The sequence below is a fragment of the Caenorhabditis remanei genome, chromosome III, assembly GCF_010183535.1.
Source record: "Caenorhabditis remanei strain PX506 chromosome III, whole genome shotgun sequence".
Lineage (NCBI taxonomy): Eukaryota > Metazoa > Nematoda > Chromadorea > Rhabditida > Rhabditidae > Caenorhabditis > Caenorhabditis remanei.
In genome coordinates, this window is record NC_071330.1 from 16,018,920 (window position 1) to 16,161,330 (window position 142,411).

The 142,411-nt window shown below is 40.3% G+C and overlaps 20 protein-coding genes across 20 annotated transcripts; 14 read left to right on the forward strand and 6 right to left on the reverse strand.

Moving 5' to 3' along the window:
• Positions 1-1,525: 1,525 nt before the first annotated feature.
• GCK72_011580 (uncharacterized protein) lies at positions 1,526-4,818 on the forward strand (the record flags this gene model as incomplete). Its single annotated transcript, XM_053728548.1, has 5 exons — positions 1,526-1,609; positions 2,301-2,560; positions 3,472-3,633; positions 3,698-3,942; positions 4,667-4,818. 5 exons carry the CDS (start codon positions 1,526-1,528, stop codon positions 4,816-4,818), a joined length of 903 nt encoding a protein of 300 aa, XP_053588125.1.
• Positions 4,819-10,115: 5,297 nt separating this feature from the next.
• Positions 10,116-14,696, forward strand: GCK72_011581 (uncharacterized protein; the record flags this gene model as incomplete). Its single annotated transcript, XM_003102247.2, has 8 exons — positions 10,116-10,186; positions 10,243-10,338; positions 10,390-10,441; positions 11,119-11,225; positions 11,268-11,339; positions 11,406-11,544; positions 12,814-13,056; positions 14,592-14,696. The coding sequence occupies 8 exons, from the start codon at positions 10,116-10,118 to the stop codon at positions 14,694-14,696; spliced, it is 885 nt and encodes a 294-aa protein (XP_003102295.2).
• A 1,437-nt stretch (positions 14,697-16,133) lies between these two features.
• Positions 16,134-18,296, forward strand: GCK72_011582 (uncharacterized protein; the record flags this gene model as incomplete). The annotated part of the gene is made up of 3 exons (XM_003102243.2): positions 16,134-16,727; positions 17,853-18,020; positions 18,078-18,296. 3 exons carry the CDS (start codon positions 16,134-16,136, stop codon positions 18,294-18,296), a joined length of 981 nt encoding a protein of 326 aa, XP_003102291.2.
• A 2,728-nt stretch (positions 18,297-21,024) lies between these two features.
• Positions 21,025-27,251, reverse strand: GCK72_011583 (uncharacterized protein; the record flags this gene model as incomplete). The annotated part of the gene is made up of 14 exons (XM_053728549.1): positions 21,025-21,387; positions 21,738-21,925; positions 21,980-22,146; positions 22,202-22,337; positions 22,385-22,575; positions 22,624-22,759; positions 23,334-23,615; positions 23,684-23,782; positions 23,836-24,047; positions 24,092-25,174; positions 25,230-26,499; positions 26,545-26,652; positions 26,984-27,109; positions 27,179-27,251. 14 exons carry the CDS (start codon positions 27,249-27,251, stop codon positions 21,025-21,027), a joined length of 4,434 nt encoding a protein of 1,477 aa, XP_053588126.1.
• On the forward strand, positions 27,082-28,783 carry GCK72_011584 (uncharacterized protein; the record flags this gene model as incomplete). The annotated part of the gene is made up of 5 exons (XM_053728550.1): positions 27,082-27,118; positions 27,166-27,261; positions 27,309-27,368; positions 27,414-28,210; positions 28,295-28,783. 5 exons carry the CDS (start codon positions 27,082-27,084, stop codon positions 28,781-28,783), a joined length of 1,479 nt encoding a protein of 492 aa, XP_053588127.1.
• A 290-nt stretch (positions 28,784-29,073) lies between these two features.
• On the reverse strand, positions 29,074-29,766 carry GCK72_011585 (uncharacterized protein; the record flags this gene model as incomplete). Its single annotated transcript, XM_003106357.2, has 1 exon — positions 29,074-29,766. One exon carries the CDS (start codon positions 29,764-29,766, stop codon positions 29,074-29,076), a length of 693 nt encoding a protein of 230 aa, XP_003106405.2.
• A 335-nt stretch (positions 29,767-30,101) lies between these two features.
• GCK72_011586 (uncharacterized protein) lies at positions 30,102-30,508 on the forward strand (the record flags this gene model as incomplete). Its single annotated transcript, XM_053728551.1, has 2 exons — positions 30,102-30,285; positions 30,333-30,508. The coding sequence occupies 2 exons, from the start codon at positions 30,102-30,104 to the stop codon at positions 30,506-30,508; spliced, it is 360 nt and encodes a 119-aa protein (XP_053588128.1).
• Positions 30,509-42,815: 12,307 nt separating this feature from the next.
• GCK72_011587 (uncharacterized protein) lies at positions 42,816-43,386 on the reverse strand (the record flags this gene model as incomplete). The annotated part of the gene is made up of 2 exons (XM_003091395.2): positions 42,816-43,179; positions 43,223-43,386. The coding sequence occupies 2 exons, from the start codon at positions 43,384-43,386 to the stop codon at positions 42,816-42,818; spliced, it is 528 nt and encodes a 175-aa protein (XP_003091443.2).
• Positions 43,387-43,457: 71 nt separating this feature from the next.
• Positions 43,458-43,968, reverse strand: GCK72_011588 (uncharacterized protein; the record flags this gene model as incomplete). Its single annotated transcript, XM_003091383.2, has 3 exons — positions 43,458-43,650; positions 43,697-43,863; positions 43,912-43,968. 3 exons carry the CDS (start codon positions 43,966-43,968, stop codon positions 43,458-43,460), a joined length of 417 nt encoding a protein of 138 aa, XP_003091431.2.
• Positions 43,969-52,095: 8,127 nt separating this feature from the next.
• Positions 52,096-53,244, forward strand: GCK72_011589 (uncharacterized protein; the record flags this gene model as incomplete). Its single annotated transcript, XM_053728552.1, has 1 exon — positions 52,096-53,244. The coding sequence occupies one exon, from the start codon at positions 52,096-52,098 to the stop codon at positions 53,242-53,244; it is 1,149 nt and encodes a 382-aa protein (XP_053588129.1).
• Positions 53,245-53,910: 666 nt separating this feature from the next.
• Positions 53,911-61,080, forward strand: GCK72_011590 (uncharacterized protein; the record flags this gene model as incomplete). Its single annotated transcript, XM_053728553.1, has 10 exons — positions 53,911-53,947; positions 53,995-54,090; positions 54,138-54,197; positions 54,243-55,039; positions 55,321-56,825; positions 56,876-56,979; positions 57,953-58,577; positions 59,288-59,457; positions 59,506-59,660; positions 60,556-61,080. The coding sequence occupies 10 exons, from the start codon at positions 53,911-53,913 to the stop codon at positions 61,078-61,080; spliced, it is 4,074 nt and encodes a 1,357-aa protein (XP_053588130.1).
• Positions 61,081-62,650: 1,570 nt separating this feature from the next.
• GCK72_011591 (uncharacterized protein) lies at positions 62,651-68,105 on the forward strand (the record flags this gene model as incomplete). The annotated part of the gene is made up of 11 exons (XM_053728554.1): positions 62,651-62,741; positions 62,791-62,841; positions 62,907-62,975; positions 63,041-63,109; positions 63,160-65,467; positions 65,514-65,617; positions 65,672-65,882; positions 65,927-66,307; positions 66,353-66,522; positions 66,566-66,717; positions 67,392-68,105. 11 exons carry the CDS (start codon positions 62,651-62,653, stop codon positions 68,103-68,105), a joined length of 4,320 nt encoding a protein of 1,439 aa, XP_053588131.1.
• Positions 68,106-84,166: 16,061 nt separating this feature from the next.
• GCK72_011592 (uncharacterized protein) lies at positions 84,167-94,317 on the forward strand (the record flags this gene model as incomplete). The annotated part of the gene is made up of 8 exons (XM_053728555.1): positions 84,167-84,245; positions 86,589-86,889; positions 87,990-88,122; positions 88,743-88,837; positions 89,719-89,976; positions 91,398-91,502; positions 92,581-92,887; positions 94,168-94,317. The coding sequence occupies 8 exons, from the start codon at positions 84,167-84,169 to the stop codon at positions 94,315-94,317; spliced, it is 1,428 nt and encodes a 475-aa protein (XP_053588132.1).
• Positions 94,318-94,854: 537 nt separating this feature from the next.
• Positions 94,855-95,204, reverse strand: GCK72_011593 (uncharacterized protein; the record flags this gene model as incomplete). The annotated part of the gene is made up of 2 exons (XM_053728556.1): positions 94,855-94,890; positions 94,938-95,204. 2 exons carry the CDS (start codon positions 95,202-95,204, stop codon positions 94,855-94,857), a joined length of 303 nt encoding a protein of 100 aa, XP_053588133.1.
• A 150-nt stretch (positions 95,205-95,354) lies between these two features.
• Positions 95,355-96,038, reverse strand: GCK72_011594 (uncharacterized protein; the record flags this gene model as incomplete). Its single annotated transcript, XM_003102164.1, has 2 exons — positions 95,355-95,651; positions 95,943-96,038. 2 exons carry the CDS (start codon positions 96,036-96,038, stop codon positions 95,355-95,357), a joined length of 393 nt encoding a protein of 130 aa, XP_003102212.1.
• Positions 95,388-95,795, forward strand: GCK72_011595 (uncharacterized protein; the record flags this gene model as incomplete). Its single annotated transcript, XM_053728557.1, has 1 exon — positions 95,388-95,795. The coding sequence occupies one exon, from the start codon at positions 95,388-95,390 to the stop codon at positions 95,793-95,795; it is 408 nt and encodes a 135-aa protein (XP_053588134.1).
• Positions 96,039-96,785: 747 nt separating the features above from the next.
• On the forward strand, positions 96,786-98,386 carry GCK72_011596 (uncharacterized protein; the record flags this gene model as incomplete). The annotated part of the gene is made up of 4 exons (XM_053728558.1): positions 96,786-96,913; positions 96,972-97,118; positions 97,237-97,396; positions 98,162-98,386. 4 exons carry the CDS (start codon positions 96,786-96,788, stop codon positions 98,384-98,386), a joined length of 660 nt encoding a protein of 219 aa, XP_053588135.1.
• Positions 98,387-99,424: 1,038 nt separating this feature from the next.
• GCK72_011597 (uncharacterized protein) lies at positions 99,425-103,917 on the forward strand (the record flags this gene model as incomplete). Its single annotated transcript, XM_053728559.1, has 4 exons — positions 99,425-99,833; positions 100,968-101,164; positions 102,866-103,087; positions 103,756-103,917. 4 exons carry the CDS (start codon positions 99,425-99,427, stop codon positions 103,915-103,917), a joined length of 990 nt encoding a protein of 329 aa, XP_053588136.1.
• A 4,537-nt stretch (positions 103,918-108,454) lies between these two features.
• On the forward strand, positions 108,455-113,819 carry GCK72_011598 (uncharacterized protein; the record flags this gene model as incomplete). Its single annotated transcript, XM_053728560.1, has 6 exons — positions 108,455-108,717; positions 111,910-111,989; positions 112,040-112,305; positions 112,353-112,593; positions 113,181-113,446; positions 113,490-113,819. The coding sequence occupies 6 exons, from the start codon at positions 108,455-108,457 to the stop codon at positions 113,817-113,819; spliced, it is 1,446 nt and encodes a 481-aa protein (XP_053588137.1).
• A 707-nt stretch (positions 113,820-114,526) lies between these two features.
• On the forward strand, positions 114,527-115,314 carry GCK72_011599 (uncharacterized protein; the record flags this gene model as incomplete). Its single annotated transcript, XM_053728561.1, has 3 exons — positions 114,527-114,572; positions 114,625-114,779; positions 114,829-115,314. 3 exons carry the CDS (start codon positions 114,527-114,529, stop codon positions 115,312-115,314), a joined length of 687 nt encoding a protein of 228 aa, XP_053588138.1.
• Positions 115,315-142,411: the final 27,097 nt, after the last annotated feature.

Sequence of the window (142,411 nt, forward strand, 5' to 3'; positions counted from 1 at the left end):
ATTTTTCAGCATTTTCACGTTTTTCTTATTTTTTGCATAAAAAATTATCGGGAAACATCAAAAATGAACAAAGTTACAGATTTTCGATACTTTTCGAAAAATAACTGGTCATTCAAATCGATGCAACTTGGTCAGTTTTGATCCGTTTTGAATTTTAGTTACATTTTTGGAATTAGAGCATCAAGAGCTTTCAGAAAAGTATAATCATGGCTAGGTTTCGAAAAATTATATTGTGTGGGATTTTGGGATCAAAATAGTGGTCAAAACTTGAATTATCAAGAAGTATGTCATGATTATACTTTTTCGAACCCTCTTGACTTCTGAGTGCGAAAATTTTGTTTTTAACCATCCCAGGGTTTTCTATAAAAAGTTAGCTCCCAATTTTAGATCATTGTCCCATTTGCATCACCCGGTCCCCATTGTTTCCCAGTTTCCCACCACCCCTCTTTGTCTCTTCCCCTTTCTTTTGTGTGTGTGTGAATTGCTCACCTGATTCTCTTGTTGATTTTCCTCTCGAATTACTATACACACACACACACACACACAAATATCTCCACATGTCCTCTCTCGCACGTTTGTATGTGTATGTGTCCTCAAATTTTGATGTCTTGTTCCTTTGAAACCTTAAATTTCAAAAATTCACATGATTTTAGACAATTTTATGTTCAAAAAACGAGAAAATTCGGTGGTTTTTACCTTGGAACCTATTAAAACATGGAGAACCCAAAAGTTTCTAAATCTGGCGTGCCTGCGGCGCGTTTTTGCTCAAAATTGCTTAAAATTGTTTAAATTTTGCGTAGAAACTTCTGGAATATTTTTTCTGTCAAAAAACTATAAACAAGTTACTTAGAAGCCATTAAAACCCATTGAAACCCCTAAAAACCCCTAATCTGGCGCACCTTTGGCGCGTTTTTGCGGAAAATCGCTTAGAACTGCTCAAAATTGGGCTGAAACCTCTTAAATCTTAATTTTGACATGGTTTTAGGCTTTTTTAGGTTTTAAACCCTAAAAATCGGTGGTTTTTACCCTAAAAAGCCTCTAAAACCCAAAAATTCCCTAGTTTGGCGTGCCGTTGGCGCGTTTTTGCTCGAAATTGCTTAAAACCGCTCAAAAATTAGGCTAAAATTTTTCAAATTCTAATTTCACATGATTTTAGACTATTTTAGGTTCTAAAACCAAAAAAATCGGTGGTTTTTACCCTAAAAAGCCTTTGAAACCCAAAAATTTCCAAATCTGGCGTGCCGTTGGCGCGTTTTGCTCAAAATCGCTCAAAATCGGTCGAAATTGGCCTAAAACCTCTAAAATTTTGCGTAGAAATTCTTGGAATTATTTATTCAATTTATTTCTACGTTACTATTTACCTATGATGTATTAGACCAGTCATACATTGTTTGCTTAGCTAACATGAGGAAAATGTTAGGAAATTTTTCAAAATTTGTATATTTATCGATTTCTTGCCTCAATTTTTCTGAAATTTTTAATTATATTTTTCCAATTTTTATAATTGTTATATTTCAGATTTACTATGGTACTAAATATAAAAAGAGCGTCGTCTCTGGACGGCGCCACTGTTAATGTGCAGGATGTGCTAAAACCGTTCGATCATCAGGTGAGTATTTTTTGGGAAATCATTGATTAAAAAAATTTTATAATGAAATATTTAAATCAAGCACAACTAGAGCTTTCAGAAAAGTATAATCATGAGGTATTTTAAACAAAAAATTTTTTTTGAAAAAATTGTGATTTCTAAGATTTTTTTTGGTAATTTTCAGCTTTTTTCTTGCTGCAAAAGCGACTTAAACTATTATTTTAAACAACAAATTCTGCACATTTTAAGCCAAAAACCACTTTGTTCCGACAAAAACCCACAAAGTTACAGATTTTCGAAACTTTTCAAAAAATAAATCTGGTAGAGCTTTAATACGCTATAACTTTTTCTGATTTGCTCCAATTGATGTCAAATTAAAATTTTGAGATTTTGCACACCTAGACGCTTTGAATGAGTATAATCATGACATATTTTGGATTTTTTGATTTTTTTCAGATTTTTAAGCCCAGTAACCCAGGAAATCAAATTTTTCAGAATATAGGCATGATTATACTTTTCTGAAAGCTGAGAACTTGCTGATTTCAAAAATTCAAATAAAAATTATAATGGGTCAAGTTTTCACAAGTTCTGAGCTGATTTAAGCTTAGAAAAAAAATTTCAAAAAAAATTTTTTTATTTTTAAATTTTCCAATTTCCATAGCCTTACTAGAGTACCACAAACTCCATAAATCCTGACATATCGCTTTTCCAGGTCGGCGGTCACACCCCATTCACCTCTCTCCCAAACGGACACCTCCTTAAACCGTGTGATGAGCGGGAAATCTATTTCTATCAAAAAATGCCAAAAATCATAAAATCGATAGCTCCGAAATGTTGTAGCACGATCCAGGGCAGCTCGGTGAGCACATTCGACGACAGTTGTGTCAATTGTCGACAACATCAGTTGGAGAATGTGGTGATACCCGAGAGTATCGAGGGATCACCGATTTTGAATAAGAGGAAATTGTCAAAGTGAGTTTTTTCTGGGAAATATTAGAATTGTGTTGTCTGCAATGTTTTTCGTTTCAATTTCACAACATTACGAACGTTTTGAGCCTAGAAACACTCAAAAATAGCAAATTTTGGCAAAGATACAGATTTTCGAAAAATTTCGAACATTTTCAAAATACTAAACGAGCCGTAACTCTGTCAGTTTTGTTCCGATATTATTTTTGATTACATTTCTAGATTCAGCTCATTTTGAGCTTCCAGAAAAGTATAATAATGCCTGTATTCTGAAAATTTTGGTTTTCAGGGTTTCGAGGTCTTAAAATCTTAAAAATCAGAAAAAATCAAAATGGTCCAAATTATGTCATGATTATACTCATTCAAAGTGTCAAAAGATGGAAAATCTGAAAATTTTGATTTGAGATCGATTGGAGCAAATCAGAAAAAGTTATAGCGTGGAAAAGCTCTACACGATTTTTTTTTGAAAAGTTTTGAAAATCTGTAACTTTGCGATTTTTTGTCGGATCAGGGTGGTTTTAGGCTTAAAATGTGCAGAATTTCTTGAAATTGTTGAGTAAATAGCTCTAGCCGTTTCTGTAGCAAAAAAAACTGACTGAAAATCTTTAAAAAACGCTTTTGAAGAAGCGTTTTCCAGGTTTTCCGTCAAATTTTGCACTTTTTGACATCAGACTTTAGAAATTCTAGTTATTGTACAATTTCTGCGTTATTCAGTTAATGCCGTTTATTTTTCAGCAAAAACCTAATCTGAATACCCAAAACTCCAAAAGTTACAGATTTTTGAAACTTTTCGAAAAGTCAAAAAAAAGTGAAATATCAAAATTTTCATAACCTAGTCATGATTATACTTTTCTGAAAGCTGTTGTTTTCTTGAATTCAAAAATTTATTGATTTTTTATAAAAACTATTTTTTCCAGAAACTTCATCGTCCTCTCCGACCTGACCTACCGTATGAAGTCGCCTCGAATTCTTGACTTGAAGCTGGGCACTCGTCAACACGGCGATCAGGCTACAGTAGCCAAAATCGCGTGTATGACAGCGAAATGTCAGTCGACAACGTCAGCCAGTTTGGGGATACGGTAAGAAATTGTTTTTTTTTTTGGAAAAATGTTTGAAAATTTTTTTTCAAAATTTTTTTTTAAGATTATGCGGTATGAAATGTCCTCCATCCGACCAACACAATCAGATATCAATCAATAAATATGAGGGTCGAGAAATGGGAAAATTGGAGTTGTTCATGGCGGTCCGCCAGTTCTTCAATGTATCTGAAACTGTGCTGGAAGTGGTGCAAAAAAAATTATTGGGAATCAGAGATGTGTTGAGTGAAGCGGATGGAGTTAGACTGTTTGGAGCGTCTTTGCTGATTGTTATAGAGAGTGAACCTACTGGTGAGTACTGTAATCAGAGAAAAATTGAGGAATTTCCAGAAAAATAGCGATGAAAACCGATCTAAAACAACCAAAATTAGTAATTTCAGCCTAAGGTCAGTCGGGCTTGGCTGAAACTTCTGTAACTCTTTTTTTAAATAACATTTTAGTTTTTTTAAACAAGCCCTACACTTATTCCTACATTACCACACAAAAACCACTTATATACCTCTCAAAATTAAAAAGTTACAGATTTTCAAAAATTTTCGAAAATCTGAAATTCCATAATTTTTCTGCTGTAACTTGGTCAGTTTTGCTCCATAATAATTTTAATTTAAAAAATTGGATTTAGGGCGTCAAGACGGTCTAGAAAAGTATAATCATGACATATTTCTGGATAATTTCAGTTTCGACCACTATTTTGGTACCAAAATCCCAAAAAAAAAGAATTTTTCAAATCTAGGCATGATTATACTTTTCTGAAAGCTGAAAACGAGTTGATTCCAAAAATGCAATTAAAATTAAAAACGGGTTAAAACTGGTCAAATTACAGCGATTTGAAAAATTTGAAAAATTTTCGATTTTCGAAAAGTTTCGAAAATCTGTAACTCCTTTGGTTTTTAATTTTTGAGCTAATTTTTAATTGAATAGATAGCTAAGCCTTCAAATTTTATATAAAAATAACTTCAACCTCCTGATTCCAAAAATCAGATGCATTTTTCCAAAGAAAAACTAAATATTCCAGATTCCACACCAACCGACAACCTGGTGCGTATCAAAGTGGTGGACTTTGCCAACTCCACGTTCGACGGCTTCCAAGGTGACAATTTCTATGAAGGGCGTGACGAAGGCTCTATTCTGGGTCTCGACACGCTTCTCGGAATTGTGCAAGGATAATTTTTTGCAATTCCATTAAAAAAGAAATGTTTTTGCTCTTAACTCAATCTTACCCACTTTTCTTCTTTTTTCAATTATATCCCTCTTTGTCCCATTGTCCGCTTCTTTTTTATTCCAGAAAATTCCATTTCGATTCTGTTCCGATGATTCATATCTCTATGTTTTATAGAACATTCCCCCCTTTTTTCTGGGTATTCGCCTCATTTTATTCAAGTTTTATTCAAGTTTTATGTAATAAATTGTGCATTTTCTCTATTTTTGAGTCAAAAATAATTTTCAGAAGTAGTACCAATTCTCAGCTCCAATTAGAGCCAAAAAACAAAAAAAAACGAATGAAAAATTAAAAAGTTAGAGATTTTCGAAACTCGGTGTTCATTAAAACTTTAAACTATAAACTATAACTTCTTAAATTTTGCTCCAAATTTTTTAAAATTTAGATTTTTGAATTTAGCGTGTCGAGACCTTTCAAATGAGTATAATCATGCTTATATTTAAAATTTTCAAAAATCCCAAAAATCTGAAATTCCCTAAATCTACTGTAATTTTGTCAGTTTTGCTCCATCTTAATTTTAATTAAGAAAAATGGATTCAGAGCGTCAAGAGGGTCCAGAAAAGTATAATCATGGCATATTTCTGAATAATTTCAGTTTTGACCGTTATTTTGGTCCTAAAATTCCAAAAATTCAAATTTTTCAGAACTTAGGCATGATTATACTCATATGAATGGTCTTGACGTGTTGAGTTCAAAAATTAAATCAAAATTTGGTTTAGAGCAAAACAAGCAGAGTCACAGTAGGATTTGTATATTTTTAAATTTCGAAAAGTTTCGAAAAGTTTCGAAAATCTGTAACTCATGGAATTTTAGCTCAAATTTGTTGATTTTAAGCTGAAAATGTTAGAAATGAAAGGTTCTAGTCAGGAAAAATAAATCCATCTGATTTTAAAATAATTTTCGACTGGTTTGTGTCACAACAAATTCAAAAAAAAAATTAGCTCCACCTTTTTCAGTTTCGAATTACTTACCAAGCAATGTATTTTCTTTTCAAACACTTTTTTTCCATTCACATTCAATTATTCCTTATTTTTCAATTAAACCCTAAACCTTTTTCATTTAATCGTCTAATCCCCCGTCCCACCCCGACAGAAGAGCCCCCCCACCAACAAATGGACAACAACAAGAGAAGAAGAAAAATGGGAAAAAACGGGCGGGATGTTAATGGAAAAAAGAGAGAACAAGCGATGTATTCTTTTTTTTTCGAAATTGCCAATTACCTCAATTACACGTCCCTATTGTTTTCACTTGTTTTATTCCGGAATAACATCTCACTATTTTTAGTCATATGCTATATACAAAATTAGTCCAGAATTATTTTAATTATCAAATATTTGAAATATTACGCTAATCTTTTTTTCAGCCGAAAAATGACGATTTTTGACCCCAAAATGTTAAAATTTTAACTGAACTCCAGAAATTCTGAATTAGTTGGGAACTGGCTAATCTGGCTAAAATACCTGCAAATTTGACCAAGTCGAAACATTTTATTACAGTAACCTACTAAATTAATAGGACATATCAATGAAGCATACAGTACCGGACAAAAAGGTATGTATCAACTTTTGATTTGTCAGTTGAAAAGGTCCGACTTTGAGAGTGTGTCATGGTAATACTTATTGTCCCATCAAGTAGATTTTTAATGGATCATACAGATTGAACATAGAGCTCCATTTTTGTAGTTAGCAACTTTTTTGTACGGACGCTCCCTAGCAAGTTACATCTCGACAAAGCAATTTCTCTCTTAAATCGATCAATTTCGTTGCAATTTTTGAGCTGTCACCTTAAAATGACTATAACTCTCTAGTGAGCGTTTGTACAAAAAAGTTGTCAACTACAAAAATGGAGTTCTATCTTTGATCTGTATGATCCATGAAAAATCTACTTGATGGGACAATAAGTATTACCATGACACGGCCTCCCACAGAGGCCCTCTCAAAGTACTGTGCGCAGTGCATTGAGAGGGCCTGGAGGCCGTGCCATGACACAATCTCAAACTTTGGCGTTTTCAACTGAAAAAGGCGAAACTTAATTTTGAGCGGTACTGTAGCAATGAGGCATCCTATATATATTTTTTTGGAATAATTTGATCTCCCTGATCTCTATCCTAACTCTATCTATTTTCCATTCATTCTCTGCTCCTTATCCATCCCTAAAACTCGATTTGTCCATGTTCTCTTCATATTTTTTGAAATACGACTCTTGGGACTCATAACGATGGTGGTGGTGTTTCCTCATTTTTCACATCAAATCCATTTTATTTTATTTCATTTTTCACAACTTCTTTGTTTGGTTCGGATGTATGTTCTTTCCTTTTTTGACGCCTTCTTCCTCTTTGACGCTTCCTGATTTTTGACAAGTTGTGTTTTGGTTTGATTTCAAAAAACTTGAATTGGATTTTTTAAGCAAGTTTGTGACTAACTGCTCAATTGGGGTACTGTATGACCGCTTGAATAAATATGATGAAGTTCCCTATGGTTACTGTAGTAATCAACTGAAACAGATGATCCAAATTATTTTTTATTTTTTCTAGTCGTCATGACACCAAAATTACTGAAAATGAATGAAAAATAACAAAGTTACAGATTTTCGAAATTTTTCGAAAATCAGAAATTCCAAGAACCTGCTGTAACTTGGTCACTTTTGCTCCATAATATTTTTAATTAGAAAAATTGGATTCAGGGCGTCAAGACAGTCTAGAAAAGTATAATCATGACATATTTCTGGACAATTTCAGTTTCGGCCACTATTTTGGTCCTAAAATTCCAAAAAAATAAAAGTTTGCTAAACCTAGGCATGATTATACTTTTCTGAAAGCTGAAAACGTGTTGTTTCCAAAAATGCAATTAAAATTGAAAACGGGTTAAAACTGGTTAAATAATAGCAATTTTTAAACTTTTAAAATTTTCGAAAAAAATTTCAAACCTAGTCATGATACTCATTCAAACCGTCTTGACGCCCTCAATCTGAAAATAAAGTCACATCTAAAATTAGACTGTTCTCTAAAAAGTTATACAGCATTTTATCAGACTTGTTCTTCAATGTTCACATCTTCGATAATGTTTGCTCTTTTTCGGACCAAATTTCAATTTTTTTCAAAGAATCATTTGGCGACTAAATCACATTTTTTATTGCCTTTTCGTGAGGCCAGACAAATTTTAGGGGTCAGACAACCCCGTCTAGAACAAAAAATGGGTGACACCCCGAAATTATTTTTTCGGACATTTTTTTTCCCGCCAAAAAATTTCTTTGCCATTTTTTATTCACCCCTTTAAAAATGTACTCATAGTTCCGAACTCCATCAATATTTTGACCCAAAAATGTTTTATTTTTCCCCCTTAGAAAAAAATGGCTAAATTATTTATGAACAAAAAATATATATCTCCGAATTTTCTTATTTTTCCCTCAAATTCATTTTTTTCGTTGTTGTTGCTCATTGCTCAGCTGCCAAAGAAATGCCAAAAAACGGGAAGGTTCTCATTTATTTTTTCGTCTTTTTTCGTCTTGAGCGTTTTCATATGTCTGAAAGTGACTTGTAGGAGAAATTGATTCATGAGAAGGAGCCGGGGAGATTTCTTGATTATGCATATATATGTATATGCGTGATGGAAGGTGAACCCATAATTTGCATAACTTGGTTGGGTTGGGAAGATGCGAGATTTTTGTTTCTTCTTATTTCTCTCCATAGCTTCTTACAAGGGAAGTCTTTGGAGACGCCACTTTCAAACGACCTATAAATTTAGATATTTTCGACCACGGGGAATCTATTTCTGCAGTCAAAACCTGCTAAATGTCAATGAGAGTCGAGTTATGAGCCCTCAAACTTTTCAAATAGCTTATATTTTTCACGTGGGCTTCCAAATCGACAAGTAGTATACGCAAGATATTCTCATTTTTGCAAGGCACAGGTAAACCGCTAAGGGTGGCGTCTATACCGCCGATGTGGTATTCCATGTGAACAGGTTTAGCCATATGAAAAGTTTGAGAGCTCATAGCTCAACTCGCAAAGATATTTAGCAGGTTTTGATTACAGAAATGTACTCCTCGTGGTCGAAAATACCTATAACCAAATTTGTAGATCGTTTGAAAGTGGCGTCTCCAAAGACTTTCCTTGTTAGTGTAATGATGGAGTTTGTAATGCTTTCTAAAAAAGGAAAATTGAGTTTATACAGTTTTCCATGGGGCATTTTTAGGCAATTTTCAGATTTTGTCTAGGTCAAGGTTTTTTGAAATTTTTTGAAACATTTTAAGTTTATTAAAAACATACTTGCAAACCGGGCCGACACGGGCCGGCGCGTAACTTTCTTGAAACTCAATATTATGAGCTGAAAAATATTCCAAAATGTAGATCTCAGCGAGTTCTATGTTCGTGACCCACTACGGGCCGGATGGCTATTCGTTAATGTGCCGCGGGTCGGGAAAAAGTACCAAAAATCGCGAAAATGGCCAGAAAAGCCATTTTAGCCCGGCCCGTGGTACATTAACGAATAGCCATCCGGCCCGTAGTGGGAAAACTGCTATAATTTCTTTAATCTTGCTCCGAATTATTTTAATTTAGATTTTTGAATTCAGCTTGTCAAGACCTTTGAGTATAATTATGCCATACTTTATACAATGGCCTATCTTAGCTACCCTATGCGCCTTTAAAGTACAGTAGCCCAGGAAAACTCAAAGTTTGCTCAATTTTGTTATAGTTCCAGTTAAAATCAGATGTTTAATTCAAAAAATGGGAAAGCGACTGATTTTCGAAATGTTTCAAAAAATAATGAAAGGTACCGTTAGCTGCAGTATTGGCAAGCTATCCGTGCAAGCATCATTTTAAAAACTTTGAAACTAAAAAAATATAAACATTTTCGAAAAACCTAACATCCTTAAAACTGTCCCCTTACTCGCCATGTTTTTTGCAAAACTGAATAAAACTCAAATTTTCAGATTCTACGTACCTAGACCTTTCGAATGAGTATAATCATGACGTGACCTTTGCACACTTTTGAAATTTGACCACCCTTAATTACCTTATGCGCCTTCAAAGTACAGTAACCTGGAGAAAATGTGTTAAAATTGGCACAGGGCTTATTTTTGTTCGTAGCTTGTAAAAAATGCGATGATTCTGAGTAAAAACCAATTTAGTAACTCAAAAAATACCAAATTTGAAGGTTTTTGTAATTCCAACGTTCATTATTTCCTTATTATCAAAATTTTGGGTTACGAATTTTCTATTTTTTCCGTTTTTTCAGACCCCAAAATGGAATCCCTCTCCCATCTGACCCCTATAGATAGGGAGATTCTCAACAAGTCATGGGCAATCGTTTCGAAGTGAGTTTTTTAAAATGTTTTGAAATTTCAAATTCCCGCCAAAATTTTTTTTGCAGAGATATGCAACAAGTGGCTGTCAACATATTCCAGATGATATTCGAGCAGGCGCCCGATGCGAAACTCATGTTTTCTTTTATGATGAAGGATTATAAGTAAAAAATAAGGGAAAAAAAAACAAAAATTTTGAATAAAATTTGTTTTAGAGAAGACAAAAAGAGCAATGAATTCATCTTCCATGCTGTCAGGTTTTTGCAGGTGGGTTTTTGTTGGATTTTAATTATTTTCACATTTACAATTATTTCTGATCATTGTCTATCGATTGCATCTAAAAACACTGAAAAATGTTAGAAACCAACGGAGTTACAGAATTTCGAAAATTTTCGAAAACTTCGAACTGTCATAACTTTTTCAGTCTCGCTTTGTTTAAAATTTGGACTACATTTTTAGAATCAGCGCGTCAAGACCTTTCAGAAAAGTATAATCATGCGGAATTTTTGAAAATTTTAGAAAAATCCCAAAAATCTGATATTCCTTAAACCTACTGTACCTTGGTCAGTTTTGCTCTATATTAATTTTAATTACAAAATTTGGATTCAGGGCGTCGAGACGGTCTAGAAAAGTATAATCATGACATATTTCTGGATAATTTCTGTTTTGACCGTTATTTTGGTCCAAAATCCCTAAAAACAAAAATTTTCGAAACCTAGGCATGATTATACTTTTCTAAAAGCTGAAAACGAGCTGAGTTCAAATATTTAAACAAATTTCAAATTAAAGCAAAGCGCACCGAGTTACAGGGTGCCTTAGATTTTCGAAATAATTTCGAAAAGTTTCGAAAATCTCCAACTCTCTCATTTTTTATTCATTTTCAGTGAATTTTAACTTAAAATAAAGCTGACAGTCTGAAAATTCCAGTCAAAATGAAATTACAGGTGATCGAGTCCACCATGACCCATTTGGACGACCCATCCCAGCTGGATGCAGTATTTTTGAATCTTGGCAAGATTCATGCGAAGCATGAAGAGCAACTTGGGTTTAGGTATTTCGACTTTTTGATCTACACTTTAAATCTCTATTTCAGCGCCCACTACTGGTCGGTATTCAAAGAATGTGTACTTTTTCATTTCCGGAAGGCGATGAAGGCGCATAATAAGTTGGTTTACATAATTTTTTACAAATTTTCTGGATTTTTGATAATCTGAAAATCCAGATTTTCCAGATTTTCGAAACACAAAGAAATGTCGTTCGCTGAAATCGACTCGGCTATCATTTTGTGGAGAGAAGTGCTCCGTTTCATTATCGATCGAATGAAAGTTGGGTACTGTGAGTCGGGAGCCATCAGAAAGTCTAATAAGCAGGTAGGTTGGAATCTGGCTGGAATTTTTTGTCTGAAATTGTATAAAACATATTTTTTTTAGCTCTACACGTCAAGAGCTTTCAAACAAGTATAATCATGACCTGTTTTTAGGAATTTTTGAAATTTGACTTAAATTACCCTATGTGCCTTTAAACTACAGTAAAACAATCAAAAACTATTTTTGGTCTAAACCATTTTTCTAGTCTTAATGGCAGGAATGCAATTTACATGACACAAAAATTAACAAAAAGTGTCGAAAATCAAAAAATAATGCGTCTTCGAAAACTTTCGAAAATTTTCAAAAATCTGAAAATTGGCTGTAACTTGGTCATTTTTGCTCCAATTTTATTTCTGTATAAAAATTTGGATTCAGGGCGTCCTGACGATCCAGAAAAGTATAAACATGACATAGTTTTGGATAATTTCGGCTTTGACCACTATTTTGGTTCCAAAATACCAAAAAATGGAATTTTTCCGAACCTAGGCATGATTATACTTTTATGAAAGCTGAAAACGTGCTGATTTCAAAAATGTAATTAAATTTTAAAAGGCGTTTAACCTGACCAAGGTACACGCATTTAAATTTTTTGAGTTTTTTCGAAAAGTTTCGAAAATCTGTAACTTAGTTCATTTTTGACATTTTCCGTTGATTTTTGTTGGAAAACGTATCTTGAAACGTTGGGTAATAAAAAAAATAAGTCAATCTCGATTCGTAGCAAAGTTTGTGGGGGATACTGTAGCTTAAAAGTGCATAAGGTTGACGAGAAGAATTTTTTTGAAAAAGCTCAAAAACTTTAAATGACTGCAACTTTGTCAGTTTTGACCCGTTTTGAATTTAGATTACACTTTTAAAATCAGCACGTTAAGACCTTTCAGAAGAGTATAACAAATATCAAAAAACAGAAAAGTTACACATTTTCGAAACAATTTTGAAATGCCAAGGAACTAAAATCCCCTAAACCTGCTGTAACTTGGTCAGTTTTGCTTCAAATTAATTTTAGTTAAAAAATTTGGATTCAGCGCGTCGAGACGGTTTAACTTAGTCAGTTTTGACCAGTTTGAAATTTCAAATACACTTTTGAAATCAGCGCGTCAAGACCTTTCAGAGAAGTATTATAACGGACATGGCTCATGTGCCTTTAAAATCGATTTTTTTTAGATTTCAGACATAGTTATACTTTTCAGAACCGTCTTAATTTCCTCTTTTCAAAAATTGTCTATTTACCCCTTTTTGAGTTAAAACCAGCATAATTTAACACATTTTTTGCAGGCCATCAACGGTCAGCACTCGATCAGTGGCGACGACTCGCATCTTTCCTTGGAAACGAAACAAGACTTGACTCAGGTGAAATCTTACCACTCGAATACCCCGAAAAACACTAAAAACGCATCGTCGAATCGCATGGCTTCTCGTCATTCTGTAGCAGCTATCCGTCCGAATGGCACCGCCCAAGAGCCCACCACCACCACATGCAGTATTCTGAAAACGATTGCGTCGATGTCGCCGAAGTGTGTGAGGAGGAGATTCTCATTGTCACCCAATGCACAGAGAACGCATGTTTAGGGATAATCATGGGAGGAGAGGAATTGGAAAATCTCGCTGTATATTTGTCGGAGAGCATTTTCAAGTAGATAATTGAACTCAGCACGTTTCCAGCTTTCAGAAAAGTATAATCATGCCTATATTCTGAAAAATTTGAATTTTTGAAAATCTATGACCAAAATAACGGTCAAAACTGAAATTATTCAGAAATAGGCCATGATTACACTTTTCTGGACCGTCTTGGCGCTTTAAATCCAAATTTTTATTCAGAAATAGAATTGGAGCAAAACTGACAAAGTTACAGCCAATTTTCAGATTTTGGGGATTTTTGAAAATTTTCGAAAATTGGTAACTTTTTGCTTTTTGACACATTTTGATGATTTTTGTGTCAAATGAGTTTTGTTCCTGTCATTAATACCAGAACAATAGTTTAGACCAGTTTTTCATTATCTGATTATCTTACTGTAGTTTAAAGGCGCAAAGGGTAATTTATGTCAAAATCCAAAAATTCCTAAAGTACGTCATGTTTATATTTCTTCAAAAGCTCTTGACGTCTAGAGCTTGAAAATTTAAATTGTAGCCAATTCAAGACAATTTCAGATAAAAATTTTCAGCCAAAAATTTTTTTTCCAATTCCCCCTCCCAACTCTTATTAGCATGTGGTTATAATATGTATATTTAATATTCACTTTTTGACATTTTTCGTAGTTTTATAATATAAAAATTAAAAATCTTGCCTATTTTCCCCTTTATTCCGGGTACGGTCCCGAACCTAATTGTTGCATCTTGCATTCATCCGCCTGCTACACACTTTTATTCCGCATTTTTCAGGTATGTTAGATTATTGTTTAATTAGGGTAATTGTCTGTTTTTTTCCAATTGAAATCCATAAAAATATAAAAAATAGGAAGTAATAGCAAAAAAACTGAAAAATGTCATTTTTTCAGAAAATCGATTTTTGACCTAAATTTTGATACATTTAAACTAAAATTTAAAACATTAAATTTATATATTCTGAAAGCTAAAATTGTGAAAATTTTGAATCAATTTTCAAATTTAATCTGCTACAGAATAATGCTAAGTTATAACAGGTTAAGCTTTTTCAGCACCAACAATTTCAGAAAAGTTTCTAAACGTTCCATCTCAGCCGGTTTTGACGCAAGCTAAAATTTAAAAACAGATTCAGAATCCTCAGATTTTCAGCTTTTTAGGCATATATGAACTTGCCATATTTATAAAACTAAAAATAACTATTTTTTGAGATTTTCAAAAAAACATTAAATTGTTTTTTTGAAATTTGAGTTTTTTTTCAAAACGTTGTATTTCAGCAGGTTTTGGTGCAAACTCAAATGTTCTTTTAGATTCAGATTTTTCAGATTTTCAGCTTTTTAGGCATATATTAATTTAATTTATTTTCAAAGTTTAACTATTAGTATTTGAGATTTTCAAGAAATTTTTTTTTTCAAACCAATTTTTTTTGAAAATTTATTTGTTTCCAATTCCAGGCCCTCCGCCGTCGCGAGCTCTCCATCATTGTTCCAGAATACTTTATTTGTCGTCGCAAGTCAGATGTGGACGTCTCTGATCAATCCTCCTCGCCATCTTCTTAAAAAAGTTTTGCAATTTCGAAAAAATTTTCCTTAAAAATTGTTCCCCCTTTTCTCAAAATAAAAATTCTCAAAATTTTCATATTCCGTATATCCCCGACATCACTTATGTTATTTACCAGGAATAAAGTTCTTCTCTTATACTCATACATATAATTTTTTTCCCTCGACGACTCACCCACTCACATGAGTGGTGGCGAAAGCCTATAATTGGTGTAAGGCACTAATTTCTCTTATTTTCGCATTTTCGAGCTCCATTTCTTGTTATTCACGTTATTTTTCTCTCTTCTTTTATCATAAAACTTGTCACGCGTCGTTTTTTTCGAAAAACTTTTTTTTTTCAGGTCTAAAAAAATGTTTTTACAATAGGGGTACGGTATGCGCCTTTAGGGGTCTGTGGGACTCAGAAAATAAAACAACACTGAGATTATTAAAAATACCTTAAAAACAATTTACGAAGTTAGATACGAAAACAAGAAACAAAAAAATTGAAAAAAAAATTTTTGACTGAAAATTTTTTTCCGTTTCCCGTGCTGAAATTTTTTTCCCTTTTGACACAGTCATCCTGAAATTTAATTTTTTGAATTCCGCACGTCTAGACCTTTCAAATGAGTATAATCATGACATAATTTGAAATTATTCGATTTTCACCCTAACCTATGCGCCTTTAATGTCGTGATAAGACCCAATTTTTGAAATTTTTAGAATATGGTCATGATTATACTCATTTGAAAGGTCTCAACGAGCTGAATTCAAAAAAACATGAAGAAATCTGATGAATTTGGGTTTTTAGGCCACCAGGAACCAAAATCTGTTTTTTTTTTCGAAGATCATTTTAAAAAATTTTAATCGTCCCACATTCTTATAATTCCACCGCTATCTGCTTATTTTTTTTATTTTTTAACAAAATCTTAAACTAATTTACTTAAATTTCAATTTTACTCCATTTCCCACTCTCTTGAAATCAAAAAGTTACAGAATTTCGAAAATTTTCGAAAATTTTCGAAAATGATTTTTTTCATAACTCGCTTATTTTTGCTCCAATCTCAAATTTTCCATGTTTTTTGGATTCAGCAAGTTAAGACCTTTCTAATGACTATAATCATGAGGTATTTCATAGCATTTCAATTTTTCAGCTATTTTCAGTTTTCAGCCATGCGCCTCTAAACCGGATTACTGTAGTTTTTCATTTTTCTTTCAAACCCAGTCATGATTATACTCATTTGAAGCGTTTTGACGCGCTGAATTCGAAAAACTACATAAAATTCAAATCAGAGCAAAACTGACAGTGTTATAGCTTTTTAGAGATTTTCAAAAAGTTTCGAATAGTTTCGAAAATCCATAACTTTACCAATTTTCAACGTTTTGCACTAATTTTTAGCTTAAAACAACCCAAATTTTTCGAATTTTTATGAAAAATATTTCCAGACTTTGAAAAAAATGCTCTACTCCTCGGACAACACGACTTTGCTGAACCCTGGCAACCCAAAAATGACTCCAGATGACAACGAGATCCATCTGACGTCAACTCCACTTGTCTTTCAAAATTCCACGTGTCTGCTCAACGCGTTGCTCCAACTCTGGCTCATTTTCCATCTCGCCTTCTCAGAGCCAAAGATATTCACGGAATTCCGAGACATTTCGAAAATTTTCCGCATTTTTCCGATTTCCAGTATCATCCGATCGATTTCTTTTATTTTGGCTTCTATCTACCTCTCTTTCTATCCACCAGGCACATCTGAGTATACAGTAATCTCCACTGGATTACTGTATATTGATTATTGTTGTAATTATATGTGTATGTTGCTGATACTACTCGCTTCAGTCAATCGAGTACTATTTTTTATCAAACCCCGCTATTTCAAAAAATGTTTCCCAAGTGGTGAAGTCGGAATATACTCGTGGTTGGTATCCGCCGCGGCACTCGCTTTTTGGGGGTCTATTCTATTTGTTAAAGGAGCACAACCCGTGAAAATCAACTATTTTGAGTGTATTGGCTTTGTGGCGGTTGGAGATGGGAGTATTTGGCATAAGGTTGGTTGTAACTAGAATTTTCAGATTTAGATCGTTGAGAGCTTTCAGAAAAGTATGATCATGCCTAGGTTCTGAAAATTCCAATTTTGACCATTATAGGCTTTCAAATCGATGTAACTTGGTCAGTTTCAACCCGTTTTTAATTTTAATTACATTTTCAAAATCAGCGCGTTGAGACCTTTCAAAAAAGTATAATCATGCAAAGGTTCAGAAATTTTTTTTTTGACCAGGGACCACTCCTATGCGTCTTTAAACTACATCAACCCATTAACATTGCAACGAATCGGTACAAAAGTATTTTTAAGCGAAATTTACGTTTCAAGCTATGTTTTAAATTTAAAATAAACGAGAAATGTCAAAAACGGACTAAGTTACAGATTTTCGAAACTTTTCGAAAAAAACGCAAAATCTTAAAATAGTTGTAACTTGGTCAGTTTTGATCCGTTTTCAATTTTACTTATATTTTTGAAATAAACGCATCGAGAGCTTTCAGAAAAGTATAATCATGCTTAGGTTTGGAAAAATTCATTTTTGTGGGATTTTTTGACCAAAATAGTGGTCAAAACTGAAATTGTCCAGAAATATGTCATTATCATACTTTTCTGGACCGTTTGACGCGCTGAATCCAAAATTTGCAATCAAATTCAATATAGAGGAAAATTGACCAAGCTACAGTAGGTTTCAGGAATTTCAGATTTTTGTGATTTTCAAAAATTTTCGAAAATCTGTAACTTTTTGGTCTTCGACACTTTTCGATGAATTTTGTGTCACATAAATGTGTTTCTGTCATTAACTCAATGAAAATAGTTTGGACCAGTTTTTGATTATCTTACTGTAGTTTAAAGGCGCATTGGTGTGGTCACTGGTCAAAATTGGAACTTTCAGAAATTTTCAGAACCTAGGCATGATTATACTTTTCTGAAAGGTCTTGGCGCGCTGATTTTAAAAATACAGTTTAAATTCAAAACGGATTGAAATTGAGCAAGTTACATCGATTTGAACAACTACATTTTTTGAAAAGTTTCGAAAATCAAAAAATAATAATATTTCGAGCTAATTTTTAGTTTGTTAGATAGCTAAGCCTTCGAATTTTAATATAAAAATACGTAATAATAAAATTTCCAGTTCCTCACCATTCTCGTCTACACAGTCCTAATCGGTTCTCTCATCTGCTACAGTTTCATCTATCGTTATCTCCATAAAATGTCGCGTACCATCTCTGCACCAAGAAACCGTAACCCCCACAAGCAGAAAATGTTCCAACAAGTGCTGGTCACCGCTGTGGTCTATCTGGTAGGCGGAGCTACAAATTTTTTTGATCTCCACTTTAATTACTTCAATTAATTTCAGATCGTCCAACTATTCAACGAATTTATATATTTCAAAAATCTCACTGAATTCTGGAAATTTCAGACAACTTTTGTGAATTTATTCAATGTATCCAGTTTTATTCCGGAAATGGTCATTCCGTTATGGTCACTTGCTGATTGGCTGAAAATTAAATATATTGCTTGGATCACGTCGGAGAATACTATTCCTGTTTATACGATTCCGAATAATGTGTTATGATTTATTATTTTGGTGTAGTTTGTAGTGAATAAATATTTATTTTTGAGCTTTAAAATTAAAGTAACCCCAAAAAGAGTTTTAAGCTATTTTTGCAGCTATTAAAAAGCTTAAAATGTCAACAGCAGACACAGTTACAGAATTTCGAAACTTTTCGAAATACAGTGCGTAACACAAGTATAAGGCCACCCATGAAATTGAGTTTATTGGCTCAGCGGAACATTTCTGGTTAAAACTAATAACGGATTTAGATTCCTCATCCAAAAATACCCCGAGAAAAATGTTTTTGTGACATGACCTCCAAATCTAGGATGGTGACGTGGCCAAATGTGAAAAGTGCGCACTTTCAAGCGTAACATAAGTATAAGGCCACCCCCGGAGTTGAGCAAAAAGAGTCGAATAAAGGCAAAGTTGCATTCTAGAATTGTATTTTAGGATTGTACAAATTACATTCAAATAGAAAACATCAAAACCATATAGTCCTGGCCCTACTGGTCTGCTGGGAACCTGGATTCAAGTCTCTCTCCATTTTTTTTCTTTGGACGCTAAACCGGGGCTCTAAAAGCGGCGTAAGTGGGTAAATTCATTGAGAAACCATGTCTCCAAATGCTCATTCGTCGATTTCAAAAGTTTAGAAACATATCTTGTACGTTTCTGGGAAGAAATTTGAGGTTGGACTCTACGCACAGTCTGCATAACTGTCAACATTAGAGGGACTTGAGTCGCTAGCTCGTCGAGATCTTGATAATGAGATCTGGAAATGTTCTGTAATAATGCAGATAGATACTCAGTACCTGCTGGATACAAATACCGTTCAGTTTAAATGATGTAGTCAATTTTCCGAAACCCCATCTGAGTTAGTAAAGCCAGGGCAGTACTGTTACTAATGATGTAGCTAGACTGCTCACGAAAAAACCTTTGTTGGCACTTTTCCACTCAAAAAAATTTTGTTAGTAACATAATAAAACTTAAAAATGCATGATACAACTCTGTATATCGATCGAAGGAAGACCTTGAGCACCCACGACATAGCCCACTTTTCATAATGCATAATTATGATATGTCGGCAGTTGGACTCAAGACAATCCATCAGATATCCACAAATGTGAACGGTATTTGTATCCAGCAGGTACTGAGTATCTATCTGCATTATTACAGAACATTTCCAGCTCTAATTTTCAAGATCTCGACGAGCTAGCGACTCAAGTCCCTCTAATGTTGACAGCAGTGCAGACTGTGCGTAGAGTCCAACCTCAAATTTCTTCCCAGAAACGTACAAGATATGTTTCTAAACCTTTGAAATCAACGAATGAGCATTTGGAGACATGGTTTCTCAAAGAATTTACCCACTTACGCCGCTTTTAGAGCCCCGGTTTAGCGTCCAAAGAAAAAAAATGGAGAGAGACTTGAATCCAGGTTCCCAGCAGACCAGTAGGGCCAGGACTATATGGTTTTGATGTTTTCTATTTGAATGTAATTTGTACAATCCTAAAATACAATTCTAGAATGCAACTTTGCCTTTATTCGACTCTTTTTGCTCAACTCCGGGGGTGGCCTTATACTTATGTTACGCTTGAAAGTGCGCACTTTTCACATTTGGCCACGTCACCATCCTAGATTTGGAGGTCATGTCACAAAAACATTTTTCTCGGGGTATTTTTGGATGAGGAATCTAAATCCGTTATTAGTTTTAACCAGAAATGTTCCGCTGAGCCAATAAACTCAATTTCATGGGTGGCCTTATACTTGTGTTACGCACTGTATAACTAAATATTCAAATCGCTGTAACTTGGTCAGTTTTTACCCGTTATAGATTTTAATTACTTTTTTCGAATCATCGCGTCGAGACCTTTCAAATAAGTATAATCATGACTAGGTTTCTGAAAATTCCAGTTTTTAACCAGTGACCACCACTCTGCGCCTTTAAACTACAGTAACCCATTAGCTTTGCATCGAATCGGCGCTGAAATATGTTTTATAAGGTTATAACGTTTCAAACTACTCTTTCAGCTATTAAAAAGCGTAAAATGTCAACAACGGACTGAGTTACAGAATTTCGAAAAATTTCGAAAAAACACAAAATCTTAAAATAGATGTAACTCGGTCAGTTTTAACCCGTTTTTAAAATTTTTTATTGCATTTTCAGAATCAGCGCGTCGAGACTTTTCAGAAAAGTATAATCATGTCTTGGTTCTGAAAATTCCTAATTTGACCAGTGACCACCACTCTGCGCCTTTAAGCTACAGTAATCTGAGCAAAATTGAATTAAACTAAAACCAAAGTGTTTTTCTTATGATTCTAACGTTTTAAACCAATTTTTCAGCTATAAAAGAGCGAAAAATATTTCAAGTGGACTAAGTTACTCATTTTCAATTTTTCCCCATTTGAATTTAGTTTTTTGGATTCAGCAAGCCATTACCTTTCAAATGACTGTATTTCATGCCATTTCAATTTTCCGTTTACCCTATTCTAGGTTACTGTAGTTTTTCATTTTCTCTCAAGCATAGTCATGGTTATACTCATTCGAAGCGTCGTTACTCTCATAAGTCTGAAAATTGGTTTTTAGGTGCACCAACTCGAAAAATGTTCGAATCCCATCAATTCCAAATAAAAGTGCTGATGACTCTGAAAATGAAAAAAAAAACCAAATTATCTAAATCTTTATTGAATAAATCACACAGTACTCAAGTAATTACTAGTAGGGGGGTATCATTTCGAATATTGATTTTTCTTATTTCTTGTGGGCACTTCTCTTCCCTCCTTTCTTCTTATCTTTACTTCTTTCATTTATTCTCTTCACTTTAGTTTTCTGTCTTTTGTCACCCGATGAATCATTTACAAAGTTCAAGCTCCGATTCACCGCTTCCTGCGTTTCCACATCATTATCCAACGGCCCATTCTTCGAGTTCTTCTTTGTTCCTTTTGACACTTTTGACACATGTCTCTTCTTCCGAGCCTCTTTGAACATCTTACCATTCTTTCCCTTTTCTCTTCTTATTTGGGTTGATTTTGAGTACTCGGGTTCATCAGAAAACAGTTCGGGGTCAAGATATGTGTCAATATATTTTTTGACTATCGGGTCCTTCTTGTGTTGCTGAAATTTCGATGCATTAATGTCTGCGTTATGACTTAAAACAAGCGTTGCTGGAAGAGTGTCTCCTTTTTTATGAGCAAAAATATTGTCCGAGAGGACTACACAGAAAAACTTTTCTACTAGAAGCTCCTTTTGAGCCAGGAGAACGTTTAAAATCATTTTTAGCATAAACGATTAAAAAAATGTTTCTTAGAATTTCCTGACATATCGGAATCTGCAATTCGAGAAGTATGAGACACGACACGCTTCTAACAACCGCGCTCTACTGAGACCAAAGAAAATTGTGCGGCAAAATGGAGAAACGCAGAGAACAGCTAATAGAGCTAAAAAAAACCAATCAACTAACTAACCTCGCACAATACTCTCATGAAATAACGCATTCCGAACCATATATTTTTACACTTATCAGTTGAAAAAGCCAACGGATACTTGACTCCCAGATCGGTTACAACTTCTTTTAAGAAGGTAGTGACCCAGTCAGAAGACAGTTCAGAAACTTCATTCGTGCTGCTCGCTTTACGAAAGGCCAATTCAATAACTGCAAACCATCAAGAATTGAGGTAAAAAAATGAAAGAAAGTGTGTGTCCTTACAAAGAATCCAGGCTGCGGATGCCTGATAAATGCCTGATAAAATGGTAAGATTCGGTGTCGCTCTGAATTCTTTCCACAAATCCAACATTGTTTTAGGATTCATTGAAAATCCATATTTCGGATTACCACGATGCCATACGAAATAAACATCGAATGCAGTTTCACCGCTAGAAAATGCTTTGTTTTTTTTATAAATTAAAAAAAGAAAATTGAAATTCTTACTCAAATTTAATTTTCAAAGTGCGTCTCTCAAGATCCGTATCTTTTTCTTCGATGTGCGTACAAGTTATTGTCAGTTTATGCTCTTCAAATCGAAGCGTTTCATCGAGATCCAAGGGAAGAAACTCGCCGTAATTGTCTGAAATCGAAAAGTATGCAGTGGCAATATCAAGCGGTGAGACTCACCATCCCTTTTATGAAATTTCAGAATTGTCCTACCCTCGTTCGCTCTGATATACTGGCAAAAAGGATCTATCTCACAATCTATATTTCGCTCTTCCACGAATGTCCACAGAACGACATCACTCAGTTTTATTTCGAATATTTGAAGAAAAGTGGTTATCTCTATTCCATTTGATGTGGTTTCAAACGGCTTTCTGCAACACAAAAAGTATTATTATAGCCGACAGAGACTCTACACTTACTTGCCCAGTTCGAAACGTTGAAGACCTTTCAATGTCGGCAAGCAATTCGCCAGATCCTCCATATTCTTACCATAAATGTTTGTTAATTTCATGAAATCAGATCTGATGAATGCATGAACAATCCGAACTGGCACCACTGCAAAATTATATATTTTCATTTTCACACGCCCGACCTCTTGTGCATAAATAGTGTGGCGCGTAACCGTTGCAAGCAGAGTTGAGCGGAATGCGGTTTTTGAAATGGCGGAAGGCGGGGAAGGCGGAAGGCGGAAGGCGGAAAGCGGAATGGAAAAAAATGCTAAAAGGCGGAAGGCGGAATACAATATTGCTTTCAAAAATACGATTTTGGCCTTATTTTGTAGTAAAAAACACTAAAATGGTTAAAATTGAGTTAAATTTTGTTTTTTCGGTAAGCACTGATAGCTTTGCTGCAAAAAACCTCAAAAATATCAGAAAATTGGAATAGGTGATCAAATTTTTCAAGCTGAGGAAAAAATCTTTAAACAGCGGAAGGCGGAAGGCGGAAGACGGAATTCCGCTCAACTCTGGTTGCAAATCTGTCGTAAAGTTATAGGATTTTGAAATCACTATATCTAAACTTTAGAAAACTTTCAAAAACTGTGTTTAACTCTTCGAAATCTTAAACAGTGGCGCTATGATTTCGGATCATTCCCTAGAACAATAAAAAATACAAACTCAAAAAAACCCACCAGGAAGAGTTGACTCAGTTTCCCCTGGTTCATCAGTTTCCAATTCATTATTCTTTTCTGACTTCGCACTTTTGTTTGATTTCGAAATATCTGAGGCAGCTTTTGATTTTGACGTCTTCACCAATGGCTTCTCTTTAGATGTCTTCTTATCGTCAGCTGTTGTTTCACAACTTGTCGACACAGATGATGGCTTCGAACCACCACTTGGTGTCTTAGAACCTGACGAAGTTTTCGAACCGTTCACTTTTTCGGCACTGTCCGATACTGACGAGGGTGTCCCTGCTGAAAAATCAAATACAATTTCAAAAGTTTCAAACATTCAAATTTCAAAAAGAAAATTTTCAACTAACCAGGTGTCTTAGAATCTGACGTTGATGGTCTACTGTTTCCTTCCAATTTTGAACCGTTTACATTTTCGGCACTGCCCGACACTGACGAGGATTTTCCTGCTGAAAAAACCAAACTTAATTTTTAATTTCCAGAAACCAACTCTACAACTAACCGATTGGTTTTAGTTTAGGATCATCCGGTGTCTTGTTACCTGGAGTCGATGTCCCTTTATCATCTGGACTTGGAGGAATGACATGTCCCAGCTCTGGATCCACTTTTCCTTTGTCTTTTCGGCAACATGGTATTTTTCGACAGACCCAAATAATGAAGAGAATGATCAAAACCAAGACAAACAAGATGATGATAGCCATACCCCACCAAGGTCTGAAAAAAGAAAACTCATATTAATGTATCATTTCAATACTCACATTCCTCCCGACGCTTTTGTAGTATTCTCCATATCGGATGCCGACTGACTTCCTGACTGAGATGGATTGCCAGGTGCTCCAGATGGTCCACCTGGTTTGGATGGATTCGATTGTGTTCCACTTGGAGATTTTATGACTGGAGTCGGTGTCGTAGTGGGTGTCAAGAGTTGAGTGATCTTGGCGAATGTGAGATCCATCGAGTTGAGAGACTCTTTGGCAGAAGAGAAGTAAGAATGGTGTTTGGAAAAGTCCAAACCAAGAGAGTCGAGCTGGTCGATAACTGGAATGAAATCACGTAGATTTTGTTGATCTCCAGAATCAGCCACATCAATTAACTTCTCGATTCCGGATTTCGTGAAGCTGAAATCGGTCTGAATCCCATCAACTGAGGAGGCTTTCTCAAAAATATCAACGTGATCTACCAGTTTGTTTGATTGAGATGTCTTGACAGAATCTATGTAACTGCTCACATCAAGAGTCACTGATTTGTAGTCCTGTTCCAATGTTTCCAGTTCTTTCAAACTCTTATCCTCGTCAGCCGTCAGTTTCACTATTTTCTTCTTTTTTATTGCCTTCGTAGCCGGAATCACTCTATCAATTTTGGATAAGTCGATTTTCTTGCCACCAGCTTTTTTAATATTGCTAACTCCAAGAGTAGCTGATCCAAGTGTGTCCGAATCCTTCTTGACATCACCCAACTGAAGCAATGCGTCCGTCTCAACACTCACGAATCCCTTCATCTTCCCGATCCAATCTTTCAACGCCTTCATCTGTTTCTTCATCTCATCCACACTCTTACTCACTGAACTGAAGTCGATCTTATTTCCTTGAGTGGGCCCACTTAGTTTCTTCCTCATCTGAACAACTGGATCAATTGACTCAAATTCTTTGACACCTCTTATTGTGTTCAAAACTTTTAGAAATTTGGTGGAGTCGTCAAAATAGTTTTTCAGCTTGTTCTTGTTTTTCAGAATAGAATTCGCCGGATCAACCAATGGTTTCTTTTTATTCCCCTTTGAGTCCCCAATGTTAAGTACTTCCTTGAAACCTTCTGTTTCCGATTTCAGAGTTGGTTGGGAACTTCTTCAATTTGTTCGCAATGTGTTTGAAGCTGGCATTGTCTCTTAGTTCTTTCAACCTGGTTAGGGCGTTGTCATTCTTCTTTAAATCAGAAATCTTCTCAACAGTTTCAAAATGCGGGGCACTGTCTTTGGTCCCAAGAACTTGAGCAACTTCTATCATCCTGTCGATAGCTTTCAATTGTTGGAACAACAACAAGACGCTATCAAAGAGTTCCTTATACTTGTCCATATTTCCCGGAACATATTTTGGAACCTCATTCGACATAATGACCTTTTTCAAGCTTGAAGCCAGTGATTTAAACGGCACCTTCATCTTAGACACTTCTGTGATACGTCCAAACACTTGAGAGATGGTTTTAGAGTTTCCATTCGAAGCAGCCACGTCTTTTCCAAATTTTGCAAGACTTTCCAGAGAATTCAATGCAGTTGCCAACTGTGTGTGCTCCGAACCAATCACTTGTTGGACCCAAGCGTTCCCAAAGTCTCCAGAAACCAATTTGAATTCAGATGCTCCGTTGGAAAACGCTGGAGTATGTTTGAAGGTTCTGCTCCCACTTCCGTAGCCAAAAATGTGTTGAAGTGTTCTGAAATCCTTGATACTGTTGCCAGCATCTTCAACCATCGTACCCATGCTCTTGAAATTGTCTCCCACCAGTTGAATGTTAGTGTCGTCGGTTGTCATGTTGTACTTTAGCATTTCAAAACTATTCGCATAGTACACCATGCTAGTGTGGAGTGTAGAGTAAGTTGTGAACATCTTCTCAGCTTTTCTGACGTTCTCAAGTTTGGGCAATGAGGAGACAGTCGGCAGCAGCTCGCTATTTAATTCCTCACAAGCATCTTCTACAGCTTTCAACATCAATTCAGCATTGTCGACTGTTATTTCAATATTCTTTTCTACTCCAGCTATCGACTGGACTAAGGAATTCAAAGCCGTTGCATACTTGCCGACAGGTCTCCAATCCACATCAACTTTTGTCATACTGGTGATGTCAGTCGAAAACGAGTCATCCACTTTCTCCAACTTGTTCACTCCATTCGATGAATCCACAATCGATCTCAGCAACAGCAATCGGTTCTCGATACTCTTAACTCCGTCTGTCTCTTTCAACTGACCAGGTAAATCACCAATCTTCTTCACCACTTCTCCCAACTTTGTCGTATCAATCTCATCAACTTCAGATGGAGTAATGGAGCCAAGTTGGAACATCTCCGACACAAGTTCACCAGATGGAATCGTTCCTTTGATAAGGGATTGTTGGAGGTAGATCCCATTCGTAATACGGGCGATCTTTTGCATTTGTTCGAGGGAATCGGAGAATTCCTCTGAAATACTTCTTATGGTAAGTTCACTACATAGAAACTACTCACTATTACTGGCTCGTGGAAAACGAGACCACTCTGAATTTCCATCGTTCAATAAAACTAGCACAACGGCTCTGACCACCATCATTAATAATACTATTAGTCTAATGAAGTCTGAAAATGACAAAAGTTACTGGCACGGCGGGAATATCTGAAACTTACTCATTATGAACAATTTTGGGGTTGCAGACCAGGTGGCGTGTCTTCTAGCTGTTGTGTTGGCAATCTCTCGAGAGAAAAAAACGAATCAATTCGATCGATAAATTGAGGAGTGTTATGGAAATGAGCAAGAGAAAAGCGAATGTGGGGCAGTAGGTTTGTGGGGGATTTATCACGAGTAGTTTACTTTTTTTCTTTTGATTCTAACAATTTTCCTCAAAAAACAATTTATTTATATCACGTTGACCTTTGACCGTCGAAATCTCGTGTCGCCCCCATTTCTCACCATTTCTCATAATTCGAATCAATTCGACTTTTTTCTTTCTCTCGAATCGAATCGAAAGTTCTCGAAGTTTCAAAAGAGAATCGTCAGGGATCTCTACAATGACGTCACGAATCATCTGGAGCACGGCTAGAAATGGTATGAGTACTTTGAAGAAAGGGGCGGAGCTCACCTGTAATTTTCAGCCATTTTGCTCACCGTGATATACTCCACCATAATCAATGGCTTTCCAATCATTCGACACAACTCGAATAAGAATAGCACCGCCCATGAGGATTACGGTATGTTAGAGTCTTGCGGAGATCTAGATTATCTATTGATTTTTCAGAGGTTGCAAGTTACAGTAACAAATCCAACAACCACTACCGTATCCGACGTGAACTGGACGGTAAGAATACTGTAGCTAGTTCCCCACCAATCTCCTCTTTTCCAGATACCTTCCGCACTGCAGTCATCCGAATGCAAAAGATGTCTCGTGTCATCAACGGAATTGCCCTCCAGCAATCCATCACCAAAGGAACCGTCGAAACTAACACTCTTATCATGGAACTGCTCAATTTCGGAACTATCACGCCAGACTACATCGAGAAGATTCCTTTGGATACGTTGAGTTCGGTGGTCAAGGAAGTTACGGGATTAAGTGAAAAGTTGAAGGGTAACGATGAGATCAAACGGATGGAGGATAGGATGTTGTTGATTAGTTCTATTGCCAAAACTGCTAATAACATTACCACGTTGGAGACACCTGGGAACGAGTACCTCACGGCTACAACTAATTGGACAGCAAAGAATGTTGATTGGACAAAACTTGATGCTCTCTTCAAAGCCTCTATCGCTGTCGCAAATGGATTTGAGAAAATGAACGGTAATGTTCGGGCCGCTGATATTAGAACCTATTTCGGTCTCATGCCAACACTTGCCGTAGCGCTAATTAACACCAAACTGGACGAAATCAAGAGAAACGTGGAATCTGTTGAACTGAGGGACCCGAAAGCTCATTTTGTGAAATTGCTTTCGTTTCACAGTGCAGTCAAATTGTTTGAGGACAACTCCGATATCCGAAACTACATTGATACCATTGATGACCCAATTTTGAACACAATTGGAGCTCACATGAACTCATTGACTGGAGTCATCGAAACTGTTAAATCTAATTTTCATTCCTTTGATGAACTTCAAACTTTTATGGTCACGCGTCCTCGTATACATGGAGACAGAGCTTTGAAACAGGTGAGATTGGGAATTACTCTTACATCAAAATATCGGGGATCCCATTTAAGTTTAATTTACCTCATTCATAATATTATTTTTCAGACCCCTGGATTCCCAAGCGGCTCTGCTGACATCGACGCAATTTCCATTGCTCTTGACGATTCATGGGTCCAATTAGCTGTCGATATTCAACAGATTCCACTTGCTAAGTCGATGGAGCAATTGAAAACCGTATCTCAACTCATCAATGGTGTTACCAATTCATTTGAACAACGTCCCACCAATGGATTACTGAAAATCGAAGAGATTCGTGCAAGTCTTTTGGAATTCACCAATAATAATCTCAATTTCAATCTGGTAGCTTCTAAACTACATAAGATTCAAAGCGTTGTGGATAATCGCGTATTGCCCAAGAGTAGAGACACGTTCAACACTCTCTATCAGAATATTTTGATGACAGCAGCCAACCTGAAATCAATTGATGAAGTCATCTCAGTAACTATGTCGATTCAAGAAAAACATTCAAGGAATTTTGAGGAGCTCACAAAATTGAATGCTATAGTGTTAGATGCCACCCGAAGGGGGATCTAATTTAAAATTTAATTCCTGAAATAAACAACAAACAACCATGTCCTCTAGATAGTTACGAATTTATTAAAAGAAGATAAAGGAATAAACGAATAAAAGATAAACTACAAAATAAAGAGAAATAGATAAAGATAAAATAAAAATATAGGCACAGAGAAACTACATTACAATAAAAGAATGAATTACATTTTAAGGAATAAACTAAACTAACTTAGTGTGAACATCTAGGAAAAATCTCTGTCTGGTTAAAGTGTGTGTCGCGATAAAAGTCTCTAGTTAAAAGTATGTGTGTGTCATGTTGGCCCGCGACCCTCTCCACCGCCACGCTCTCTCTTCCCTCCTTGTTGGCGGGCGGGGCCGCCGCGGTTCCTTGCCCAGGATCCTTGCATTTCACATCCCCCCTCTCCCCCTGAGCTCCGTCCCGGAGCTCCAAAGGAGAGGTTGGATGCATTTTGACTATATATCTGCTGGGCAAGGAAATAGGCCGTCTGCTCGTGGAAGTTCCAAGGAGAGTTCATTATGGGGATTCCCTGAGGGAAAGGAAAAGGAGGAATGGGAGGGATGGGATGAGGACGGTCAGGGAGCAGAGGAATGGGGCGGATTGGAGTGGGGCGAATCGGAGTGGGAAGAAGCGGGGTGCGACGTGGGAGTGGGTTCTGTGGATGTGTTCGGTTGCTTGCGCGGATGTTCTGTCGCCGGTCATGACGTGCTTGCTTCTTTTTTCCTTCAGTTTGAAGTGTTTCCTTTGGATCTCCAATTTTGTCCAGCATTTTTTCTGTAATATCCCTCATGGTTTGTTTTTTCGGGATTCTTCCCAGGCTCTTAATTGATGGCGGAGCCTTGACACTTGGAGTTGCTGGTGTCTGAACCCTGGTGACCGCTGGTGTCTTGTCCATGGGGACGGCTGGTATGGGTATCTCGTCGAGGGGGTCATCCAAGAAATCCGACGGGTCTTCGCTATAATCGAGCTCCTCCTGCTCCTCCATGAGATGTTTCTGGAAAAAAAAATTTTTTGTGTTGTTTTTTTTTTCTCTTTTTCTCTTTTTCCGTTTTCTCATCTTTTCTTCTCTTTTTTTTTCCTTTTTGGGAGAAGCAGGTGGGTTTTTCCACGCTCGTTAAGTCTTGCTCATCCTAAACCCAGGTTACTGTACGTTGTTTTCTGTAAACAAATTGTTTGTTGTTTACTGTTTTCCAGTAAACAACATTTTGTTTACTCATTCTTATGATGGGAATCAACTTTTCTTTCTCATTTTTAGTTTTTTTCCTCCTCAAAATTCTCTTAAACACGTACTACTTTTCCTCATTATTTCCTTTTCAGAACATGTCTCTGTTGTCCGCCGACTTGTGCCCGAATGGGTGTTCCGCCCGGGGTGTTTGTGTCATGGTGTCAGAGGTTGCTGAGTGTATTTGTGATTTGGGATGGATGGGTTCGGATTGTTCCTCGAGTGTTGCTTCCTCGGCCGCAACCGCAGATCCAGCGGTGGTCACTTCAGGATGCTCTTGTTGTAGGTTGCCGATTTCCTTTTCCTGGTTAAGTTTAATCTTTCTTCAGGGATTCCTTGGTTCTTGGTCTTCGTGCTCCTTGGTCTTGTCGGATCGCTCTTCGGGTGTTGGTACCATGAGTGGGCCGCACGCCATGGGCTCGTTGTCGACAAGAATGTCGTCCGCCGTCGCCGCAGCTCGTTCGTCCCTCGCGATGAGGTGACCCCTTCCGCCCCTCCGGTCTAGATTCTTCCTGAAGAATCTGTTGTTTTCGCTTCTCTTGTTGATTTTCCTTTTATTTTTCTGTTGGTTAATAAAGGAAATTGTTGTTGTTGCCCGTCTTTTTTTTTTTTTCAAAGATATGGATACAGATAAACCCGAACAGTAACCCAGTAGGAAAGAAAAGAAAACCCGATTTCATTTTTCTGTGACCAGCTATGCTGATCCCGTTGGTGTGGGGTCCGTCGGATCTTCCTTTTCTTCCTCGCGGACTAGTTTGCAGTCATTTTTGTGAACTGTCCGTGATCTTTCTCGTTTGGAACGAGTCGTTACTGCTGGTATTTTGACGGTGACATTCGGATCTTCCACTTCGATCACTTCGAAAGGACCGATAAATTGGGCAGTGATTTTGTTGCACCTTCCTCTTCGGATCCAAACCTTGTCTCCGACTTTAATGATAACGTCGTTGATCGGTTTGTTTGTGTCGTGGTGGTTTCTTTGTTTTTCCGTTCGTCTCCGGATTTTCTCCATACATTGTTTTCTGAGTTGGGCTTGGGTCTTCTCGATGTTTTCAGAGTGTGACTGGGGGGACTTCGTGTCCTTTTCTTCGTTGTCCAGGCCATTTTTCATGGCTGTACGGGCGTGCTGGCCGTGGATAACCCTGTGGGGACTGAGACCGGTAGTGGCATTTATTGAGTTGTTGTATGCATGTACCAGGAGTTGTAGCTCTTTGTCCCATTCCTCATGGTTTTCAACTTGTCGAATCATGTTTTCGATAGTTTGATTGGCTCTCTCTACCTGGCCATTGGCCTCGTGGTGGTATGCCGTACTTGTTTTGTGGGCACAGTTTACCGATTTCAACAATTTCTCAAATTGTTGGCTCATGAAATTGGTTCCTTGATCCGTAACCAACAATTTTGGTGGTCCAAATCGAGCAACTACTCGATTTTTGAAGACATCACAGAGGGTTTCGGCAGTCTGGTCCGCTACTGGTTCAGCAATGACAAACTTGCTGAACGCACACACAAAGACTGCGATGTGTTTGTTTCCCTGTGATGTTTCCGGCAAGGGTCCGACGTAATCGGAGTGCACCCTTTCGAAAGGTTCCGAGGTTTCCGGTAGTTTTCCCAGAGTTGCTTTAATCCTGGTTTTGGCTGGGTCTTTATTCTTTTGGCAGATTTCGCATGTGTCGACCACGTCTCGGATGTCCTTTCTCATGCCTGACCAGATGGCTATCGATCGTACTCTCTGTTCGGTTTTTTCTTGTCCGAGGTGGGCACTTTCGAAGATTGAGGAGTGAATTCCTTTTGCCAATTCTTTGCCATATTTGGAACCTGCTGGAAGTCTCAAGATCCACTGTTCCTCTGGTCCTTTTTCGAACAAGGTTTCTGACTGGATACGGAACTTTCGGGAGAGATCCTTCATTTCTCTGATTCTCTTGTCCGTGTCTTGCTCTGCTCTGGCCCGGTTGAAGTCGATGTTGACAACGTCTCCAACTGCACAAATCTCAGTTTTCTGAGATTTTTCTTGGCGGTTTGGGTGGTACCGAGAGAGCGTGTCACATACGACGTTCTGTTTTCCCGGTCTGTACTCAATAGAGATGTCATACTCTTGAAGTACAATTTGGTACTTTGCGAGTCGTCCGACCAGATCTTTGCGGTGTAAGAGGCTCTTCAATGGGGCATGATCGGTGATGATTCGTGTCTTTGCGCCATCGATATAGGGGCGAAATTGTTGGACGGCGTATGTCAGTCCAAGGGCTTCAAGCTCTATGGCTGGATAGTTCTTCTCTGCTCCTGTGTAGACTCGTGAAGCGAAGGCAACGACACGTCTGTCTTTGTCTTCTTCATCTTGAGCCTGGAGGAGTACTGCTCCAACTCCTTTTCCCGAGCTGTCCACTTCGATGGTGAATGGTTTCCCAAGTTTCGGAGCCACCAGAATAGGATTCCTTGTGATCGCTCCTTTCAGTTGGTTGAAAGCTTGGTTACATTCTTCTGTCCAGATGAATTCCTTGTCCTTCTTGGTCAGTTCCAGGATGGGAGCTGCAATTTTGGAGAAGCCTTCTATGAAACGTCTATAGAAGGAAGACATTCCGATGAACGCTCTCACTTCTCGGACCGTTTTTGGTTGTGGGTATTCATCGACTGCCCGTGTTTTTTCCGGATCGGTTAGTATTCCTGTATTGGATACGATGAAGCCTAGGAATCGGAGTTCTGCTAGAGCGAACTGGGATTTCTCCGCTTTCAGTTTCATCCCCATGTTCTCGATTTTTGTCAGGACTTCATGGATATCGTGTAGATGTTTTGTGGCCGTCGATGAAGTTATTATCATATCATCAATGTACACAAAAACACGAGCTTTCAAGTCCTTAATGAGGTCGTTCATCACTCTTTGAAAGGTGCCCGGTGAACCTTTGAGTCCCATTGGCATTCTCAAATACTCAAACGCTCCAAGATGGCACGCAAACGCAGTTCGTGCACAATGTGCCGTCTCGACTGGAATCTGATGGAAGCCTTGCTGAAAGTCAAGACTCGTGTAGAAGGCTTGTTCCGCACAGAGATCCAAGATTTCGTGGATATTCGGTATCACGCTCTGAACTGGTTTTGTGACCGCGTTCAGTGCTCTGAAGTCTACTGTGAATCTCCATGATGTCTTGTCTGCCTTCCTCACTAGCACAATGGGAGCGCAGAATGGCGAGTCGGATCTTTGCACAATTTTTTGTTTCAGCATTTCTTGGATCTGGGCTTCCACTTCCTTCCTTTTTTCGAGTGGAATACGGTAGATTTTCCCTTTCGGGACGTCGTTTTCGTCGATCATTTCGATTTTGTGACGAATTGGTCCAAGGTACTCTCCTAGTATTCCATCTGGTCCCACAAAGGCGTTTTCGTGAAAATCAATTATGAGCCTGAGATCCTCTTTCTGTTGTTTGTTGAGCTTGCATCTTGAAAGATCGACTCTGTCGGATACTCTGTACCCATCTGGTCGTTTCTGTGGTAATTGTGGCAGCTTCGCTTCCCAATGCGCTTCCGGCGATGGTGTTTCATCTTTGATAGCCAGAACTTCGTATGGTTCAGTTGCTAACGCCACGAATTTTCCTCTTCGGAATTCGATTTTTGTAGCCGACGGATTGAAGACTTGGAGCTGTGTCCTTCCTTTTTCGTCGGTTTTCACCAAACTTCTGGCAATGACATAAATGTCGTCAGAATCAATTTGGTTATCTTCCAGGACGAACTCGTTTCCCCAATGTGAGGAGTAGTTTTTGATGAACACAGGGATGATGGCTTCAGATCTTGGTTTGATCGTGGTTGTGTCGGTTACACAGACCCTGTGTTTCTTTTCTCCTCCAGTGATTGCGTTAATTTTGATGTCGCATTCACCAATTTTGATGGTCTTTTTGTGGAGGTTAATGTTCAATCCGTGTCCCAGGCTGTTCAATTTCTTTATCAGATCCGATCCAATGAGCATAGGTGCTGGGCATTCAGAGTTTTTGGACACTAGCCACTCGTGTGGAATTGATAAATTTCCGATTTTTATCGTTCCCATGCATGTTCCCAAAAAGTGTATGCTAGATCCATTGGCTGCTTTTGCAGAGGGGGTGTTCCGGTTATTTATTTCGGATTTCACGGAAGAGAGTGGTAGATAACTGATAGCGGCGCCTGTATCGACCAGGGCTTCCAGAGTTTCTCCGTCCAACTCTACATCGATGTGTGGGATTCTTGCTGCACTGATCGAGTTCACGTCTACTGAATTAACCGAGAATGTGGTGTACTCTTCTCGGTATGATTTCAGTGGTCGTCAGTAGTATACAGAGGCAGTTAGAAGTGAAAATAAAGCACAGGGGGCGGGGCTTAGCAAGCCCCGCCCCCTGTGCTTTATTTTCACTTCTAACTGCCTCTGTGAGAATACTTAATCATCCCCTCAAATCAGAAAGTGATTAACTGATAAAATTACTGATAAGAGTGATAAGAGTGATTATACATGAATGAAAATGCTTGAAGATCAGAGTATGGTGGATTAAATGATGAAATGATAAGGTGATTACTGATAAGGTGATTACTGATAAAATGATAACTGATACGGTGATTACGGTAAAGTGATTATCAGAACTACATTGCTCAAATTCCCAAAAAAGTGATTACTGATAAAGTGATAACTGATAAGGTGATAACTAGTGATACAGTGATTGCGGTAAGGTGGTTATCAAGACTACATTGCTCAAATTTTGAAAAAAGTGATTACTGATAAAGTGATAACTGATAAGGTGATAACTGATATGATGACAACAGATATGATGATATCCGTTAGGCGATTATTCTACTCTTCAAATTTGGTGATTACTCTACTTAAATTTGGTGATAACTGATAAAGTGATATGATTTTGAAAATCAAGAGCTAAAAAAAACCGCAGCTCGCTAGGCTGCATAATGACAAGAATGAGCTAATTTTGAAAATCAGACTATTATGTACCCTATTTTTTCTAAACTCTCTTCTCTCTCACTAAAACTAGGTCATTGACTGTTCTTTAGACAGACCCACCCTCCCTCGTTAAAAAAAAACATAGTTTTGAAGTTTAATTACATTTTATTTTAAAAAAAAGTTTTAATAAAAATGAAATTTGAATAAAATCATTATTCATTTTGCTCGGTCGGAGTTTATTGAGGTGTAGTGGAAGTTGGTTGATTTGATTTTTTCCCGTTCAATGGTTGACATTCTAGGTAGGATGGGTAAAGTTAATGTTCTATCAGATTGTAAAATACTACTTTCTTTACCCCTACTGTTGAATATCTAAAATTTCTGATTCATTCACCCAAGAGTCAAACTCTGCAGAGTGTCCTTCCCAACGAACTTTCACTTGTTTTTTACCCTTGTGTTTTCTATATCCTACAATTTTTTCAATTCTATAAACTTGATCTTGTTCATAAAAAACTCGAATCATTTCATGATAATAAAACTTTCCGTCTATAACTTCTCCATTTTCATCAGCCAAAGTATACGTTACAGGATCGGTTGGAAAAATATGAGTAATAACAAATACCTCCTGAGTCCATCTTTCCTCGTATCCCTTATCAAAAGTCCCTTGTTTTGCATAAATTCGTACATGATCTCCAATGTTATATTTTCGTCTCACACGTCTTCCCCTTCGCCGAAAAGAGAAATCTCCATTCTTCACATCGATAGGCGCCTTTTTGATTGATCGGTTTACGGAACGATTTATGCCATCGACCACTTTTGACAAGACGTCAACATACCGCCAATTGTATTTAGATGTCATAAATTTGGCAAGTCTAGATTTGAGAGTGCGATTGGCACGTTCGGCCATTGCACATTTTATCTCACTCTTAGGTGTACAGTGTCGAATAGAAAGAGAATCAAGGTAGTTTTTGACGTGAACATTGTAAAATTCTTTTCCAAAATCACTGTACACATAAATTGGTGGGGATTTGAACTTTGAAATTATTTTTTCCAAAGCCACAACAACTTCTTCTCCCTTTTTAGACTTTAGAGGTTCCACGTAAAACATGCGTGAGTACACGTCAACACAGACTAGTAAAAATGTTACACCGTCATTGTACTTTTTATGACGGGAGACATCAGCTAGATCGATTTGAATAGAGTTTTCAATGCCAGAGGATGTTGTCTGCAATCTAGGAAATTTGGATCGAACAGGAAAATGTTTAGTGTATGCCTCAATATTTTCTAATACTTCTTCCACTCGGCGTCTTGTAATTCCTCTATGTTTTACAAATTGATGAATTGCATTGACGGATGAAAATGCACAGGGGTTTTTTGGGTTCAAATAAGCGTCTTTAATTACTTGTTCAGACATTATCTCCACAAACGAATAGTCAGCCTATTTGTACCTTTTCCTTTTCTGAATATTGGGATCGCCGGTAGTCTTGCTGGTTTTATTCGTGGTTTTACTGGTACAATGTATTGTTGCCCTGTCGTTTGTTTCACAGTCTGGCGAGTTATAGGTTTTGTTGCTATCGGGGAAGAAAGAGGTGTGTCAGTAGATGGTTGTTCTGGTGTTGGAATTGCAGGTGATAGCGTAGTGCTCATATCCGAATCGCTTTCGTCTTCATATGATGTATAACTTTTTTGAGTATAATCCATTTCCGTAATGTTTCCCTCATATAAATATTTTTCATCTACTGGTGGTTTTGCTTCAGATATTTGTTTCAAGTTGGGGGTTTTCTCATAATTCTTCACGAGCTCGTCAAAGGTCTTTAAGACATTTCTGTCAATTATACGCAAGTGTGGTAAATTTTTCACCCGATATAATAAATCTTGATAGAATTGACGTTTAGAATCAACATCTAAAGTCTTATCATTCAATATTTCATCAAGTAGACGACGAGGAGGGTCCAGAGGATTGTGGCCATCAATTTCAATTAGCCGGTATCTTTTAATCATTTTAGCTTTGTTGCAATCAGCGCTGGAATGATAATACTTTTTAATTCTGATTTCTTGAGCTTAAATAGCAAATTTCGAGCGACATCAACATCTCGACATTTTGAAATTCGAGCTAAAAGGCCAATTTTTGGTTTCAAAGTAGCCAATTCAACTTTTCCCAAGGGCACATATTTTGTTTTCATCAAGTTTGCAATAATTTCCACTAAAATTGAAACTTCCTTGTCGGTAGCAAGATCAATAAGACTTCTCTTTTTCAAAACTTTGTTCAAAAAATCAAGATGGATAATTAAACGTTCAGCCATTTTAGAAATATACATTATAAAGCTATTTATATACTATTGGGAACTCGTGTAAGAAGTTTTCCATTATTCTGAAACATGGATCTGCATTGGGATCATTGTTTATCATCATTGCGTTGTAAGGTTTACTCATGACTGATTGATATGCTTTCAGTGCCCCCCCTCCACTTTTCTCCAAATTGTTGAATTAGTAAATTTTTAATTTGTGAAGCATCAGAGAGATTCCGCATTAGAATTAAATATGTAGAATTATTTCTCGTAGTTGGAGGGAGTGCAAATGCAGACTGTACGAGGTTAAAAATTGCACAATTGTAGTGGTGAGCGTAGACGCAGAATAAATCATTTAAAAGATGAAGAGATTTCTTATCTCTCGCAAAAATATTCATCAAATCATCCATCACAATAATGTTGTTTTTGAAACGATGTTGTTTCAAAAATTCAACATCTGGTATACCTTCAATGCAAGTAATTTGTGGCAAATGTTTTGGTATTCCATCATTGTCAACACCATAAAACCAAAAAATGTTATCGATATTTGTAGAAAAACTCGAGTCTAAATTTTCCAAAATTTTTCGCACTAGACTAGTTTTTCCAGACTGAGTAGCACCAATAACTGTGGTTTGGGAGGGGAAGCGAAATTGAAAAGGCGTCATCTTAGTTTTTTGATCAAACATGGGCAGATGGTAATGAAAATTGTGATTGTGAAGACGATATTTATAGTGATGATGGATGGGAAGGTTCCTTGATCGTGGTCAATCGAATGAGTGTTGTTTTCTGAGGAGGACGTAAACGGGCTCCACATTTTTCAAGCATTAGAATGATTAGTGAACCAAATATAAAAAATGTCAGGTATTTTATACTAGAATCTGGCCGAGTATATTCAAAATCTGGCGCGGCAAAAATGGGTAACCTGGTGTATAATTTGGGATTTACACTTGTCAACACTGAATCATTATGAACAATTGTTCCATTTGTAAAAAGTATTGTCAACAATCCGCTTACTACGTTAAAATCCTGTAAACTTTCTACCCTCCAACTAGGATTTGAGTCTCCGGCTTCTAATTTATAAATATACGGGTCTCTCCATAGATAAATTTGACGGTGTACATGGTCAAAAGTGAACAAGTCTGAATAAATGTCCAAAAGATGTGTCTCATTTCTAGTAATTTTTAACAAACGTCCAAAACAGTGCATTAAAAGTTCTTGATCTCCAATCACATCAAATGTACAATTTTTATTGATTTTATAAGTCTGGGACCTGTTATCGACAAGTGTGTCTTCAAACTGATGGAAATGCACAAGTTTAGGTTTACCAAACATATTGTACCCTTCAAAGTGTCCAAAAAAGTTTGTCTCTACCGGTACATTGAATAAATCAAATTCAATAGATGGTTCAGTTTTTGTGAAAATTGAGACGCATGTGACGAGTGGAAGAAAAAGTAAATACATCATTTTTAAAAATTAACGTGTAGCGATGCCTTTTATAGTGTATAAAAGGCCAAAAATTGACTGAAATTCCAAAATGGAAGACTTTTATTTGACATTACCTTCTTCTACGGAAACTCCATCTTTTTCAAACACACTTTCGGTTTATACCACTAGACTACCTCAAGTTTTAAACTTGGAAAAGGACAAATGGGTGGTAGGTGCAACTGACATAATTTACCCATATTCTTACAAAAATGTTAACAAAGTTTTAAAATGTTACATTCATTTCAAAGATGCACGTCAACCAGTTTATTTCAATTTCCCTGCAAATCAGTACAAGACGGTAGATCAAGTTTTGTCAGTTTTGAATGGTAATCCACGAAAAAGAAGAAATGTAACAGATGCAGGACATGCTGAGGCACTTGTAGGGGCTCTCACAGGTGGAAGCGTCCCAGATAAAAGTCCTGGGAAGGATTCTACAAATTCTGATAAGGCTTCACATGATGAGGTACTTGTAGGAGCTCTCACAGGTGGTAGCGCCCCAGATAAAAGTCCTGAGAAGGATTCTGAAACGAGTTCTGATAACACTTCACATGATGAGGTACTTGTAGGAACTCTCAAAAGTGGCAAGCAAGGTCCTGAAGATGGTCCTGAGAAGGATTCTGAAGCGAGTTCTGATAACACTTCACATGATGAGATACTTGTAGGAACTCTCAAAAGTGGCAAGCAAGGTCCTGAAAATACAGATGCTCAAACCCAAGATTCTACAAGTGAATCAAAAACGAGTTCTGGAAATTCTGAAGATACTCCACATGATAAGCCACTTGTAGGAGCTCTCACAGGTGGTGAACAAGGTTCTGAAGATGGCCCTGAGAGGGATTCTGATAACACTTCTGATGCGAATTCACTTGTAAAGGCTCTTAAAGGAGGTCAAACAGATTCCGAGATACTTGCATTCCTCCTTACGTTTATCTTGCTAACAATATGGGAAAAGAAAGAACGAGATCAAATAGTTGAAGCGCTTAAGAGCGCGGAGACAGGTGGTGTGAAAGAAAATGACGAGAAAAAAGAGGATGGAAATGATGTTTTGAAAAAAATACTTGAAAAACATTTTGTCGAGTTGGAAAAACTACATGGTGTAGATTCGAGTCTTCAAGAAGCAATTAGGAAAATGACGGATAATCAAACGGCATTCCTAGAAACATTTCAAAATGTCAATAACCCAAACACTTTGAATAGTATTGTGAGTAAAATGTCTGACGACCAATCTGCATTCTTGAAAGCACTATCTGAAAAGGAAGATTCGTCGGTGGTAAAAAAAGCAATTGATGCATTGAAAAGTCAATTGATTAACAACTCGAAATATGAATACAAAAAACTAATTGGAACCATTGAGGAATCTAGACTAGATGAATTGACAAGCCTACGGAGCGCAATGAAGCCAAAAAATGTTCCTTTTATTGGAAATTTAATTAATTTTAAAGTGGAAAATGATGTTTTGAAGGTTCAATTTAAAGATTCCAATGTTTTATTCATTGAATTTGATAAGGAGTGTGCATATTTCTTAGGTTTTCACAATTGTATTGTGAAAAATAACGAAACAGCTTCTAGTAGTATTGACTTTTTTGGTAATATCAGTACATTGTATGTATATTGCGATGTTGTGGATCAAACTATTGTTGGAAACTCTAAAAGTTGTCTTCTAACTGTAATCCCATGTAAAGGAAAATACGGAGAAATGGTGCAACATACATTCCCAGTCCCTCGTTATCTACCTTTGATGAACGGGACCATTGATTCTATCAAAGTCCAAATACTTTCTGAATTTGGTGACCGGATTCATTTTAATTGGGGAAGTACTATTATAACATTACATTTTCGAAAAATTGCCTAGTTTATTTAAATAAAATAATTATATGCATCTTTTAGATAATTGACAATAAATAAATCATCGTTGACCATCTTGATAAAAATCTCACACAGAGTCTCAAATCGAACCCCTCTTGACATCATTGACTGTATGAAGATGCAGTACCCGCCACATGTGACAGCCGATAGGCTTTGATGACGAATCGGGTTTTGAATAACGCAAGGGAAAAGTCGTAGAAATCTTTGAATATAAACATTTGGAGGTTCTGCGAGAGAACAAAAAAAGAAACATGTGTTTCCGTTCACAAAAATACTCTGCCAGTGACGCCCAGGTTCATTTGAAGGGTCGGTATTAACAATATAGCCAAATTTTTTGAAACGAGGTATTTTCTTTGGTAGTTTGTCCGCCATTACAGTACCCTTGTACCATTTTTTGCTAAACCGGTCGTTGAAGAGGATTTGATCAATTTCGTAGCTCCACATTTTGCTATAAATAGACGTATTTTCGTTCCATTTTATACATGGCGCCTGTACCTATAGATTTGTCCAAAATTGATTTCAAACGATTAATTCGAAAAAATGTACCCGGAAACGGACCTTTCCTAGGGGTTCGCTACCAAAGAGGAGGTCAAAGAGGTTCCGGTTTAGGCGGAATTTTGACAAGTGCAATAAGTGCTCTTCCTTCATTTCTAAATTCATTCCTAGGACAACAACTGACTCATTCTGGAAACCAGGTGATTAATGATATTGCTTCTGGTGAATCTCCAATCTCTAGTTTGAAAAAACGAGGTCGAGCTGTCATAAAAAATGTGACAGGGCTCGGACCTCGGAAACGTATAAAAGCAAATGTCAAAGTCCTTAAACCCCCCTTTGTCAAGAGTAGACGAACAGAATTTCTAAATGCTTAGTAGACTCGACGCTAAATCCCAAGATGCAATTATTGACGATCTTGATTTCACTACAATGCCTGCAACCCAAACTGCAGTTCTTTCAAGTCGGAACAAAATCATTCGTAAGTTTTGACTCCTATTTTCCAAATCATTTATATCTTTTACAGCTCTGCACAATACCTTTTTGAAAAATGGACCCTGGGAATTTATTTTAACTGGAAACTCTCGTAGTTATTTAAACTTGAAAAAGACTTGGATGGTTTTTACTTTCAAAATTACTGATTCTGCTGGAAAACCGGTAACTGATACAAAACTCTATGCACCAGTAAACAATATAGCCCATTCTATTGTGAAAAACTTTTCCGTGCACATCAACTCCCAACTAGTATACCATAATTCTGTTAATTATGCATACAAGAGTTATTTTGAAAACTTGCTAATGTACAGCAATGAACAAAAGAGATCTACTCTTTCAATTTCTGGGTATTCTCCTGATTCCGTAATCGACGATAAAGACGATTCTGCATTCAAAACCAGGTCTGCTTGGGTGAAAGACGGAAAGAAAATGCAAGTAGCTGCCAATATTTCAATAGATTTGACTAATCAACCACGTGTCTTGCTAAACAACTGTAACATGAAATTGACAGCTTATCCAAATTCTGACGAGTTTTTGATTGACAATTATGAAGACTCTGGTGTAAAGTACAAATTTGAAATTGAAGAAGTTTATTGTATTGTCAACGAAATGGATCTAGCTGATGGATTGGCCAATGAAATGGAAACTGCTCTGATGGAGCATAAACTTTTTCAGTATCCATTAATTAGTCCTCAAGTAAGATCCTTTTTTATCGAATCAAGTCGGTTGGATTCGCCTGCAACGACCTTGTACACTAGCAAAATGCCTCGACGGATATTCATGGGACTAGTTTCTGGGGAAGCATATAATGGCCACTATAATAAATCACCATTCAATTTCCAACCTTTCGACCTTAGAGATGTTCATATTGATTATTGTGGTGTCACTCTCCCAGGTAGACCAATGAACTTGGATTTTGGAAACGGAAAGTGTGTAGAACCATATTTAATGCTACAAGAAGCTCTCGGTCATACGCGTAACAACACTAGTTGTAATTCGATCAGTTTTGATCAATTTAAATCTAAAGGCTTCACAATATTTGGTTTTGAACTAAGTCCTGTGCCTCAAGATACCAACCTTTTTGATCTAGTGAGACCGACAAATTTATCAATCCGTCTAAATTTTAACAAACCCACTCCTTCTGGTGGTATTTATTGTATTGTTTATGCAGAATTTGATCAGATTATTGGTCTAGATTACCAGAGAAATCCAATTATTGATACTGTTGTATAGGTTATTTTTAATAAAATGATTTATTTGAAAAATTAATAAATGGAAAAAAACAGAACATGTGTCATTTAAGTGTTGAGGGTGATTCCAATCATTCGCCGAGCTAATTTTTCAACTTTTTTAGAGAGTTCATTCTTGAAGTTTAAATCTTTAACATATCCATGTTTTCTTCCTAGAACGGTAATTTGTTTTGACACAGATATCAATGCATCCCATCTCTCCTTCTTTTCCAACTGTTGTCGTTCTTGAATTTCTTCATCTGTCTCTGCCTCAATGTGATGAACCAAATCGATTGGATACAAACTGTTTTCATCTTTTTTGATATAAACATATGGCCCTGATGGGTGGTTGGATTGGACTGCCCATTCTCGTTTTAAGTAGCTGGCTATACTCACTAAATGACCGTTTGACCACCAATACTCGTGTTTGGGGCTGAAAATAGTTTTAGAGAAAAAATAATCATTATGAAGCTTACTTTCTTGAAATCTGTGGAACTCCATAAATGGTACAGCGACGATGCCGAATTCGTAGATGAATACTTCCGACAAAATCATCCAGAATTTGGTTGAGAATATCATCGGATAAAGATTTCCAATTGGGAAAGTTTTGGTCAAGGAAAGACTCAAAACGGGAAATCATAATGCGATTTTGTTCATTTATTCAAGTTTATATACATAGTTTAGGCTCCGCCCACAACTAGAAAAGAGCTATTAATCAATGTCAGAGTTTACTGAAGGGTTTTGAATACGAACTGCACACACTTCTATTGGGTGGTAACGACCTAGAACATCCGCTATTACTGGAGAGAATGGAAATGTTAGGGTGTAGCCATAGTCTTCCAGATACACTTCTGCTACACTTCTTCTATTATTTAACATTCTTGTATACGTTGCAATGTAATCGCTGTAAATCGAAAAGTTGACGTAATTCAAAAAAAAAGACAACTCACTGTATTATAATCGGTAGTGGAACGGTTTCGTTAGTTATTGTATCCCATACATGCAAAATTTTAGGCTGATTCAAAAACGACGTATACTTCTCAGTGATGGACGGACTCAAGTTTTCCAAATGATGTCCATTATGAGTTATAGCATCTTTGAGAAAAAAATCAATTTCCTGAAATTACAAAGAATAATAATAAAACTATATAGAAAATAAACGCACATCGTCTTCACATGGAGGGAGCCAAAACGGTGAACGCGGTATACGAAAACGCGACATAATGACCGGAGGGACGATTTCCGTACTTTTATAGTGAAAAAGGATTTTTGATTAATGGTATTGAAAAAAATTTGAAAAAACAGTAAAATAGGAATAATCAGGGTTGAAAATAAAATATCCGTTGCCGGAAAATGTTCACACATGGAATGAACCTTGAAATACACAAGAACATGATTAAAGGAAGATGTGTCAAAGGAAAAGTTGACATTTTGAAACAAAAAAAAGTCAATGGCCTAGTTTCAGTGAGAGAGAAGAGAGTTTAGAGAAAAAATAGGGTACATAATAGTCTGATTTTCCAAATTAGCTCATTCTTGTCATTATGCAGCCTAGCGAGCTGCGGTTTTTTTTTTCGCTCTCGATTTTTTTTCTTTTTTAAATCATATCAGTTATCACCAAATTTAAGTAGAGTAATCACCAAATTTGAAGAGTAGAATAATCGCCTAACGGATATCATCATATCTGTTGTCATCATATCAGTTATCACCTTATCAGTTATCACTTTATCAGTAATCACTTTTTTCAAAATTTGAGCAATGTAGTCTTGATAACCACCTTACCGCAATCACTGTATCACTAGTTATCACCTTATCAGTTATCATTTTATCAGTAATCACTTTTTTGGAAATTTGAGCAATGTAGTTCTGATAATCACTTTACCGTAATCACCGTATCAGTTATCATTTTATCAGTAATCACCTTATCAGTAATCACCTTATCATTTCATCATTTAATCCACCATACTCTGATCTTCAAGAATTTTCATTCATGTATAATCACTCTTATCAGTAAGTTTATCAATTAATCTCTTTCTGATTTGAAAGGTTGATTATGTATTCTCACAGAGGCAGTTAGAAGTGAAAATAAAGCACAGGGGGCGGGGCTTGCTAAGCCCCGCCCCCTGTGCTTTATTTTCACTTCTAACTGCCTCTGTATACTACTGTCGTCTGTTGGGTTGTTCCATTTCCACATTGTTAACTCTTGCGAGTTGGTTGTGGGCATACTCCACAAAGGCGTTTCTTGCCTGTCTCATTGTCCTCCGAGCAAGTCTCCTCGTTGTTCGGATCGTTTTGTATTTGGTGTATACATACAATACTCCGAGAATCAACACAATTGTTAAGAGTGGTATTGCAATCCATAGTATTAGAACCAAGATCTCGAAAACGGCCATTTTCAGTCCTTCACGAAGTTTTCCCATAGCTGATTCGTACATGTTTCTTGCCGATCTGCCTGCAGCTGATGTGGAATTAGAGAGTTTTTCCAATGTCTCTTTCAGGATTCCCTCCGTAACCAGTCTTTTATTCAGTCTTCGAGATTGTTCTTTGTCCGCTCCCGTGGAGACTCCATTCTCTTCTCCAAGAATTGTGTAGAATGTGTCTGGGGCTTTCAAGATGAAGTGTTGTTGCTCTCTCTTGTTCGGACGAGTCAGGTGTTGAGGTTGAACTTCCTGGTTTTTCAATCCCACCCAACGGTTGTGTTCCCATCTTACTGACGGTGGTCGCTCTTCGCATGGGATCTCCATAGCTTCCGCAACGAGGTCTTGACTTCCTGGTAGGAAAAACCATACTTTGTCTTTCACGGTGACGGGTATTAAGTCAAAGCATGTTGTGTTTACTTTCCTATCCCAGTGGATTCTGTCTGGAGACACCGTTTGGCATTTTGAAATCAATAGAGTTTCTCCGATTCGTTTTGCGGATACATCGGATCTTTTCAGCAATTGCCGTATCGCTGCCGTTGGGTCAATTTGAAGGACGGTTTCGAACATTGACGTGGTCCTCCATTGTTCCTGGCATACTTCTCTGAAGATTTGCTCTTTGGGTTTTTCCAAGAGATCCTGCTTCTCCTTGTGGGGTTCGTGTTGTAGTATATCCGGTTGTTCGTATACCACATTCACATTTCCCTTAGGGATCGGGTCTCTGTCCTCGACTTGGGTTTGTGGTGTTTCCTTTGTCGTTGGGATGGTCGTCGGTGGTGATGTCTCTGGGGATTTTGCCCTGGTAGTCGGACTCGGCTTGATTGGTGGAGACGTGGTTGTAGTCGGGGTCGCTCTGGTTGTTGTGATCGGCCTTGTGGTCTCCATCCGTTTGGCTGTAGTCGTTGTTGTCGGAATGGCTGTGGTGGTGGTAGTGGTGGTGGTAGTGGTAGTTGTTTTTGGAAGAGGAGTGGTAGGCATTCTCCATATATTTTCTTCTTCCGGCTTCAGACCCTGGTAGATGACTAGGCTCTCCGGAAGTATCTTTGGAGGCTCAAAACTGTCGTCACCTTGTGTGAAAACTGGGTTGCTGATTCCAAACTCTCTTTCAAGCAGTTTGTTGAATACATGAGCATCTTGTCTCTCGATCAAGGTTTTCAACTGTTCCTCTCCTCTTGTCAACGGATGTTCCATCTCATTCAACTCTTTCAACTGTCGGGCTCCATATTGTCCAATCCGAATTGCTTTCAGTGTCATCAGCAGCAGTGGGTTTCTTGCATTGCGGTCGGCTGGATAAAAGCGAGCTCGGTTCTGCAGTAAGGTGTTGCTGATGTTGTATCTGCTGATTTCTCGTAGAAGAGCTGGTTCAGAAATGGGGTTCTTCAATTCTGGGATCTCAGTCCATTTGTTCGTTCCGAACAGTTTTTTCAAGATCGGTGTCGAGTAATTTTCTCCGATTTCGAATTGAAATTCCATGCCTCCATGTCCTCCTATTGAACCTGTTTCCCGTGGTCCTCTGTTCCAAAGTCTGGGGCGTCTTCTTTCCGGAGATGACTCGACGTGCATATCAGGGACCCAACCTGTTAACGGTGCTTCGTAGAACTCCACTAAGTATCCGTCGTCGGTTAGGTATGGTTGGTGTACGAAACAACCTTCTGCAGCCGATTGTAGTCTTCTGAGGTCTCCATCAATATTTGAGAAGATTCCCATTTCTTCAATTGCAATTTGTTGCTGACTGATGAGTGCTGTAGCACTTTGTAGGAATTCGTATTGGCACTCTTTTCGAGTGTCCACTGGTTGCCATACGATTGTGCTGGACTCGTCTTGGCAAACTCCTGTACTGAAGTTGCAGGACTCCAAATCTCCGAGGTTAGATATAGCATGTTGGCCGTCAATTGTGGCGATTTGTCCAACTTCGAGAGTGAACTCGTAGGTTGTGAACACGCTCGTGCCTAGCCAAAGAGTGTGGTTGGATGCTATGTCTTGAGTGGCTTCTGTTCGAAAAATTCCAGGTGATATCTCTTTCATCTCCAGATCGTTATACTTTTTCGAGATGGATGCTCGTCGACACTCCTCTTGTGAGACGGAGGAGCGCTTTCCAACAGTGGCTTCTGTGGATTTGTAAATCTTCAAGAACGAGAATCTTTCGCCGGTCACCTCGTGTTTGAAGCACTTGATTGCTTCCATTTGGATAGCTTCGTGTCTCAAGGCATAGACGTTGACCTTGTGGTCTTTCAATGCAATGTCTTGTTTGAAAGAACAGAGAATTGGTCTTGGTGGAATGAACACGTTTCCTGCTTCACCGAAACCACAAATTTGAGGATTTGCTTCGGTGGTCGGAGCCATGATGAGTGTCAGAATTGTGGCTATTCCCATGAGGAAATGTCCAATATTGTTGACGTATGGTCTTCCGGTGTTCTGATCCCATCTCAATTGTCTTCCTTGGTTGGAGTTTTGTGCTTGTCCAAAATTTCCTTGATTGGGGTTCCTATTTTGTCTCCAGTTTCCTTGGTTGTTTGGATTCTGGTTTCCGCCACTGTTCTGTGGATTCCACTGGCGTTGGGAGTTTCGATTCCAATTGTTTCCTGGGTTTCGGTTCCAGTTGTTTTGGTTGTTTGAATTCTCTGTCCCATTATTCTGTTGGGGATCTCCACCTCTTCTGTTTCTCCCTCTGAAATCTCGTCGGAATCCATTATTTCCTGAGTTTGCTTGGATGTTTCTCTGCTGGTTCCATTGAGGGTTTCCAGAGGTGTTTCCTCTCTCATTTTCCCGTCGGTCGTTCTTCTGGGGTTGTTGGAGATTCAGCTGTTGGACCGCGGCAACGAGGTTGTCTTCCTCCTCTTCTTCTTCTTCGATTTGAAGCAACCGTTGGATTTTCTCTGCTTCGGACTGCATTCCTGACAGGGTTTTGGGAATTGTTTGTAGCCTTCGGAGGCGTGTTCGAATTTTCTTCGAAGTTCCTGATAGGAAATGTGTTGCCATCAACTGTTCCTTGCTCTCAGAGTTTAATCCGTCGTAGGCGTAGTTTCCGAGAGTTCGGATTTGTTGTCCGAAAGCAGAGAGGGACTTTTTTCCTTGGGAGATGGTGGTAAGCTCCTGTAGGGCTACCTCTTTCTCCGCGGGACAGTCATGAGCTTCGATTAGCATCTTGGCTGCTTCCTCCCAACTTGTCATCTTGTTCTCGTCCAATCGGTTGTATTTCAGGAGCGCTGGTCCTGACAAGTATAGTGGAATGAGTTCCACTGCTTCTTCCGGTGCAATGTGACACCGATGAAGAGCCCGAGAGAATTGGTCTAGCCATTCCTTGAGTTCAGACGATTTTCCGTCGTTGAACTTGGCTATTCTCTTGTCCAGGATTTTCGTCATCTCTCCCTGTTCTCTCCAGGTTGAGATTCTCCTGTTTGCCATCTCCCTTCTGGTTTCGGCGTTGAAAAGGAGTGTTTGGTTTGGGGTGAACTCTGAGGACTCCGACTGCAGTTTCGGTATTTGTCCTGGTGTCAAGGTTCTTTCCCCTGGGTTTTCTCCTTTTCCCAGATTCCCGAAACCTTCAGGTATGAAGATTGCAGTTCTGAGTGGGGTGTTGTTGGGTGGTGATTCCCTTGGAAGGTTTCCTTCACCGTTTTCTGGTGTCGGGGTTACCTGGAGTCCTTCCCTCCTGTCCCGTAACTCCTTTCTGGTTTCTTCAGTGAAGAGAGCTGTTTGGTCCGGAGTGAATTCCGGTGTCGACTCGTTCGAGTCTAGCTCAAAGTTCAGAGGTGGGGGATAGTGCCCTGGTAGTGGCGAGCTTGTCCTCCCTCTTTCCTTCCGACTGTGGCTTCTGAGGACTCTATCCGATACTCCAGTTGGCTTTCGCCAATTGAATTTCTTGAACGGATTGAGTTTGGGAGTCGTGTTTTCTGAGTGTGTCTCTCTTGTGAGAACTCACCACAATTGGATGTGGGGAAGTTCTGGGATTGGTGGGAGGGTTAGCACACTTCTGTTGCCAGAAAACTGGTGCTGGAGGAAGCTCTTCAGCAAACGTCCGTCACTGAATGTGATACGGGAAATTGCTGGGATTGGAGTGCTGTGTAGCGCACGTCCGGTACCAGAAAACTGGTGTTGGAGGACGTTCTTCAGCGCACGACCGTCACCGACTGTGATCCAGAAAAGTGCTGGGATCTGAGTGATGTGTAGCACACCAGAAGACTGGTGCTGGGGATGCTCTTCAGCACACGTCCGACACCGGGTGTGGTGCGGGAAAGTACTGGGATAGGAGTGATGTGTAGCACACCAGAAAACTGGTGCTGGGGTTGCTCTTCAGCACACGTCCGACACCGGGTGGGTGCGGGAAAGTACTGGGATAGGAGTGATGTGTAGCACACCAGAAAACTGGTGCTGGGGATGCTCTTCAGCACACGTCCGACACCGGGTGGGTGCGGGAAAGTACTGGGATAGGTTAGATGTCTTGTAGCACACCAGAAAGCTGGTGCTGGGGATGCTCTTCAGCTTTCTTCCGTCACCAGATATGATGTGGAAGAGTGCTGGTATACTATGTTATGTCTGTATGTCTTACTTACTTCTAGATTGTTTACACTATCACAACAAAAGTTACGTTAATTTACAAAAAAAAACACGACAGCAAAGGGAGTTAGAGATAGGGGAATAAAAATTTTTTTTTTTTTGTTTTTGGCTAAATTAAATGAAAGAAAATTTTTAAAAGATTTTTTTTTTCCAAAAGGTATTTCAAAATAGGAGGGTATAGATTTAAAGAAATAGAGGAAAGAGAGAATAAAGGAAAGAGAAGGTAATTGAATCCCTTTTTTTTTCAAAATATATAGATTTGTTTTTTCCAAAATTATATAGGATTCTTTTTTATTTATAGAATTTTTTAAATATTAACAAAGAACTAACTGAATCGATCCTGAAGCTGTTCCGAAGCGAAGCGGCAGATGACGTTCAGCGAAGTTCAGAATAGTACAGTGTCGTGTAGTAGGGGTAGTTGGCAGAAGGGTTGGGGTTTTTGGGGTTTGAAGGTTGAAGGTTGAAGGATGGGGAAACAAGAGCACGAATCTGAGCGAGTGACTTCTACTCGGTCGAGTGGTTGTAAATGGTTGGTCTTCTCCCTGCTCTTGTGGGATTAGGTCCGTGGGTGTGGTCCCCTCTTTCCCTTTGTGGCTCATCCATCATTCCTCCTTTCCTTTGTGGGGCCCATAAATTATTCTTCCTCTCCTTTGTTGTGTGCTCTTCTTTGTCATGTTTCCTTTGATGTGGATTGTGGCATAGTTGGGCTTTTCTGAATGACTGATTAGCTTTCTTCTTTTTTTTTTTTTCAAAAATAGTTGGTCGTTTAGTTCCTGGTCTACTGTAGATTTTTCCCTTGGGCGGTGCTGTCCAATGGGAGTCATAGAGTGTTTTTCCAGGCCTACTGTATCTACTTCTGGTACCCTTCCGGAGTTTTTGTTCCGAGGTTAGGTATTTCTGAATGAAAATTTTGATTGCAGTCTTTGGTCAGAGACTGGATAGAGATTGACTATATCTCTTTGGACTCAGAATTTGAATACAGAAATTGTGAATTTTTATTTGCACCAACGAGAAAAAAATGTTTTGAGAATTTTGAAGTCAGCGGCTCATCCCATTGAGTTTTCCCGCTTTGAGTCCTGTTCTCTATTATTCGGCAGAGTACGACGGAGTTATGACACGTATTTAAGAAAATCAGAGCGTTTTTCGACTAATCCTCTTCATTAGACCCGAAATGAGTAGAGTTGTCACTTCTTGTATGGTTGCAAGATGGTAAGGCAAGTAATGTCTAGAGAAGACCAATTCATCTAGTACTCACCCTACCGGACTTCTCTACGGTTCCTCTTCAATGCTGAAAATGTTGCCGGTCTTACAAAAATCTACGGTATCCAGCCCGGATTAAAAAAAAAGAAAAAAACTGATTTTCTCAGTATCCCAAAATAGCTGTTTCAAAAAAATGGTGAAGTGAGGACTTGACGCCCTATTCACAATTTGGTGAAATCAAGAGGAACCAATTGTTTTATAACAAAAAAAAATATCTCCATGCCTGGTCATAAAAGGTTGGGAGCCTTTTATGCTGGATACGGTATCGGCCTGGGTCGGGTCGATCCACCAGGGGTCGTACAAGTTAAAGGGGGTGTTTGGTGTAGCGGTGTAGGGTAAAGAGAAAGAGAAAAAAGAGAGAATTTATGAAATGAAAGAAAATTTGGGAATATGAATGTAGAATGGGGTAAAAGTCAAGAGGAACTACGAACTATTGCCGAATAGAGATAAGTTTATCAGAGATTTTTCATTATATTTCGAAATTGACCATCCAGAATTCCTAGGAAAACTCTACTTTACCTACGACTAGGTAGAGGGATATCTTGTGTGGAAGAATGTGGTTAGCTATTCCTCATTACTTCCGGGCGGTTTCCGATCTCTGAACTTCGTAAACCTTCACAAAATACCGCTTCCAAGGATGATACACGACCATATTAGAGTTAACAAAAAAACAAAAGAAACTAAATTCCTAATTTGATTAATGAAAAAAAATGATATGTTTGTGTCTATGACAGGATGGTTCCAAAATTGCCCTCTGGTCTCTCTACATGAATCGTGAGATCATATTAGAGTTTGAGAGGGACCTCCATGTTAGATGCCACCCGAAGGGGGATCTAATTTAAAATTTAATTCCTGAAATAAACAACAAACAACCATGTCCTCTAGATAGTTACGAATTTATTAAAAGAAGATAAAGGAATAAACGAATAAAAGATAAACTACAAAATAAAGAGAAATAGATAAAGATAAAATAAAAATATAGGCACAGAGAAACTACATTACAATAAAAGAATGAATTACATTTTAAGGAATAAACTAAACTAACTTAGTGTGAACATCTAGGAAAAATCTCTGTCTGGTTAAAGTGTGTGTCGCGATAAAAGTCTCTAGTTAAAAGTATGTGTGTGTCATGTTGGCCCGCGACCCTCTCCACCGCCACGCTCTCTCTTCCCTCCTTGTTGGCGGGCGGGGCCGCCGCGGTTCCTTGCCCAGGATCCTTGCATTTCACAATAGCATTGGATGATAAAATCCCAGCTGAACTCGAAAAGTTGAAGAACATGGAAGTGTTCAAGGATTTGTTGGCTGCATTCAAAACTCTGAAACCACACTTCGATCGGTTCAATGGCACTGTGTCCATGGATAAACAGGTCAAACAAATTGAGACTGATTTCATTAAGACGATAAACGATTATATTGGTGACTCCACTGGCTTCTTGACAATGCTTCAAAACCTTCACAATATAACCGAGCTGAAACTGGTGGACGATGCGATCGGAGCCCTTCGGAAGTATCGTGGAGTGTCCATCGAAAGTTTTGATCCAGTTGCAACAGAGATTAAAGATGTGAGATCTAAGATAAAAGATTTCAAGGAGAAGATTGGAGAGATGAAGGATACTGGAAATCCGGAAGCGAAGATGTTGGTGCAGGAATCGGATGTCTCCAAGGATTCAGAAAATATTGGATCGGCAACTCGTGTCTTCAGTAAGATAAAGTCGTTGTTGGAATCTGATGGAATTGTGATAGTGGATTCGTTGGCCAAGCCAATAATTGAGAATTTCCTGAATTCTGGACAGTTAGATCCGACGGAACAAAAGAAACTGCAACAGCTTCTTCAATTGGATGGGGAGCTGGACAAGTTGTCGACTACACTCAAAACTCTTCAGCTGAGTCCAGTTATTGCTGCGACCGATGCAAATCTGTCTAGTTTCTCCCCAGTTTACAATCTAGCTGGCAAAATCAATGGACTTCAAAGTGACTTCTATGGAATGGCTGGATCCGTGGACAAGTTGGCTCAGGGTAACCAGGAACTTCTGAAGGTCAAAAAGCAGTTGGAACTGTTGAACGCCATTGGTCTGGACTTTACCAAGCATCACGAAGCCATCACGGGAACCCAAAAGTCATTGGAAACGATGGATTTGTTCTTCGCCTCTTTCGCAAAGAAGATAAATCCACCACCACCTCAAACAAGTCCGAGTGGACCTCTGAAAAATGAAGCTGTTTTAGAAGAGGAGTTGGATTCAGAAAACTCGATGTCTGTGACAGGGTGAGGAATTTTCATTTCTAACATATGAAAGAATTATGTTTTTAGATGTCCTATTCTGGTTTACGTCGTCGTCGTATTGATATCATTGTGGAAGATGTAAGCTGAAAATGAAGATTTGGCAATTGGTTTCGGAAAGAAGTTTTTCTAAAATTGATCTTTTTGTTGCCTTTCTCATTTTTGATTTCTTTGAGTCATGAAGGTTTTTGTCAGGGTTAATGTAGAACTTGTCAGTGAATTTTTTTGTCAATATCAACGATATCCTGTGGAAATAAGCATTGATGTTTGTCGAAGTTTGTCATAACCAAAATTGCAAGGTTCAGACTGTTTTCGGTTGACCAAAGAAAGATCTAAAGACAGAAATATTAAGAGATAGAGCTGACGTGCTTTAACCTTTTATACTAGAACAAATTCGGTCTCAAAATCCGTCCCAAACCCAATTTTCGATTTTCCACGTGTACATTTTTTTGTTTATGTTTCTAACAATTTTTCTTTAAAAAAAAAGAATTCATTAACACCACGTTGACCTTTGACCGTCAGAAACTCGTGTCGCCCCCATTTCTAACCATTTCTCATAATTCGAATCAATTCGACTTTTTTCTCTCTCTCGAATCGAATCGAAAGTTCTCGAAGTTTCAAAAGAGGATCGTCAGGGATTCGATCGACCCATACAATGACGTCACGAATCATCTGGAGCACGGCGAGAAATGGTATGAATACTTTGAAGAAAGGGGCGGAGCTGACCTGTAATTTTCAGCCATTTTGCTCACCGTGATATACTCCACCATAATCAATGGCTTCCCAATCATTCGACACAACTCGAATGAAAATAGCACCGCCCATGAGGCTTACGGTATGTTAGAGTCACAAGGAGATCTAGATTATCGATTGATTTTTCAGATATTGCAAGCTACAGTAGCAAGTCCAACAACCACTACCGTATCCGACGTGAACTGGATGGTAAGAATACTGTAGCCAGTTCCCCACCAATCTCCTCTTTTCCAGATACCTTCCGCACTGCAGTCATCCGAATGCAAAAGATGTCTCGTGTCATCAACGGAATCGCCCTCCAACAATCCATCACCAAAGGAACCGTCGAAACTGACACTCTTATCATGGAACTACTCAATTTCGGAACTATCACCCCAGATTATATTGTGAAGATTCCATTGGATACGTTGAGTTCGGTGGTCAAAGAAGTTACGGGATTAAGTGGGAAGTTGAAGAGTAACGATGAGATCAAACGGATGGAGAATCGGATGTTGTTGATTAGTTCTATTGACAAGACTACTAGGAATATTACCACGTTGGAGACACCTGGAAACGAGTACCTCACGGCTGCATCTAATTGGACAGCGAGGAATGTTGATTTGTCAAAACTTGATGATCTCATCAAAGCCTCTATCGCCGTCGCAAATGGATTTGAGAAAATGAACGGAAATGTTCGGGCCGCTGATATTAGAACCTATTTCGGTCTCATGCCAACACTTGCCGTAGCGCTAATTAACACCAAACTGGACGAAATCAAGAGAAATGTGGAATCTGTTGAACTGAGGGATCCGACAGCTCATTTTGTGAAATTGCTTTCGTTTCACAGTGCAGTCAAATTGTTTGAAGATGACTCGGATATCCAAAACTACAAAGATACCATTGATGATTCAATTTTGAACACAATTGGAGCTCACATGAACTCATTGACAGGAGTCATAGAAAATGTTAAATCAAATTTGTCTTCCTTTGATGAACTCCAAACTTTTCTGGTCACTCGTCCTCGTATACATGGAGACAGAGCTTTGAAACAGGTGAGATTGGGAATGACTCTGGGTGAAATGCGGGGAAATTCCCGATATAATGATGAAGGATAGGTCTCGCTACCAACAAAAACGAAACTAATAATTTTAGATGCCCCTTTTGAGTTGCCAGAAAATGTCAGACATACTTTCATTATTTCGAACTTTTTTAGTTGAAAACATAAGAAGCACCTAAAATTATTGGTTTTGTTCTAGTGAGGACCAGACTTACATCAAAATATCGGGGATCCCATTTAAGTTTAATTTACCTCATTCATGATACTATTTTTCAGACCCCTGGATTCCCAAGTGGCTCTGCTGACATCGACGCAATTTCCATTGCTCTCGACGATTCATGGGTCCAATTAGCTGTCGATATTCAACAGATTCCACTTGCTAAATCTCTGGAGCAATTGAAAACTGTATCTCGACTCATCAATAGTGTTGCCAATTCTTTTCAACAACGTCCCACCAATGGATTGCTGAAAATTGAGGAGATTCGTGCAAGTCTCCTGGCATTTACCAATAATAATCTCAATTTCAATCTGGTAGTTTCTAAACTAGACGAGATTCAAGGCGCTGCGACGGATCGAAATGTATTACCCAAGACTAGATCCACGTTCAACACTCTCTATCAGAATATTTTGATGACAGCTGCCAACCTGAAATCAATTGATGAAGTCATCTCAGTAATTATGTCGATTCAAGAAAAACATTCAAACAATTTTGAGGAGCTCACAAAATTGAATGTTCTCGTACCGGATGATATGATGCCAGCTGAACTCGACAAGTTGAAAAATATGGAAGTGTTCAAGGATCTGATGACTGCATTCAAAACTCTGAAACCACACTTCGATCGGTTCAAGGACACTGTTTCAATAGATAAAGAGGTCCAACAAATTGAGACTGATTTCAGTAAGACGATAAACGACTACATCACTGATTCCACCAAGTTCTTGACAATGCTTCAAAACCTTCACAATATACCCGAGCTGAAACTGGTGGACGACGCGATCGGAGCCCTTCGGAAGTATCGTGGAGTCTCCATCGAAAGTTTTGATCCAGTTGCAACAGAGATCAAAAATATCAGATCTAAGATAAAAGATTTCAAGGAAAAGATTGGAGAGATGAAGGATGCTGGAAATCCGGAAGCGAAAATGTTGGTGCAGGAATCGGATGTCTCCAAGGATTCAGAAAATATTGGGTCGGCAACTCGTGTCTTCAGTAGTATAAAGTCGTTGTTGGAATCTGATGGAATTGTGGTCGTGGATCCGACTGTGAAGCCCATAATTGAAAATTTCCTGAATTCGGGACAGTTAGATCCGACGGAAAAAAAGAATCTTCAAGAGCTTCTAAAATTGGATGGGGAGCTCGTCAAGTTGACAACTTCACTCAAAACTCTGAGTCCAGTGATTTCTATGACAGATGCCAACCTGTCTAGCTTTTCCCCAGTCTACAATCTAGCTGGAAATATCAATGGACTTCAAAATGATTTCTATGGAATGGCTGGATCCGTGGACAAGTTGGCTCAGGGTAACCAGGAACTTCTGAAGGTCAAAAAGCAATTGGAACTGTTGGACGCCATTGGTCTGAACTTTGCCAAGCATCACAAAGCCATCACGGGAACCCAGAAGTCATTGGAAGCGATGGATTTGTTTTTTGCGTCACTCAAGGCCAAGTTCACACCGAATTCAACCACTCAACCACCAGAACCGAAAGCACCAATGAGAGATCCGACTGCGAGTAGGAGTGATGAAGATGAAAACGAGGAGAAAAGTGCAGACGAAGCGGCGATGTAGTAAGTTCATTTAAAATTTCTTTAACCAGAAATAATATATCGTGTTTTAGTCAAAAAACGCTCTACTACGTCTCAGGAGGAGTCGCTGCGTTTTTAGTGATCGCCGCAGTTTCGACTTTTTTCGGAATAAAAGAATACAACAAATATTCGGAACGTGAGTTCTGTTAAAGTGGGAGCTTTTGTGAAAGAGTTTTATTCCGTATACTCCTCTCGGACAAGGTTTCGTCTAAGATCGGCTAAAATCGGTTCAGATTGGCTAAGATCGGCTGAAATCATCCGATACTTCAGAAAATTCTAAGAAGCTTTTATTATTGACGGATATGCTAAAATTGTTACAATTCACGTTATCCCAATCCCCGTGACTCAAAAGGGTCCTACGTGCAACAGTTTTTCCGTGTAGTCCTCTCGGACAAAATTTTGTCTCGATTTCTTGTCTCTTCACTTTTTATACCAAGTGTTCGTAGTTTTTTCGTTGTTTCACGATTTGAATAGTGGAAAAATTGAGCAAACAAAAAATTGAGCAAAAAATCTTGTCCGAGAGGACTACACGGATAAACTTTTCCACCAGAAGTTCATTTTCAGCTGGAATTTTAGCACATGCGTCACTAATTGAAGTTTCTTAGAATTTCCTAAAATAATGGAATCTGTAATTTAAAAAATTTGACTTCAGTCTTCATATAAGTAGGAAAATGGAGATTTTTTAATTTTTTCGAGTGGAAAATCAAAAAATTTGTGTTTTTTTGGGTTTTTCCATGGCGTTTTTACTATGCAAAAGCACATTTTCAGCTAAAATCAAGAATTTTCAGCAATTTTTTGAAAAAGCTATATCTATCAGCATTTTTAAGTGGAAAATATTATTTTTTCCGTTTTCGCTAGAGAATTACAGATTTTTAATCATTTTTGAATTTATTTTTTAAAAAATTTCATTCTTGTCAAAATTCGACTCAAAAACCCTAAAAAATTAGATAAAAATGATCAATTTTTAGTTTTTCGCGATATTAGCCGATTGTAGCCGATCTTAACAGATTTTAGTAAATTTTAGCCAATCTTAAGCAATCTGAACCGATTTTGAACGACCTCAGCCATTGTTTCCAGTTAAAATTGGAGAAAAAACAAATAATTTTCAGTCCCTCAATTCTCAAAAATCCCATTTGACACGTTCCGAATCTACGTGAAAGACACACTCCTCCAGCCGGTCATTCATGCGAAGGAGACGAGGTCCAACTACAACGGGGCGTTCAACTTCAAAATCTACTACACCCACGGTCTATTCTCAAAATACAATCGAGAGCACTACACTGTAGACGTGTCTCCATCGGTCACCAATATGGTCGGACACCATCGACTGGTTGTGCCGGATGGGCGGATCAAGCCGGAGCCCCAGCCGCTGGGAAAGAACGATCGAATTGTGGTGAAGGATGAGAAGAGGTTCCCGGTGAACTTCTATCATGGGAATATGTTGACGTGTCCGAATAAGACAAAGATTGCAATGATGCAGGCGCCAGTGGTGGCTACCAACAAATTAGAACTCAAGGAGAACGTCGGGTTGTTCTTCCAAGCGGCACTCGAGCACAAATCCGAGTTGATCGTATGTCTGGTACCGTTTGGAGGTGACGGATGTGATCGATATATACCGGAGAACGCGGGCGACACTGATGAGTTTATGGAGGGACAGTTGAAGATCACGTGTACCGACGTCACAACTGAATGTGACGGGAAACTGGTGATCCGATCGTTGGATGTGAAGTTTCAGTGAGTTTTTGAGTCCTCTGGGTTACTGTAGTTTAAAGGTGCATCAATAATTTAAGAGACAAGTTTTCACTATCGATATTTAGGGAACTTTAAAGTCAATTTTGACCGATTTTAGCCGATTTTGACCAATTTTAGCAGATTTTGAACAATTTTAGGCAATTTCGACCAATTTCAGCTGATTTTGACCGTTTTTAACCGATTTTAGCCAATTTTGACCGATTTTAGCAGATTTTGATCAATTTTAGCTGATTTTGACCGATTTTGACCGATTTTAGCCGATTTTGACCGATTTTAGCCGATTTTAGCCGATTTTAGCAGATTTTGATCAATTTTAGCCAACTTTAACCGATTTTAGCCGATTTTAGCCGATTTTGATTGATTTTAGCCGATTTTGACCGATTTTAGCCGATTTTGATTGATTTTAGCCGATTTTGATCGATTTTAGCCGATTTTGATTGATTTTAGCCGATTTTGATCGATTTTAGCCGATTTTGATCGATTTTAGCTGATCTCAGCCGATTTTAGCTGATTTTGAACAATTTTAGCCGATTTTGATCAATTTTAGCCGATCTCAGCCAATCTTAGTTGATCTCAGCCGATTTTAGCTGATCTTAACCGATCTCAACTTATTTTAACCGACCGTAACCTATTTTAACCGATTTAACCGACCTCTGGGTTACTGTAGGCGCATTTCCATCAATAATTTGCAGAGGCAAAAAAGTGTACCGTACGACACACGCTCAAGTCCTCGGCTGGAGATCACAAAACATTCCGACATCAGTGGACGCCCAGGTTGAGATAATGCATATGATGGAGAAAACCAACAAGCCGATTTTTATGCATTGTATGGACGGACTCGGTCAGACTGGTGCGATGGCTTGTAAGTGCCTACAGTAATCCTTCCTTTCTAAGTTTTTGGTGGTTACAGTAGCCTTCATGTGCAAACAAGGACTCGTTGAGGATGAGGGAAGACTTCAATACGGTGAAAATATGAGATTGATTCGTGCGTCACGTGTCAACGCGGTCACTCTGCCGGAGCACACATTGAGTGCTTTCTTGATTAGTTACAAGTTTATTCGCTCGGTAAGATTTGGGTTAATTACTTTGTTTTAATTAGCTGGTAATTAGGCACTATTGTATTCAAATCGCGTTTTAGTTTAAAGGCGCATAGTATGGTTTTAGATGGTTTTTGGAATGCTCGAAAATGTGGAATTTTATATTCTTTTATGATAGAAAAAGTTTTTGTTCATGTTTTACAGGTTAAATATAGGGAGAATGTTAAAGAAAATCGAAAAGTTATGGATCTTCGAAAGTTTTCAAAAATTTTCGAAAAAATCCGAAAACTTCAAATCACCATAACTCGGTAATTTGTGATCCAAATTTCACAAAATGTGTATTTTTGAAATTAGCTCAACGAGACCTTTGAATTGAGTATAACCACGACTATAATCTGAAATTTTCAAAAATTTGGGTCTCGTCGCAATTTTGAGGTCGAAATTCGAAAATTTCCAATTCCAGGCATGATTATACTTTTCTGAAAGAAGCTCTTGGTGCGTTGAGTTTAAATAATATAAAGTTTGGGTTCTTCCAGCGACTCTGACTAGGTTACGGTAGAAAAGCTACGGGTGCATATCTTGTGTTATGACGATTTGCAATAAATTTGACGTTTTGATAGCCGCCTGATTGATTTCAGCGGAAAAATTGATTGAGATTCAAAAAATTTGGTCAAAAACACACAAGTTCAAGCAAAAATCGATAAAAGTTGCAAATGCGCTCTATTGAGAATCATCCCAGATCTTGAATTTTTTGAATTTTTTTGAAAGTTTCTGATGGAATTCTCAATGGAGCACGTTTTCTGACAGTTTTTGAACCAAAAGTGCAAGTGTGCTGTATTGAGAATCAGTGAAAGGTTGTTATCCGAAAATGAGAACTGCCTCCCATAACTAGTTCAGACTAATTTGAAATTCTGTGTTTGCAGGACATCACCGATGAAGAGATTGCTGATGTAAAAGATTTACACGATGACGTAGTGGGAATCGAGGAGTTGATCAAAATGATTCTCGAAGGAGTGCTCGATGAGTATGATCTGGCCAACTGGGGACAAGTGATCCAACCCGGTGATAACCAACAAGTTCCCAATAAGACTCCTGCCGCCGCCACTCCTGCTCCTCCAATAATTGATCCCAATTCGAATCCCGTTCCGAATGCCGACCTTCCACAAGTTTCCCAGCCGCCTCCACCGTATCCAGTGGTAGTACCACCACCTGTCATCAAAAATATGGACAAAATCAAGAAGCTTCCCGCTCGCTACCATAAAGTTGGCGATCCGAGAAAAGTGCCCGGCAACTTTTTCAAGCCCATCGAGCCAGAATTCAAAAGATTGAGAAAAGAACGAGACGATGCTGAGAAAATGTTGCCGCCGAGAAAAAGAGAGGAGAAGAGAAAGAGAAGAACGGATTTGGGTGATGATCCGACACTTGCAGCCAAGAACGGAAAGAAATGATATTGAATAGCCAATGGCCTACTTGAACTAACTTGTTTTCTGTGTATTGATTCGTGTCAAAAGATGATACGTGAATAGATGAATAAACTTGATGATGATGAAGGATTTAAATATCTTACTAGGAAATGATCCCGACTACATGGTTGAATAGTTCGAAATCTCAGGGTTTCAAAGCTGTTTTCAAATTTTTCTGAACGCTTCTAGGGATCGAGAATAATGAGCTCAAAGTTTGAGCACTAATTTCCATTTCTTAACCACTTAGAGATTCATTCCTCTTTTCTTTCTCTCGTGTTCACCTAATTTTCAGCGGTGAAATGGCCGAGGGATGGGCGGTCTTTAGTCTGAATTAGTTATGAGAGGCAGTTCTTATTTTCGGATAAGAACCTTTCACTGATTCTCAATACAGCACACTTGCACTTTTGGTTCAAAAACTGTCAGAAAACGTGCTCCATTGAGAATTCCATCAGAAACTTTCAAAAAAATTCAAAAAATTCAAGATCTGGGATGATTCTCAATAGAGCGCATTTGCAACTTTTATCGATTTTTGCTTGAACTTGGGTGTTTTTGACCAAATTTTTTTGTTTTCAATCAATTTTTCAGTAAAAAATTGGATTTTTCCGCTGAAATCGTTTAGCAAAATTTGAATACGTATCCGAAAAAAGCACGTTCTCAGCTTTCCATTCATATATAATTCGACACAGATCTCCAAATTATGTCCTAGTTAGTTGTATCAAACCAGAAGTTCATGATCGAAAACAAATTTTCCTTATTTAATTTCAAGTCCCAAAAATTCCGCTCATTTTGAGCCTAAAATCACCAAAATCCGTTGACAAAGTTACAGATTTTTTCGAAAATCTCAAATTTCACTAAATCTACCATGGGTCAAGTTATGTAAGAAAAATTTCAAGCAATTTTCAGTGGAAACGAGCAAAATTTGAATGATTTCGAGCTGAAAATCGCTGAAATTGATGAATAATGGGGAAAAAGTTGAAAATCGGTTAACAACACTGATTTTGGAGTATTTTTAAGGTTTTTCAGCTGAAAAAATGGAGAAATTAAGTGATTTTTGAAGGAAATTAGTGATTTTCAGCTAAAAATTGCTACAATTGATGTATTTTTGGGGCTTTAAAGTTTTCGCAGCTGAAAATTAGTGAAGTTTCAACGATTTCTCATTGAACCCGGAAATTTTCTCAAAAACACAAAACAACAAAAATAAATAAGTTTTTAAGAGGATCCTCGCAAATATTTTGGCCAAAAATCAGGAAGTCTCACAAAAATCAATAACACGTGTTTCTTGGAAAATCCTTTAAAAAAATTGAATTATAATAAAGCCACGCTGACCTTTGATCATAATTCCAGAATCATAAAATAATTATTCTATTAACCCCTTAACCCACTGCCCTAATTATCCCTCCATCCCTCCCTCTCACAAATTCAGTCCTTACAATTAAATCGATTACAAATCGACTAGCTTCTATCGAAGAGTTTCAATTTGTCGATCAGTACGAACCACTGAATATTGTGCGATGCGCAAAAGTGAGTTTACCTTCTCAGATTTTCCAAAACACAAATGAAATCAAAAATTTCAGGATTGTTGCTCGTAGCAACACTCTCTCTTCTTGGATTAGTAATCCACGGCTTTGTGCCACACCGCCCGTATGGTAAGTGACAATGGGAATTCCAGAAAAATTGAGACGGTCCGGTTTTCAGGGTCACCACCACCGTCTGACTATTGGTCGGCTCATGACAAGGTTCCCGACCGTTATGAAATTGGATCCGAAGGCTAGTACACGCACCGCCCATCCTAGTAAAACCTCCACTTTCAGATGACCGCCCATCTGACCACTCATCTGACACGAATCTCCAACGCTACCGTAATCCACGTGATCCTAATGGTGAGTAGCTTAACAAATATAATCCCTTATAAACTCCTCATATCCCAAAACAAACATACTTTCAGCCCGCCTCTCCACGATCTCTCCATCCGATGACTCCGCCAATCACTACCGCATCCGTCGAGCTTCCAATGGTAAGAACCCCTTCCGAATCTCCCTCTAACCCTCACTTTCTCTCTTCCAGACGCCTTCTCCACCGCCGTCGATAAGATGCTCAAAATATCTCGAGTCATCAACGGCATTGCTCTCCAACAAGATATCACTAATGGCACCGTCAAACCGGATGTCGTTATCAAAGAGCTCCTCGATCTGTCACAATTGGATTTCGGAAATCTGGAGGAGATGAGCAAAGTGGTCGAGGCGATTCAAGGACTTCCGGAGGCACTGAGCAAGGACAAGAAACAGGCTGAGCGGATTGAGAAAAAATTCCGACTGTTTGATCTCATGTTGGAAACGACGAAAGGAGCCGGAGACAAGGTGGCACTTCCTGACAAGGATGCATATTCGGGAGAGATCACGGCTTTAAAACAGAAGAAAGTCTCGTTGTCGGCCTTCAAAGATATAAATGAAAAACTAACGGGAATGGCTGATAAGTTGACTGATTTGCTCGACTCCAAACAGATTGATAAAACTAGTGCAGCCAAGCGTTTCTCTGATTTTAAATATTATCACTCGCAATTGAAAAGCGAAGATATCACCACACTTGTTACCTCCATCGATTCTCCCCAATTGCGGAAGAACATGTTCGAACCACTCGGCAAAATCCAGCAGGCTTTGGAGACATACAAAGCAAACATAGTTCTCTTCACCAACGCCGATGCTGATGATGCTGGACCTACTGGAATTCTGAAAGGGTACCTGGAGCAGCTGGACACAATTCGAAAGAAATCTGTGAAAGTTTTGGGTCCGTTGAAGACGTTGGACAAGGTTATTCGTTCGGCAAGTCGTCAGGTCAGTGGAGATAGACAGTTGGACCAGATTTCTGGATTTCCGAATGGCTTCTCTGATATCGTATCGATTCCAAACGATTTGAGAGATCCGTGGGTGAAGGAGGCTGTTGATGGTCAGTCGGACGCTCTCGTCAAGGCCATGGAGGATTTGAAGATCATTGCTGAGAAGACACGTCTTATTTCTGGATCTCTGAAATCGGGGGCTGGATTCTCTTCTCTTATGGATGGTGTTATTGAAAGTGCGACTGCCTTATCTGCTATCCCGGATACATTCGAACCACTGGCATCGAATCTGTTGAAACCCAAATTGAAGGTTCTCCTCGATGAAGTTACACCTCCAAATGCCGAAGCTTTCGCTTCTCTTTATTCAAATATCACAAGTCTCACAATGAAGTTGGTTGCGATGGATGATGTGCTAACTGTTGTGTCAATTCTCCGATCCAAAGAATATGTCGAAAAGTTGGAGGCGATGGAGAAGCTCATGACGGATGGTACAGATGGCGAAGTAACTCAAAGGTTGACTGAACTAAGAAAAAACGAGGGGGCGAAGGATGTGAACAAGCTGTTGATGGGTCTCAAGGAATCGCTGACTGTTCTAAAAGACCCGGTTACGATCAATGGTGAATTGGAAAAGATTGAGCAAAATTTCGGTGAGATCGACACATTCGTGGCAAAACCATCATACTTTCTGAGCTTGCTGTCTAACTTGAGGAAGATTGAAGGGGTGGGTCAGATCAAGACGGCGCTGGATGCACTCGATCAGTACAGAGGATACAAACATGACTTTGGAAACTTCGGTCAGCTGAAAAATCATGTGAACGAAGCGACGAAAAGTTTGGAGAGCCTGAGTAAGTCTTTTGATGCAATGAAGGGAGCCAAGAATCCTGAATCGAAATCCTTGGTGCAGTCGGCTGATGTCTGGAAGGACTCTCAAACCATTGGATCGGCGACTCGTGTGTTCCGAGGGATCAAACTGATGTCGGAATGGAATAAGGATGTGATGAATCCAGCGGCCAAGGCTTTGATAACAGCGAACTCAGGGAAGATGACTCAAGAAGATCAGAAGAATCTGAAGCTGTTGGACACGTTGGATGCTGAGCTGAAAAAGTTGAAGACTGGACTCACAGCCATCTCAGCGGATCCAGTGGCATCCAAGACTGATTCCAACCTGACCAGTTTCTCCCCAGTCTACTCATTGGCTGGCAAGACGAATGGTGTCAAATACGACTTTAAGGCCATGTCGGATTCAGTGGATAGACTGACGAAGAGTCTGAACAACGACAAAGATCTGTTGGGTGTGAAGTCAAAGTTGGATACGTTGGATTCAATGGGTCTTGACTTCGCGAAACATCACTCAGCGATCTCTGGTGTCGAGAAGTCTCTGGAAAACTTGGATAAGCTTTTTGCCTCGTTGGTTGAAGTAGTGGTGGTTAATAATGGATTGGGAGCTGGAGGTTCAGCTGGATCGGGAACTGGATCGGGAACTGGATCGGGAGCTGGAGCTGGAGATGGAGGTGGTGCCAAAGAAGAACAGTCTAAAACGTGAGTTGTGATGACTGAAGTTAGTATAATTATTGAATAATTACAGAATGTCCTATCTTCTCTATGCACTTATCGTTGTAGTCATTATATTGTTCATAGTAGTTATAGTATTACTCGTGCGGAAAAGAAATCAAAAGGATCAACACAGTGGTGAGTGCCTTCAATAATCCATCTGAATACCCTTCTAGCCCGCCCTATTTCCAGATTGCAAAGTGATTATCCCCCCTTCCTTATTCGAGTACTACGTCAGCAACTTCTTTTTCCGTTACACGATATTCGGTGCTCTCTACTCTTCCGTTATGGGAACAGCCGCTGCACTCAAGCTCTTTTTCCTGAATCTCTATACGGGTGACGCGGCGCAACCGCAGACAAAGAGTCTTCATGATCATCAGCCGATAGAGATTCCGTACCGAAGGTATTCCTGGGAAAATTATTCGTAAAATTAAAGATATTTTGCAGAGCCGACGTACCACTCGCCTTGAAAGGGAGATTGCAGGTGGAAAACTATCAAACTTACAACTTTGAAACTGGTTACATCCATGGAAATGTGATAGAGTACCCCAATAAACTCCGTGTCGCTATCACTCAAGCTCCACACATGGCTGATAAGAAGTTGGGACGGAAAGAGAATATTGGTATGTACTATGCCGCTGCTATGGAGCAACAGTGCAAGCTTATGATATGTCTGGCACCGACTGGAGGGGACCAATGTGCTCAATACTTTCCGGCTGAAAAGGGTGCCAAGTTGAAGTTTATGGATGGAAAACTTGTGATCACTTGCAAGAAGGTGGAGAACAAGTGGGATGGAGCAGTGGTTAGAAAATTGGAAGTCAAGTTTGAGTGAGTCTAGGCAATTTATATTATATACTAATTTCTTTGTTTCAGAGGCAGAAAGTCCTTCTCCATGAACCATATTCAATATGAAAAATGGACCGGCAAAGTGCTTCCCAAAAAACGAGAGGCTCTCAACCAGATTCTCAGTAAAATGGAGAACTCGGCGTTCCCTGTCTTTATTCACTGCACTGATGGACTCCACCAGTCTGCTGTTCTGGCTCGTAAGTCTACCCCGGGTTACTGTATCTCCATAAGAAATTGCAGAAGTACTCATGAATAAGGAGCAGCTGTCTACAAAGAAGGAACTGGACTATGGTCTATCGTTGCAGGAATTGAGGAATTATAGAGTTGATGCTATCACTTCGGGTGAAGAGTATTTGGAGGCTGCGATTCTGACTTTTGAGTATTTGCATTATGTAAGTGGGTTACGGTTATGGATTTCGCGACACGACCGCAGTGAAAATCCACCGAGAAACTGGCGCATGCGACCGCATGTATTGGAATTTTGACTTTTGAGCATTTTCGTTATGTAAGGTCGCTCTATTGAGATCTTAACGGTGATCCTTAGAATCAGATTTTTTCCGGTTTCGATCCTTATGTTACTGTAGGTGTAGGCATCTAGGTGGCGCACGCGACGCGACCGCAGCTCCTGACTACTTTTCACATCTTCTCAATGGGATAGTACGCGCTTTATTGAGAAATCCGATCTTTGTAGGGTTACGGTATGAAAACATTTTTTATCCTAGTTTATATCCTGGGTACAGTAACCCGGATCCTAAAAGCTTAAAACCCGCATTATAGATACAGTCACACTATCTTGAAATTCCAAACAGCAGAATCCTGGGTACAGTAACCCGGATCCTAAAAACTGGAATTTCAAATCATAGATACAGTAACCGGGATCCAGGGAATCCGCGGCGCCCGCACGGCCTCCATGGGAGGCCCTCTCAATGCACTGCGCACAGTACTTTGAGAGGGCCTCTGCTGGAGGCCGTGCGCCCGCCTATACAGTGTCTCATGCATCTTCTCAATTTCCAGAACCAAGTCACAAAGAACAAGAACGTGGTGTTCGGCACGTCAAAACGTAAAGAAGATCCAAGAGGACATTGCTGCGATTGATGCTGGTAAAACCGATGGAGACGTGATTCAAATTGATAAAATCGTGGCCTACAATCAGAAAATCAATATGAAGACTGGGGCGCCGCCAGAAGTGAAAGAGGAACCGAAGCCAGAGGAGAAGAAGGATGAAGCGGAGGAGGATGTGTCGCCCGTGTCAGGGGAAGATAATGCTGGAAGTGAGACAATGCTTGCGGCCAACGCCGAGGAGATAAAGGCAAAGAAGGAGGAGAAAAGGGCAAGGAGAGCAGAGGAAAGAGAGGAGGAAAGGAGAAAGAAGGCTGAAGAGAGAAGAGCAAAGAAACGGAAAGATGATGAAAAAAGGGCGGTGGAACTTACTGAGGAGAAGGTGAAGCCACTTTTGCTGAAGATTCAAAAACTGGAAGAGGAGAACAAGAAGTTGTGTGAAAAGGACAAGGAGGCACACGATGAACATGAGAAGAAAAGAAAGAATGCTGCTGTTCAGAGAGATAAGAAAGATAAGAGAAAGAAGCAGAGAAAACATAACCAGAAAAAACGCAGTGGATCTAAACAATCAAAGGGTAGCTCGCAAATTCTACCACCAGAACCATCAAAAACGACAAGTGTCCACCAGAAACCTGACCAACTGCTAGATGCTACTCAAGAGGAGCCGGCACCGGATGCAGCACCAAACGTTGAGGACAACATGAAGACTGCTGGTGAATAGAGAGAAAGAGAGAGAGAACTACTTACTTGAATATAACTAACCTAATTGATTTTTTTCAATTTATTCATGGAATAAATCGTATTGGTCTCAACGACCCCCCACAAACTATTTTTTCATCAAAATTCCAGATGAGTTGACAGATTTTAAGCTGAAAACCGCCAAAACTTTTCGAATTTGCTGCAACTCTGTCAATTTTGTGCCTAGATTCAGGAAAGTGGTTCTAATCAGTATAATCATGTCATGATTCCAAAGGGATTCAGGGTTACTGTAGTTTTCGTGGTGAGACCCAACTTTTTTCAAACCAGGGCAGGATTATACTTTTCTGAACCGTCTCGGTGAGCTCTATCTATTGGTATTACTCAACATCAGATAGCATCAAAAATGTTTGTTTTAGAACACAAAGTTCTTTATTAATAAGTTCTTTATGAGTAAATCATCCGTAAGATGCCAAAGTTCCTGCAAAAAAAATAGTTTTCTTGTCACTTACTTTTTTTAACAATTATATAATCATAAGGTATAGAAAGATATATAAAATTAGATGAGTTACAAGAAATCAATTAAAAATTTTATTGATTCGAGAATTTTCGAAAAGTGTTCCACGTGGTCGGAGGTCAGAGAGTTCAACGTGGCGTTGCTGTTTTTTTGTTTTGTTTTTATAGAATTTTCCTAGATGATTTTTTTAAAGCTGGTTTTTGACCGAAATATTTGGATTATTTTCGAAAAGGAGGTGAATTTTGAATGATATTTTTCGAGAAGATTTTCAGGTTTACATGTCAACGAGTTGTTTTGAATTATATAAATTTATTAACCGATTTTGAAGATAAACTTTATGTCGGGAGATGTACCTGTTCCGTTTCTTGACGGATTTGGTTTTCTTGATGACTTCAAGTTTTTGTAGTTAATTTCTCAATAAAAACCATCAGATTGCAGTTTTGGGTACATATAATTTTGTCTCACTCTACATTTTTGGCGACTAGGTATCACGATTTTCTGTCTGTGACCACAAAATCCGAACCGCCCGAAATACAACAACTTATTTTACGTGAACCGACTGATAAATTTCAAATTATCGAAATCCAAGGTGATGTCCCCCAATTAGAACTGCCCAAAATAGACTAGTTCGGATTGGAACCATCAAAATAGATCTACTGGATTTAGTTTCAACTTTCTTTTAGTCGGTTCTATTTTGTACCAGTTATATTTCCAAAATCCATCAAGAAACCCAGAAAATTCAACTCACGACATGAAATTCATATTTAAAATTGGTTATATATAAACTTATATAAAATTTAAAGCATCTCGTTGTCATGTAACCTGAAAAACTTCTTTAAAACATTCAAAAAATTAATCTCCTTTTTTAAATACACCTAAATAATTCGGTCAATAACCAGCTGAAAACAAGTCTTACAAAAATCAATAAAAGATCCTCCACGTGTTTCTTGGAAAATTTTAGAAAAAGAAGAAAATTATAAAATAATGAAGCCACGTTGACCTTTCTGACCTCCGACCGCAAGACACGTGGTACACATTTCGAAAATTCCCGAATCGAAAAATTGTTAATGATTTTTTTGTAACTCATCTAAATTTATATAATTTTATGTACCATATGACTATTTATTAATTGAAAAAGTAAGTGGTCGTCCTAATTTTTTTTGCAGAAACTTTGGCATCTATTTCATGGAAAATATAGAAAACTACTTATCGAAATTACTTAGATTTTCGAAAAGTTTCGAAAATCTGTAACTATGCGAATTTTCATCCGATTTGGCTGGTTTCTAGCTTAAAATTTGTCAAATCATCTGTGATTTTGATGATAAATAGTTTAAGTTTGTAAATAGTCTAATCCAACCTGTAAAGAAAAAAACAAAGACAAAAACGGGGCCATTAAGACCAATACGATTTATTCAATGAATAAATTTTTTTGAATCAAGTATAGCAAATAGTTCTCTCTCTTTCTCTCTATTCACCTGCAGTCTTCATGTTATCATCGACTTTTGGTGCTCCTTCAGGTGCCGGATCCTCTTGAGTAGCATCTAGCAGTGGTGCTTCGTCGACTGTCTTCAGGTGACTCGTTTGTTTCGGTAGTTTTGATGGATCAGTTCTGATTTTCTTTTTGTCTTTGCTTCTTGTTCCCCCCTTCTTCCCATCGTTCCCATAAGCAGACGGTCTTTCAATGTGTCTTCTTCTCTTCTTAACAGCCTTCTTTCTCCCCTCGTCATGTTTCGCCTGTCCATCCTTATCGTCTTTACACTTCTTCTGGTTGTCTTCATTCATTTTTCTGAGCATCTCGAAAAACTCATTATTCGTGCAAAGTTTGATCATCATTTCCTCGACATTTTTCACATACTTTGCCCTCTCCTCTGCATCCTTCTTTCTTTTTTCTTCCTCCGTGTCCTCCTTCTCCTCCAGCTTCTCCTCCTGCTTCTCCTCTGGTGGCTCCTCTGGCTTCGGCTCCTCTTTCACTTCTGGTGCGACTTCTGGTATCTTCAAGTTGATTTTCTGGTTGTAGGCATCGATCTTATCCTGCTCAATGACGTCTCCATCCGTTTTACCTTCATCTATCGCAGAAATGTCCTGTTGGATCTTTGCCAAGTTATCACCCAATGAAATGGACAACGATACGTTTTTAGTCTTGGTGATTTGGTTCTGGAAATTAAGAGAAAATGTGTGAGAATGTATTGCGGTCGCTGCGGATTTCCAGGATTCGGATTACTGTGGCTGTGATTCGAAATTACAGTTTTTAGGATCCGGGTTACTGTACCTACGATCCTGTTCTTTAGAATTTAGAGGTAGGGTAGCTGTATCTAGGCTTCTAAATTTTAGGATCCGGAATACTGTAGCGTGATTTCAAAGCCTGTTCAGTTCAGGAGATGGATTACTGTATGGAAAAAAACGGTTTTCCTACCGTAACCCTATGGATCGCATTTTGGAATAGAGCACACTCTCCAGGTCGGGTAACGATCGAAAAGACCGTAAGGATCGTAATGATTGAAAAAGTCAGAAAAGTCAGAATTACACCATTTTAAGGCTCCGGGACATTTCGAAACTGCGCCAGTAATGTCCCTACCGTAACTCCACGCGTTTCTCAAGCGCGCTGCGTGTCGTAACCAACAACCCACTTACATAAAACAAATACTCAAAAGTCAGAATTCCAGCCTCCACATACTCTTCACCCGAAGTGATCGCATCAACTCTATAGTTCCTCAATTCCTGCAACGATAGACCATAGTCCAGTTCCTTCTTTGTAGATAGCTGCTCCTTATTCATGAGTACTTCTGGAATATGAGAAGTTCAAGATCAATTACAGTAACCCAATAAAGAAGTTATAGTAAAATTTATAACCCGGGGGTAGACTTACGAGCGAGGACAGCAGACTGGTGAAGCCCATCGGTGCAGTGAATAAAGACAGGGAACGCCGAGTTCTCCATCTCACTGAGAATCTGTTTGAGAGCCTGTCGTTTTTTGGGAAGCACTTTGCCGGTCCATTTTTCGTATTGAATATGGTTCATGGAGAAGGACTTTCTGCCTCTGAAACAAAAAAAAATGAGTAGATGACATAGGTTGTGTAGACTTACTCGAACTTCACTTTCAACGTCCTAGCCACCGCTCCATCCCACTTATTCTCCACCTTCTTGCAAGTGACCACAAGTTTTCCATCCATAAACTTCAACTTGGCACCCTTTTCAGCCGGAAAGTATTGAGCACATTGGTCCCCTCCAGTCGGTGCCAGACATATCATAAGCTTGCAGTTCTGCTCTTGTGCAGCCGCATAATACATCCCAATATTCTCTTTCCGTCCCAACTTTTCATCAGCCATGTGTGGAGCTTGAGTGATAGCGACACGGAGTTTATTCGGGTACTCTATCACATTTCCATGGATGTAACCAGTTTCAAAGTTGAAAGTTTTATAGTTTTCCACCTGCAATCTCCCTTTCAAGGCGAGTGGTACGTCGGCTCTGCAAAAAATCTTTAACTTTACGTATAATTTTCCCAGGAATACCTTCGGTACGGAATCTCTGCCGGCTGATGATCATGAAGACTTTTTGTCTGCGGTTGCGCCGCGTCACCCGTATAGAGATTCAAGAAGAATAGCTTGAGTGCAGCGGCTGTTCCCATAACGGACGAGTAGAGATCACCGAATATCGTGTAGCGGAATAAGAAGTTGCTGACGTAGTACTCGAACAAAGAAGGGGGGATAACCACTTTGCAATCTGAAAATTGGGCGGGCTAAAAGGGTATTCAGATGGATTATTGAAGACACTCACCACTGTGTTGATCCTTTTGATTTCTTTTCCGCACGAGTAATACTATAACTACTATGAACAATATAATGACTACAACGATAAGTGCATAGAGAAGATAGGACATTCTGTAATTATTCAATAATTATACTAACTTCAGTCATCACAACTCACGTTTTAGACTGTTCTTCTTTGGCACCACCTCCATCTCCAGCTCCAGCTCCCGATCCAGTTCCCGATCCAGTTCCCGATCCAGCTGAACCTCCAGAGCCCGATCCATCATCAACCACCACTACTTCAACCAACGAGGCAAAAAACTTATCCAAGTTTTCCAGAGATTTCTCGACACCAGAGATCGCTGAGTGATGTTTCGCGAAGTCAAGACCCATCGAATCCAACGTATCCAAGTTTGACTTTACTTCCAACAGATCCTTGGTTCCTTTCAGAGTCCTCGCCAACCTATCCACTGAATCCGACATGGCCTTAAAGTCGTGTTTGACACCATTCGTCTTGCTAGCCAATGAGAAGACTGGGGAGAAACTGGTCAAGTTGGAATCAGTTTTGGATGCCACTGAATCCCATGAGATAGCTGTGAGTTCAGTCTTCAACTTTTTCAGCTCAGCATCCAACGTGTCCAACAGCTTCAGATTCTTCTGATCTTCTTGAGTCATCTTCCCTGAGTTCGCTGTTATCAAAGCCTTGGCCGCTGGATTCATCACATCCTTATTCCATTCCGACATCAGTTTGATCCCTCGGAAAACACGAGTCGCCGATCCAATGGTTTGAGAGTCCTTCCAGACATCAGCCGACTGCACCAAGGATTTCGATTCAGGATTCTTGGCTCCCTTCATTGCACCAAAAGACTTACTCAGGCTCTCCAAACTTTTCGTCGCTTCGTTCACATGATTTTTCAACTGACCGAAGTTTCCGAAGTCCTGTTTGCTCCCTCTGTACTGATCGAGTGCATCCAGCGCCGTCTTGATCTGATCCATTCCTTTAATCTTTTTCAAGTTCGACAGCAAACCCAGAAAGTGTGATGGTCCCTCAACGAATGGGTCAATCTGACCAAAATTAGCTTGAATGTAATCCAGCTCACTGTCGATCGTAACCGGGTCTTTTAGAACAGTCAGCGATTCCTTGAGACCCAACAAAAGTTTGTTCACATCCTTCGCTCCTTGGTGTTTTCTCAAATCAACCAACCGTTGAGTTACTTCGTCATCTGTACCATCCGTCATGAGCTTCTCCATCGCTTCCAACTTTTCAACGTACTCTTTGGATCGGAGAATTGACACAACACTGAGCACATCATCCATCGCCACCAACTTGTTTGTGAGACTTGTGATGTTTGAATAAAGAGCGTAGAATTGTTTCGCATTTGGAGGTGTGACCTTGTTCAGATCGACAGAAAATTCGACATTCAACAGATTCGATGCCAATGGTTCAAATGTATCCGGGATAGCAGATAAGGCAGTCGCACTTTCAATAACACCGTTCATAAGAGAAGAGAATCCAGCAGCTGATTTCAGAGATCCAGAAATAAGACGTGTCTTCTCAGCAATGATCTTCAAATCCTCCATGGCCTTGACGAGAGCGTCCGACTGACCATCAACAGCCTCCTTCACCCACGGATCTCTCAAATCATTTGGGATCGATCCAACATCAGCAAAACCACTCGGAAATCCAGACGTCTGATCCAACTGCCTATCTCCACTGACCTGACGACTTGCCGAACGGATAGCCTTGTCCAACGTCTTCAGTGGATCCAAAATTTTCATCGACTCCTTACGAATTGCATCCAACTGCTCCAGGTACCCTTTCAGAATCCCAGTAGGTTCTTTATCTGTTCCAGCACGGTATGTAGATACGCCTAGATCCGAACTGTATTCATCGATAGCTTTCTGTGTTTGGCCAAGTGGTTCAAACATGTTCTTTCGCAATTGAGTAAAATTGATGGAGCTCACGAGTTGGCCAATACTTACACCTTTCAATTGCGAGTGATAATGTGTGAAATCTTGAAAGGCAATTTTGGCATTCCCAGTAGAAATCTTCTGTTTTGAGTCGAGCAGTCCAGCCAACTTATCAGCCATTCCCGTTAGTTTTTCATTTATGGTTTTGAAGTCCGACAACGGGACTTTCTTCTGTTTCAAAGCCGTGATTTCTCCCGAATATGCATCCTTGTCAGGAAGTGCCACCTTGTCTCCGGCTCCTTTCGTCAATCCCAACATGTTGTCATACATCCGGAATCTCTTCTCAATTCGCTCAGCCCGATCTTTATCCTTGCTCAGTGCCTCCGGAAGTCCTTGAAACGCCTCGACCACTTTGCTCAACTCATCCAGATTCCCGAAATCCAATTGTGTCAGATCGAGGAGTTCCTTGATAACGACATCCGGTTTGACGGTGCCATTTGTGATATCTTGTTGGAGAGCAATGCCGTTGATGACTCGAGATATTTTGAGCAATTTATCGACTGTCGTAGAGAAGGCGTCTGGAAGAAAAAGAGGTGAAGTTAGGGGGAAACGAATCGGATGAATAATAGGTGCTCACCATCGGAAGCTCGACGGATACGGTAGTGATGGGCGGAGTCATCGGATGGAGAGATCGTGGAGAGGCGGGCTGAAAATATGATGGTTTTGGGATATATGTAGAGGTCCGCGCACAAGAGCACCATCGCTTGGTAAGCTACTCACCATTAGGATTACGCGCGTTACGGTAGCGTTGGAGATCCATGTCAGATGGGCGGTCGGAGTCTGGAAATGGGTTTTCACTAAGATATGTGTGTCCACAACTAACCTTCGGCTCCAATTACATTATTATTATCGGCGTCAGGCGGCCAATTATTAGAAGGTGGTGACCCTGAAAACCAGACCGTCTGAAATTTTCTGGAATTCCCTTGTCACTTACCATACGGGCGGTGTGGTACGAAGCCGTGGACATACACTCCAAGTAAGGAGAAGGTTGCTATGAGCAATAACCCTGAAAATTTTGATTTCATTTGTGTTTTGGAAAATCTGAGAAGGTAAACTCACTTTTGTGCATCGTTAGATCGATGATCGACAATTCGAAACTCTTCGATGATTTATCGATTCGTAATCGATTGAATTGTAGGGACTGAATTTGTGAGAGGGAGGGATGGGGGGAGAATTAGGGCAGTGGGTTAAGGGGGAATGGGGGCAAGCAATATATTCTCCACGTGTTTTTAATTTTTTTTAAAGGATAATTAAAATAAAGAAGCCACGCTGACCTTTCTCACTTCCACGTTGCACAATTTTCGAAAATTCTCGAAGCAATAAAAATTGTATTGATTTTTTGAATCGGTAACTCATCTAAATTTATATATTTTTCTATACCATATGATTATATAATTATTAAAAAAGTAAGTGGCCGTCCTAATTTTTTTTGCAGAAACTTTAGTGGCACTCAAAGATAACTTATTTATATAACACTTTGTGTTTTGAAACGAACATTTCTGGTGCTATCTGATTTTGAGTGATACCAATAGATAGAGCTCATCGAGATGGTCCAGAAAAGTATAATCATGCCCTGGTTTGAAAAAAGTGTTGGGTCTCACGACGAAAACTACAGTAATCCGGAATCCTCTTGGAAGCATGACATGATTACACTCATTCGAACCGCCTTGACGTGCTGAATCTGAATCTATTATTTTTTGAATCTATGTCCAAAATTGACAGAGTTACAGCAATTTCAGTGAATTTCAGATTTTCGAAAAGTTGCGAAAATCTGTAACTATTCGAATTTTCAACCAGTTCTGCTGGTTTCTAGCCAGTAAAATTGGTTGAAAATTCAAAAACTTAAATATTAGATTTAAATTCAGCAGGTCAAAGTGGTTCAAATGAGTATAATGATGCCGTGATTCCAAGCGATTGAGAGGGATTCCGGGTTACTGTAGTTTTCGTGGTGAGGCCCAACACTTTTTCAAACCAGGGCAGCACTGTACTTTTCTGAATCGTCTAGGTGAGTTCTATCTCTGAAAATGGGGAAAATTGTTGGAATTATTGTCACTACTGTATTTTTTTGTTGAAAAATCTGAAATTCTTTGTATAAAAAAGTCATAAGCACCATTATTTATCAGAAGAGTACAAGATTCAAGTAATGAAGAAGCTAATTCAAGTAGTTCCTCTCCGCCGCAACCTTCAGAGCCATATTATACTTCCGTGTCATCAATCGCATTAAGACTCTTCTTATCTGCCTTCTTCACCTTTTTGACTCGTTTCTTCATCATGTTCGCGTGAGCTTTGAATCGATCAAAATCCGCTTGAATCAACTCCTCCATTTTTTCAGTACTAAAATGGTGTTGCTTGATCTCTTCAGCCAACGGACCAGTGTTCGCTTCCGCTTCCTGCGTTCGATCCAATGACTTTTCCTCTTTCTGATCGGACACCTTACTCATCGATGAAGGAGCTTTCTTCTTTTTGGTCTCATCGGATGGTTGTTCTCCTGATTTCTTTTCTTCTTTATTTTCTTCTCCCTCTTTCTTCCCCACCGCATTCTTCACAGCCGTCTCCTTCTCTTTCATCGCTGCCACCAACGTTGCATCTATAGTCGCATTAACTCTACCACCAGTGATCGCATCAATGTTGTCCTCAATCGTTTTCACCTTCTTTTCCAGCTTCTCATCGAAATTCTCTCGCTCTTGATCCTGCATGATTTTTTTGATTAACTACCGTGATAAGTATTAAACCGACCGCTAGAAACAGCTCAAACGACAGCATTGCAACATTCAGATAGTCCATATCAGTTATGATCGCATCGGAACGAATGTGTCTCAAATTGTTCAAACCGGTACCCATAACCAAGTCACCGTCTTGTTTGATCAGCAGCTCCTTGTTCATGATTGCAACTGAAAATTGGGACAAGTTTTTAACATGATAAAGTGTCATAGATTATTCTAAAGTTGAGATCATTCCTAAGGGCTTGAAAACTAGAATTGCAGCGAATCAAAAAATATCGAATGTTATCAAATTTCTTTTTGACAATTTTTGAGATTTTTCAACAACTTTTTCGTAAAACTTGAAACTTTAATATACCTTAAAACCTGTGATAGAGGCGCTAGTTCGCAGCGGTATATCTCGGTCCCCAAAGGAAATATCAAAAAGCTGCCAACTGACGAAATATAGCTTGATAATCATAAAATATTTCTTCAGTTGAAAACATTTCTATATTTTTAAAGACAGCCGAGATAGAAAGCTCCAAACTCTTGAATAACTTACGAGCCATAACAGCCGACTGTTTGAGTCCATCCGTGCAATGAATAAAAACTGGCTGCTTTTCTTTTCTCACCATCTGCATAATTTCAACAAGAGGCTTCCAATTTGATGGCAGACTGTCGCCTGTCCACGTCTCGAATTGAATGTGATTAAGAGTGAACTTTCCTTTTCTACTGAAATTTGGAATTCAAGATTGAAAAATTTCAGGACATAGGTTGAAACTCACGGGAACTTGACTGTTAGAATCCGGCGAGTGGCTCCTCCACCACAAATCTCCTCAACCTTCTCACACGTCACAACAAGTCCATTCTCAAACTTCAACACGCCCCCCTTTTCAGCAGGAAAGTATTGGGCACAGAGGTCTCCAGGTCCAGTCGGCGTTAGGCATACCATCAACTCGCATTTCTGTTCCATCGCCGCCCAATAAAACATGCCAACCGTCTCCTTTGCATCCGTCGCCTTGTCTGCTAGCTGCGGAGCTTGGAGGACAGCGATACGGGCTCTTTTCTTCTTATCATCGAATATCATATTGCCGTGGATGAAGTTTGATCCAAACATTTCAGCAGCCTTCGCACTCTTCAGAGTCAATCGATTCGTTTTAGATAGAGCCGCTTGTCTTCTGGAATTGATTTGAAAATTATAAGTTTTGGGACTTTACAACTCACTTTGTATACTTTGTCATTTTAAGAACCGATGGAGAAATGGTGAGTTGCTTAGTTTGTGATGAGTCGAGATCAAATAAATGTTGAAAGTAAACTTTGAAGTAGGCCGCTTGACTCATACTTGCATTATACTTGGCTCCGAAATAATTGTATTTAAAGTAGATTTCGTTGACGAAATAATCGAAGATGAACTGTGGAACTGGCTTCTGGTACTCGTCTGGAATTTAGACATAATCCAGATTTTGAGGAGGGGACTCACCTTCATTATCTTTGTATTTTCTATATATAAAATAACCGACCAATATCAATACCGCAATGAATAACGCTCCAGCAACACCTCCGAGGAATAGGGTTCTGAAATGAATGAAATTTGAATAGAATATTATAAATATCTTAAACTAACGAGGTGAAAATACTAGTAGCTGCAGTTGTCATCACCATCCCTACTGTCGGTCCAACATTCGAAGATCCTGGAGCAGATGAAACAGGTGGTTGAGTTGGTACAGTAACCACGACTGGAGTCATCATGCCATTGAACGCTGCGAAGAAGAGATCCAGATTCTCCAGAGACTTCTTGACACCAGAGATCGCTGAGTGATGTTTTGCGTAGTCCAAACCCATTGAATCCAACTTATCCAACTTTGACTTGACATCCAGCAGATCCTTGCCGTTGTTCAAACTTTTAGCCAGCCGATCCACTGAATCCGACATCGACTTGAAATCATATTTGAGGCTGTTCGTTTTGCTAGCCAATGTGTAGACTGGGGAGAAGCTGGTTAGGTTGGAATCAGTTTTAGACATCACTGGATCCGCTGAGATGGCTGTGAGTCCGGATTTCAGTGTGTTCAGTTCTCCATCCAATTTGTCCAACTGCTTCAGATTTTCCTGGTCTTCTGGACTCATCGTCTTCGAATTATCTTGAATCAACTTCCTGGCCGCTGGATTCATCACATCCTCATTCCACTCCAACATCAGTTTGATCCCACGGAAAACACGAGTCGCCGATCCGATACTCTGAGAATCCTTCCAGACGTCACTAAGCTCTGCCAATGCCTTCGACTCTGGATTCTTGGCTCCCTTCATCCCTCCAAACGACTTACTGAACTCTTCCAAACTTTTCGTAGCACTAGACAAGTGATCCTTCAACTTGCCGAATCCCCCAAAGTCCTTCTTCTCATTCCTGTACTTGCCAATTGCATCAAGAGCCGTCTTGATCTGACCCATTCCTTCAATCTTCCTCAAGATAGACAGCAAACCCAGAAAATTTGATGGTCCCGCCACAAATGTGTCGATCTCATGGAAGTTGTTCTCTATCATCTCCAATTCACCATCGATCGAAAGCGGTTCAACTAGAACAGTCAACGATTCCTTGAGACTCAACAACAGCTTGCTCACATCCTTCGCCCCCTCGTAATTTCTCAGTTCAGCCAACCGTTTAGTTACTTCGTCGTCAGTGCCATCCTTCATAAGCTTTTCCATCGCCTCCAACCTTTCGACATATTCTTTGGATCTGAGAGTTGACACAACACTGAGCACATCATCCATCGCAATTAACTTCTTTGTGAGGCTCGTGATATTCGAATAAAGAGAAGCGAAAGCTTCGGCATTTGGAGGTTCCACATTTTTCAGTTCGACTGAAAATTCGACGTTCAACAGATTCGATGCCAGGGGTTCAAATGTATCCGGGATAGCAGATAAGCCAGTCGCACATTCAAGAACACCATCCATAAGAGAAGAGAATCCAGCAGCCGATTTCAGAGATCCAGCAACACGATGTGCCTTTTCAGCAATGTTTTTCAAGTCTTCCATAGCCTTGACGAGAGCGTCCGACTGACCATCAACAGCCTCCTTCACCCATGGATCTCTCAAATCATTTGGTATCGATCCGATATCAGAGAAGCCATTCGGAAATCCAGAAGTCTGATCCAATTGTCGATTCCCACTGAACTGAAGACGCGAAGAACGAATAGTCTTGCTCAACGTCTTCAATGTATCCAAAACTTTCATCGAATCCTTTCGAACTGTGTCCAATTGTTCCAGGTACCCTTTCAGAATTTCAGTTGGTTTTTGGTCTTTTTTACCACGGTAAGTGGAGATGCCTAGGTCCGCATTGTATTCATCGATAGCCTTCTGGATTTGGCTGAGTGGTTCGAACATGTTCTTTCGCAATTGTGGGGATTTGATCGATTTAATTAATGTATCAATATCTTTACCTTTCAATTGTGAGTGATAATGTTTGAAATCTTGGAAGGCAGTTTTAGCATCGCCAGTAGAGATCTTCTGTTTGGAGTCGAGCAGTCCAGTCAACACACCGGACATTTCCGATAGTTTTTTGTTGATATCTTTGAAGTCCGACAACGAGACTTTCTTCTGTTTCAAAGCCGTGATCTCTCCCGAATATGCATCCTTGTCAGGAAGTTCCACCTTGTCTCCGGCTCCTTTCGTCAATTCCAACATGGAGTCATACATCCGGAACCGTTTCTCAATCCTCTCAGCCTGTTTTTTATCCTTGTTCAGAGCCTCCGGAAGTCCTTGAATCGCCTCGACCACTTTGCTCATCTCCTCCAGATTCCCGAAATCCAATTGTGTCAGATCGAGGAGCTCCTTGATAACGACATCCGGTTTGACGGTGCCATTTGTGATATCTTGTTGGAGAGCAATGCCGTTGATGACTCGAGATATTTTGAGCATCTTATCGACTGTTGTGGAGAAGGCGTCTGGAAGAGAGAAAGGTGAGGGTTAGGGGAAGATTCGGATAGGGTACTTACCATTAGCAGCTCGACGGATACGGTAGTGATGGACGGAGTCATCGGATGGAGAGATCGGTGAGAGGCGGGCTGAAAACAAGTTTGTTTTGGGATATATAGGAAACCGCTACGCGCCCATCTGCGTCGCGTGTCTTTAGGTTACTCACCATTAAGATTACGCGGGTTACGGTAGCGGTGAAGATTCATGTCAGATGGGCGGTCGGAGGTGCGGTCTGGAAATGGGGGTTTTCACTAGGATATGTGTGTCCACAACTAACCTTCGGATCCAATTACATTATGACTATCGGCATCAGGCGACCAATTATTAGAAGGCGATGGTGGTGACCCTGAAAACCAGACCGTCTGAATATTCTCCCTGAAATCTCTTGTCACTTACCATACGGGCGGTGCGGCACGAAGCCATGGATTATCACTCCAAGTAAGGAGAAGGTTGCTAGAAGCAACAGTTCTGAAATGATTTTAGTTGAGACTATAAGAATCTCGGGAGGGGACGGTAAACTCACTATTGCGCATCGGAAGATCGATGATCGACAATTCGAAACTCTTCGATGATTTATCGATTCGTAATCGATTGAATTGTAGGGACTGAATTGATGAGAATGAGGGATGGGGGATAATTAGGGCAGTGGGTTAAGGGGGGTAATAGAATTATTGTTTTTTGAAACGTGAATTAATTTTTTTTTAAATTTTTTAACAATTGAAAATCGGATAACGTGGAAATGAAGAAATTTTTTCAGAGATTTGGCTCCTGACACTTTCGAGTCCGTAGATTCGGAATCTGAAATAAAATTCTGCTGAATCCTGCTGTAAACCGAGGTATGAGTCGTCCTTCCAACTTTCTGATATGAAAATTTCCCGACGTTGCAGTTTATGTCGACTGCGCCTCAAAGATACCTCTCATCCATTCCTTTATTGGCACCCTGTGCGACGGAGCGCGTTTACGTCTCGTCATGCTTTTCTACTTATACTTATGTGTGTGTAATCTGTGAATTTGCTCCAAAATGTGCAGAAAATTTCGAAGATTTTCATGATAACGGTGCTCAGTGCTGGCCGAACTTTTCTCTGCTGGGGGTTTCTAGGCCAGCGATCTAATGGCTTGGGAAAGCTGGCCTAGGAACCTCCAATAGAAAAAGTTCGGCCAGCACTGAGAGATCACAAAGATCAAATTCCTCCCCTCTTTTGCAACGAAACCGTTTCCCCCTACCCCCTGCAACCTGCAAACCGCCGCCACCCTTTAAAAGTACGCCTGACCCCATTTTTCGCACCTTTTTATAAGTCAGTCACTTTCTTTCATCATATCAATGTGAGTAGTCTTATCACTTGATCACTTGACCACTTTTCTTTTTACATAAAATACGTAACTTAGCGGCCGTGGCCGAGAAATCTAGGGGGATGGTTAGAAGGTTCTAACCATTCCCCCTAGATTTCAAGGTCACGGCCGATGGCCTAGTTTTCGTTTTCTAGGCCATCCCCTCTATTGTTATATTATACTAACCAAAAAAGGGGGCAAAGTTCTTCTTGACACACTTCCTCCCCCCCCCCCCCCCCCTCCCGACCGAAATAGTCAGACCATATCTTTGTGGTTGGTCGTCCTATCTTTTTTTGTATGTGTATAGGGGGAGGAGGTGGAAGTGGTGGACGGGTACAAAGTGATGAGAGAACGCGTGCGACAGTACAATTTAGTGTCGGTTTTATGGGGTATTGGGGGGAAAATTTGAGTTTTAGACTTATTTTTTAGTATTTTTAAGCACAAAATTGGATTTTTCACCTGTTTTCTCGAATTTTGCCCGTTTTTCTAGTCGCTAGACTCCTTTAGCTATTTCTAACCCCAAAATCACAATTTTAGACTCAGAATTTGATTTTTTTCTCCAATTTCGCCCCCTTTTTCTAGTCGCTAGACCTTTTTCGACCATAAAAGCTCAAATTGTTACCCAAAATTGAATTTTCCATCTTTTCCCCGAAATTTCCACTATTTTAAAGATTATTTTTGCTCAAAAACTCAGATTTTTCAATTTTCTCCGTTCTTCCAGGTGAAAATGGAAGTTTAGGGGGTTTTGATAGAAAAAATCGGGGTTTTCAGCTATTTTTTTTTATTGTTTTCACTTAAAAACTCTGATTTTCCAGGTTTTTAGTACATTTTTTCGTTATTTTTGCGAATTTTGAGCTCATAGACTAATTTAAACCCCCATTTTGCACTAGTTTCCACTCTAAACCCCCTAAAATTTTACTTCTAAATTTGAATTCCAGATTTTAGGCTATTTTTTAATTGAACTTTCAATTTTCACGAGTTTTAAGACAATTTTTTGAGTTTTGAACCGGTTTTATAGCTTAATTTTCACTTTTTTGTCTCCAGAACGTATAAAAAGTTTTTTTTTTCGGTTTTCCCTGATTTTTCTGTTTTTCACTTAATTTTTTACCAAATTTTCAGCATTTTTCCTCTCTAAATACAATTTTCATTGATTTCAGACCTTTATCACATATTTTTCACCTCTGAAAACCCACTTTTCTTTCTAAAAACCGCCAACGAAAACGGGCGGGAAATCCCATTTCCCAAAAGTCTGCAATTGTACGCAAACACCGTGCACCCGATTTTACGCGCAAACCCCACGGAGCACTCATTTTTGTCATTTTTTGTCCAGTTGGAGGTGATTTTTCTGGTTTTTTCTTGTTTTAGCAGAAAATTACCGATTTCCCGCTAATTTTAACGTCTAAAACGCAAAAAAATCATGGGGAAATCATAGAAATTCAAGGGTTTCCGTGCAAAACACCATATCCTACGCGCAAACTCGCCGCCGAGTCTGTTTTTTGCTCATTTTCTCTTGTTTACAGTGGTTTTTGGTGTCTCAAAACGACGAAAATAGACGATTCTATTGTTGGGAAGTGATTTTCCAGAAGATTCCTTTGAAAAAAACTTTTTTGCCGAAAAAAAATTTTTATTGAAAAATTCGCGATTTTTTGGAATTTTTCCCGATTTTTTGCAGTTCCATAGTAATTAATAGCGATTTTTGTTGATAAAATTGTCATTTTTCACCGCAGAATCCATTTTTCACCCCAAAATCTATCAAAAACTCAATTTTTCTCGCTAAATCTCGTTTTTTTCATGATTTTTCCCAAATTTTCGCTCATTTTCAGCACAAATTTTCAATTTTCAGGTCGCCCCAAACGATGGGAGTAATTGGAGCATTGTCGGAAGCGACAAGCGCTAGCGAAGATGCTCTACGACTACTTCTCTCCGTTCTTGCTGGTACGGAATCGGAAATTCAATGAAATATAGTAGCAAAGGGCAATTTCCAGCTGAAAAAAGATGAAAATAGATGATTTTCAGCATTCGGAGACATAAAATAGCCTAGAGACACAAAATCCAAGAATTTGAGCTGAAAAATTGGATTTTTCAGCTGAAATTGACAATCTTAGACAGAAAATCACGATTTTAGCTTATTTTTTCCTAGGTTTTGATCAAAAATAGAGATTCTTCGCTAATTTTTCAGTCAAAACCTCGATTTTCCGCCAAAATTACTCCTTTTCAGCGAAAGTCTTGATTTCTGGGTCATTATAATGTCGGAAAGCCCAAATTATTTGAGAAAATTTATTTTTTCGTCAGAAATCAGATTTTTAGCTGATTTTAACTCGAAAAACTCGATTATTGGGTCATTTTCAGACAAACACGCGAATTTTAAGTAAATTAAACTGGAAAAAGTTGAAAATTGACTCAAATATCATTGAAAATGATGATTTTTAGCTTCCGAAGACATAAAATGGTCTATAGACCCAAAATCCAAGAATTTGAGCTGAAAATTGAATTTTTCAGCTGAAATCGATTATTTTGGGTCGAAAATCACGATTTTAGCTTGTTTTTTCCCAGTTTCTGATCAAAAATCGAGATTTTCCGCATAAAACTATTCAGTTTTGAGCGAAAATCTGGATTTCTCAGTCTTTTTTTCGTCGGAAACGGCAAAAATCGGATTTTTCGAGTTTTTAGCTCAAAATTCTCCATTTTCAGCCGAATTTTCTCATTTTTCGGACAAAAACGCTGAAAAATCGCAATTTTGAGTGGAAAATCAAGACTTTCGGCACAAAATAGAGGGATTTTGACTGAAAATCAGCCAAAATGTGGATTTTACTATGAAAAATGCAAATTTTAACGTTTTTTCTGGTCGAAAATTGGGAGAAATCGGCTGAAAATACGAAATTTTGAGTTCAAAGCTGAAAAAAACCAAATTTTCGAAGATTTTCTAATAGAAATTTGAGTTTTTTCGTGAGAAATCATAGTTTTTGAGCGGAAATCTATGTTTTCAACTAAAAATGAGCCAGAAATTGAGCTTTTCGACATCAAAAGTCTATATTTCGGCTTATTTTCAGTCAAAAACCTCTGAAAATGACCTATTTTTAGCTTGAAAAACTAAATTTTTGACCAAAAATTTTGGTTTTGGTGTCATTTTCAGCCGAAAATCCTTCGTTTTTGACCAAAAATCATGAATTTCAGCCGATTTTTCCTAATTTTCTTCAAAATTCCACAATTTTCCTGTTTCAGGATACCCGTTGGCCGTCGTTCAGAAAAACTTAACTTTCTGCATATGTACGGTCAAAATGAAGGATTTTGGACCGAAAATCGAGATTTTCGACGGAAAATGAGCTAATTTATAGATTTTCCGTCAAAAATTGAGTTTTTTGAGTGAAAAACTGTGAAAATTGTGATTTCAGTGGTTTTAGTCGAAAAAAAATCGGCCGAAAATGAAAATTTTTGAATTTTTGGCGTCATTTCAGCAGAAAATCTCTCAAAATCTCGATTTTCCACTCAAAATTTTTGACCAAAAATCATGAATTTCAGCCGATTTTTTCTAATTTTCTCCCAAAATTCACTTATTTTTTCATGATAAAAAGCTCATTTTCCCTTCAAAATTCGATTTGAGCTGAAAAATTGCAAATTTCACAGTTTTTAACTCGAAATGCCCTATTTTTAGCTTGAAAAACTCAATTTTTGACCGAAAATCTTGGTTTTCGGGTCATTTTCAATCGAAAATCCTTCGTTTTTGACCAAAAATCATGAATTTCAGCCGATTTTTCCTTATTTTCTTCAAAATTCCCCAATTTTCCTGTTTCAGGATACCCGTTGGCCGTCGTTCAGAAAAACTTAACTATCTGCATATGTACGATCAAAATGAAGGATTTTGAGCGGGAAATCGAGATTTTCGACCCAAAACAGATGGTTTTTGACTGAAAATGAGCCAATTTATAGATTTTCCGTCAAAAATTGAGTTTTTTGAGTGAAAAAACTGTGAAAATTGTGATTTCAGTGGTTTTAGTCGAAAAAAAATCGGCCGAAAATGAAAAAAATTGAATTTTTGACTCATTTCAGCAGAAAATCTCTCGAAATCTCGATTTTCCACTCAAAATCCTTCATTTTCAGCCGATTTGTTCCAATTTTTGACTGAAAACGCCATATTTTTAGCTTGGAAAACACAATTTTTGACCAAAACTCTTGGTTTTGGGGTCATTTTCATCCGAAAATCCTTCTTTTTTGACCAAAAATCATGAATTTTAGCTCATTTTTCTCCAATTTTCCCCCAAAATTCACATATTTTTGCAGGATACCCACTTGCCGTCGTTCACCGCACATTTTTCTACAACAAACCCGCCCAACAACAACATTTATTCTTCGTCATCGTCGGTATCTGTCTGTGGTATTTCAATTGTGGATCTTCAGTGATTCATGCGTTGGCATCTGTCATTGGAGCGTATTTGATCACTAGCCAATTGAGAGGAACAGATGCTTCTATCTATGCCGCCCATATCTTTTTCCTTGGTTATCTTCTATTCGGATATTGGCATCATGAGACTGACACTTATGATATCACATGGACTACTCCATATTGCATTATGACACTCAGGTAGGGACTGAAAATTGGCTGAAAATGGAGGAAAAACGGTCAAAATCTAGTGGAAATGGAGGAAAATCCGGTAAAAAACGGTCAAAATCCGGTAAAAATAGAGGAAAATCCAAGAAAAACGGTGAAAATCCGGTGAAAATAGCTGAAAATGGAGGAAAAATTGTCTAAAACGGTCAACATTATGCATTTTTAACAAAAATGGTGGAATTTCCCGTGAAAACAGCGAAAATCCAATGAAAATCGCGAAATTTTGCTGAAAATAGCTGAAAATGAAGGAAAAGCGGTCAAAATTATGCATTTTTGACAAAAATAGCACGAAATTTTGCCGTTACTGTACTTTGTCACTCAGATAGTGTATGAATGGTAGAAAAGACGAAAAACCGGTCAAGAACTGTCGAAAATAGTCATTTTACGCGGAAAATTGTCAAAAATTGAGAGAAAAATCCAAGAAAAGCGGTCAAAATCCGGTGAAAATAGCTGAAAATGGCTAAAAACATGGTGAAAATCATGCATTTTTTGCCTAAAATAGTCAAAAATCCGATGAAAATTATGTATTTTTTGCTATAAAACGATCAAAAACAGTCAAAATCAGGCATTTTTGGCCAAAAATGGACGAAAAATAAGTCCAAATTTCTCGTTTTTGCTCAAAAACTGATCGAAATTCCGTCATTAGTGCATTATGACACTAAAGTAGGGTTGAAAATGGAGCAAAAATCTTTTTTCGCCAAAAACTGCCGATTAGGGCTGAAAATAGTTGAAAATGGATCAAAAACGGTCAAAATCACAGTTCAAATCACCGAAAAACGCTATTTTTACCAAGAATTGTGGAAGTTCCGGTGAAAACGACCAAAATTTTGGATAAAAACTGTCACAATTCCGTCGAAAAGTCAGTTTTCGCATTATGACACTTAAATAGGGAGTAAAATGACTGAAAATAAGGGGAAAACTGTCGAAACCTGCTATTTTGGCCAAAAACACAGTTTTTTCCTCCTAAAATTGACGAAAATAAGTGAAAAAGTGCTTCGAATTTATACTTGAAAACAATGAAATTAACGTATAATTATACCAATTAGGCGGTCAATTGGCTCAATTAATTCCAGATACATTGGACTTGTGATGGATGTGTATGACGGCGCACAGAAGGCGGAACATCTGAAACCAGATCAGAAGTTGACTGCTATCACTGACAAACCAGGACTCTTGGAAATTGCCGCTTACGGTCTCTTTTTCCAGGTAAAAATTGAATTTTAGGGAGTTTTTAGTGGGAAAAATCGAGTTTTTCGGCGGAAATTGAGCTGAAAATGTGATTTTCAGCCAGAAAATTAGACTTTTGAGCTGAAAACGTGATTTTTAACTCAAAAATCGGAGTTTTTTGGCTGAAATTGAGCTGAAAATAGTCCAAAACTGAGATTTTTAGTCCGAAAATTAAGTTTTTGAACGGAAATTCATCAAAAAACGCTATTTTTGCTTGAAAATCGGCTTTTTCGCCTGAAATTGAGCTGAAAATGCGATTTTGAGTCTGAAAATTAGGTTTTTGAGCTGAAAAACGTAATTTTTGATTCAAAAATCGGGGTTTTCGGAGGTAAGTGGGCTAAAAATCTTCCAAAACTGAGATGTTTAGTCCGAAAATTAAGTTTTGAACAGAAATTTATCAAAAAATGTGATTTTAGCCCAAACACCGGTTTTTGAGCTGAAATTGTGCCGAAAAAAGCGGTTTTTAGCCTAAAAATCTAGTTTTTCAGCTAAAAAAGCAGCCAAAAGTGCGATTTTCAGCTTAAAAACGGGTTTTTTTTTGCTGAAAATTCACTTTTTTCCACTTTTAAAACCCCAAAATTCATAAATTTAATTTGCAGGGAACCCTTGTCGGACCTCAATTCACCCTCTCGAAATTCCGTTCATTTGTCAATGGAGATTGGTTGGATTCGGAGGGAAAACCACCGAAATCTGCGTGAGTTTCAACAGAAAATTCGCTGAAAATTGACTGAAAATCGTCGATTTCAAGCTGAAAATCAGGTTTTTGGCCAAAAAATGGCTGAAAATCGTGATTTTTCCAACAAAAATCACTTTTTTAGCTGGAAATTAGCTGAAAATCGTCGATTTCCACTTTAAAACGACTGGAAAACCGAGTTTTTGCTCCAAAATGCGGTTTCCGTAGAGATTCACCATTTTCAGATGGAAATATGTGGGAAATGTCAGTTTTTGACTCAGAATTTGAATTCTGAGCAGAAATTATAGAGTTGGAGCTCAAAAATGGGAATTTTCAGCGGTTTCATATGATTTTTTTCCACTATTTTTGATTGGAAATGGACGATTTTTCATGGAAAAACTGAAATTTCCAGCCGAAATCACCCTAAGCTCCGCCCATTATCTATTCGAGATCCATGCCATCAATCGGTCGCTTCTTGGCCGATTTCGACAGAAAATTCCAATTTTTCTACAATTTTCAATCAAAAAACTGAAATTTTCAGCCAAAATTAGTCTAAACCTCGCTCTTTTTTTTAGGCTAAATCAGTTAAAGCCCCGCCCCCTTTTCCGCAAGTTTTTTACTCAAAAACTGCAATTTCCAGCCGGACATTGCATTTTTCAGTTAAAAATCTAATGTTTCACTCAAACCCTGATATTTTCCGCCAAAATCTCTCTAAACTCCGCTCCCTTTTCACCCAGAAACGCTCCAATCACAATTTTTTGACTAAAAAACTGTAATTTTCAGCCAAAATAAGCCTATGCTTCGCCTTTTTTCACTTAAAATCTGCAATTTTCAGCCAAAATCACCCTAAACTCCGCCCCTTTTCCCCCTGAAATCCTCAAATCCTGAAATTTCTTTTCCAGATTCATGCCATCAATCGGTCGTTTCTTGGCCGGTTGTACGTATATGGTTCTCCACCAATGGGGACAATTCTGGATTCCTGATCCATGGTTTAATTCTCAATCATTCAATTCCTTGTCATTCTTCTGGCGATGGTCATGGGTCACTTTATGGTTCCGTCTCACAATGTACAAATATTGTGCAATGTGGTTGATCACTGAGGGAGCATCGATTCTATCTGGATTGGGACATAACGGGAAGGATCAAGATGGAAATGATAGGTTTGTTTAGCCTAAACAGTTTAGGGCTGAAAATTGACAGAAACTCGCAAAATATGGCTTATTTGACACGTTGAACCCGATAACAGCAAGCAAAAAAGGATTCATAAAATTTTGACCACCACGGGGATCGAACCCCCGACCTTTTGAACCATACGGCGTCTACCTTATCCACTCGGCCAGAACCAAAAAGTTTAAAAATTCCCGATTTTTGAGTGAAAAAAAACTCAAAAACTCCAGATTTACAGGTTATTTGACATGTAGAACCCGAAAAAACAAATGAAAAAAGATTTCAAAAAGTTTTGACCACCACGTGGATCGAACCCCCGACCTTTTGGACCATACCGATTCTACATTAACCACTCGGCCAGAACCAAAAATTAGCGAAAATAGCGACTTTTAGTATAACAAAGCTAGAAAACTCCAGATTTATAGGTTATTTGACACGTTGAACCCGAGGAAGACAATCAAAAAAGGATTCAAAAAGTTTTGACCACCGCGGGGATCGAACCCCTGACCTTTTGAACCATACCGATTCTACCTCAACCACTCGGCCAGAACTAAAAATTAGCGAAAAATTACGATTTTTGGGTGAAAAAACACAAAAACTCCAGATTTATAGGTTATTTGGCATGTAGAACTTGAATAATACAAGCAAAAAAGGATTCAAAAAGTTTTGACCACCACGGGGATCGAACCCCTGACCTTTTGAACCGTACGGATTCTACCTTAATCACTCGGCCAGAACTAAAAATTAGCGAAAAATCCAAATTTTTGTTTGGAAAAACTCGAAAACTCCAGATTTTTAAGATATTTGGTATGCATAACCCGAAGAAAACAAGCAAAAAATGATTCATAAAATTTTGACCACCACGGGGATCGAACCCCCGACCTTTTGAACCGTACGGATTCTACCTTAACCACTCGGCCAGAACTAAAAATTAGCAAAAAATTACGATTTTTGAGTGGAAAAACTCAAAAACTCCAGATTTACAGGTTATTTGGCATGTAGAACTTGAATAATACAAGCAAAAAAAGATTGAAAAAGTTTTGACCACCACGGGGATCGAACCCCCGACCTTTTGAACCATACGGCGTCAACCTTATCCACTCGGCCAGAACCAAAAAGTTTAAAAATTCCCGATTTTTGAGTGAAAAAAAACTCAAAAACTCCAGATTTATAGGTTATTTGGCATGGAACCCTCGAGTTTCAGTGAGAAAATGGCTGAAAATCGGCAGAAATTGAGTCAAAACGCCTATTTTCGACCTGAAAAATGAAAAAAAATAGCCTAAAATTTCATTTTTGCTGAAAAAACACTTAGAATCGGCTGAAAATCGACTAAAAATCTAGTTTTTGAGCTCGAAAATCTGAAAAATTCACATTTTTTGCTCTGAAATTGCATGATTATTTCATTAATTTCCAGATGGGACGGTGTCCGTGACTTGCATATCATCAAATGGGAAACTGGACATGATTACAATTCAGTCGTCGAATCATTCAATTGTGGAACCAATACTTTCGCCAAAAAGTGAGTGATAAAATAAGAATTTCAGTGCGAAAACACTGATTTTCAGCTGAAAAATCGACTTTTTTAGTGATAAAATTGGATTTTTCCCACTCAAAAACATTTTTTGAATCGGAAAATGATCAATTTTCATCCAAATCAATGTTTTTCCGCTCGAAAATGTGTATTTTTTGTTCCAAAAGTAAATTTTGAGCACAAAAAATCCACATTTTTCAGTCCGAAATGTCGATTTTCAGCTGAAAATCGATATTTTCGATCTTTTGAGAATTTCAAATATAAGATCAAAATTTCCGATTTTCAGCTGAAAATCGAAATTTCGGATTGAAAAATGTGGAATTTTTCTACGAAAATGGGATTTTTCAGTCGAAAATGTCAATTTTGGAGCGAAAAATCCACATTTTCAACCGAAAATTGGTCAAAATTCGCCGATTTTCATAAAAATTGTTCGGTTTCCGTCTGAAAAATATGGAAATATGGAATTTTTCCGCTTAAAACACGATTTCAGTCGAAAATGTCATTTTTTCACCTCAAAACACTACAGTTTGACTGAAAATCGCTGAGAAATCCCATTTTTTCCGCTCAAAAGACAGTTTCAGACAACTTTTCAGTCGAAAATATCAATTTTGAGCTAAAAATCCCTGTTCCATCAAAGTTATCAAAAAAAAGTGAGTTTTGAGCTGAAAAATGTCGACTTTCACCCAAAAACCCTCAATTTTAAGCTGAAAAAATCGCGATTTTTACAGTTTTCACCTCCAAATTGCTTATTTTTAGCCGATTTTTCCGAATTTTCGACCAAAAAACGCTGAAAAATCGCAATTCTCAGTTTTTTATTCGAAAAAATTCAATTTTTGAGCTAAAAAATCAGGGATGTGCCTATGGAGGCGCTTTGGGCGCTGAAAGATTTCAAAGTGGGCAAAAATGCGACGAGAGAGAGTGTGTAAAATCGAGAGAGTGTGTCTGCGTCTCTCCATTTCGCACACTCTTTCTCGTCGCATTTTCAAATTTCGGCTGAAAATGCGAGGCGCTCAACGCCACCCGGGCACACACCTGTAAAAAAATCGCTATAAATCCCAATTTCCAGTCACATCCACCGCCGTCTCCGCTGGCTGAACAACAAACTCGCATCTCATGTGATCACTCTGACATATTTGGCAATTTGGCATGGATATCATCTCGGTTATTTCTTGTTATTCGGTATCGAGTTGGGATGTGTTCAAGCACAGAATCAGTTGTACGCACTGATTAAGAGAACACCCGGATGGACAGAAGCCATTTCTCAGCCGATTGCTCGTCCGTTTATTTGGTTATTCGGAAAGATTACAATCTCCTATTCGATGGGATTCGCTTTCTTGATGTTCGGATTGATTAAGACCAAATATTGGATTGGGGTGAGTTGTTTTTTGGATTCTGGAGCACTTTGACGTCATCAAGAAGCTCCAGAAGTCGTCTAGAGCCTTCTAAAGACTTTTGGAGCGATTTGGAGCACTTTGACGTCATCTAGAAGCTCCAGAAGTCGTCTAGAGCCTTCTAAAGACTTTTGGAGCGATTTGGAGCACTTTGACGTCATCTAGAAGCTCCAGAAGTCGTCTAGAGCCTTCTAAAGACTTTTGGAGCGATTTGGAGCACTTTGACGTCATCTAGAAGCTCCAGAAGTCGTCTAGAGCCTTCTGAAGACTTTTGGAGCGATTTGGAGCACCGTCACGTCATCAAAAAGCTCCAGAAGTCGTCAAGAGCGTTTTTGACGTCAAGAGGCTTCTGGAGCCTTCTGGAGCGATTCGAAGCCTTCAGAAAGATACTGAAGTCTTCTGGAGTCTCCTGGGGCCTTCTGGAATCTTCTGATGCCTTCTAGAGACGTTAGGAGCGATTCGAAGCCTTTAGAAAGATTCTGAAATCTTCTGGACCCTCCTGGAGCCTTCTGGAGGCTTTTGGAGCGATTTTTGACGTCAGGGGGGATTCTGGAGCTCTCAGCGTTGATTTGAAGCCTTCTAGAGCCTTCTGGAGGATTCTGGAGCTTTCTGGAGCCTAAGAATCTGCTAAAAATCGTATTTTCAAGCTGAAAACTGGCTTAAAATCGCCCAAATTCGAGTTTAAATCTAATTTTCGGCCCCAAAACGGAAAATTTGACGTCAGGAGGATTCTGAAGGCTTCTGGAGCGATTTAGAGTCTTCTGGAGACGTCTGGAGCCTTCAGGGGTGATTTGGAGCCTTCTGGAGACGTCAGGAGGATTCTGGACGATTCTAGAGCTCCTGGAGCCGGAGAATTATGCTTAAAATCGAATTTTCAAACTTGTTTTCAAGCTGAAAACTGGCTTAAAATCGCCCAAATTCGAGTTTAAATCTAATTTTCGGCCCCAAAACTGAAAATTTGACGTCAGGAGGATTCTGAAGGCTTCAGGAGCCTTTAGGAGTGATTTGAAGCCTTCTGGAGTTTTCTGAAGCGATTTGGAGGATTCTGGAGCCTCCTGGAATCTTCTGGAGACGTCAGAAGGCTTCTGAAGCGATTTAGAGCACCGTGACTTCATCGAGAAGCTCCAGAAGACGTCAGAAGCATTCTCCGCCTCTCCAGAATCTTCTATTCCGCCTCTAGACGATTCTGATGACTTCTGGATTCTCTAGAGTCCTTCTCTCCCGAATTCTCATCATTTTCCAACAATTTCCATCATTTTCAGCCCGTCAAATCTCTCTACTTCATCGGTTTCATCATCTACTTCATCGTCTGGCCAATCCTCCACATCGTCCTTCTCCGCGTTCTCCCACGTCATCCAAAAAAGGTTGAAGACGTCAAATCGACCACCGCCGAAGAAAAGAAAGAGCTGTAATTTATTGATTTTTTATGTTTTTCTCCTTTTTTCTGAATTTTTTTAATTTGTGATACTCTTTCTCCCCGCTTTTCGTATTATTTCTGATTGTTTTTGATTCTTCTCCCCAAATTTTCTTCCCAGCCAGGTTAGAGACGTTTGTCTGGAATAAAAAAGGAAAAAATAGAAAATTTATTTCATTTCTGAATCTCAAAAATGCCATCCTCATTTTTTGTTATCGTCGTCGTGCCCCGCTTCACTGCTTCTCCTTTACTTTTCAGATGATCCTCGATGTTTTTTTCCCTGAAAATCATTGAAAAATGACTTAAAATCGACTAAAACCAAGTTTTTAAGCTGAAAATTGAGTCAAAACCTCTATTTTTGCTCAGAAGCGCTGAAAATTTCAGAAAATGGTTAGATTTTGAGCCTAAACAGTGCAAAATGAGTTTTTGGAGCGAAATTTTAACATTTTTAGTCCGAAAATGGTTTTTAGAGCTGTGTAAGCGGGATTTTCAGCTCAAAAATCTGAAATTCATCATTTCTTTCACAAAATTTGATTTATGTTCCCTTAAACTCGTTTCCATGATTTTTGAGCTGAAAATCTTAATTTTGAATTCTAAAATCAGAATATTCCGGCTAACCTTAAAGTCCTCAAACCATCCGATATTGTCGGCGATGATGTGATGATTGTGGCATCCGGTGCACGTCACAATGACCACTCCCTTCTCATATGAAGACTTGGCGAAGGTCTTCGGACCTTGTCGGGTTCCGCACACTTTACAAGTGTATGACAGTGACAATTGTGGCTCCTGCTTGCCTATTGTGGCACCAGAGAACCGGGGCACCGACTGGGAGATGCTTCTGGAAGCAGAGGCTCTGAATAGAGCAACCAAAGTGGATCGAAGCATTTCTCTGGAAACGCGGGGGACTCGAGTAACATCAAAAAGGTGGCAGAATGTAAGAGAAGAACATGTAACCTCTTAGAATTCTGAAAATACAATGAACGAAAAGTAGGCTAATTGTAACAACAATTTATTTGAAATAACAACAGATGCTATTTAGAAGAAGAATCCGAGAATCTTTCCTCCCAAATGCTTTCTTCTGGCCTCCTCGTGATCCATGATTCCGGCGGAGGTGGTAAGGATGAGGTATCCGAACTGACGGGATGGAAGAAGAGTGTTGGTGTACTTCTCCAAGTCGTTAAGACGGATGTTGAGTCTTGGAGAGATGACGGAGGCCTTGTTGAGACGTCCGGTGAGGTTGACGACGATCTTTCCGGCGCGGTGGTCGTCGACGATCTCGAACTCTCCGATGTATCCGTGCTTCATCATGACGGTCAAGAAGCGGACGATGACCTGGAAGAATTTATTGAGAACTTGAAGAGGGGCATGCGGGGAGCTACTAGAATTCAAACGGATGAGCTGGTTACCTTCAAAGTTCATATCCCAGGAAGATTCCGTTGCGAGAATCTAACCAAGGGTGTCTCCGTTCAAGTTTAGAACCCGAAAGTTATTATAAAAAACCTTTTTCTTTCACAAAATTCTAAATTTTACGGAGAGCCTTGGTCATTTTTTGCGACCGAGGCTGCCAGCGTCACCTATCAACAAGTAAATTGAGGAGGTTGTTCTTCGGGAAAAAGTCGATACCTTGGAGGCTGGGCGGATGAGAACCTGGCGCTTTCCGCGCTTCTCGGCGTTGTTGATGGCGTTGAGCGCATCGGCGAGGACGTTCATGCGAACCATGTCTGCTTGTTTTTACCTGGAAATAAGGGGAAATTAGTAAGAAAGTGTGGATGAGGGCGAAAAGTTCCGAGAACTGAGGAAACGACGACAAATGAGAAAAAATCGTTAAAATATACTTTCGAAAGGAGATTTTATAGAAAACAAGCGATTCACTGCGGATGTTTCGATCGAAAAACGAGAAAATCTGAGGAAAAAAATGGAAAAATAATTTTTCAAAATGCATTTCCGGAAATTTTTGGCAAAACTAAATTTTCCTGATGATTTATGCGATGTTTTACTGATTTTTAGGCTGTAAATTAATATATTGGACCAAAAACTATCGGAAACGCACAAATAAATGGTGGAAAGTAGGTAAATAATTTTTTCGAAACGTGTTTTTGGGATTTTCGGTGAAAACTGAATTTTCCTGATGTTTTATGCGATATTTTACAGATTTTTATAATAAAAATAGTTAATTTAGGCCTGAACATGTCGAAAATCTGAGAAAATCCCAAAAAAAATTGGAAAAAATTGGGAAAAATCGGATAAAAATGACGGAAAATGAGTGAAGGCCTACAACTCGTCACCGCCTATGCATTAACGTTGAATACTCAGTCAAGCAGCCAAATTTCGCAGAGGAGCGCGTTTGCATTATTTTCCCATTTTGCGAGGGAATTTTAAATAATAATTTTTTTCATTGATTTTTCACTCAAATTTCGTCATTTTTTCATTTTTTTGCGGTAAAAAAACATTTTCAGCCTTCTAAAAATGCGGCGAGTGATCAGTCTCATCGATATGGACTGTTTCTACGCACAAGTCGAACAACGCGACCAGCCGTCATTATGGGGCAAACCGGTCATCGTTGTCCAGCATTCTAGGCAGGGAGTCGAGGGTGGGTAAGCGATTTTTTGGGATTTTATTAATAAAAATATCGATTTTTATCGATTTTTACAGAATCCTCGCGGTAAGCTACGAAGCGCGGCCGTTTGGAGTGAAAAGAGGCATGACAGTGTCGGATGCAAAGCAAAAATGCCCTCAAATCACTATTTGTCACGTACCAATTGGTGAATATGCAGATAAAGCGGATATTCAGAAATATCGGTAAGAAAAAATGCAAAAAAAGTTTTTTTGTTCAAAAAATTTCAAAAAAAAATTTCGAAAAAAATTTTTTTTGGCCTAAAATTTCTCAAAATTCCCTAAATTTTTGCTATTTTTTTAGCGATGCCAGTGCAGAAGTGTTCCGAGTGCTCAACAACTTCGATTCCTCAATTATCATAGAAAAAGCGTCGGTTGATGAGGCGTTTCTCGATTTATCCGCGTATACCTCTCAAAAATTGGATGAAATGAGAGAGAACGGCACGTTGGAGGAGTTTGTGGAGGTGCTAACCGGAAAAATGCACAAAAACTCAGCGAAAAACCAAAAAAATCGAGAAAAAAACGCATAATTTTACAACATTTTCCACTTTTCAGCTTGAAACTACCGTAACCCGGTGAATTTCGTGGCGAGACCCATGAAATTAACACCAAAAGATGATTCAGCTCGCCGAGACGCTTCGAATGAGTATAATCATGACCAGGTTTGAAGCAAGTTGGGTCTCACCACGAAAATACGGTATGCGCCTTTAAATTTTTTCGTGGTGGGACCCATACAGGGCGTGTTCATACTCATTAGAAGTGTCTTGAGGAGGGGAAGCTGAAAATGCAAAATTTGAAGCAAAATTCTCGAGAAAAACCAGAAGAATCAAGAAAAACGAATATTTTCACAATATTTTCCACTTAAACTACCGTAACCCGGCCAATTTTGCGTCGAGATCCAAAATATTGGTATTTTCGGATTCCTCTCGTCGAGACGCTTTGAATGAGTATAATCATGACCAGGTTTGAAGCAAGTTGGGTCTCACCACGAAAACCACCTGGGTTACTGTAGTTTTCGCGGTGAGACCCAACTTGAATTCAAATGTGGTCATGATTATACTCATTCGAAGCGTCTTGAGGAGAGAAAGTTGAAAATGATAGTCTTAAAGCGAAAATTTCGAGAAAAAATCGAAAAATATTGGAAAAACATAATTTGAAAAAATTTTTTTTTTACAAAAAATCAATTTTTCCGCTCTAAAAATTCCAAAAATCAACAATTTCTCTTGCAGACCGCCCTCTCTCAACTCCCCTCCACCCATCTCGCAAACGGCCAAGATTTCGCAGAAAACGACCATCTCCGAGAGCAATTTCTGTCAGAATTCATTCAAAACTCCTCGTATTCCGACGAGAATTTGCTCCTTCTAATAGCCGCGTGTACTGTAGAAACGATCAGAAACGAATTCGTGACGAGACCCAATTCTACTGCTCGGCCGGTGTTGGGAACAATAAAATGATGGCGAAATTGGTGTGCGCGAGGCATAAACCACGTCAGCAGACACTGATTCCGTGGAAATATGTCAGAGAAATACTCAGATTGACACCGATTGGAGACGTCCGAGGTTTTGGAGGCAAATTGGGAAATCGAGTTCAGGAAATGCTCAATATCAGTGTGAGAATCTCAAAATAGTCGAAAAATGAGCGAAAAATCGAGTTCTCCGCGATTTTTTACGTATATTAGACCGAAAAAATCGCATTTTTTCGCGAAATTTGAGCCCGGAAACGTGGTTTTGAGTTCAGGGAGTACTGTAGCGCGGTGTTTGCGTACAAAACACCAGATCTTACGACAAAATGCAGAAATCGCTGAAGTTCGATGTTTTTTGATGAAATCGACCATGGAGAATTCAAATATCGCATTTTTAGACCCGGAAAATGATTGTAAATGCGATTTTTCGAGAAAATTGTTTTTTTTTTGGCAAAAATCATGGAAATCTTATTGAAAACCTCGCCAGAATAGAATTATCTCACTTTTTTCAAATTCCCCACAACTTTTTACATGTATCAGACGGTTTTTTGGAGTCGAAACCGTCAATTTGAATTTTGAGGGGTACTGTACCTCAGTGTTTGCAGACAAAACACCGGATTTTACGAAAAATTGCAGAAAACCTCAAAAACTTAGTGGATAGGGGGTAAAATGACACGGAGAACTCGAATTTCGTGTTTTCTACCTTTGAAAACTTTTTAAAAATGGTGAAATTTGAAAATTTTGTAATTTTCGAAAAAAATCTATGTTTTCTATCAAAAGCTTTATTTTTTACTAATCAATCGATTTCCTCATAAATTTCTGCGTATTCTTGACGTTTTTTTGGCTTTCTAGCGTCAATTTGAATTTTTGGGGTACTGTACCTCGGTGTTTGCGGACAAAACACCGGATTTTACGACAAGTTGCAGAAAACATTCAAACGGGGGTAAAATGACACGGAGAACTCGTTTTTCACATTTGAATTGCTGAAAAATTTCAATTTTCCCTCATTTCCACTAAAAAATTGCAGTTAATGGGAGAAATCCTAGAAATCGAGTGGCACCTCCTAATCGAAGCGTTTCCCGACCAACACGAATATCTGCGTGCCGTGGCCGAGGGACTCGACGACGAACCAGTTCGGCCACGTCGAGAATCCTCTTCCATCGCCGTTTCCAAAAATTTTCCGGGAAAATCGGCGATTCGAACGACGCGAGAAATGCGGAAATGGGTTGAGGGACTGGTGAAAGAGTTGGCGAAACGTCTAGTGGTAGATCAAGTGGAGAATAAAAGAACCGCCGAAAATCTTGTCTATTCTCTACTGACAGAGGAGGGAAAACCACAAAAAACACTGAAAATTGCGAGTTATTTGCCTGGTTCGTTGTTTGAACTGATTTGGACAGCGATTCGAGGGTTAAATCGATCGAATTTGGCGGGAAATGAAGGTAAAATGCGTTTTTTGATGCAAAAAAACTAATTTTTCGCGAAATTTGACCTCTGGTGAGGTGTTTGCGGACAAAACACCGGATCTTACGACAAATTGCGGAAATCGCTCAAAATAGTGAAGAAATGATCGAAAAATTGAGTTCTCCTCGATTTTTTACGTGTATTAGACGGTTTTTTGAAGTCGATAGTGTCAATTGGAATTTTTGGGGTACTGTACCTCGGTGTTTGCGGACAAAACACCTGATTTTACGACAATTTTTAAAAATCTTCAAAAATCTAGTTTTCGTGATGAAAATTGATTTCTAGACTAATTCAAGCACGGTGAACACGATTCTGAACTCAAAATTACAAAAATAGGAATTTATGATCTACCGAATTTCGTGCTTTTTGCTCATCGGCGCGAATTTATGAATAAAATGAATAAAAACAAGAAACCATGACTAAATTTGAATTCCTCGCGAAATTTCAGCCAAAACTGTCTTTTTTTGGAGTCGAAAGCGTCAATTTGAATTTTGAGGAGTACTGTACCTCGGTGTTTGCGGACTAAACACCAGATCTTACGACAATTTGCAGAAATCGCTGAAATTTGATGTTTTTTGATGAAATCGACCATGGAGAGTCATAATTTCATATTTCAAAACACGGAAAATAATTAAGAATCCGATTTTTTGAAAAAACTGTTATTTTTTCAAAATCCTTAAAAAATTGATAAAAACGTTGTCACAATCAAATTCTGTCTCTTTTTTCGAGTTCTCCGCACTTTTTACGTGTATTTGACGGTTTTTTGAAGCCGATAGCGTCAATTTGAATTTTGAGGGGTACTGTACCTTATGGTGTTTGCGTACAAAACATCGAATCTCACGACATATCGCGGAAATTGTCTGAAAGGGTACTGATAGGGGTAAAATGGCATGAAAAATCCAAAAATCACATTTTTAGGCCATGATAAGCAGTAAAAATTCAGAAAAACTCAAATTTTCGATGGAGAAAACCCCAGATCTTACGAAAATTTGCAGAAAATCTGAAAAATCTAATTTTTACACAAAAAATCTCATTTTTTCACAGTTTTTGAGCTAAAACCTCAATTTTTAGCACTTTTTCTTAAAATTTCGAGTATTTTCTGACATTTTCAGACAGTCCATGGACACCGCCTGTCCTGAATATCTCCCTATCGGCGAGTCGTTTCCAGCCGGGTGTTCCCACTCAAAATCGAGTGATAACCGAGTGGTTGGGAGAGAAAAAGAGAAAAAAAGAGGCGAGAATGAATGCCGTTTATGATGAGAATGATGGAAGGGAGGATGTCATTATTGAGGAACCGCCACCGCCAAAGGTACGGCTGAAAATCAGTTGAAAATCTGCAAAAAAATCCAGAAATTTGGCGATAAAATCGCTGAAAAACGGTCAAAATTGACCTTAAATCGGTCAAAAATGGCCGAAAATGGCTGAAATCGGTCAAAATCGTTACATTTTCGAGACATCGATGCACCATTTCGGTGACATACAAATTTTAGGTGCAAAATGAGCCAAAAAACCAAGATTTTAGCTGAAAATCGCTGAAAAACGGTCAAAATTGACCTAAAATTGGTCAAAATCGATAAACTTTTGACATCGATGCACCATGTTAGTGACATTTTCAAAATTGAGTTTTAATTGCAGATTTTAGACCATTTTTAACCAATTTTGACTGTTTTCTGGTCTGAAATCGCTCAAAAACGGCTAAAAATAACCGAAAATTGACCAAAATCGAGAAACTTTTGACATCGATGCACCATGAGAGCTTTTAGATGCAAAATGAGCCATTTTTAGCTGAAAATCTCTTGAAAATTATCGAAAATCGGTCAAAATCGACCGAATTTGATATAGATGCACCATTTCAAAGCCGTTTTCCAAATAAACTAATTTTGAGTGAGAATTGAGAAGAAAACGTTTGGAAACAGGATTTTAGCTTAAAAATCGCTTAAAAAGAGTCAAAAATTGGTTGAAATCGATCAAATTTGATATAGATGCACCATATACACTGATACTACTGAAAATTTAAAAATTGAATTGAAATTAACCAAAAATTCGGTTTAAAACGCTCAAATATGTCTGAAATCGGGAATTTTGCTGAAAAATAGAAATGTTAACATATTTTTCAGCGAAATTCTCAATTTTAAACGAATTTTGGACATTTTCAACCGATTTTTCAGTTAATTTCAATTCAACTTTCAAATTTTCAGTAGTTACGGTGCATATGGTGCCTCTACATCGAATTTGATCGATTTTAACCAATTTTTGACTGTTTTCAAGCGATTATTCAGCTAAAATCCTGTTTCTAACCCGTTTTCACCTTATCTCTCATCAAAAATTAGTTTATTTCGAGAACCGCTCTGAAATGGTGCATCGAATTTGGTCGATTTGGGCCCATTTCCGACAGGTTTTCAGCGATTTTTCCGCTAAAAAGGCTCATTTTGCATCTAAAAGCTCTCATAGTGCATCGATGTCACACATTTTTCGATTTTGGTTGATTTTTGGTCATTTTTAGCAGTTTTTGAGCGATTTCAGACCAGAAAGCAGTCAAATCGGTTAGAAATAGTCTAAAATCTGCAATTAAAACTCAATTTTGAAAATGTCACTAACATGGTGCATCTATATCAAATTTGGTCGATTTTGACCGATTTTCATCAATTTTAAGCCATTTTTTCAGCGATTTTCAGCTCAAATCTTGTATTTTGGCTCATTTTAAACCTAAAATTTCAATTTCACCGAAATGGTGCATCGATGTCAGAAGTTTATCGATTTTTCGATTTAAGCCTATTTTCGGCTATTTTTTTAAACCCATTTTAGGTCATTTTTGACGATTTTTTAGCGATTTTTGACCAGAAAACAGTCAAAATCGATAAGAAATGGCTTAAAATCTGCAAGTAAAGGCTTAATTTTGAGAATTTCACCGACGTGGTGCATCGATTTCAAAATATATCGATTTTGACCGATTTTAGGTCAATTTTTACCGTTTTTCAGCGATTTTTTGCCAAAAAATCGATAATTTTAGCCAGCGCCGCCTCCAAAATCGCCTCGTACCGTATTCGATGGATCACATGAATGTATTGTATTGGATTCGGAATCAGATGAAGACGTCGCCCCGCCCCCTCCGTCTCCACCCCATCGGAACCCATTTTTTCTCAATAGACAACCAGAAATTGAATATATTCAAGTGGGCGGAGAGAGGATTTCCAGACAAGCTTTCAGACATCTTCCGCCGGATGTTAAAAAGGTAGAAATATCGATTTTTTGAAAGTTTTTTTTTGGAAAATTGATTTTTAGGCTCAAAAACTCTATTTTCAAGCAAAAAATCACATTTTTAGACGAATTTCAGCTGAGAAACCCGATTTTCAGACTTAAATCAACTAGAAATATCGATTTTTCAATGGAAATCGATTTTCAGACTTAAAATTGCATTTTGGATGATTTTCTGCTCAAAAACACGATTTTCCGACTTGAAATCACATTTTCAGCTTATTTTTAGCCTAAAAATCCTGATTTTCGTGTTAAAATCTCACCTCTGAGTGAATTTCAGCTGAAAAATCCTATTTTCGTGTTAAAAATAGCATTTTTGGATGAATTTCTGCTCAAAAACTCGATTTTCAGACATGAATCAAGTAAAAATATTGATTTTTCAATCGAAAAATCAGTATTAAGCTTATTTTCAGCTGAAAACCCCGATTTTCACACTTAAAATCGTGTTTTTGAGCAGAAAATCATCCAAAATGTGATTTTTAGCGCGAAAATTGTATTTTTTGCTGAAAGTCGTCTAAAAATGCGTTTTTAGCTTAAAAAATAGAGTTTTTAGGCTGAAAATAAGCTTTACAAAAGTGAAAATATGAAATTTTCAAAAAAAAATTTGAAAAATGAATTTTTATGCTTAAAAATCGATATTTTCAGCAATACGAGCATCGAATCGCTCTTGAAGAGGCACGTCTTCTGAAATCAAAGGCGGAGGCCAAGGGATCAATCGGAAGAAAACGGGCGGGACCAATAAAGTCGCCGGCTCAACAACCGAAGAAATCGAAACCGTTGGAGGCGTTTTTTAAGAAGAAAAATTAACCATTTTTGTACAATAATTGATTATTTTTGCATAAATAAATTTTTTAACAATTTTCCAGAAAAAATCCGAAGAAAAATGACCCAGAAATCACAAAAATCAGACTTTTTCGTTTTAATTTTCGCTGATTTTTCTGGGATTTTTTTGAAATTTTGCACTTCTTTACATTCTTAAACCCCCAATTTCCATTTTTTTAACGGAAAATTTTGCGAAAATCGATCAATTTTCAGCTTTTATCGCTGAAAATCTGTGAAGATGACGCCGTCGTCAAGTTTCGCACATTGACCGCATACACCGTCACGAAATAATGCGGACTTGCAAAAAGGCGCCAAAAAAACGAATTTGAAAAAATCGGCGAAAATTTTTGATTTTTTTCGTTTAAAAAAGCGCTATTTTACGGATTTTTGGTGAATTTTTTATTTTAAAAGCTTAAATTTCACCTATCTCAACAGTTTTTTATTCATTTTTGCCATTAGAAGCTGAAATTTCGTTTGAAAATCTATTTGTCATCATTTTTTTCGTCAAATTCAATTTTCTGCGCATTTCTCAGTCGCTTCATGCAGATATCCTCCAGATTTCAGTAAAATCTCTTCGATTTTGAGCAAAAATAATCGATATTTTTCGAATTTTCCATTTTTTGAAAAATCTGAAATTTTTTTTTGAATTTTCTAGTTGGAATTCATTGAATATTCTCTCGTTTCGAATTCTTATCACTCATTTACCGGGGTTCAAGCATATTTCGATTGAAAAAGCAACTGAATAAGGCAAACGCAATTTTTACAAAGTAGGCGGAGCTTAAACTGAATTTTCTGCTTAAAAACACGATTTTCATACTTAAAATCACTCTAACGTAAATATCCGACACTATTTGGCAAGTTGCAAATGCGCTCTATTGAACTCTAACAATAGGCGCGAGTTTTGAATTTTTTTACTATAATTATAGAAATATAAAGCTAAAGTCCCCCAAGTTTTGTAACCAGTTGATACTGGGTCAGAATTTATGAATTTTCAGAAAAACACACCGAGAAAATACCGAAACGTTTAGTAGAAACTCGAATAAAGACACATAGTAGAAATCTGTCCTAAAATAGCAACACTGTGTGCTAAAATCTGTCCAAAGGCCTAAAAAGCAGAAAAAATCTTCCTAACTTATTGAAAAATTGAGAATTAATGTTTAAAAAATATCAACAAAACGATTTCGCCAGCATGGGTTCGATCCCTACACCTACTGACTACCGGCAGCGTGTTGTCAGTCCCCTGGTCCCCGAATCAGGTCCCTGCCACACTCCAAACTAAAATGTAATTTATATTACTAAATTATTCTAATTTAGTTTATATTTATTACGTATTTTACTTTCATATAATTATCTCCCTTCTTCCCTGTCCCTTTAACCCCATTTCAGGCGGAAGTAATATTCCTCAATTCAAGTTGCCGCCTTTTTGTCGTGTCTGCGTCTCTTCAGTCAAAGGCGCACGCTGTTTCCTCGTCGGGTCTCGCCGCGCCGCACATCCTTCAACGACTGTGACCGTAATCGACCGACACCCTCACCTGGCCTAAAAGCCATTAATTAAATTAGTCTTGTTTTTAGTTTTGTTCTTCTAACAATTCTCTCTTTTGTTGTTTGTTGTAGAAGCTGTTCGTGAGCCTCGCCGGCGTCTCTCTGGACACCCCTAAGCTTTAACAAGCTAGGAATCCCCAGAGCGACTCCTCGAATACCTCGTTTACTCCTTTTTTCTCCCTTTTCATGTAATTTCCGAAAGGAAATAATCGATCAGGTTTTTAATGCAGTCCCTCGCGGGTCATGCTTTTCCCCTGAATAAATCGGTTATTTAATACACGTGTTAACTGTACAGCGGGACACTTCCTTTTACCTCTGAACCACCTAAAACGGAAGTATATTTTGGGCTCATGTTCCCACCCCACTCGGCACATTACCGGCGGCCTTCTGGAGACAGAAGGGGTGGCCACATTTGGTGCATCTAGACCAGGTTGTATCCGCTCGGGCGGAAAATTTCGAGATTATCGATTTTTCCCCTCGACCGGACGAATCAGTCGGTTTGCCCATTTTTTTGTCCGATAAAATCGATATTTTTCGATTTTAATGTACAGTTTTCACTTGTTTTCCCTCGGAAAATTAACGTGAACGGCGAAAAACTTCTTCGCAAACTTCATTTTCGGGTTTTTCGATGTTTTTCTCCCCGAAATTTTGCTTTCCTTTTTTGAATTTGGCGCCAATTTTGGCCCCACCTTTAAATTTGGAAGCAAGTTCGCTCTAGTGCGAAGCGCTGCGCCGCGTTGCGGCTTTAGGCCTTCCCACTTTTTGCGCAGATTTCCGGGCGTTTTTCATCGTTTTTTCTCGTTTCTCCCTCGTGTTTCGTGATTTTTTCGCGAATTCCCGACGGAATTATTCGAGAAAGGCCTGAAATCGGTCAGATACTCGAGAAATTCGGCAATTTTCGCCAAGATTTCCGCCGATTGGCTGGAAAAACTCTTTTCCCTCGGGAAAATCGAGATTTTTCGGTCTTTCCGCGCATTTCAACGCGAAATCGCCCAATTACACTCGAATTCACCACGCCTCGTCATGGATTTCGACTCCTCGAGCTGCTTCACCGCGTTTTTTGCTGAAATTTGGCTGAAATTCGATCGGAACCCCCTCGCGTCGATTTCAACGGATGGTTCGGGCTTCCTTCACCCTGTTTGCTGCTTTTTCGTTCCACTTCCCTCGTTTCGACCCGTTATCCCTCATTTTTTCCGGATTTCGAGTGTTTCGAAACTTTTCGAAACATTTCGAAAATCCCGAAAAAAATCGGACACCGGCAAGAATCGATCAGAAGTTTCAATGGATCGCCTGCTGCGGCTTCCTCGTGTTTCGGACGCCTCGTTTGCTGATGTTTGGATCAACTTCCCTCGGTTTTTCGCCGGGATTCCCACCTTTTCCGGATTTCGAAATATTTCGTAATATTTCGAAAATCCCGAACGGGTCGGAACACCGGTGGAAATCGATCAGAAGTCTCGCTGATGGTTTCGGATGGCTCCCTCGTGTCGCGAATGCTTCGTTTTCTGTCTGTAAGTCGATTTTTTGTGATATTTTTGCCAGACCCCGAACTCTCTCGCGTAGCGGACACATTTTCGAATGTCTCCAATACCCGAACGAGTCGGGCGAGGCAAAGATTGTTCAAAAATTCCTTCGGATGTCTACGTCAAGCTTCGCACACATGGGAAGCTGTCATTGGTGTTGGATGGCTCCCTCGTGCATCGCGTGTTTCAGTCTTCGTCATTTTGTCAACTTCCCTCGTTTTTTCGCCGGCTTCTGAATTCCCCCGCGATTTCGAAACGTTTTCGAACCTCTTCGAATATCCCGGGCGAATCAGAACAGGCGGAGAGCGATCAGAAGTCTCGTGGATGGATTCTAGTGCATCGCTCACTTCGGATGTCGTCGTTTGGCCCCACTTCCCTCGTGTTTCTCACCGGATCTGGAATTCCTCGCGTCTTCGAAGCATTTTCGAATGTTTTCGAAGCCCCGACCGAGCCAGAAATGGTAGAAATTGAGGAGAAGTATCGTGGATGGTCGTGTTGGATGACGCTCGTGCTGGATTCTTGTGTTTTTTCTCTTGTGTCGCTTCTTCCTTCGGGCAGAAGCAACTTGGCTTCTTTTTTGTTTGTTCTTTAGTGCCTCGTTGGCGAAAGACGCTCTCACTTCTTGCTGTGTTTTAACACGGGCTTGCCCGTTTGCGGAAGTGATAGTTGATTTGGGAATTCTCCGACGCCTCAGGTTTTCTGATGCCGATTGGAGCTCTCGGAATCTCTTCGGAGAAGTCCTTGAGAGCTTCTATTCGGACCGGAGAATCATAGTAGGCGTCCGATCAGTTCTCTTCAATCAGCGTGAGTGTCTTCCTCGCTTACCAGCCGCTTTAGATAATAACAATTAAGAGCCAAGGTCCCTTCATGCCAGCTTGCTGGATCGGAGGGAGCCTCTTTGCGGGTTCATTGTGTCACTTGGAGGTTACATACGTAAGCTTTATTGATTTATCCCCTCCTCGTCCGAACATTCTCGGGATTCGGATTAATTCGAAGCCCTCGAGAGTTCCGATAGGACCGGCGATCAATAATTCGCTTCCGTATCGATAATCTGCAATCGATGCTTTGGATTCAAGACATTCTCCGGAAGTTTAAAGCAATCAGAAGCTCCTGCGGGGCCGCCGAAAGGTAGCTCCGTGGTTTAGATTTTGAGAGCTTGAGCGGAAGGAGAATGTAAACGAAATCTGGGGGTCCCTGGTTTCGAGCATGGTGTTGATATTCGGCGACTCCTTTGTTGGTTTATCGATCTGCTTGCCCTCTCCGGAGCCCGAGTAGTATCGATTGCCAGTCCTCTGATTGCGCGATCAGCAGTTTTTACTGCATGCGATCCCGTTCGTGAGGCGAAGGATATCCCCGACATCGATATTGTCCTCCAGACCTCGGGTCGGCTGATGCTAGTTTCGGTACTTTTCTATTCTAATCGGAATTCGTTCTGATTTTGTTGAATAGTATTGATTCTGATGCAGAGCAGGCGAGCCCCCTGGTGTGAAGCTTGTGGTGCTTCCGAGTATAGTATTGATGCTCATGCATACTCGTTAGTGATCGGTATCAGGGATGCCAGGCAAGAGACCGCATACTGCCATGTGTTGGAGTCGCTGTTGGCCTCAGGTGCTCCATCTTTGTATCGATTAGGAACTGTAACCCCAGTGTATCTCCGTCTCCCTTTGGGATTCCGACATACATTTGACTACAGTACCCCTCGACTGTTTGCGACACGGCGCAGGTGCATACCTGTCTCGTACTCCGCCTCCTCGAGTTAACGAGTCTCCATGAGATGTTCATTTAAGGTTCGGCCTAGCTCCTCTCGCCTTATCGTCCTCGGATGATTCGGCAGTCGTTTGAGAGTGAGCGAAGCAAAACCTGCTATATGAGGGGCAACTCAAGGCTCAGAATTTCATAAGTCGTAGTAGATAGCGTAGCGATACGTTTGAGGCGACCTTTTACTGCTAATCTTAGAGCCCGAGCGGGAATAAGCGATATTTCCTAATCGGTTCCTCGAGACACAAGCGGTTCTAGTTGATTGCGATGGCGTTAATGCGAGCCTCGGCGATTTGATCTCCCCCGATTGATTTCGGGTCTTTTGAATCCCCGTCACCTCGATAACACACCTCTTAAGTCTACTAGTGGTATCCTCGAACCCGTCCCTCGCTTTCAGACTCCCTCTGATAAAGAGTGGATTACAGTCGATCGATTGTTGATCGTCCCCCAGCTCCGTATCAGGATTCTGGAGGGTTAAGACTGATGCCTAAAATCAAAAACTTTGAACGCATGCGTTTCATAGTGAGTAGATTCGAGGGCGATCGAGCAGTCGGTACCTTTTGTTCCCTGACCGGACATGGACGATGGGTCAATAGTCTTGATTGATTGGTCTTATCTCTTTAACTAAGTGAGTCGCTACTATCGCAGAAAAACTGAGTAATTTCACACGTGTCTTCTGGGAATAGATATATTCTCATGGGTTGATGAATCCTCGCCTTTGCCCCGCTATCCGACAGCCGCTTTCTTTAAGCGCCTGGATTTGCCGGTCAGAGCCGAACGAATCTCCTCTACGAGAAATGCTTAGTGCTAGCGAGTCATCCGTTTCGTGATAACGCTGCGCTCTCTTTCCGTTCTTCTATTCTCCGTACTAGTATGGATGAGATCGAAGCACCGCGAGGGACCGCACCCGTATCAATTGTAATTCGGAGAGCTAAGCATTAAGTGGGTTCCAGTTCGTTCTGATCTGATCGAATCGGCTGAATTTCGTATCGAGCGGAAGCTCTTTTGAGCATCCTTCCTCGGATACATGCGTTTTGATTTTCAACCGAATCCATCATCGTTAGTTCGAAAACTGACCTATCTACCAGAAGACTTAGTTGAGGTGCTGTATTCGAAAGGCCTCAGCGACCGACATATTCAGTAGTATGTAAATACGAGCTGAAATAGTCAAACCGGTTAGTTCGGGTCGTAAGGTCACTCCCCTCGCAGCAGGTCGCAAGACTCGCGCTTGCGGATCGTCCTGAAGACTAATGGAGTAGTCGGCCGTATTGGTTTGAGACGATATCTTTCGTTTACCGATTCTGGCTCAAGTATCTGAGGAGGACACTCCCTATGGAGCATCCTCTGGCCCCCCGGAGCGTATTGATTATGTTTCGGGAGGATTCTAGTACGAGTCTGGTTTAGAGACGACCATAGGCGATCTGGTGCATTGTTCTCTCCGGAGCCCTCCCTCGTTAGTGATGGACACTCTTACTTCCTGCTGTGTTTTAACACGGGCTTGCCCGTTTGCGGAAGTGATGGTGTCTCCTCGCTTATCGAGCGAGATTCTTCGGATCGGCGATGCACTCGGATCCTCTGGCCCCCCGGAGCGTGAATTCTAGGATTCACTGCTCCACGGTGCCATTGACTATGATAGTTTTATAACCAGATCTAGTGCTATCGGATAATTTTTGCTAAGAAAACGTAGATGATGTATGGAACCAGAGTTTCGGCTCCAGATCCTAGATATTCTATCATTCTTAACGCGGAACTCTGAGTATCTTACGAAAGATGAGGAGTACCGAGTGTAGTTCGGGCAAAATTAGTATACCTCCCCTCTTCGTGAGCGGAACGTAGAAGGTTTCCCCTAATTGCAACGGAATTCTTGAAGCGTTAATTTCGTTTGAAATCCGCTGTCCCGTCTGGGATTTGGAGTATTCTAGACCGTTTTTCGCAGAGTATGTCTCGTCACGTCACGTGGCTTTTGTGTCGTTTAGACACAATAGTGATTGAGAAATCTCCTCCGAAATCTGAAGATTGTTTACAATCGTTGTCGAAAATACTTCCGGTCTTGAATTCCACTCGAGAAACACATCTGGATGAGAGAAAGAGCATAAACTAAGTGGTGTACTAGTCTGCGGTATAGGCGGATAAGAGCGAGCCGCCGGAGTTATGCTAGTAGGACAGTCGGGAGAGATGAGTATCGAAGTTGCTCTGATTCTATCAGAGCATTTAGCGTAGCTAGATATCATATTTGGTGCTTTATGCATCGGATTTGGTGATTCTATGCAGCGCATTTGATATTTCATTTCATTAGTTTGGTGCCTCAAATCTACTCCACCCTCGGGTCGATCTAGATTTGTGGTGCGAAACGCCGACTGAAACTCGTATCACTCGCCTCCATCGAATCTTCGATCGAGCAGTTTGGTATGTAGTCTTCCTCGTGTGTGGATGAGAGTGGCTATTTCGAATAGTGATTCGTAATCTACCCTTTCAAGTATAATTCCGTCCGCTCACCCTCGAATCCCTCAGTAGTTATTAGTAGTCGTTTTTGGACTACGGATCCTCTCTGTCATTCAAGTCTTCGTTTCGTTTCTGTGTGATTCGGCGATAGGCTATCTGTGTACTCCTCGGTGCAGCGACTCTTAAGCGGATCGTTAGATTAACGGGCCGGCCGCCTGGCAAGCGGAGGGCCTTATTAGGCTAGCGATACCTCGACTCCACCACGATCTACACGGATAGTCACTCCCCGAGTCATACTTAAACTCGATGAGAATGATAGACGTTTAAGAGAGACCGTATTCCAGCTAATGATTACACTATATCCCAGACAAACTACATCACGGAATCTGTCATGATTCCGAAGCCTCTTGTTTTTTGCTTCCCTAGTATCGGTCCCGATCGATATGAAGTTAGCTTTCGTTGAGCTTTGAGATGGTTTAGTATCGTGTTGCGGCGAAACTTCTCGCGTAGAGCTCTAGTCAGTGATGTCTGAGAAGGTGACTCCTTCGACTGATGTCGTTAACTATCTCTCGTCATCTCGAACCTCGGCGCTTTGCATTTCGCAAGTTTTTTCTTTTCTAGGAATTCGCATTTAGTTTTCTCTTATCTGCCTCCGTGATTTTTTCTTGTACTCGTATCTCCCAGAGTCAGTTGAGTCATATTTATTATGCTTCAGCTATCACTCGCGATCTACGATGTCGGGAAAGGGATCTCGTCCGCCTTCGGGCAATAGAAACCCCTCGGAGCCTTCGGAGGGTAAGACTAACCGAACACCTAGAAAGAAATTGCAGATGATGGTGTTTTAGATCAGCTTCTGACGCGTATTGAGTTCGACCTTCTGGTGTCCGGTCAGAATGCATTGATGCATTCGTTTCATTACTTTGCCGACACGCTCCGAAACATGACTCCGAAATTCGATAGAATGTACGAGATGTTCCGCAGCAAGTCCAGCAATGATGTTGACCCGACACTCTGCAAGCTCGCACCTCCACGCCTCGGTGACCCTTATCATGGAATCACGCAGTTCGAGAAGGACCTTCGCAAACAGCGAAAACACTTTTTGGCCTGCACGGTACCATAAGCTGATTTAGATATCCCAGCATCACCCAAATGTTTCAGAGAATCGCAAGATTATTTGAGAAAGTCCTCGGAGACGTTCGCAAGGGACGTTTGGACAGCCACCTCGTGGATCGTTGTATCAGCAAATTTGCGTCTGAACATTGTAGTGAATCCTCGGATTCGTCTGACTCTTCTGACGACTCGGATGCCGGAGAATCTGATTCAGATAACCCGCCGTCTTCGTCCGATGATGAGAAAGATGATTCGGATGACAACGCCTTCGGGAACCTCGAATTCTCAGGTTATCTTGAAGAAATCGATTACCTCCCAGTAGGCCAAGCCAACTGAATCTCCCTTGTTGACTAAATTTCTGTTACTTCCCCTCGTTGTTAGCTCATCTGAATCTCTGTCGCCCTCGAATCCAATTGACTTTCTCTCGCTGGACATTTTCCATCTTCACGCGTTCAACGACATCTACAATCGGCCTAATTGCCTCGTCTAATCTCACAGTTTTGGTTTTTGATGTGCTTAATAGGTTTTCAATAAACTCGTTCCTCGAACCAGTCTACGGTCAATTTGTTCCGCATTCAAATTTATCTGGTTTCTACCAGCCCTTATTGTGATTGATATGATGATAATGATAGCCCCATTTAGAAGTCCGAGAACAATCGAATGAGTCAATCGAAGCTTCGAATGATAATGAAATCGTAGTGAAGGACGCCCCACCCGCGCTTCAGTCTGGGAACGTCGCCTCTAGAGTCTCTCTTAGACTATAACTAAGTCACTTTTATGCTACCTCGTAATAAATCGTTGACGTTATGTGTTCTCTAGCCATTTTTCAAGTGAATTGTCGCTATTCAGAGCTATTTTGTCATTGATTAGTTACAGGAAGTGTAATTTTCAGTTGCCTTCAGAATATGACTGGGTCAAACGGTGTGGACTTTGGCTTTCCTGCGATCGGGTTCACTTTGAATTCGATAAAGTCGCACGGAGTTCCGTATCTCTCGGTTCGGGTTGATTATGATCCGCTTAACTTCGATTCCATTACGGAAGACGCAATTAAGTGGTATCAGTGGATCGATGATAAATTCGTGTTCTATCACGAACATCCTCCTCGACCTCCCCCAGAGTGCTCCGCCGAACCACATTCTCACGTGAGAAATTTCCGTTAGACTCACCCATGGTTCTGTAGTTTAGGATGGATTTTTCGTGAAGGTCGAATTCGCGACTTGGCATCGGAATTCGGTTCCAGTCGAACATCCGCGTTGCAACTGTGATCCGTGGTACGATGACCCTCTGTACGATCACTCGGATCCGCCAGAGTGTCAAGCCCTCGCATTCGCAGCTGTAATTGCCGATGGACTTCGAGCAGGGAAAAATATGGAGGATATTAAAATCGAGCCGCACCTCTTTGAGCTGCCTTCGACTACTCGTATCCGTACCTATTGGCCCTCGGAACCGACCCGCGCTGAGACTCTGTCCGAGATGTCGACTCTGAGAAGAGCTTTTTCGACCTGGAATCTCTAAGGGCCCGTTTATCGGATTCCCTCGATCGTTCTACTAACTACTTGTACGTTTTTAGCACCATCGATTATTGATTTTAGGAAGAATATAGGCACTTCGTTCAAGAAAGATAACCATGAGGCCAGAAGTACGAAATTTGATAGTTTTTTGAAGTACGCATACTTTTAAAGTAACTTTATACGAGCCAGCAGGCAGCTGACGCACTTCGCGTGTTACCTATTGCGCACTTCCGGTGTAGTCGTTTTTAACATGAGCAAGACTCATTTATACCGGTAGTGTTTCAGGTTCCTCGTTCAAATTATCGTATTTTCTCACCTCGATGCTATGTTTTATTGAATTTTACTCCCCGAAAACTCCGTTGGACCGGAACTCTTTCGTGAAGTAATGAAGAGAAGATGGTAACGCCCCCCGTGATTTCTTTCCGTTGTTATGAAAGTTTTTCAGAAGCAACTGCCGATGCTAAATAGCGTTTCGTCATCGCCGGAACGAATTTCCTCGGAAATTCGTGTAAAGAAGTCACAAATCATTTGATAAATTGTTTTTTGGTGTGATAAAAGTTCCCCCGAAAATGCCCCTTTATGTGTTCATTGATCCCTAGCGTGATTTTTTACGTTCATATCTTTGTTCTGTTCGCTTTACATAACGGGACGTTTTTGCGGCTAATTTTTATTACAGCAAAAGGCTAATTCTGAGTGAATCGTTACGAGCGAATGGACATCAAGCAGAATCCCTCGGATTGGAAAGATGCGGACCCTCGTCAGAGTATCCAAATCGATCAAATTCTGGCGATAAACCTTGATTTTTCCAGCATATCGTTCCCTCGCTGAAATCCCTCGCTCTGCGAAGCCGATTCAGAAAAGTGTCAGTTTCATGGATATCTCGGAACCCAATTTCACTCGCTTTCGAGCTGTAGAGTCATATGGCCCACGTAATTATGAATTCAGACGCCTCGAGGAATCGACGGTTAGCCAGAAAAGCAGACAATTTTATCTAATGATGCCTCTAGTTTCAGATGTCTACAGCCTCCGCGAAGATTGAAGTCGTAGTTCGAGCGTATCAGTTCGTATCGCACTCCCGAGTGTGGTCAACGTGGATTTTGGTTGAAGTGGAGTCTCAGCGCGAACATACTGTTCGGGCTTTCGAGTTGAATGGAGAATTCTTTCTCCAGAAGACTCCGGAGGCTCTTGGTGTACGTCCTTCTCGAAGCACGGGTCCTTCAGAACAGTGGGCGGCGCTGCATTCCGCAATCTTTGATTACGTGGATGTTACCGCCCCCCGCCCTCGCTACTCCACTTCAAGATTATCCTCGATGAGACTAATCCGTGAAAACGAATCAGTCTGCGGATGTCTACCCTCGCTATCACATCAGGACTCGAACGGCCTATCGGAATTCTGTAAAACCCGCCAAATCGCCCAAAAAGCGATGTTGCAGCTGCATCACAAGTTACAGTCGAGATCCCTCGATTCGATCTTGTCACTCAAATGGAGCTTCCCGTAACATCGACGAATCGCGACATTTTTCATTGTTTTCTGTCAAAATAAAGCTTCATTTGTTGTGTTTTCGTAGTTGCTTCTGATTCAGTAACTCGGTTTTTACCCAGTTCGATATCTGTTTCGTTTACGACTCGGTGAATTAATCATTATTTTTATATTGATTTAGCAATCTACTATGAGCACTAACAAATCGCGTTTTGATGTGAAGCCGGTGCTCAATGACGCCATCCTCGATGCCGATCTCCCGCCAATCTCTCAGATTCCCTTGCCGGAAATATCGAAGGCTCGTGAAAATGAGCTCCTCGATGACCCAAAAGGTAATTTGATCGTTGGCATTGAGTGAGAGTGACTAGTTTTCTTTTCTAGAAGCATCGCCTGAACCGTCTGTCTTCGGGATAGGCGCTGAACGCGCAGCGGAAGGAAAAGCACTCGAACAAGAAGAACTTGACTACGGTTAGTGCAATTCAGCTCTCTGAATCGCGGCTAATTGGCTCTATTTTCAGCAGAGTCCTCAGGTCACGAAAGTGACATCGGTGACGATACCTCGAAATTTGCCGGAAATTCACCCTCGAAAGAGGAAACGATCCCGCCAAATCAGCAGGTAATCCAAGGGCCTCTAAACTTTTTTGTTTACCCCGACGGAATACCTGAAAGTCCTATTCCCCTTTTCCAGGAATCGAAGAATAACGACCAGGGCCCTCGCCCAGTGTCTGAATTCGTCGAAAACGGTGAAGAGGAGATGACGGAAATCGAGATCCGAACCAATGAGGCTCTTCTGAATTTGGAAAAGATTCCCTCGATTGACGACAAGCTCAAGAATATCTTGGAATTGGTTCAAACTTTAGTCGATACTTCTGTCACCCCCGATCAGCTCAACAACTTCGTGACAAAGAAGGATCTGGAGAAGTTGGCTTTGAAATCTGACCTCGACCCCCTCGTCAAAAAGGCTGACATCATCGATCGTTTGCCCACCCTCGACGTCTGGACTAATATGATCGAGAACCTCGCTCCGTTTGCTGCTCTCCAGGGATTGTCCAGTAACATGAACAATTTCCTGGTACAGCTCACGTCGATCGCGGAGGATCAACGTCGTATCTCCAAACGCCAGGGCCAAGGAAACGGTCTGGTTCAGAAGCTCATTGACCAGGGCAAGTTCGACCGTGAAGATTTCGAGAAGACCTCGTTGAAGATCACACGCGTGTACAATTCGTTAAGGGATTACATCGCCCGCAAAGTATCCGCCCTCGAGCAAGCCAACGAAGTCAGGTCACTGAAGACTCTGGTAGCGGACATCCGAGAGAAACAGGCCAGCTACAAGCAGATCCTCGATCTTGAAGATCCCGCCGAAGAGCATCGTTCGCAAGCCCTCGGAGAGATATACGCGCTCGAAAGATCCTCGGAACTCGCACAGATTCAAAAGAATACTGAGCATATGGAGCGCAAGCTTCTCGAGAACCGTCGTCTCGTACGTTTGTGTGATTTTAGATCCCTTCTAATTCAGTTTTGTTCAGAACTCGGTGAAATGCTTCTTTTGTCACCAGAACCATGATGCGGCGAAATGTCACGTCTATCCGGACCTCCCCTCGAGACGTCAGCAGCTCTTAGATGAGCACCGCTGTCTTATCTGCGGAAAATCTGGATGTGATGGATCGGAAGAGACCTGCAAGGCTGCCAACCGTGAATGTCGTAGCTGTTCCGCCTCGTTGCCTATTGAAGAACGTCAACACCATCAGACTTTGTGCCCTCGTAGATATCAGAAGAGAAATTCTTCTGCCGTCTTCACGGCCTCAAAGAATGATGTCGTTGCTACCTCGATCGCTCCAGAAGTTGATGAGGACTCCAGTAGCAATATGGCCAAATACCTCGACAATTCCCGCCCGCAGATTCCAGGTCGCTTCCGTGTCAAGCCGGAGCATGTGATCCATGGATCAGGAGATTCTGATGAGGAAGACGAGCCTTCGTTGAAGCGCCCAGCCCTCGTTGCTACCTCCAGCAATGGAAACCGCGACGAACCAAAGGCAAAGAAACAGAAGCATACTCGTGGCCCTCGTGGCGGAAAGAAGTTCAAATTCGACAAGAAAGGAACTAAGATCGAGAAGTCCAGTTCGGCTCCAGTAGTCAAATAGGAGCCCTCGATTAAGGAAGAGCACGAAACGGCCAAGAATTGAGATACCGCCTCGTTATTAACTAATAACCGTTAAAAATTTATTATTTTTTGTTCTGTTTTTACGGGTTCTTTCCTAATAAAAACAATGTTGTTGTTAATTTCTCGCGACCTCAATTCCGGCATTTGATATGAGTAAAAACTCATTATTATTTTAATTCTAGCTCATTCCTCGTTATTACTTGCCTCCCTCGTTATCTGACGTCCAAACATGAACTGAATGCCACGAATCAGGGAAGTGCCGGCCAATTCGCAGGGCTCCCCTTCTTCTAAGTTATGGGTAGAAGTAAAACATCATACTCATATCGATTTTCGGATTGTGTGAGGCGAAAAGGAATTTCATCCGTCTCTATGACCTCGTGTCTGAGTAAAATGATACCTTGTAAGTCAGTCACTAAGTTAAACGCCCTCGGGCTCATTTAGTGCATTTTGGTGCAATTTATCGCACCTGTGGGTAGATAATTAGCAGGCAGCTAACGTCGTAACTCGATTGGACTAGTTCCAGCGCCTCCGGGCATGTGATGACACACCAATTTGTTGCACTTCGGAGCATCTGCGGTGAAATTGACTCACAAATCGGTTACAATCTCCCCGTCTAATTGAATAAGCGTTCAATTGGAAAAACCTAGACCTGTAATCGGAGCGATGACTCTCAGGTGGCTCCTGAGATTAAGCCGAGATTCAGGGTAATCCGGGTCGGTGATCAATACGATCTTAAAAACCGGTCCATTCCCTCGGGATAAATAACTATAATCCGGATCTATGATGCTAACGCTAAGAGAAGGAGGAGGATGTAGATGATGATTTGCGATTAGATTAGATACTTCATGTCACTATTCAGTGACCGACGACGAAGTACCTATTATTGGTACATCAGGTGTATTTGGTGCGTCAAATATACAGTGTCTTAATCGATAAGTTAATTCTGTTCGCGAGAAAATTCTATGCCTGCAGCACGATTTCGAGCATCTAGGTCAATTATGAGTCAATCGAGCATGATCCCGATCCCTCCGCTGTGCCAACCGCACCTTTCTCTCTCCCTCGGAGATTGAGATTCGTTCGAGCGCCACTGTCGAGCAACCGGCCATCACCTCGAGAACTCGAACTTAAGAACTAATGCACTATACACCTTTCGGGGCTATAACTGCAGAAGTTCGCGAATGCAACAAATTATTGCGCATCGGCTCTAATCCAGTTGAACCAGCTGGTGCAACCGGAGCGTACTGGTACAGATTTCGCAAGAGCGGAATTTGATTACATGCCATTACGTGGATTAATCGCCTCACAGAATAACTAGTCACAAGTGTCCAATTGATCGACAAAAGGGCCTTCGGGACAAGTTCTTTCTACCACGACACCTCGTTCATCCCTACACGTCACGGCTCCGTGACAACTTCGATGATGTCAAGCGACTGAAATTGAAGGGCCTCTTGTACCGAGATTTCTTCTCAAATTCGTTCATCAATGTATTTTCTCTTCCCCCCGTACGGGAAATGGAGTTAATCGTTCATGTTCGGCGGTCTGATGGAATCAGAAGGCCTACCAGCGGAATATCTCGATTATCCCAAGGTGCGCGTTCTGAAACTTGACGATGGCAAAGGTGCCTGTCACCTCCTTGACAAGTGATATCATTTCGTAGTAATCTACAAATGAAACCTCAGTTCATTCTAATGCTGCTTGATCGAACTGCAGCGTATCGCGAAAATCAAGGAACACGTCTCTCTAAAAGGAGGTTTTCTTCCTTTTTTCACGCATCGATGAAAATTCAAATGAATTTACCGTCCATGCGTGGTCATATCCCCTCGAAGATGCATTCACCGGTCGAAAGACCATCGAAAGCTATTAAACTTTGAGAAATTTATGACACAACGAGATTATGCGTAAATTATTAGTGCGTGTAAACCTCGTAATCCACGTTCGAAAGAACGTGACCTCTCTTACGTGTGCTAATAAACTTGTCCTCGTGGCTGAAACCCACGTAACTAAAGTAAGATCGGCATTAAGCGGCTCGTAGCGTTCAGTTCGTGTTTTTATATCACTTCCAGCACCCTACTCCTCACTGATACCGCCTTATTTTGGTTAGACGAAATGTTTATCGGTGCTAATCTGTAAATTCCAGAGATGGACGACCCTCAACCGTTCCCACAATGCCCCTCGCAGCAATTAGCGACGGCACTGATCGTGTCAAGCAACATCTTGAACCAACCGGATGAGCTCTGCTCGTACGCTGAACGCGTCCCTCTGATCCGTGACGATGACCTCGCAGATTTGACAGATCCCATGTCTCGTGGAAACCTCTTGTGGTACATGAGAACCGGACACCTGCCACACCCTTCAAACTTCATTCGTGAAGTGACGAAGCGTGAGCCTTATATGGCTAATAATAGGCAACTCTTGGACTGGATACGCTCCATGATCAGAGGAACCTATTCGAAGACTCGTCCGGTTCCAGGCAACCGTTACGCGACGAACAGATGCTCCGCGTGCGGATCCTCGTGTATGGGCACTGCCCTCGAGGATCATAGCGAAAATGATTGTGGATTCGTTCGCTACCTTTCCAACGAGGAGAAACTGGAGTTCGCCGTAGCCAATGGCTATGCGTTCTGTGGTTACTGCAACTCTCGATCGGCCTCGCACACTAAGTGTGACATGCCCAGAAATTGTCGCAAGTGCCACAAGCAGGGTCACCAGCATTATCACGGTGTTTGTGACCTCGAGCTCACTCCAATTCAATTCCAAGAAATGGTCCGAACAATCAGAATCAAACGCGGAAGACGCATCCGTTGGTTGGTCGAGAATGGGTACCTCGCGTTCCCGTTGCCTAACGATTATGTCCCCTCCGCTGTGCTCGATGGGATTCGTGGAAGGCACATTCGTGGTGTCGGACCACTTACTAGTCCTGCAGCGGACGAGTTTGGAGTCATTCCGGAGTATGCATTCAGATGGATGCCCTATCGCGGTCTCCGGAACAGAGAACTGGAGCATCTCAGTCTACTGGATCCAGTCTACCTCGATGACGACCAATTTGATTGGTTCGTGTTGCTCGAGAAAAGAGCACGAGAAGTCTATAAGACTAACCGCCGCTCTGGCAAGATCCCACTGATCGTGAAGCTTACATGTTATCTGCCGGATCCCGTGTTTCCAGACGATATTCATGCCCTCGGAAAGATTCAAGTGAGAACGGATGACAGTTCCCCATCTCAGGAAAAACAGTCTCTTGATTTCAGAATCAAGGAGCACGTGTAGTCGAGCTTCCGAACAACGGCGAACGTAGTATCCCCCGCGCTCATGAAGTAAGACAGTCGTGAAATGACCCATTGACTGAGTATTGTTACAGGAAATGAAGCCATTGGCATCTACCTCGGCGGCAAGCTCATCTAGAGCCCCCCCTCGAGTGTCCCAGTCACAACCCTCGGTTGGTGTTAATAAAACCTTCAGTTAAACTCTTATCTGCTTGTAGGAGTATGAAACTCAGGCTAACCAGGCCTCCAGCGCGTCTGTTCAGACTGTGCTGAATCACATCCACTCTTATCCACCCCAAGTGGTGGATCCCGACCTGAAGAGCAAGTTGATTATGGAGCAGCCCGGTGAATCTTTCAAGGAGGAATTTGACCGAATTGTGGATGAGTACCAGGATCTCCAGATCAATGCCGCTATGATGGAAGATGGCAGAATCCCCGAGAATGCCGAACAGCAAATGGAAAAGCAATTGAGCAACCTCGTTCTCCACTATATCCGCTACAACATCAATTGTATGCCGGGTGATCGTCACTCTTTCGGAATCGTCCCCCTCGTCGTGACAAGCTTTGAGTCCCTCGAGACTCCCGATTCTAGAGAAGCCAAGATTTGGCGGATCCAGACTTGGCAGCTGATTCTGACCGGGCAATACGATTCCGAACCAGTGGGCGCAGATGTGTCTAACGACACCATCACACGCTATCTTCGATATTTAGTGGACCGTGGAAACTCTCTTGTAGGTTCCCCTCGTTGCTATGTTCGACTCGCATTCGAAAGGATCCCAGCCGATTATAGAGAGGTGTTTATAGTGATTCCCTCGATACGTTTGTTCACGGACCCGGCCATGGAATTGATTGTGAATCGTTGGATGGGGGCTGGATCCGCAGGATTTGCCATTCTCAACGCTCCGACTACTCAATTCCCCTACTCGGAGGAGTTGCGTGGTCCCGTTGCCGAAGGCACTTCTGTAGAATTGGAACGGGCTCGAGAACTCACAGTTAAGGAAGCGATTCGCACCCTCGACTCTTCTCGCCCACTCCATAACTACCGCGCTAGATTTCCCTCGCTGGACGTAATCGACATTATGTTGGTTTATACGTTCCCCGAACATAAATCTGAGGTTATCCACCGTATCAAAACGATCCAATTGACCATGACGGCCAACTGTGAAAAGACGGAACGTCTCAATAGTTGCGACACCTTGCTTCTCAAGAGTTACCTCGAATTTTGGAGAGCAGTGCTCCTCGCGATTCGTTGCCTCGTCGAGAACGGAGTGTCAGCTCCGGTTCGCATGTCGGACTGCACTGTTGAGATGCTCCACGGAGGCAAGACCTCGCTTGAATTGTCACTCCCGAGTATGCGTGTTTATCGCTGGGAAACTGGGGACTGGTGGCTCATCTGGATAGAGAAGACCTTGATTCCACAACTGTGGAAAATCTCTGGTCATGTCTGTCGATGCACCGCCGGCCCAGATTCCACACGCCCTCGCGATCGTCAAGACGAGCAAGGTCAGTAATCACACCCTCGTACTCTCACTACTCGCTAAAAGACTGCTACTGAAGTTTTATTGTGCCATTTGTGTACGGCACGGCCTCCATTTTATCACCCATTAACCCCTCGCTCAATTTATTAATAAATGATCCGGTTCTTAGTGTGTTGATAGAAGTTCTGAAATACAATTACAGAGACATATAATACCTATGTTTAGCCATACCCATTCACGAACTGACCCTAGAGGCAAATAGCTCTCGGAGCTGACCGTGTCTAGCTCTCCGCTCCCAATGGGCACTCTTTGAGACCTCGAGATCAGTATTCGGCAAAGGTTGATCGGCCTTCCCAAATAGCCAGAACGATGAACTCAGAGTGAACTTATGGCTGACATAAGATATTTTCGGTGCATTTGAGCTCCATCAGAATCCTCGTCAACGGATGAGAGTAGTAGTATTTATGACTACTAGTATTTGATGCAAGTGCGCTAAGTACAGATAAGCAACTAATTTTAGGAATAAAAGTAGACCGATTCAAACAATTCCATCGTCCACCTCTTTAGGTTACAAGTCTGCACGTAATGAGAAAAAAAGCCTTTCTCGAGAGCGAGTCTCTTGAAAGGGGTAAAATGTTATGAAATTAACTCAAGATTGAGTAGAAAGCAGGCTCGATACGATCGTTCGAGCGTCCTGGGGCGAGATCGTACTGCTTTTCTAGCGTGTTAAAATCGGTTTTTTGTTCACAGATGTGGTTAGAATCCGAGGTATTTGAGGCATCGGATGTTTCAAAAATCAGAGATTCACTGGGAAAAGTGGTAGTCTACGGAAGAAAGCGGCATCTTAGCCAGATGGGGAGCTCCTTAGCACAGTAATTCCGCGTCGGATTCATATTCGCAATGTTTTCCGCCAGTTGATGAGTGGGTCGATTCCCTCCCTCGTTCCACATAACCGAGTCTATTCTATGGTACAAGTTTAGAAACACGTACAATTTCATCTCATGTCTCTAGCTCAATCTTTTGCGGTGACACCGTGTAGTCGTAAAAGGTTGATTAAACGGGCGATTTCGATCGTCTGGTCAAGGAGGACATATTCCCGACTTCTCTAGGGGACCGAGCACGCAATCTCAGCTCTAGATCCTGTCTCATACGTATCCTCGATACATCAGAGATCTATAATGAGCCGCGATTCAAAATGCTACCTGCTAGAGAGGGTTTGTTGAAAACCGACAAGCGTCGGACAAGCCTAGTTTCCCTGTCCAGAAGCTACTATAACCTTGATCGAGTACTGGTATATATAACAGGTAACCAGCCACTCCCACCAAGTAGTAGTGCCCCACCGAAGGGTTCCGAAGTTCCTATTAGCAGATCCAGTTTCATCTGACGGACTACTTCAGGGTAAATTCGTAGTGTTTTGTCGGAAGACCTCTGTGTTATGGTGAGAAGCCACCAGACAGTGGAGAACACGCCCGCGATATCATAGTATATGACACTCTTATGAGTAATACTTTGGTCCCTCGCAAATTGAATGGGTACTCGTCTGGTAAACGATATCCCAGAGCCAGCTCAGAACTGTTATCTGAAAAGGTCCCCCTCAATCTCAGAGTTGCGAGGCTCTGAAAGTGTTTAGCTTACGGTAAAGCGACGGCACCCCAAGCCACTTCGATTCTGGAATTTTAGTTTTTGGTTGCCTCGACACTTCCGAATGTGAAGGTTTTTCACTGTCCGGGGTGATGGTCGATGAGCAGTTGAGCAATGACGAGATATGCGTTGTATAACATCCATTTAGGATGAACTAAGTTAGAGTTAGACGTAATTATAACTTGGTATTCGTCCTACCAAGGCAACGCCTCGGAGCTCACCTGACTCGTCCTCCTACTGAGCCCAGCTGATGCTACAATTTTAGTTTTGTCGTGTAGCCTGGTTTTTCAGCTTCGAATTAGGCCAGTTCGTGGATGGACATCAGGACTCGCCCGTACAAGAGCGGACTTTAGCGTTTTGTTTCTCTGTTTTTTAATCTTTATAGCCCTCTGTCCGGTCTCAATTCTCTTTAAGAATACTTTTTTAATTTCAGCCTTTCAACTTCCTACACCTTCGTGTGAACAATCAACCATGTCTGGTACCGGACAACCCAACCCCCCGCGGAACGACCCCTCGTCATCATCTGGAGGAACTGCCGCAACCAACAACGTGATGCAACGACAGCCCTCGGAAAACTTCAAGAAGGCCCAAGTCAATGTCAAGAACGCCATCACCCGTGCAAGCTCCGCTGGCCTCAAAACCTCGGAGGACGCACAACCCTTCATCGACTCCATCGTCGACCACGATGCTCTCGAACTGGAGACGATCGACAAACTACGAAAAAAGTTGATCGTTATTGCAGGAATGATCGAAACGGATACTCATTTCTTTGAGTCCATCAAGAATTCCTCGGAAATCTTGTCAAGCAAGGAACGTAACGGTCTACGCGAAGTGGCTAAGGCTCATCTCGACCTGAAGCCTCGGACCATCACCTTGCCCATCGTCAAGAAAACCATCAAGGAACTGCAAGCTGTCCTCGAGAAGCAGAATTACCACATCGAAGCGGTATCCTCCACTGACGCAGCGGATATCTCGGAGATTGTGGCTAATTCACCCGTAGACGATGAGGAACAATATGTGGACAATACTATCGCCCAACTCAATTCGATCAACAATCATGTTGCTCCCTCGTCTCAAGATGAAGACAACGAGAATCGTAATAATGATCAGCATCACTCGTCTGTCGGATTCGCCAATTCTGGTGGAACGCAAGTTCCTCCAGTGGTCCCCCCGGTTATTTCCTCAAATACCGGGAACCACGAAGCCTCTAGTATGCTTCTCGGAACGGTCCCGAACTCCGCGTCCTCTGGACTGCCGATCTCGTGCCCGGTCTGTAGAGGTAACCACGATCTGTTCGACTGTGAAAGCCCGAAATTAACGGCTTACTGTGCTAGGAACGGTTTATGCGTTCTATGCATGTCGTCAGACCACCTGTCACGTCAGTGTCAGATTCGGGAAGCCGGGTTATCACCTATTCCTTCTGGCGCCATCAATGAGATGCATCCAGAAAATGGTGGTCGTTTCATAACCTCGTGCAAACCGATTGTAGCCTCTACTCCTCGTAATCATGTTCAATCGAACTTCCATTCTCCGTCTGACAGTGAAAGGAAAGAACACTCTGGTTCTGACCGCACTCTTGCTCCTCGGACGCAAAACGAAGTCTCCTCGGAAGAGGAAACTGACGACGCCTGCCGAGCGACTGAGAGAGGCAGAAAAATGAAGTCGAGTAACAAGGGGTTGTCTTATTACGACCTCGAAGCTATTCTACCGAAATTTTCTGGCGATGCGCTCAGATACAAGAAGTTCATTTCAATGTTCGAAAAACTTGGAGTAGAAAATCCGCGAATTTCCGATGAAATGCGACTGGCCATCTTGGAAAAGAAGCTTGTCGGAGACGCCAAGCGCTTCTATGTCGACTTAAGTATCCCCGCCCAGGCTATCGAAGCGACCTTAGCTGGTCTTCGTACCGCCTTCGAGGGTGACACTTCTGGAGTTACGGAAGCTCTTAAGCGCTTCAGAGAGCTCACTTTTCACGAGACCGACCTGAAACGTTCTTCTCGCCAACTACAGGAAGGCAAATCGCTTGTCCTACGTCTTCGAGATCTAGGGGAGGATGTAGATTCTCCCGCGTTTGTCCGCAATCTGATGGAAAAACTCCCGGTACCAGTGATGAATTTCATCAAACCGTTGTTTATCAACGGTGCGCAGCCTACAACGACTGAGATCCTCGATAAATACGATAGCTATCATAAAGATCTTGCGTTCTTTGATCGTTTTAAGCCTGCCGCAGCCTCTGAGAGATTGAAAGAGATCCCGGACGAGTCAGTGATGACTGTATCCGCGAGCTCGAATAAATCTAAGAGTTCTAAAGGTAATTCTAACTCTGACGTCAGTACTCGTACCGACTCCTCAGCCAACTCTTCCTCGAAGAAACCGAAAGTTAGAAATAACGACCCGCCTACTTCGAACAGAGACGGCAAGTCTAAGAATGCCTTGAAGAATTCCAAGTCGAATAATATCGACAAGGGCTCCTCTGGTGAAGCCGGAACGGGACACTTCGGTGCTCAGCCCAATGCCCACCAGGGAAATATGACTCCTCGGAGTTATGGTTTTGCAGCCTTTGGAAACCCCCCGCCTCAGACTCCAAGAGGAGCTCCGAACGCCGGGAACTACCAAGGTGGACATCCCACGTCAACCCCGTCGACAGACAAGCCAAAGCCTCGGATTCCTGGCATGAGAGGACAACCCGGAGAAAAGCTCGAACCTTGCTATAAGCTCGGTAGAGGTTATGATGAGAGATTCATTCATCACACCTTCCCTCGAGACTCCGAAATCGCCTCGAAATGCTGTTTCATTTGTGGTCCCGGACACTCAATTCTCCAGTGCGCTCTCTCTTCGTACGAAGTTCGGCAATACTTCCGTACCACTGGGTCCTGTCACAACTGTGCTCAGCAGACCCATCGTACCGAAGATTGCAAGAATTTCAGTACGTGTGCTTACTGTCAAGGTAAACACAACACGGGAGCCTGCACTTTGAAAGAGTACTACCGCGACCCTCGAAATTATCCATCTGACGCCCCGGCTCCAATTCTGTCTGAATTTTTTCGTGGCCCCCTCGGGGGCTCGCAATAAATTTCCAGGGGTAGACTCTGGGCCGTCCTTGGCTCGCATTCCAACTGTTGCCTCGCCAGCAACAGCGCCTCTAGAAAGACCTTCGGGTCCAGATTCTGATAAGTATCCACTCCTCTGTAGAAGTTTACCGTTATTCCTCGACCGTCTGACACAAGAAAGCCTGTATAACGCTTCCCTTGTTGAAGATTGTGGCGAGATCTCGAAACTTCCATTTGTAGCTCTTCGGACTACGGATGGTCACAAGGTTTTGGCGCTAGTCGACTCCGGTGCATCGCTCTCCGTGCTCTCTCATGAGAGTGCCGAACGCTTTGGCCTGGACATCCTAGCAACAAAAACCTTGACCATTTCGGGATATAGCAAAACCACTACCGAGCAGTCAAATATTTATCAGATATCTTTCCATACGGATGGTAAACCATTCTCAATGCTAATCGCAGGTGCTCCTCGACTTCCGAAAACTAAATTTGTGTGCCCTCGTTTGAACGCAGCAGATATTAGCTATCTTCGAGACAAGCAAATTGACCCCCGCAGACTATCAGCGGATAGTTCCTTTAACGGACAGTTCATTGATATGATCTTGGGAAACGATTTGCTGTCACGATTATTAGGAACCTCGAAGAGACTGTTGCTTCCATCAGAAAGATTCGTCGAGCTTACGAAGTTTGCTCCGATCATCTTTCCCCCACCTCGTTCTTCACTTCCCCCGTCCGACTCCATCAGTGATGAGATTGACGCATTCCATTGTGAAAGCTTCATCGGTTCACTGATGACTCCGGCGGATTCGAAAGATCCCGTGGATCGTCTCCATACGGAAATCTCCCAACTATGGAATCTCGAGAATGTTGGGATCGAAGAACCAGGACCTATTGAGGGAAAGAAGACGGAAATCAAAGACCTCGTTGCTGAGTTCGAAAAGAACATCCGCTACACCGAAGAAGGATATCTTCTAGTGTCCCTTCCGTGGAATGGAAAGCAATCACGCCTCGCGTCAAACCGCGGCGTTGCCGGTAAACGGCTGGAGCAACTTATTCTCTCTCTGAAAAGAAAAAAGAATCTGATGCAAGATTATGACGATATTCTAAAGAAGCAACTCGCCAGTGGTATTATTGAGATGGTAACCCCGGAAATGGATAACGATACAGATCCGCTGTATTACATTCCGCATCGAGTCGTAGTGAAGGAATCTTCACTTACGACTAAACTGCGCATTGTATTGGATGCAAGTAGTAAAAAAGGTGGTGAGCTCAGTCTTAATGATTGCCTCGACCCTGGACCGTCCATGCTAGTTGATCTATTCGACATTCTCATTCGCTCTCGGTTATCTGACTACCTCGTGGTGGGTGATATTGAAAAAGCCTTTCACCAGGTACGTCTGGTCCCCGAGGATCGTAATTGTACTCGTTTTATCTGGTTGAAAGATATCACGAAGCCTCCTGTTAAAGGTAACATCGTCGAGTTCCGATTTACTCGGATTCCTTTCGGAATGACGTGTTCTCCGTTTCTCCTCGCTGCCACTATCGATCATTACTTAAATGCAATGACCGACGGCATCGCTGAGCGGATTCGGCAGAACATTTACGTTGATAACGTAATGTTGACCTCGAACAATAAGGCTGAGATACAAGAATTTCGGATTGACTCGAAGAAGGCGTTCAACTCAATGAACATGTGTCTTCGGGAATATATCACGAATAGCCAAGATGAGATGGCGAAATTCCCTCGGGATGAGATCACAAGCGAAACGACAGTAAAACTACTTGGATACCACTGGGATTCTGTAAAAGATACATATACGGTGAAGTTAGCAACGTTGCTAGAGACACACCCGACAAAACGTCAGGTGGCCTCCCGTATGGCTGAAACCTTCGATCCCCTCGGTGTTCTAGCTCCACTATTCGTTTCCTTCAAACTTTTGATGCGAGACTTATGGTCGGACGGTATCGATTGGAAGTCTAAAGTCCCTCGATCCCTACTTAATCAGTGGGAGGCTATTAGGAAGCAATTCTCCGAGTCATCAATTACGATACCTCGCATGTTGCGACCTAGTGGTCCATACAAGAAGAGTCATCTTCTAGTTTTCTCGGACGCTTCCAAAGATACCTACGCTTGTGCTGTGTACATACTCTATGAGTATGATGACAAACCACCCAAGGTTGGTCTCTTGACCGCAAAATCGAAGATTAAACCATCGGCTAGTAAGACTTTGACCATCCCTCGTCTCGAATTACTCGCGATTGAGATTGGAACAAGAATTGCTATGTCAGTAGAAACGGCGATGACTTCGGAGCGCCCAAGCTCCGTCAGATTCTTCTCTGATGCGATGGTCGCCTTGTACTGGATTCTTCGTAACGAGCAAAAGAAATGCTGGGTCAGTAATCGTGTAAAAGCAATCAATGAAGCATGTGATCGACTGCAATCCCTCGAGATTCCGTCCACATTTCATCATTGCCCTACCGATCAGAACCCCGCTGATATTGCCACGAGAGGAATGGGAAGCGAAGAATTAAAGAATTGCTCTTTATGGTTTCGCGGCCCGGACTTCTTAACGAATCCTCCAAGTACATGGCCATGTCGCCTCGAAGGCAATGTGAATTGCCCTTCGGACTTCCGCGAACTTATTTCCTCGGAAATAATAGCGGCACGGAAGAAATCTGACAAAAATTCTACTGAGAAATCGGTAAACCCTACTGAGCAATCGGTAGACTGTTCTGCTGAGAAATCGGCAGACATTGTCGAGAAATCGACAGATCAGCCAGAGTTTAACGCTCTGACTGAAGCCCTCCGGGGCATGTGTCTTCTAACTCAGTGTAATGAACAGTACGTTTCTTTCGTTCCATTCGAGCGAAGCAACTCCCTAGCCAGAGTCGTGACTTATACGCATTCGACCCTTAACTGCTTACTAAAGCTGTTCAAGCGTCACGTGTGGAAGAGTCCGATTATGACGGAGTTCATTAATGCCAAGTTATCCTCGTGCACCCCCGATATGGGCGTCCACACTAGAGCAATTGCTCGGAGACTTGTATTTATTGAACACTATAAGGAATCAGCTAGCTCCGGGCAGGAATTTCCGTCCAAATTGGATCCGGTCCTCGGTGTCGATGGTCTCTGGCGAGCCCATCGAAGAGTTCCCTCGCCAGTTCTTGAAAGTGAAACTTACAAGTTAATTCTGGTTCATAAGAAGCATCGTCTTGCTAGACTACTCGTGATGGAGACCCACCTTAAAAACATGCATCTCCCAGCGACATACCTAGTAGCCGCGCTTCGAACGAGATACTGGATCCAAGCGGACAAGCAACTCGCCGATTCTGTAATCCGCAGTTGTGTTCCTTGTCAAAAAGTCAACAATAAGCCGTTTGAATATCCTTTCACTAGGACGCTCCCTCGCTTCCGTACAACTCCGTCTACCCCGTTCCAGCATGTGGGCCTCGATTATGGCGGCCCGCTGAATTACCGCCTCGATGATGGTAGTAGTATCGGGAAAGCCTATTTCCTCGTATACACCTGCCTCGTCACAAGGGCAACTCACCTCGAGTTAATTCCTGACGGCACAACGGAGATGTACTTGCACGGACTGAGGAATGTATTCTCCAGACGGGGAGTACCAACCTCAATTTATTCGGACAATGCTCGTACTTTCACCCTCGGTGCAAAAATCCTTACGGACGACGTAAATCAGTATGTACCTAGTACATCCTTCACCTCGTTTCTCGCTCTTCACGCGATTGACTTCCGATACATCACCCCTCTCGCCCCCTGGCAAGGCGGCATTTACGAAAGGATTGTGGGTATCGTGAAACATCAATTGAGGAAAGAGATCGGGAAAACTCTGGAAGTCTTTTTTGTACTGAGCCACGTGATAACTCGAGTAGAGTCAATGCTTAACAGTAGACCTTTGACGCCCAACCCTCGTGATCTTGACGATTTGCCTGCTCTTCGCCCCGTCGATTTCTTGCTCCCAACCGTTCTGATTGATCTTCCAACAGAACGCGACGGATTGAATCACGGAGAAGAATTTGACCCCTCCCGAAATCCCTCGTTAACTGAGCGTCGGACCCTCGATCACCTCGCGGGCCTCGACGAAGTTTTGGAGCGATTGTGGGATATCTGGTCTGGAGCGTATCTGGCTTATCTAAAAGAGAACACCTATCCGGAGAAACGTACAACCACCTTACAACCTCGTGTTGGACAGTTGGTGTTTATTTACACAGAGAAGTTAGCTCGACACAATTGGCCTCTAGGAATAATTGAGACGTTGATTTACAGTAAGACTGGAGAAATTCGGTCTGCGACTGTAAGATGCAAAGGTAAAATCTACGAGCGGCCCGTGAATCATTTAATTCCCCTCGAAGTCTCCTCCTCGGATGACGTTCCCGCTCTTGAGCCGGTTCAGAGTGGTCATGACTCTCAAGCCCCTCCAGATCCACCCCGCATCGCAACATTCCCAATTCATTCTAAGAACCGCAAACCTAATACGTTGAAGACCAGCGTTGAAGGAAAGAGATTATTGAAAGTGCAAAGCTGCAGCGAAAAGTTGGATGTAGCAGATCCAAAGAAGATTCCGGATGTAGGAGTTTGTCGTTCTGGCACACCTACCGAAGGAATTGGACTGAAGTCTAATGGGACCGAGCCAAAACTCGTGCCTCTTTGCCCGACCTTGGATGCTTGTCGATCAGGCGCACCCAAAGAAAGGATGGTACCTCCAGCACCGGATTCAGATGCTTGTCGATCAGACACATCTGGAGAAGGATCCTGGCGGGAAGTCCCGAGCTTGGAAGCTTGTCGATCAGGCGCCCCCAAAGGAAGAATCGTACCTCCAGCCCCGGATTCAGACTCATCTGAAGAAGGATCCTGGCGGGAAGTTCCGACTTTGGACGCTTGTCGATCTGGCGCATCCAAGATAAGGATTGGACTAAAGTCATCTGGTCTCGAGCAATTGCCCGATAGTGGTTCCCCTCGAAATGCCAATTCATTGGCCTTCTACGGTACACCTCGATCCGGCACTGCCCGAACAACCGAATCTGCCACGGACATGGATGCTTGTCGTTCAGGCGCACCCAGGAAAAGAAGAAGACTGCAGTCTCCAGAATACGTGTCAATACCCGAGAGTGGTCCCCCTCGAATTGCTAATTCTTTAGCCTTTGATGGTAAACCTCGCTCTAGTACGGCCGTTTTCTCAGACTCAGGGTCAGTTATGGATGTTGGTCGATCTGGCACATCCAAAGGACGGATAGTACCTCCAGCACCGGATTCAGATGCTTGCCGTTCAGGCGCATCTGGAAAAGGATCCTGGTGGGAAGTCCCGAACTTGGTAGCTAGTCGTTCAGGCGCTTCCAAAGCCAAGGTACCTCCTCGTGCCCCGGATTCAGATGTTTGTCGTTCAGACACATCCGGAAAAGGATCCATACGGAGAGTCCCTAACTTGGATGCTAATCGCCACGCATCTAATAACGATTCTGCAAAGATGTATTCTAATCCTAAAGCCCCTCGACAACGAGCACCCGTTAACATGGATGACTGGACGGAGTCCTCAGGGTCTACGATCTCACATGACGATGATGGATCCACAGGCATTGGTAATCAATGCCCTGGTATCAGTTATCCCACGTTGTCTTCTCGTCCTGACACCGTTGATCATGCGAAAGCTCGATTACCCAGTCACCGTGTCCGGCCTTTCCAACCTCGCAAAGCGAAAGCTAACCTTGCATGTTATGCTTGCATAACGCAAGAAGCCGGGACTCAGACCCCCCGGAGTGTTGTCAGTCCCCTGGTCCCCGAATCAGGTCCCTGCCACACTCCAAACTAAAATGTAATTTATATTACTAAATTATTCTAATTTAGTTTATATTTATTACGTATTTTACTTTCATATAATTATCTCCCTTCTTCCCTGTCCCTTTAACCCCATTTCAGGCGGAAGTAATATTCCTCAATTCAAGTTGCCGCCTTTTTGTCGTGTCTGCGTCTCTTCAGTCAAAGGCGCACGCTGTTTCCTCGTCGGGTCTCGCCGCGCCGCACATCCTTCAACGACTGTGACCGTAATCGACCGACACCCTCACCTGGCCTAAAAGCCATTAATTAAATTAGTCTTGTTTTTAGTTTTGTTCTTCTAACAATTCTCTCTTTTGTTGTTTGTTGTAGAAGCTGTTCGTGAGCCTCGCCGGCGTCTCTCTGGACACCCCTAAGCTTTAACAAGCTAGGAATCCCCAGAGCGACTCCTCGAATACCTCGTTTACTCCTTTTTTCTCCCTTTTCATGTAATTTCCGAAAGGAAATAATCGATCAGGTTTTTAATGCAGTCCCTCGCGGGTCATGCTTTTCCCCTGAATAAATCGGTTATTTAATACACGTGTTAACTGTACAGCGGGACACTTCCTTTTACCTCTGAACCACCTAAAACGGAAGTATATTTTGGGCTCATGTTCCCACCCCACTCGGCACATTACCGGCGGCCTTCTGGAGACAGAAGGGGTGGCCACACAGCGCCGTCACCCTACTGAGCCACCGATGCACTGAAACATGAGGGTGCGGCAGGTCCCTATATGTGTGGTGTGGGCGTACAGGTGGTGCAACCGGGCGCGTTTGCAACTTGCCAAATAGTGTCGGCTATTTACGTTAGACTCTTAAAATCTGGTAAAAATAGCGATTTTGATCAAAAAATTGAATTTTAAGCTTATTTTCAGCCGCCTAAAAACTCGATTTTTCAAGTAAAAAACGCATTTTTAGAAGAATTTCAGCCTAAAAACACGATTTTCATGCTTAAAGTCGGATTTTTTGCATAAATTTCAGCTGAAAGCCCCAGATTTCGTGTTAAAAATAGCATTTTTAGATGAATTTCTGCCAAGCGGCGTGGTGCATTACGTATTTTAATTGATTAAGCATGAGAAATCAGCAAAAAACTTTGAAAAAATCGATTGAAAAACGAATTTTTCTTGAAATTCAATGTCGCTCGCAAAGAAATAAGCGGGAATTTAAAATTTTCAACCGCGCCGCTTGCTGTTTAAGCTCCGCCCCCAACTCCCTGCCGCACTTTCACAGTTATCAAAAATTCTCATTTTACTGTATTTTTAGTGAAAAAATGAGCGAAAAACAACAATTTATGAGTGATAATTTGATTCTAGACCTGCCACTCAATATTTGACATCCACCAGAAAAAAATTGACCTACTTGACGGATTGAATAAAATTCTCAGGTTTCCCAAAATTTTTAATCGATTTTTGATGAAAAGTACCGTTTTCAGTGAATTTTTGAGCTGAAAAATCAATTTTTCGCGTATTTTCGAAGCCAGAATTGGGTATTTTCCTTTATATTCAGTCGTAAACTTAGTTTTTCCCTAAATATCGCTTTTTTTCAATATTCCACTTTCAGAAGCTCAAGGATGCCAAGACGACGTCGATGAAGAAAACGGAGTAGAAGATCGATGCGGAGGTATGGAAATTGCTTTTAAAAAACTGATATTTTTGAGAGAAAATCAATCGGAAATGACTGAACTCAGGCAACTCAATATCAGTCTAATTGCACAATCGCACGGGGTAACAGCGATGAACATCCTATTTAATCGCGTAAATCGCACCGAGAGAGACGCGTTGCGTGCGCGTCGCGGCTCCCTTCAAATGATAAGCCGCGAAGCTCGTTTTTTCGTCAAAAAGTCTAATTTTCTTCATATTTTGTCGTTTTAAACCAGATTTTCGTACATTCTCTTTGTTTTTTGCTCGAAATTATATTATAGAATCGCAAAAAATGTATTTTCAGTCAACTAATGCAGCGAAAAATGGACAAAATCAACGTACAAGTCAAGGCGAACATGTCAGGTCATTTTTTCCACGTATAACTTTTTTTTTCTTCTACGCCTTATCACTTTTTCACTATTTTCCATTATTGAAAATTATATTTTCAGTTTCTATGGCTCACCAAATCTTAATCTGCAGTGTTCAGGTTCTCTTACAATTATAATAGTTCATTGCTCAGGTATAATCGTCTACTTCTTCAAAATCAGCGCTCTCCACGCAAGCTTCGAAGGAATGTTCTTTTGTGAGTTCAGAAATCAAACAGTTTTTGCAAATTTCGTTCATTTTACAGTAAAATTCGCTGAGTGGACAATTTACAAGGTGAAGCAGCCGGACAGAGAACAACTTGGATTTTTACACTTGCAATGGATTCGCGACTAATTTTTTTGTGTTATATTTTTTGTACATTTCGAATGTCAGAAATCTTGTTTTCTATTTTTTGAATGAATTTAGTATTTCGTTTGACCTAAAGAATTTCCAAATGTTATCACTGATTGCATATGATTTCACACCAATCTAATGAGGCGGCGCATCAATTTAATCAGACGCAACACTACCATGCCAAGATTCAAACTAATCGAACTGATGCCGTGTTTATTTAGATTGATATTGAGTTGCCTGAGAAAAACCAATTTTTCGATTATTTTATAGGACAAAAGTCGTAATTTTTCCGTTTCTTTCCTCATAAGCTATCAAAAATTCTAAGTTTTAACAAATCTCACTCAAACACACGACAGAATTATAATTTTATCAGAACAAATTTTACAATACACGACAGCTGAAAATTCAATTTTTCAATAAAAATTATAATTTTTGACTCAAAAGCTTGCCTCGCTAAACATTCTTACCACAAAAATCGATTTATCGTGTCAAAAATATTTGAAAATTTAAATAATCCATTTTTCAGTGGGAACGTCATCGCCAGGAGCTCGCCGCCTGTTCAGTGGCCAAGAAGAAAAAGAAGACTTGATGGGTTGGATGCATAGCGCATCCAACTCGCTCGTAGTTTTTTGGCCGTGGAGGCGAAGACTTGATGGGTTGGGAGTATTTACTCCCAACTCGCTCGTAATTTTTTGGCCGTGGAGGCGAAGACTTGATGGGTTGGGAGTATTTACTCCCAACTCGCTCGTAATTTTTTGGCCGTGGAGGCGAAGACTTGATGGGTTGGGAGTATTTACTCCCAACTCGCTCGTAGTTTTTTTGGCCGTGGAGGCGAAGACTTGATGGGTTGGGAGTATTTACTCCCAACTCGCTCGTAGTTTTTTAGCCGTGGAGGCGAAGACTTGATGGGTTGGGTGTATTTACACCCAACTCGCTCGTAGTTTTTTGGCCGTGGAGGCGAAGACTTGATGGGTTGGGAGTATTTACTCCCAACTCGCTCGTAGTTTTTTTGGCCGTGGAGGCGAAGACTTGATGGGTTGGGTGTATTTACACCCAACTCGCTCGTAATTTTTTGGCCGTTGGAGGCGAAGACTTGATGGGTTGGGAGTATTTACTCCCAACTCGCTCGTAGTTTTTTTGGCCGTGGAGGCGAAGACTTGATGGGTTGGGAGTATTTACTCCCAACTCGCTCGTAATTTTTTGGCCGTTGGAGGCGAAGACTTGATGGGTTGGGAGTATTTACTCCCAACTCGCTCGTAGTTTTTTTGGCCGTGGAGGCGAAGACTTGATGGGTTGGGAGTATTTACTCCCAACTCGCTCGTAGTTTGTAGTCAAGACAAAAAAGAAGACTTGATGGGTTGGGAGTATTTACTCCCAACTCGCTCGTAGTTTTTTAGCCGTGGAGGCGAAGACTTGATGGGTTGGGAGTATTTACTCCCAACTCGCTCGTAGTTTGTAGTCAAGACAAAAAAGAAGACTTGATGGGTTGGGTGTATTTACTCCCAACTCGCTCGTAATTTTTTGGCCGTTGGAGGCGAAGACTTGATGGGTTGGGAGTATTTACTCCCAACTCGCTCGTAATTTTTTGGCCGTGGAGGCGAAGACTTGATGGGTTGGGAGTATTTACTCCCAACTCGCTCGTAGTTTGTAGTCAAGACAAAAAAGAAGACTTGATGGGTTGGGAGTATTTACTCCCAACTCGCTCGTAGTTTTTTTGGCCGTGGAGGCGAAGACTTGATGGGTTGGGAGTATTTACTCCCAACTCGCTCGTAGTTTGTAGTCAAGACAAAAAAGAAGACTTGATGGGTTGGGAGTATTTACTCCCAACTCGCTCGTAGTTTTTTTGGCCGTGGAGGCGAAGACTTGATGGGTTGGGAGTATTTACTCCCAACTCGCTCGTAGTTTGTAGTCAAGACAAAAAAGAAGACTTGATGGGTTGGGAGTATTTACTCCCAACTCGCTCGTAGTTTTTTTGGCCGTGGAGGCGAAGACTTGATGGGTTGGGAGTATTTACTCCCAACTCGCTCGTAGTTTTTTTGGCCGTGGAGGCGAAGACTTGATGGGTTGGGAGTATTTACTCCCAACTCGCTCGTAGTTTTTTTGGCCGTAGAGGCGAAGACTTGATGGGTTGGGAGTATTTACTCCCAACTCGCTCGTATGTTGTGGCCAAGAAAAAAACAAAGACTACCGGGTTGGATGTAGGTGCATCCAACCCGGTTTTCTGGTGCGGCCATTATTGGTCTGTAATCATCAGTGTCGCAGATTCCATTAGAAGGTGACTATCGGTGTAGCGCGATTGTTATTATAGTTGTTTTTTTCAGTACACCGTCGATTGGTTGAAAGTGGAAAGCGAGTGCTCAACGCGCCGAAAACGACTTCTCGATCCTTCAGAGTTTCCGTCTTAGAGGTAAGTATTTTTTTGTTATTAAAATGTGTAGTTTCTAGTTTTTGTTCTAAATTTTTTGTGGGTTTGTGTCGGCTGAGGTGCGATTCCAGAATGGCCCAGTTGACAGATCCTAGACCATGACTGTTGTATCACTTATTGGGAGTGTGAGTTAGGGTACTTAAGTTGGTTGAAACTGATATCTATAGGAAAATGAATAGAAAAATGTTCGGGGCCACGTGACTAGGTACTGGGTCTGGAAGTGAATATTAAAATCAATAGCGCTCGAAAAGTAAAAGTTCTCGATTAATTTTGAATTTTGCCTTCGAGTCTAATGGAGCACGTTTTCATCCCCCATGGTAGTTTGCAAGGATTGTTTTCTATACAGATTTCAAAAATAATTCACAGATGTCGCTGGCAAGCTTCACCGCTCATATAATCCTTCCCCTCTTCTCTTTTCTAATTAAAAGGCGGCTCAATTTACTCTCATTTCCTGCTTTTCCTATTTTGCAGGTGTACCTTCCCCTTTTCTCGGCCATCTGCCACCATCTCACCTGACTCCGCCCCGTTTCTATATGTGCTCTATCCAGTTCATTCAAATTTCATTACATCTTTCTTTGTAGACTACTTCCCTGCATAGTGGTCATCCCTGATATTTTTGATTTTTATTGAATCCTGACTATAGTATATTGTTTTGAATAGATTCTGAGATAATGAAATTTCACGGTAAGATAGATAGCCTAACCATTACCTAAATCTCATTACTGTAATTCCAGAGTTCCCCCTTCCTCCCCTCCCTTAAGCTTGAAAATGAAGACCAGCAGTGTTCCCGATTTTAAGTAGAGAGGAGATTCACTGGGAAGGTGACACAATGGGTGAGCATACTATTAAGCACGGGGTCTGAGGGTGAGTACTGAAATTAAACGCGCTCCACTAGACTTGGAGGCAAATTCAGATTTCAATCTTTCTAATTCGCTGATTCGTTGTGGCATTTTGATACGCAGCTTAATCGACCTCTTTTGATCCGATTTTTGTCAGTTTTTCGACCGTCGCGCGTCTGTTCGAGATGATTTCTAGTAAAAATGATTAAAATTTCCGTACATCCCGAAATATTAATTTCTTTTATTTCCAGGTCTCCTGCAATGCATCATCAATAGGAGGGAAGCTAGGAATGGGAAAGTATACGGTGAGTTATTGAGTGTATAGTCTAGATTTGGGAAGGAAATAGAAATTAGGATGATTAAGTCAAGCTACAGTAAGAGCTTAGTTACGGTGATGGTCATAATTGGTCGTTTTCAGTCTAAAATGTCTCATTTTGAGAGGTTACCCCACCAAATAGTTTTTTAATAGCGAGCAGTAGTGAGGTCTGAAATGAAATTTTGATAGTTTAGGCATGGCGTGCTCTGATTTTATTTAAAGCTTTTTTTGGAAGTTTTCGCGGTGAAAATTGGCTGGAATACTAAGGAAGAAATTCTCTGTCTGAATAAATAACGATCTTCATACATTTAAGCTATGTTTCAGAGGAGAAATATCAAGTCTGGAAGAATAGACAATTTTCGAAAATTTCAACAAAAACTATTTTTGAAAAAAAAAAAAAAAGTTTGAGATGACGTCAAATTTAGTTTTAAAAATAAAAATGTTATATGTATAGGCAGATTAAAAATAAAGAACTTCATTTTTGTAGTTGACAACTTTTTTCTACGGACACTCCTTAGAGAATTATGGTCATTTTAAGAGATAAAATTGCACTGAAATTGGTCCATTTAGTGTCCGTGTGCAAAAAGTTATCAAGGATCCATTAAAAATTTTAGTTGTTAGTTGGTTGGACGATCAGACACCCTCTTGGAGATTTTCAACTGAAAACGGCCAAAGTTATAGTTATTGTAACTTTTTATATCACTTTTCAACGTTTTTCCAGATAAATTGGATGCAAAATCCGTAAGCAATGGTTCCACGTGTGTTGTCTCCAACTCAACACTTTCATTTGCTGCGGAAGACGAGCCGATTTAATTGTTATGTTCTTTTTTATGCATTTACACTTTTAGTAATTAAATGAATAATTTGATTGGGAACACAAATTGTTTTATGTGGAATTGTTTACAGAAACTATTAAAACAAGAAAACCTTCTCAATGGGCGAAATTCAAAAAAATATTTTTTTGAAAGTTTTTATCATTTTTTAATATAATTGATCGGAAAAGGTCGACAGCCAAAAAACTGACATAAATCGGCTCAAAAAGTAAAAGTGGTCGATTAAGCTGTGTATCAAAATGCCATAAAAAAATTAAATTGTGAATTCGCCTCCAAGTCTAGTGGGGCGCGTTTTCACACCTTACGGTACAAAAAGACACTTTCATACACTGATTTCAAAAATAACCCACAGATGTCGCTAGGCTCACCGCTCATATAATCCTTCCTCTTTTCTCTTATCTAATTATAGGGGCAAGCTCAATTATCTCTCTTTTCTGCTCCAATCCCTGTTTTGCAGGTGTACCTCCCCCCCCCCCCCCTTCCTCTGCCATCTGCCACTGACTCCGCCCCCTTTCCATATGTGTTCTTTCCCCTTCATTTCAAATTTTATTCAAATTGGACCGTTTCCCTGTATAATGGTCACCCCCTGATATTTTTGATTTTTATTGAATTCTAACTATAGTATATTATAATGGCTGGAAGTTGCTGATATAGCTGAAAACGGTAAGTTGAAAACCAGTTAGCTAGCTGAAAATCAGTTAAAGTAAGATAGATTTTGTCAATATGTATATGTAGATCAAAAGTTGAACTCCATTTTGGTAGTTGACTATTTTTTGGTACGGACACTTCCTAGAGAGTTACAAGTAAGTTCATCTTGAAACCGACACATTTCAATGAGTTAGAACCAAAAATTTTCGAAAAATAGCTATTTACGGTAAAAAAAATACTTAAAAACAGCGAATTTCTTTTGTTTTAAGACGGCAGCTCACTATTTTGCACTGAAATGAGACGATTTGAGGGTGAAACTACTTTGTCGAAATGTAACTTGCTAGGGAGTGTCCGTACAAAAAAGTTGTCAACTACAAAAATGAAGTTCTACTTTTGATCTGTCGGATCCATTAAAAATTGTAATTGGTGAAACAATCAGTGATACCGTAACACATTCTTGGTCATTTTCAACGTGATTACTGTAATTGCAGAGTTGCCCAACTGGAAAACACATCTCGATTAACAATGGAGACAGGAGATTCGTACCATTCCGAACTCTGTGAGAGGTACATTTCCTGAGTATGTTTTCCTATAAATCAGTTCAGTCATTTTAAAATTATAATTTTTACAGAAATCCGATCCAGTGTTATACTGTACGACACGGCAATCCAGATAGAGAAATCAAATGTTTCTCTGTATTGTAAATTTTAAATATTTTCAATCAAAAACGCGTTTTCTTGTCTTTTAATTATCTTCTTTCCATTCTCCCAGCTATTCTTGTTATTATTACCCAATTGTTTTTTTAATAAATATAAATAAAATAAAGTTCTCTTTTGGACAGAAACAAACTAAATAGTAAACCGGTTATTTTGGAAAAAAAACCCTTTTTTCAGTTTTTGGGTTTAAAGGCGCATAGTCCTCTGCTAAGTCTCAAAATTCTAGAAATTCAGATTTTTTTTGGTATAAAAATCTAGAAAAACTACTGAGAAATGAGGAAGTTATGGAATTTCGAAAATTTTCAGAAGCTGTTTCTCATTAAACTGGAAATAACTTGATTGGTTTTGCTCAAAACTAGATTTTGACAATATTTATGAATTCAGCGTGTCAAGACGGTTCAAATGAGTCTAATCTTGCTTATGTTCTGGAAATTTCGAAAAATTTGAAAACAAAAAAAAGTTTTTTATTTTTGAAAACCCCATAGTTCTCTTAGTTTTCATTATTTTCTGAAGGTTTTTACGCCAAAATGTAGAGAAAATCAAGAATTACTCATATGTTGATGACAAACGGTCTAAAGATGATGCTCAAAAACCTTCGAAAATTGAAATTTTTAGAACCATAGGCATGATTATACTCAAATGAAAGCTCTGACTCTGAAAATCATGTTGAAAACTGAAAATCTGAAAACTATGAGCTCTCATCGCCCTGGTTCCAGAAATCCCCTCACCTCCAACCAAAATAAATCTTCTTCCGTTTCGAAGTCCCGTAGAGAGCTGCTTTTCTGTCGCCATGGTTACCGCCTCGACATCTTATTTATTTTCGGTCTCCTTTCTTTTCGAAATGCTCTTTTTGCCGGAGCACCGGTGAACACCACCTGCCACCGCCTTATCCCGTCAGCGTCTGCGTCTGCGTCTCTAATTTCCTCTCTTATAATCTCCCGGCTCCAACTTCATTTCATTCCATCTTCTTTACTCAGTTGAGCTTTATCTATCATGCTCTCCTGAAAAAGAATAAGACCTCTTACTGAATAGATGGTCGAAAAAAGATGTACTTATCAGACTCTTTACTGAATAGGGGGATGATAAGTGCTTATTTGATTTTTATTGAATTCTAATTTCTAATTATTTTTATTTATTCTTTTGGTTTACTTGGTTTGGAAGGTAAGTTTTAAAACGCTAGTGTGTTTTAATTATAATTAGTTGTTTAATTACAGACCCCTCAATTCCGGTGACCCCATAAAATGGAAAAATGGAGTTGAATGGTAACAATGACCACCATCATAACTGACCACCATTAACATAAGGTATTTGGAGACTGTGGCCTCAAGCATTAGACCCAAAAAGGTAATAATGTTTTCCTACTTTCTAATGTTTGACCAACCAGGCATTTTTGACAACATTATTGATAAATTTATAGAAAACAAGCGTTTAAATCAATATTCAGGCAATACATCGTTCCACCGGTTCTACCAAAAACTTTGTTGAGCAACAACGCACATTCATTTGACGGGAACAAATATACAGTGAGTTGAGCTAATGATATAAGTCACATAACTCCACGT